General features: G+C 44.1%; 1 pseudogene; it reads left to right on the forward strand.

The window, feature by feature from the left end:
• Positions 1-25730: 25730 nt before the first annotated feature.
• Positions 25731-89189, forward strand: LOC114709103 (annotated as a pseudogene).
• The last annotated feature ends 54990 nt before the right edge of the window (positions 89190-144179 follow it).

Consider the following 144179-nt stretch of genomic DNA (forward strand, 5'->3'; position numbering starts at 1 on the left):
AAAGGTAGATTGGCATTATAGTATCTTTGGCCATTATAATCATTGGCCACCCCTGTTGGGAGATTCTGTCAGTTAGAGGCTGCAGTCTACCATGGTCTGGCAGGTCTCTTGAGCTTGGCAACAGGGAGGATCTCTCTCCCCGTTCCCCTGTCCCCCATCAGGGGCTTCCTGCTCTCTGTCTGACCTTATCTGGAGACTGTCTCCAGGTCAGGATGCCTGACTTATCTCTAGATCCTGGATACAGTCCCCTGAAGCTTTCCCCCTGCTGCCCCGTATGGTAATTAGACTTGTGATAGGAGCCTTGTGATAGGAGTGTGCTGTTTAATGCAACCAGGTGATATCCCACCCAGTCTCTGTCCCCAGCCTCTATGTCTCCCCTCACTCTGGAATAAAGCTGAGCTGCCTCACTGAAGCTGCATCCTGGAAGGCTATTTCCACTGCGTTCACAGGCTGTGCAAAGCCTCTGTGGCCACTGCTGCCCCTTTGTCCTCGTGGACTGGTGGGAAAAGGGGACACCATACACTCACACACTGTGAAAATGTTGTCCTCCGTGGTAACCCCTTTGCTAAGGTCCACTCTCACCCCTGGAGGGCATCCCCATTTTACTCTGTAATAATTCTGCTTGCTGCCAAGCCTGATGACCTGACTTTGATCCCTCGGACCCATATGGTGAGAGAACTGATTCCAGATGTACAGGGAAGGACAGTCACTTAAGGGTTCAAGTAGATTTGGATATTGGAAGGCTTACTCACTTGTTAACCCTTGACATTGACCTGTCAAAACAGAGCTGTTAGAGCTATGGAGTCAGATCTCTGATGTCACTGCAAGTGAAGGAGAAGCTGGGTAGCTAGCAAGATGGGGCGGGTGAAAATGTGCAAATTGCTTGGTTCCTCAACAATCTGGCTCAGACAAAGCTGCTCTCTTCACATGTGGTGGTTTGAATGAGAATGGTCTCCATAATCTCATGTATTTGAATACTTGGTCCTCAGTTGGTGGAACTGTTTAGGAAGGATTCGGAGGTGTGGTCTTGGAGGTGTGTCAGTTGGCTTTGTGGTTTCAAAGGATTTGTAACAGTCTCATGTCTGTCTTGTGGTTGTGTTTACGATTTGACTTCTCAGCTATTCCTTCATTCCACCATCATGGACTCTAACCCTCTGAAACTGTAAATCAAATTAAAGTCTTTCTTTATAAGCTGTCATGGTCATGGTGTTTTGTCATAGGAATAGAAAAATAACGAAGAAACCACATGTCTTTTTTTTTTTTTGAGATAGGGTTTCTCTGTGTAACTCAATTTGTAGACCAGGCTGGTCTTGAACTCAGAGTTCCACCTACCTCTGCCTCCTTAGTGCTGGGATTAAAGGCATGTGTCGCCACACTCAGTCACTTATCTTTTAATTGGGTTTTTCATCAAGAATTAGGCCGTATCTGCCATGCACTAGAGGTAGGCAGATCTCTGTTGTATTCTAGGACAGCCAGGGAGGGCTATTATACAGAGAAACCCTGTCTTAGGGGTTGGGTGAGGGGTGGTGTGTGTGTGTGTGTGTGTGTGTGTGTGTGTGTGTGTGTGTGCTCACGCACAGAATTAGGTCATATGACTGAGGATGTCGTTCAGTAGTCGAGTGCTTGGGTTCAATCATCAGCACCAAGCAAACATGGTGTGGTTGGTGCTAAGCCTCTAATCCCAGTGGAAATAGAATCCTAGGAGGTAGAAACAGGGGGATCAGGAATTCAAGATTATCTTCAACTATACCTTGAGTTCAAGGCAAGCCTAGGGTACTTGAGACCTAATCTCAAAAAAGGGGGGGAGGTGCCCCCATAATTTATATTTTCAACTGATATGACTAGCTCAAGCTTCTGCTATTGTGACTTCTCTGCTATGATGAATTGTGGACAAATAACCCCCTCTTCTCCTAGCCTCTTCTTTTTTTTTTGGGGGGGGAGCATTTAGACAGGGCTTCTCTATAGCTTTGGAGCCTGTCCTGGAACTAATCTGTAGACCAGGCTGGCCTTAAACTCAGAGATCCGCCTGATTCTGCCTCCCGAGCTGGGATTAAAGACGTGAGCCATTACTGCCTGGCTCCTAAGCCTCTTTTTGTCGGAGTGTTTTTTCACAGCAACAGAAATAAAACTCAGGCAGAAATTGGTACCGGAAGGAGGGGTCATTGCTGTGAAAGAAATGGGAGCTATATCAGGAACTGGGTTAGAGGGTGCATTTGTGTGATATTCTGGCCAAGAATCTGGCTGCATTCTGCCTGTGTCCTGAAAATCTGAGTAAAGTTCAATTGAGAGAGAGATAATAAACTAGTTTGTTGGCCATTCAGGCCTGTAGAGATCAGCACCACCCAAGTAAAGTATCGGTGCTACACTGGAACAAAAGGAAGCATACCCCGAGGTCAAGGCCTCACTCTGGATGTCGTGGAGATCCTAAGCTAAAAAATGGGGTTTCAGCCCGGTGGTGGCGGCGCACACCTTTAATCCCAGCACTCGGGAGGCAGAGCCAGGAGGATCTTTGCGAGTTCGAGTCCAGTCTGGTATACAAAGTGAGATCCAGGACAGGTTCCAAAGCTACACAGAGAAATCCTGTCTCAGGAAATAAATAAATAAATAAATAAATAAATAAATAAATAAATAAATAAATACACATGAGAAGAAGAATGGGGTTTCCCTGTTCTTCAGAAGCAACTACATAGGACAGTGTTCTCTCCTGTCCGCACACAGAAGCGGATAGAGCTCTGGCTCAAGAGGACTGGGCTACACCTCCAGCTGGCAGCAGAATCTGGCAATGTCATCAGCATTGTCCATGTGACACTGATCTTCAAAGCAGGAAAGATGGAAGACCGAGGATGTCACGGAGAACTGCCGGGGTGGGGCACCGCGTGGCCAGACTGGAAGCTCTAAGAAGCTCTCCGGAAGATGTGAAAGTGAAGGGTCAGTCTGGGTGAGGATTGGGACCCTGGGACCTCTGACTACCAAGAGTTGTAGATGTGGAGCAGAACTGACCTAAGCCTCAGAGAGAAGCTGTGTGTACTTCCGGTAGCAGGGATGGAGGAATGGGGCTGCCCAAACCTTCTGGAGCCCAAAGATCGTATTGTGAGCCCCAGATGCCGGGCATTGCTGCTGCTGGGTTTTGGTGTTGCTTTGGTGTGATCATTTTAGTTCTCGGTACTTCCCTTTTGAAATGAGAATGTTTAGTCTATGCTAGCATATTTTGGAAGCACATAACTTTTGTTTTGTTTTTTAGGAATGAGCTCATAGTTAAGAGATTGGATTTTTAAAGTATTGTAATTTTTTAAGCTATGGAGATTTTAAAAACTGGACTGTATTTTACATTATGAGAGAAGCATGAGACTTTGGGGACAAGGTATGAAGCTGTGTTGTGATCTTTAGTTTTAACAGTCAACATGACATAGTGTAGACTCATTTGGGAAGAGTCTCAATGAGGAATTGTTTAGATCAGGTTGGCTTCTGGACATGTCTGTAGGGAAGTGACCATTGTGGGTGGCACCATCCCTTGGGTCTAGGTCCTGGGCTCTGTTAAGTGTGGAGAGGGATACTGAGCGTAAGTAAGCATGTATGCATTCATTCTCTCTGTTCTTGACTATGGGTATGACTAGCTGCTTGCTCCTGTTTATAGACTCCCCCTTGGTGCCATACTGTAGCTTGGAATTTTAAGTCAAATAAACCCTTTCTTCCTTAAAGGTGCTTTAACCAGAGTATTTTTACCACCACAACAGAAATGCATCTAAAACATCATCTAAGTACATTATTCTTTACATTAGTTAGCATTGTTTTGGTTGAGACTGGGTTTCATGTATCCAAGGCTGGTTTTGAACTTGCTACATTGCAGAGGATAACCTTGAAGTCCTAATCTTCCTACCCCCACCTCCAAAGTGCTGACATCATAGGTATGTGCTACCATACTGGGTTGTTGTTATGAGGCGGGGTCTTGCTATAGACCCCAGTTTCCTTTAAACTGTGTAGCCAACACTATCACTATTTTGTAGTAGTCCTGCTTCACTCTCCAGAGTGCTGAGATATGGGCCTGAACCACCAACACCCATCAAGAAAAGCTTTCAATTACTATTCTTTTGTTTTAGTTTTTTGAGACAGGCTTTCTCTGTGTAGCTTTGGAGTCTTTCCTCCAAGAACTCGCTCTGTAGCCCAGGCTGGCCTCGAACTCACAGAAATCCACCTGCCTCTGCCTCTGGAGTGATTGCTGGAATTAAAGGTGTGTGCCACCACCACCCAGCTCATCAATTACTATTCTTAAATAAAATGGGTCATTTGTGGTTTTCATGGGGAAAAAAAAGAACATTTATTAAAAATAGTTCATCATTGAAGGGGAGTAGAGGTTGGACTTGATCAAAGTACATGCACGTATGAAATTCTTAAACAAAGATTAAATTAAGAGCACAATATAATGATATACATTCATAATCCCAGCAACTGGAGAGCCTGACAAAACCAAAGTGCCACCCTCAACCCTCAGTAACACACACTAAATTACCACAAGACCCAACACTTACACTTCCGGTTACACATATCTGATGATAATAATAATAATATAAAAAAAAAAAACCATGTCCATGCAAACACTTGTGCACAAACGTTCATAGTAATAATCAGGAGCTCACTGAGGCTACACACACACACACACACACACACACACACACACACACACACACACATCAAGACACAAACTGCTGTTGCGTGACAAGGAGGTTAATAAAAACTGAATAGAACCAATTTGGCCCTTGTTCTCACATCATTGAAAATGCAACGATGGAGACATTTAAAAGCAGCTAGGCCACCAGGCCGTGGTGGCGGACACCTTTAATCCCAGCACTTGGGAGGCAGAGACAGGCGGATCTCTGAGTTCAAGGCCAGCCTGGTCTACAGAGTGAGATCCAGGACAGGCACCAAAACCACACAGAGAAACCCTGCCTCGAAAAACCAAAAAAAAAAAAAAAAAAAAAAAAAAAAAAAAAAAAGCAGCTAGGCCTTAAAAAGAGGCAAGTGTGAAGTTGGTGGTGGTGGTGGGGATATAAGCAGGGTAAAAGTAAATTAATCTAGTCTGAGGTTCAGGAACCTGAATAAGGAACCTTTATGCTGTGACCAGCCCTAGGCAAACCTAAAGGCACTTACTTCCCCACCAAAACTGCTTTAATCAAGTCTAAAGCAGCTACATCGCCATGGGTTCAAGGCCAGCCTAAGCTACAGAACAATACCCTTGTCCCAGACAAACTCAGGAGTCACAGGCAGGTGGACCTCTGTGATTTCAAAGGCAGCCTGGTCTACAAAGGGCATTCCAGGCCAACCAGAGCTACATGATGAGACCCTGCCAAGCTGGCTGAGCTATCTAGGGTGCTTACTGCCAAGCCTGACCCCTTGAACATGGTGGAAGAAGAGAACCAACTCCCACAGTCAGCCTGTGACTTCTATACATGCATGACTGTGCCCCCCACAAACAAAAACAATTATGGTAAAAAAATGTTTAACCAAAAAAAAAAAAAAAAAAAAGCCGGGCAGTGGTGGCGCACGCTTTTAATCCCAGCACTCGGGTATTGGAGAAATTATTTTGGCCACTCCACGTAGTTAAAAGGATATTTATTTAATGGCGTAACTCACAAATTAAGTAATGGGTAGGTCGCAGGGTCTGGGGAAGGTGTAACGCAGTCCAGCGGTGTTCTCCGGAGCTCTGCACAGTCAATCTGCACCAGTCAGCGTTCCGGCACCGAGAGCGCGCCCAGAGAGAGCGCTGACCCATCCAGCTCTCCGGCGCCTCCCCTCGCCCTGCCTCGTAGGCGTGACAGTTGCCAGAGTCTCAATGGGGGTTGGAACTTCCAGAACCAAGCTGGAATGGCTACCCACTACACTCGGGAGGCAGAGGCAGGCGGATCTCTGTGAGTTCGAGGCCAGCCTGGGCTACAGAGTGAATTCCAGGAAAGCTACAGAGAAACTCTGTCTTGAAAAACCAAAAAAAAAAAAAAAAAAAGAACTGCAGGAGTTTAAGGCTTTGGTGAACCTGACAGAGCAAACTACGCCTCTTTCTGAGGGTCCCAATTTGCAATGAGATCCAGGCGGCCCTTGTCCCACCATTGCATAATGTAAGATATGTAATCTGGGTCCTCAGATTGTTGTTTCTCATGCTCTGCATCAGGCTGAGAACAAAAAGGAGCCTGGGTACCTGAGAAATCCTGTCTTGGACTTGGCTCTTCTGGCAAGGGATTCGTGGAAGTCAGAGGAGCATCGAGGTTCTGTTCTTCCTGCACAGTTTCTGTGGCCTGTAGGGTCATAGTGCTTGACACTCGGCTCCCAGAGACCCCAAAGGAATCCCCAGGAATGAATCCCTGGGATTCCAGTGGGGCAAGTAAGGAGGTCTGGTCCTTACAGCAGGGTTCAGAGGAAGGGAAACAATTGGCTGTGGGAGTGGCTAGGTCGATGTTCTGCTGCTGAGCAGCTGGATTCGGTCCTTCATTTGTCCCATCTGATAAATTCGAGGACTCTTCTCTATGCTCAGGATTTAGAAATCTTTGCTTCTGAAACCATGCCTGAGGAAAACAAGACATAAACATCAAACAAGTTCAGTCTACTGTTGCAAAATTCTATCCCGCAAGCATAGAAGTTAACATCTTCAGGGATGAAGGATGCTGAGGAAACAAGGCTTTCTAAACCCTGACGCACACATGAACTCACAGAGGCTGTGGCAGCATGCACAGGGTCTGCACAGGCCTGTGCCAGATGGGGTCCCAAGCACTGAGAGGTGAAGTGGACACAAGTCCCCACTCCCTAACCCAGAAGCTATCTCCAATTCGTAACTGCTCACAAAATGAAAAATTAGTTTTCTTCAACCAGAGTCTCACTGGGGGGTACAAACCACTTTTCTTTTTCTTTTTCTTTTCTTTTTTTTTTTTTTTTTGAGACAGGGTTTCTCTGTGTGGCTTTGGAGCCTGTCCTGAAACTCACTCTGTAGACCAGGCTGGCCTCGAACTCACAGAGATCCGATCCACCTGTCTCTGCCTCCTGAGTGCAGGGATTAAAGGCGTGTGCCACCACTGCCTGGTACAAACCACTCCTGAGAGCAGGTGGTGGCCTACACAAAAGGAATTCAGTGGCATTTCTGTCTCAGGATATTTTGTCAGGGCAATTTTTTTAACCTCAAAAATACTTTGTGTATATATTATGGCTTCCAGTTTTATGTTTTTATGGGATTCCTGTGTGTGTGTGTGTGTGTGTGTGTGTGTGTGTGTGTGTGTGTGTGTGTCTGTCTGTCTGTCTGTCTGTCTGTCTCTTGTATTTTTTCCTTTGGGCCTTTCTTCTATTTGTTTGTGGATTGAGGTGGGAGAAGGGGAGGTGGAGAGGAACTAGGAGGAGTTAGGGGAGCGGAAGAACTCACCCTCTTCATGGGGCTGTTGTGACTAATTTACAAGAGTCACAAGATTGGGCCTATTGACATTCCTTCACAGACAGGTCAGGAAAAGCTCACCTGAGACTCCAGCCACTCTCCCTGCACCTCCAGCCAGCTGTATACAATTCCGCCCTAATTGCACATGGCCTCGGGCAGTGATGGGCTATGTGGCTTGTGGAAGGCTAACTGCAGCTACAGGGAGTCGTCTACTCTGGGGTGAGACTTCCCAGGGAAACAAATGCTTTGGGGTCACCCAGGCTCTGTAAGTAAAAGCCATTGAACTCCCCGGTTCCCCAGACTGAACTGTGGTGAAATTGTACTTTGGTCTGTTGATGTGTCCTATTTGACATTTAAGGAAAGTTCACAAGACACTAGTTCAGCTTCTCATAGTCTGTAGGCTGTCAGGCTACTGGCAGGAGTCTGAATCATAGGGTATACATACATACAACACACACACACACACACACACACACACACACACACACACACACACACACGCATACACACACACACACATGCATACACAAATGAATCCTTAACAACAAAGTAAAAGATCATATATTACTTTTACATGCATGTGAGCTTTCATGTGCACGTGGTGGGGTGTGCACGCGCACATGTATTGGGTATGTTGGATTCATGGGCATAGAGAGGTCAGATATTGATGTCTACTTTTTCTTGTTTCACTCTGCCTTTTTGTTTTGTTTTGGTTTTGGCTTCTTTTTTTGAGATAGGGTCTCTGTACAGCCTGAGTGGTCCTTTAACTCAGATCTACCTGCCTTGTCTCCCGAGTGTTGAGATGAAAGGCGTGTGCCACCACACCCTGCATAATGGGAACAATTTTGACTATCAATTATCTTGATTGTCACTAAGGGGCTAGAGGAAGTAGCATGGGTTCCACTGGTATATATTTGGTAGAGGCCAATTCTGCTGAAAAATATTCTACCACGCACAGAAACCTGTACCAGGCTCTTTTCTTTTTGGCCACCAACCAGCTCCCAAATCATGAGAGACTTACTAGTTTTGAATGCCTGGCCTAGCTTAGGCTCCTTTCTGGCTAGCTCTTTTAACTTAAACTAACCTGTTTCTCTTTATCCACCTTCTGCCTCGGGGCTTTTTCCTTTTCTTCCTGTAGATCTTACTTTCACTGTTTCTAGGGTCTGCTTGTGGCTGCCTGGCTTCTCGCTACAGCAATCTCCCGCATTCTCTCCTCCTCTCTCTTGAGCCTAGATTTCCCCTATTCTCTCTGCCTGCCAGCCCCACCAATCCTTCCTCCTGCCTAGCTATTGCCTGTTCAGCTCTTTATGGACCAATCAGGTGCCTTAGGCAGACAAGGTGAAACAGATGCAACACATCTTTACATCATTAACAAATGCAGCATAACAAAAGTAACACTCCTTTACATGGTTAAAGTCATATATTATGCAGCATAAATAAATATAGCACATCTTTGCCTAGTTAGTATTCCACAACAGAAACCCTCAAAAGAAGGTTACCTGGCATCCACAACAACAACAAAAAAAGGGGGGGGGGATTTAAATTACACATTTTCCAGCTTCCTTGCTTGTTATTCTATGTATTTCAATTTTGGACGTGACATTTATTGCTGTGTGTTAACCACCCAGAACGTTGCCCTCTCTGTGGACACCCAAGACAGCCCAAAGGTTCAGCTATGTCTTTAGGGGCGGTATTTCTTACAACAGTGACCCGGTACTGCTTACTCGAATCCAACTTACTTGAATTTTTGACTCCTTGATGCCCAGTCTCATAGCCATTTTTGTCCTGGTCGCACGGTCAGGGAGCCTGTTCTTCCTGAAGGCCTTACTTAGGAAGTCCACTTGAGCTCTTGTGAAGGACAGTTGGTGAGGTCTGACTTAAGATGATAGGAACAAAAAGAGACTTTTCAGTCAGTTCCGTGGTCACACGAGAACATGCTCACAGTTACTCTCTGAGTCTCCCCAGGGTGGGAGAAAAGAAGGCTTCTTCAGAAATCCAAGACTTCGCTTGCTGCAGGCAACTGGGGGAATATTGCTTAGGATTTGCTTTGTTTTGTTTCTGGGGGGAGGGAGGACATGATGCAGGCGGGCTTAACTTTGTAGCTCTGGCTGACCAGAAACTTGCTACATGGACCAAGCAAGCATCCAACTCACAGAGGCAGGAGTGCCAGGATTAAAAGTGTGAGCCATCATGCCCCACAATTAATGTTTCCTTTGAAACTCTCGTGCCCAGAGCAAGCTGTAACAAGCTCTTCAATAGAGAAATCTTTAGGAGAATTAGATAACAGAGTCATTTCTACTCTCAGTGGGACCCTTGGAAATAGGTTTGTCCAGTGAATTCTTACCTTCAGGGTGGTGTTGCTCCCAGATTTTCTGTTTCATTCTGTGGTTGCTAAACCAATTCTACATGGAAAGAGAAGCTGTGAGCGGGTTGTTTTCATTTCAGAGTCAGCCCTAGACGAGGAGACAGACACCTTGCCCTGTCTCCACCGGCACGAGCACAAACAGCAGATCTCTTTGTTGTTTGCTTTGTTACTGGAGTCAGAATGGAACCCAGTTTCTAATTTTTCCCAAGTGTTTTATTTTGGTAGTTTGGTACTTTTTCGAGGCAGCATCTTAGAGTGCCGAGGCTGGCCTTGAACTCAACTGTGTAGCAGGGTATGTGTTAGTCTCTGCTGCCACAGCGGTTACATCATCACCTGTCGATATGTGCTCGCTCTTTGTCTCTTTACCTTTCTTCTTCCTCTTGTCTGTCGGCCTCTCTCATGTCTCCACTCGGCCTTTCACGCTTCTGCTCTCCCCTCCCCCAGTAAACCTCTTGCATGAACTCTGTTGTGCCTGGCGTGTTTGCCTAGTGGCATATCTTGGCAGGGCCCACCAAAAGGTACCCACTTCACCCTTTCCTTTTATTCATCCTGTCAGTATGACCTTGAACTTCTGATCTTCCTGCCTCCACTTCTCGAGTGCTAGGATTACAAGCCACACTGATGCAGTGCTCAGTTTACGCAGGGCTGGGGACGACACTTGAGGCTTTGTGCAAGCTAGGCCGGCAGGCACTCTACCAGTGGAACCACGTTCTGGATACTTCCACAGAAGGCTGTTAATGACAACCCAGAAATTATGCCGCAAGGTTCTACCTTCTTCGCTAGGTTAATTTATCAGAACGTTTTCAGTAAGACACCATAAGCGCAGCTGGAAACTGGAAATTCAGACACAGGCAGAGCCAGCCTTACCCCATGTTGTCATTGAGACTTAGCATCCTTCCTGCTACTTCAAATACATGAAACCCTCTTGTCTAAAGCAGTCACCAGATATTCCCATAGGATGTACTTTTTATTGTTGCAATCTGAGTATATTGTATAACAATCAGCAAAGATACATGAGATAAATATGCAGTACCTCTCTTACATCATCTTGGACCAAGGCCGTACACCAAATCTGAAACCATGCAGTTGACATAAAAACCACAACTCATGTATGATCAAAGTACATTATGTATATGTATAAAATTGTGAAAGAGTAAGAAAATGTTTGAGGCTGCAGAGATGGCTCAGGAGTTAACTGGGCTTGCTGCTCAATTATGAGGCCCAAAATTTGGATCCTAGCACCTATATCGGGTGGCTCACGACCGCTTGTAATCCCAGCTACCACATGGTGGCTCACAACCATCTGTAATGAGATCTGGTACCCTCTTCTGGCCTGCAGTCATACATGTTGTATACACAATAAATAAATAAATCTTAAAAAAAAAAATCTTAAACCTAAACTCAGCATTTTCCTTTAAAACATTTTTTTCTTGAATAATGTTACTGTTCTCACCCAATATACGTATATTCTTTTCAAAAAGCTTCTTAAAGATTTATCTATGTATTTTATGTATATGAGTGCTGAATTTGCATGTGTGCCTGCATGACAGAAGAGGGCACCAGATCTCACTGTAGATGGTTGTGAGCCACCATGTGGTTCCTGGGAATTGAACTCAAGACCTCTGAAAGAACAGCCAGTGCTCTTAACTGCTGAGCCATCTCTCCAGCCGAAGATTTTCAATTATATGTAATTATATGTATTGGTATGTGTACCTGTGTAAGTGCTCATGATGCCAAAAGAGAGTGTCTGCTCCTCTGGGGCTAGAGCTAAGGCTCCTGGGAACCGATTTGGGTTTTCTTCAGGAGCAGCATACTTCGTTAACTGCTGAGCATCACTTTTTGCCCCTACTTAAATTCTTTTTGATAAGTGAAGACATTTAGTTTCATTTTCACGTAAGTAATTCTTATCAAAGTAATTGCATATGTGTATGAATTACATTTGGGATACTGAAAAAAAAAAAACACTACTAGCTTGAGAATTGGTAATTTAGGGGTTGGGGTTATAGCTTGGTTGGTAGAATACTTACCCAGCAGCATGCATAAGGCCCTGGGTTCAGTCCCCAGTACACAAAAAATAGGCATGGTAAGGCACGCCTATTATCTCAGCTCCGAGGAGGGTAAGGGAGGATGACCAGAAGACCAAGGCCATTCTTATCAGCTACTTAAAAAGTTCCAGACCAGCCTGGACTACATGAGTCCCAGTGTTAAAACCAACCAACCGCAAACACACACTCACAGGCTGGAGAGATGGCTCCACAGTTAACAGTGAGTACTGGTCTTCGCACAAAACCTGAGTTCAGTTCCCAGTACCCATGTCCTGCTGCTGAAAACTGCCCTCACCAGCACCAGATCAGGTGCCACCTTCTGGCCTCTGCAGGCATTGCACTCAGGTGCACATAACCATATAGACACACATATAATTTAAAACAAAACAAAAACAAAAGAAACAACAAAAAGAACTCAGAAGGCAGAGGCAGGTGGAGCTCTGTGAGTTCAAAGCCAGCCTGGTTTACAGAGCGAGTTCCAGGGCAGCCAAGGCTATATACAAAGAAACCCTATTTGAAACAACCCCCTCCCCGCTCAAAAAATTAGGCGTGTGCATGAGTCCTTAGCCCACAGTTCCCTTGCAGTTACATATTAAACCTTTATTCTGCAGTATGTAGTCTACTATGTTAGTATATCATTGTCATCCTGGCGAGCCAATTTCCTGTATTTGCTAAATCTTCAGACATTTCACTATATCAAAATACGATCTAACTGGGACAGCCTGAGCCAGTGTAGCTGTGTCTCCCTTTACCCTCAAACACATCACTGGTGGAGAAAGCAGGTTGATTTTAATTCTAGTTGTTTTTTTTTTTTTCTTTTTGGTTTTTCGAGACAGGGTTTCTCTGTGTAGCTTTGCGCCTTTCCTGGAACTCAATTTGGAGACCAGGCTGGCCTCGAACTCACAGAGATCTGCCTGCCTCTGCCTCCCGAGTGCTGGGATTAAAGGCGTACGCCACTACCACCCGGCTTAATTCCAGTTTTAATTGGAAAAGCCTGCTCAGTGAAGTCTTGACATTAGACGACCACCTTTTTCTGAGCCCCGCCTTTCTCTTTCTGTTGATTCTGACAAAAGAGATCGAATCTCTACCTGGATTAATTAATTAATGTCTTGAGATATGGTCTCATTGCGCAGCCCAGGATGACCTTCAGCTCCGTGTGTAGTCAAAGCCAGCTCAGGCGTCAGCAGTCTCCCTGACTCCACCTCTGGCACTGGTTTTTATGGACTCTCTCCCCCAACCCCCTTTTAAAGACAAGGCCTTCCCTTTGTAGCTCATGCTAGTCTGGAACTCACTAGGTAGCCCCAAGTGACCTAGAACTCAGCAATGAGTTCATAACTCCTGCTCTAGCATTCCGAACACTCGTACCGCCATGTACCACCTTCTTGCTTGGCTTCCTACCTTTATTTTAGGTACTGGAACATCAATAGTTTTGGCCAGTTGGTTCAGGATACCTGCATCAGGATATGGATTGCGTTCATACCATTCCTGGAGGATATTCCTTTGGCTCTGGGTGTAATTCACTCTTTGTCGCAAGGATTCTTTTCGTGGTATACCTGATAAAGAAAAGAGAGTTGGGGAGAAGTGCAAAGAAGTTATAAAATCACAGTGTGAGCATGTGTCTTATACTGATCCCAGACTGAAAGGCAGTAGATCCACCCAGGTGCTGTGATGTCTGAACACATTTCTAGCTCTTGGAAGGCATGAGGATATGGTGTCTGAGGTCAGCCTGTGTTACACAGTATGTCCCAGGCTCACCTGGGATATCTAGTGGTCTCAAAACACCCGCAAAACCACTTTAGATCTCGTTCTATGTTTTTGCCTTAGGCATATGGTGACATCATGTTAAATGGAACACAGACACACCGGAAGTGGTGCAGGATAGGAAGACGGGAAATTAAGGAGATACAGGAGGGACAATGAGGCTCTCACTAAGGTCTGTTGCTGGTAGAGATGAGAATTTTGATACTAACAAATTCTATTCTGAAGACTGCCTAGATACAATAGTCCTTTTTAAAGGGGGGCGGGGGCTTGCTTTTTTATTTGTGTGTGGCATGTGAGTGTGTGTGCATGTGGATGTCTTTAGGGGTTAGAAGAGGGTTCAGGTCCCCTGGAACTAGAGTTATAGGCCATTCTGAGCCACCCCATGTGCATGCTAGAAACTGAACTCAGGTCTTCTTCAAGAGCAGTAAGTGCTTTTAACTGTGGAACCATATCTGGAGATATCTGGAGAGCTGGAGCTCCCAAATTCCTTTTATGTAGAACTACTTCAAATAAGAATATTAACGTAATGTTATGCTTAGAGCCTAAAGGCTTGTGTGATCTTCAAGTATGGTCTTGTCCTTCTCTAGCTGAAAGCCCACATTTTTTGGGAATTTTGTAAACAAGACTATAAACTTTTCACAGAAAAAAAAAAAGGAACTCCTTTGTGTTATAGTAGTAGAAGGGGGTGGTTTTTCAACCCTTTCAATGTATGGTTTTTATCTTCTTAGCCTATTGGTCTGTAATCCTACCTAGTATACTCTAGGAACCAGGCTATGATCTCATTTAGAAAAAAGCAAAAAAAGCCAGGCAGTGGTGGTACACGCCTTTAATCCTAGCACCCGGGAGGCACAGGCAGGCAGATCTTTTCAAGTTCAAGGCCAGCCTGGTCTATGGAGGGAGATCCAAGACAGGCTACAAAGTTACACAGAGAAACCCTGTCTTGAAAAAAGAAAAAAAAAAAAATGTGGAAAATGGGGTGACTGAGGGAATCACTTGGAAACTCTATGAAAAATGTAACTTCAGGTTGGGGATTTAGCTCAGTGGTAGAGCGCTTGCCTAGCAAGCAAAAGGCCCTGGGTTCAGTCCTCAGCTCTAAGAAAAAAAAAAAAAAAAAGAATCCAGAAAAATGTAACTTCAGAAGCCACCAAGATACATATAGCTATTGTTAAGATATTTGAGGGCTGTGGGATGACTTGGTAGGTAAAGGTGCTTGCTACCAAACCTGATGACCTGAGTTCAAGCCCAGGCGGGACCCACATGATAGGAGTGAGCGGATTTCGGTAAATTTTCTTCTGACTTCCATGTATGTGCCCTTCCAACACACATATACACACACCCCTAAACATAATCAAGAAAAGGACTTAGAGACAGGCAAGGTGACACATGCCTTTAATCCCGTACTTGGGAGGCAGAGGTAAGAGATTCTCTCTCAGTTCAAGGCCAGCCTAGTCTACAGAGTTCCAGAACAGGCAAGTTCCAGAACAGGCAAGGCTGCACAGAGAAACCCTATCTCAAAAAATCAAAAGACAAGGATTTAGAAAGCACACAACATTACAAAGAAATCACAAACGAACAATAGGCAGGAGGAAAATTAATGAAAAGCAAGAAGTGATACTAATGAAACATGAAAATAAATTATACAATTAAGTAACGAATCTATGAAGTGCTTTGTGCACCCCTCCCCCCACCTTTTACTACAAGTGACAAGTTTGAAACTTTAAGCAACAAGATGAAGTAAACACACCCAAGTTCCGGTAAGTAAGAGATTAAGGGGTGGGCTCCCAGCGGCTGTCTTACATGTAACACTCATTTCCTCCCAATCCGAACCATAGGTCACTAGGAAACCTTCCTCACCAACCACCTTTGCACTTTCCATTTCTAAACAGAACGTGTCTGGCATAATCTGAAGACACCGGTGAGCACTTACCGAGAGAGCGGCTGGATGCGGCCATGTTCCTAAAAAGCCCTAGACTGCAGTGTGATCGGAAAGGAGCCCAGGCAATTTAAGAAGGGTTGACCCCGCCCCCTTTTGTAGGCCCTTAGGGTTTCTCTCTTCCTTAAATATTCAACACTAGGGGAGAAATTTGAAGCAATGGCATCTCTAATAAAGTGTCTTTACTTCTGTAATAGCTAGATAGTCTGAGTTAAAGTTCATGGATATGTTTAGAGGAGACATTTTATCGTTGTGTTCAAAAAAATTGTTCTTAGTTATTTTTTAAAAGTGATGGGCGGTGGTGGCGCATGCCTTTAATCCCAGCACTCAGAAGGCAGAGCCAGGCGGATCTCTGTGAGTTCGAGGCCAGCCTGGTTTACAGAGCTAGTCCAAGACAGGCTCCAAAGCTACAGAGAAACCCTGTCTCGAAAAAAAAACCAAAAAAAAAAAAAAAAAAGTTTGTTTAAAAAAAAAAAAGTGAGAGCTATAATTACATATGTAACAATAAAACAAGCAAACCCCCGATCATCGGAGAGGACATTTTGTAGCTTCAGTTGGTTTATCTAAGCATGGACATTCTGCAAAGGCGATATCCTGGGTCATCTTGTTGTGCTTGATACTCAGTGATAAGCCTTTCTTAGCAGCAAAGCTTGCACTTGTAACCCCACCCCTTGGGAGGAAGAAGCAGAAGGATCACTGAGAGCTCCGGGTCAGCCCAGGCTACACCAAGTGAGACCCTGTCTGTTCCAGTGTGGCTTGCTTTTCCCCTCCAAATTCACTATCTTGGAAACTGCTTTGGTCAGGTGGGCAACACACCTAACTGAGCTAACTGAGCATAACAATACAGGGATAGGCAGGTGTGTGGTCATGGTAATGAAGCCACTGCAAGTGAGGACCGAAAGACACCCTCGTGGAATCTCAGCTGTTGTTCGCTCCCTCTTACCCTACCCCAGCTGTACATGATCTCGGGAGACACTGGAGTGTAGAGGAAGTGGTTGGCTAGCTGAGAAGATGCAGATTCCATGAGGTCATCCTCCATGCTGGGGTGGGACTTTGCCGTGATGCAGCACAGCAGTTTTGTGGGGGAGGGGACACTCACATTATTTCAGCCATGCTCTGAAAGTGCATACTGGCTCACCAAATCTCTGGTGGAATGGTTACCTTGGCCTGATATTGATGCCCTTCTGGGGTAAAAAGACATTTGTTTTTGTCTCCCCAGGAAAAGTTAATGGAGCACTGTCTTCAAAGCAGAAACACAAAACACAACACCCCCAAACCCAAATAGAGCATGGCTCCGACTTCCACAAGGAAACAGACTCTCGATTCCCCACCAGCCTGTGTTCCAGCTGCCTTTCCCAAGGGCCTGCCATACAGACTTCATTCCTGCCTAGTAACCCCCTGGATCTTGCTGGGATATTCTGTATTGTCAAGATCTGAGTGTTTATGGAGCTTCCATCATCTGTACCTAATAAAGATTAGTCATTCTGGCCAGGCAGTGGTGGCTCACACCTTTAATTCCAGCACTCAGAAGGCAGAGGAAGGTGGATCTCTGTGAGTTCAAGGCCAGCCTGATGTACAGAGGGAATTCCAGACAGGCTCCAAAGCTACAGAGAAACCCAGTCTCAAAAAAAAAAAAAAAAAAAAAAAAAAAAAAACATAACAAAACAAACAAACAAACAAAACAAAACAAAAAACTCTCTAAGGCAATCATAACAGGAAGTGAGACTCTTGAGAGGAGATTTCGATCGTGGACACACAGCTTCTCTTGAAAGGGAAAAATCTGTAGCCATCTTGAGAGACACTGTCCCCTCCCCCTCCTCCAAAGGTATTTGCTGACCAGCAGTTTTAGAAGTGATCAGAAGTTGAATTTAAGGCTGGGACAATAAATTTATGTATCCTGGACTCAACTGACCAGAAGCTGACCTTAGAGGAGAGTAGGTCTGGAACAATAAATCTGAATGTATATATCCTGGGTTCAACAAAAGCAGGACATAGAGAGTAAAAAATTTATGTCTCTGTAGATACCCTGCATCCTGTTAGCCATCGGTAACCTCATGCGTATAGTTCAGCCAGTAACTTCAAAGAACTGCCTCACCCTTAGCCCCCTCTTCCAATCCCAAGATGCATGTAAACTTTTCCTATATAAACCCCTTAAAGTGAGTGCTCAGGGCCGTTCATGGTGGACCAAGCTTGCTTGTTTTGTTAATAAAAACCTCTGTGTGCTTGCATCAGATAATGGCTCTGTGGTGGTCTTGCGACCTGGGCACAACATTTGGGGGCTAGTCCTCGATCCCTCTGCTTCCCCCAGACCCTAACCTGAGGGATTTGTAACCTGCCGGTAAGTTTCTATGTGTCTTTGTTTGTCTTTGTCTCTGTGTGACTCTGTATGTTCATTTTCTGAGGCGCGCTAAGGTCTGTGATGCGATCCGGTAACGGACATTGCCTGTGACAGGCAGTCAGCAGACGTGTTGGTGAGCTGGGATCACGGGGGTCTCAATGTTTAACGGGATGTGGAACCCCCGGTCTGTTTAACTGAGGACTGAGAGCCTCAAGTCTGGACGTTTTTTGGTGTGATTGAGCCTGGAGGGCCGCTCCCCCCCCCCCCGTCCCTGTCCCCGTCCCGCCCCCCCCCCCAGCAAAGTTTGTTTTGGTGTGCCCTTGGTCTTGTGTGTAGCATGTTAATTGTTCTTATTGTTGACTAAGACGGATGCTAAGGGACAGTCTCCCTTTTCTCTCCTAGACCCTTGCTCAGCATACTAGAAGGACTGTGAGCCACTGCTCACAACAGAGTGATTGCACAGGGGGAACTTTGCCACCTTTTGCAGTGCAGAGTGAGCCTCTAACAATGTTTACTTGGCCTCTGGAGGGAACCCGGTGCTGGAGGAAGAGCTACTCGCCATGGTTCCTGCAGACTCTGCCCTAGGGGGAGAGCGGGCTATAAAGGGCTACGAAGGGTGCAGTATGCAGAGGCAGAGGAGAACAAAGAGAGAGAGAAACAAAGCCTCCCGTTCCCGGTAAAGTGGTTCTTAGTCTATGTAAATGTTACTCCTTTCTGACCATTAGCTTTCCTTATTGCTATCAGACCTGCAGCACTGATGGGCGGGGGAAGCTCATCAGCGGGGCCACCTGCTGAGTGCTCGTCCCTCCCCCCGCCCTGGGGAGATCCTCGAGCCGGGAGGTGAGTTCCCAGAGAGCAGGGCTCCACAAGTGGGCTGACCCGGGCAGGAGGGCCCTGAGTGGGCAGATGCCTCCCTCGTGGGAGCTTGGAGCAGGACAAGCAGGGATGGTGTTAGGCTGCAGGAGAGGGTCCGGTGGCTCTCACAGGGGGTAGAAACGTGCACTCCCTACAGGCAGGCAGAGATGGGGGGGGGAGTTTACTGCCCACACACTTAGAATCTGAATCCCCCTCCCTTCCTTCCTAAGACAAGTTCCTCATTAGCTTCCCATTTTAACCTTTCTCTGTCCTGGAAATACTTAAAAATGTTCAAGATATATTACGTTTAAAAAATATGCTTTTGTTTCCATAGTGAAAAAAATACAATACATGGATTTTGGTCATTTGAGTTCAATGGGTTACAAATACTCGCCATCATTTAAGAAAATTGGTTACAAATTATTATTGGGTAAAAGAAGAAAAAAAAAACTGTATAAAATTCCAAGTAGAGAATAACTAAATGAATTAAATAAAAAAAAAGATACTTTAAAGGCCTGAGATATGAGGATAAAAGATTTAATATATAAATGATATTTTGGGTCTGAGAAAGTAGTTTGAGGTGTAAAAATGTGGAACTTTCAGTACTTTTAAAGTTCAAGTAAGTTGTGGGGTTTGAACATAAGTAAAGTTTTTTTTTTTTCCAAAGAAAATTTTCAATCATAGGGAACCTGAGATAAAATGATAACTAGTCCCTATTCTCATTTCCAAGTTCCTTCAGGATTAGGAACTCTGTCAGCCATCACAGGGCTTTTGGCCCTTCTGTTTCTGCTAATTACTGCTGGCTCTTATGTCATTGATGCCTTAATTAAATAATAATTCCTGTTTGGATGCCACTAAACTGATGATGCTAGAATCCCTCACCTCATTTTCTGAGGTCATGTTACAGAATAGGCTAGAGCTAGACCTCCAGTTCTTACGACATGGGGACTATGTGCAGCCCTGGGAGAGAAATGATACTTTTATGTAGAACACTCTGAGCTAGTTAAGGACTCTATGACCAAAGTATGAGAAGGCCTTAACAAGCTGATGCAAATCATCAAGGAAAGGTTGGGGACCATCCAATTAACGGTGCAAAGGACTCAAACTTATAAGATTCTTAACCAAGATATAAAAATGGGCCGTCTGACTCAAGGCAGACATTTGCAAACTAGGTATTGACAACCCATGATTGGGTGTCCTCCAGTTACTGGGAGAGGAAGGAATGAAAGGGAAAAATCAGTAGTCATCTTGAGAGACACTTCCCCCTCCCCTCCTCCAAAGGTATTTGCTGACCAGCAGTTTTAGAAGTGATCAGAAGTTGAATTTAAGGCTGGGACAATAAATCTATGTATCCTGGACTTGGCAAAACAAGATATGGGGAGTAATGGACTCAACTGGCCAGAAGCTGACCTTAGAGGAGAGTAGGTCTGGAACAATAAATCTGAATGTATATATCCTGGGTTCAACAAAAGCAGGACATAGGGAGTAAAAAAATTATGTCTCTGTAGATACCCTGCATCCTGTTAGCCATCGGTAACCTCATGCGTATAGTTCAGCCAATAACTTCAAAGAACTGCCTCACCCTTAGCCCCCTCTTCCAATCCCAAGCTGCATGTAAACTTTTCCTATATAAACCCCTTAAAGTGAGTGCTCAGGGCCGTTCTCCTCCACCTGCTGTGCTGTGTTGGATGTTGGATGGGGACCAAGCTTGCTTGTTTTGTTAATAAAAACCTCCGTGTGCCTGCATTGGATAATGGCTCTGTGGTGGTCTTGCTTGGGGGTCTTGTGACCTGGGCATAACACGCTCATGAATGTGACCAGTGCCATCTCGTGGAACATAGCTCCACACCACGATAGCAGCTGCCAGAGGAGGAGTTCTTTTCAGAGACCTCTCTGGAGGCAGGATCTGGTTTTGTGCTCTCAGCAAAGACATTTATTTATTTATTTAGAGACAGGCTTTCTCTGTGTAGCCTTAGCTATCCAGGAACTCACTCTGTAGACCAGGTTGGTCTTGAACTCACAGAGATCTGCTTGCCTCTGCCTCCCGAGTGTGTTTACCAACACTGCCTGGCTAGAAATGAATTTCAGAGCCAGCAAAGAATGAAGCAAAGCACTTTTATGAATAATACAAAGAAAAGGAGAGAAGTGGGGGTGGTCAAGTGCAAGATTCTCTAAGGAAGAGTTGAGCAGTGGTGGCGCACGCCTTTAATCCCAGCACTTAGGAGGCAGAGGCCGGCGGATCTTTGTGAGTTCGAGGCCAGCCTGGTCTACAGAGCGAGATCCAGGAAAGGCACAAAGCTGCACAGAAACCCTGTCTCAAAAAAATAAAAAATAAAAAAAAAAGAAAGAAAGAAAAAAAGAAAAAACAAAACAAACAAACAAAAAAAGATTTTCTAAGGAAGAGTAGCAATTAAGTCTTTCCAACGGGGGTGTATATTGTAAGAAACCACAGCCTTTCTTTCTTTTTTTTTTTTTTTTTGATTTTTCGAGACAGGGTTTCTCTGCGTAGTTTTGCGCCTTTCCTGGAGCTCACTTGGTAGCCCAGGCTGGCCTCGAACTCACAGCGATCCACCTGGCTCTGCCTCCCGAGTGCTGGGATTAAAGGCGTGCGCCACCACCGCCCGGCTAGAAACCACAGCCTTTCTATCGTGTCTTAGTACCCTTATGAAAGAGACTGAAGGGAAAAGAGACAATCTTAGAGAGGAGATGGGGGAAGATGGAGCAGAGACGGGCGGGAGAAGGGACAGAAAGACCAGAAGGTAGAGCCCCCTTTCTACCTTTGGTTAAGCAAAGGCTAGCAGGCTAAAGAGAACTTCTTACTGGGGAAAGGTGACCGCAGGATCTCCTTGTATATTCCTGGCTGGCCTGGAAGTTGCTATGCAGACCAGGCTGGCTTTGAATTTACAGTGATCTTCCTGCCTTTTGATGATTAGAATTCCAATGGTGCCCAGCAAGAGAAGAGGGCTTTTTATGAAATGAGAACTCAATACAAGGAGTCTGTCTGGAATTCCGACTCTCCAGCATTGTGAGAAATCATTTCTGTTTATAAGGCACTCTAGCCTCATAACCTAGCACTCCAGAGGCAGAGGCAGGCAGATCTCCGGAAGTCTGAGGCCAGCCTGGTGCACATAGTGAGTCTCAGGCCAGCCAAGGCTTCATAGTGAGAACCTGTCTCAAACAAACAAAGGTCATGCACAGAACTGTCTGCAAGGAAGGGCTGATGAATTAGAACATCCCTGACTGTGGAGAGGTTAGAATGTTGCAAGTCTGATGCCTGACTACCAATGATGTTGATCGTCTGTAGCCTCCTTCATAACTATGGCCTACTTCTGTGTATGACCTTCATAGTAAGTCCTTTTGAAATGCACAGTAGACACTTCCTTCTAACAGTATTAAAGGTGTCATTTGTAACAAAGTTAAAAGCTAGCTTTAACTTTTAGCAAACAAGTCAGTTAAAATTTTGCTGCCACCAACTTAAAAGCTAAGAATGCCTTCCCATAGGATCTGATACCTGTAACAGATATTTTTGATTTGCTGTAATCCATGGCCTTAGGGTTTCTGCTGCTGTGAAGAGACACCATGACCATGGCAACTCTCATAAAGGAAATCATTTAATTGGGGTTGGCTTACAGTTCAGTCCATTGTTACTAAGGTGAGAAGCATGATAGGACACAGGCAGACATGGTGCTGGAGAAGGAGCTGAGAATTCTACATCCAGATCAGCAGGCAGCTGGAAGAGCAAGCCACTGGGCCTGGCTTGAGCATCTGAGAGACCTCAAGTCCATGCCCAGTGACACACTTCCTCCAGCACTACCATACCTGCTCCAACAAGGCCAGAGCTCATAATAGTGATACTCTCTATGCACCTGTGGCAACCATTTTCTTTCAAACCCCTCCCAACTCCCTGATGGTTCTAACACTATTTGAAATATTTGAAAATGTATTTTGATTTATGACTCTCTTTGTTCTATTACTATAACAACGTCATGAAGTTGTCAACATGTTGGAATGTAAAATTTGGAGGAAATCTGTGTTCCTGGGTCACTGTCACTCATATTTGGCTTTAGAATAAAGTATCTCACCCCACTTGTTGGGGCCGGAGGGATGGTTCCGTGGTCAAGAGCACTGGCTGCTCATTCAGAGAGGATCCTGGTTCCATTTATGACCCCCACATGGTGGTTCACAACTGCCTGTAGCTTCTTCAGTTCCAAAGGATTCTACACCCTTTGCTGGTACCAGGCACACACACAGTACACAGACATACGCTCAGGCAAAACATTCATACATACAGATAAAATAAAAATAAAATCAATTATAAAAAGCATAAATGCGCTGTTATAGCAGCTTGTGGTGGTTAGTTAGTGTTCACTGCTGTCCTGCTTAGATTTTATTGTCATCTTGGCACAACCCAGAGTTACCTGGGATGAGGAACCTCAACTCAGGTATTGCCTTTATTCCCTTGACCTGTGACCAGTCTGTAAGGGATTATCCTGACTGACAAGGGGCACTGGGCAGTCCTAGCCCCAGGCAGTGTTAAGTCTCAAACCCTGGGACAAATGGTTGTGGTGCCTATTTAATATATCAAAGTGGACCTAGCTGCCAGGTTCTCCCAGCATCCCTCAGTCCCTACCTGTTACAGGGTCCTCCTGGCTGGCATACCTTGCCCCTCTACCCTAAACTTCTTCAGCATAGGTACTGGGCTGGGCTTCCCTCTCCCAACTGCCCTTCCCTATACAATCCAACCATTTTGGTTACCCCACTCTCTTTTGGGCCCCCTGGCTGTACCTGGTCCCCCATCCTGCCCTCTCCCCTATCCTCCCAGCTCTCCTCACATAGCTCTGGATCATGTCCACTCTGGATTCTCCCAGATGTCCCTGCCTCTGGCTACATTTCCCCACATATCTATAATAAACTTTCTCCTCCACCATACCTAGGGCTGTACCGAGAATTATAATTGGTATTAATAATAAAAACCTGGAGCAAGCCGGGCGGTGGTGGCGCATGCCTTTAATCCCAGCACTCGGGAGGCAGAGGCAGGCGGATCTCTGTGAGTTCGAGGCCAGCCTGGGCTACCAAGTGAGTTCCAGGGAAGGTGTAAAGCTACACAGAGAAACCCTGTCTCAAAAAACCAAACCAAACCAAACCAAACCAAAACAAACAAACAAACAAACAAACAAACAAAAACCCTGGAGCCAAATATCAGGGCAAATGCTGAAAGATCAGAGAGACAAAGGAGCAAGCGACAGCCACCTCCTTCCTCTCCAATTCCTCAGATGAAAAAGGGGGCAAGCCCCTGTCTCCACCCTGCCTTATCACTTCCTCTTTCTGCTCAGCCATATCACTTCCCGTTTCCTCTTCCCAAATCCTGGGATTAAAGGTGTGTGCCACCACTGCCTGGCTTCTACAGTTAACTAGTGGCCAACTCTGCCCTCTGATCTCCAGAGAAGCTTTATTTGTTAGAGCGCAAACAAAATATCACCACAGAGGATCAGTCCTTTTTCTTTTTCTTTTTCTTTTTTTCCATCAGACACGTGGTCTGGGCTGTATATAACAGTTACTGAGCACAAGCCAGTGAGCAGGCCAGTAAGCAGAGTTCCTACATGGTTTCTGCCCATGCTTCCCTCAGTGATGGACATGACTTGGAAGTGTAAACTGAAATGAACAGTTTTCTCTCCTTCGTTGCTTTTTGTCCTGGTGTTTATCACAGCACCAGGAAAGCAGACTAGACCTAACCATCGTCAGTCTGCCAGAACTTAGAATCACCGGGAGACGGGCGTCTGGGCATGCCTGTGCCGTGTTATTCTGCTTACGTTCCTGGATGTGGGGAGACCCACTTTACTTGTGGCAGGACCGGTCCTAGGGCAGGGGATCCTAAACTGTATAAAACGGAGGGGGTTGAGCAGCAAGCAAGCACTCACTTCTCTCTGCACCCCGACTTTGTAGAGTGATGATGCTCTCTTCCAAGTCCCTGTCACCGTGACTGCCCTGCCTTGACTCCCCCCGCCCCCCAGTTAGTTTTGTTAGGGCATTTTATCACAGCTGAGACTAGGACACAGTGTGAGTGAAACACCCTTATATATACATATGTGTATATGTTCTCTATGTTGTTAGCTATGGAAACCAGGTGTGGCAGCCTAATCAAACAATCCCAGTTCTCAGAAGGTGGGGATAGCAAGATCAGAAAAGCTCAAGGTCATTCTAACTATATACAAGAGAGTAAGAGAGTTTCCGTGAAGAATGGCCTGAGTCCAAGTTAGCCTGGGGACGTGCTCAGGAGGGATTTCTTTCCCCCTTAATTATGTTGATTGAGGTGGAAAGACTTAGCCTGAAAGTGGGCAGCATCTTTCCCTAGTTTGGGGCCCTGGACTGTGCAAGAGTAGAAAAAGCTAGGTGAGTACTTAGCATGCATGCATTTATTCGCTCTCTGCCCTTAGGTGATATGCCTACCCGCCCTGTGTTCTTGCCCTGCTTCCCAGCAATGGTGATCATAGCCTGGAACTGTAAGCCATCAAAAACCCTTTCTCCCTTAAGTTGCTTTTAGTTGGGGAATTTTACCACAGCAACAAGAACAAGACCAGGACCCATCTATGACACCCGTGCTCAGAGAAAGAAAAAAAAAAAAAAAAAAAAAAAAAAAAAGATACGCGCGTTTGAGCATCCACACGTGTATGGTTCAGTAGTTCTCTTTATAACACTGTTGATTTTGCTTCTTCTCCTGAACCCTGACTGACACACACATTTGGATATGGTTTTATAACAAAAGTGTCTGGGTGGCCAAGGAGCGGGGACCCTGCAGCTTGGGAGCGCGGCCACCTCTGTGCGCTCGGCCTGTAGCCTTCGCGGCTGCTCCAGGGATGCAGAGGGGCCGCGGCGGGTAGGACCAAGCGGCAGCCGGGCTCCGGTCACCCCCGCGCGGGAGGCACCCACCAGCGATCTCGCTCCCGGGATGGCGGCGGGGCTCACACATCGTGTCTGTGCTCTGCCCGGCTGGTCTCCCGGGCGGCGGCGCCGCGGACTTGCTCAGAGCCATGACCGGATATAATTGGTGATTACAGCTGCCTTCTATAAGTTAATTTTCATCAACTCCTTGCAATTTTAAAGGAAAAAGCCTGGTGTCATACCTAGTGAAAGTAATGGGCTTTGAAGAGGTAGTCCATCGAAGAAAAACAGACTTTCTTTGAAGTTTTTTTTTGGTCAGAAAAAGGAAACCAAAAGAGCTTTAGATTTCACCGATTCTCAAGAAAATGAAGAAAAAGCTTCTGAATGTAGAGGATCTGAGATTGGCCAAGTTGTTCCTGCGGCACAGTCCTCACCAATAAACTGTGAGAAGAGAGAAAACCCGTTACCATTTGTGGGACTGAATAATCTTGGCAACACTTGCTGAGTAATATTCTTCAGGTGTTCTACTTTTGTTCTGGTTTTAAGTCCGGGTGAATCACTTATTTAACATTATTTCAAGGAAGAAAGAAGCTCTGAAGGATGACTCTAATCAGAAAGATAAGGGAAGCTGCAAAGAAGATCCTTTGGTAAGTTACGAGCTTATATGCAGTTTACAGTCCTTAATAATTTCAGCTGAACAGCTTCAGGCTAGTTTTCTCTTAAAACCAGAGAAATATACAGATGAACTTGCTACACAGCCAAGGCGACTGGTTAACACACTCAGGGAACTCAACCCTGTGTATGAAGGGTATCCAGCATGATGCACAGGAAGTGCTGCAGTGTATTCTGGGAAACTTTCAAGAAACATGGCAACTCCCCCAAAAAGAAGTGTAAACTTGGCTGAATTATCTACTAAGGTAGAAGAAAAATCGCATCAGAAAGAGGAGATGAGTGGAGTTAACAGCACTCAGAGATGGACAGTATGAGGAATTCGGAGGGCTTTAAAGAAAAACCACCCAAATGAAACTGGAAAAGAAAAAGAGACAGTGAGTCTGGTAACCTGAAGAAAAAAGTTAAATCATCCAAGGAACCCCAGTCATTGGAAGAGAACCAGAGACAAACTAGATCAAAAAGAAAGGCTACAGGTTGGGGGGGCACGACAGTAGAGATTTCTCCTAAAACCATCCCCAAGTGTGTTTCTGAAAATGAGAGTGCAAGACCCTCTCGGAGGAAAGCAAAAGTTAAAATCAATTGGCTAAAGTCTACAACTAAGCAGCCAAGCATTCTCTCTAAGTTCTGTAGTCTGGGGAAAATAACAACAAACCAGTGATCCAAAGGGATCCAAAGCGATCTCTTCCAACCTGAAGAGAATGAGTACGACCTGGAAGAGGACTTAGGGAAGAACGAAAGTGAGAACACTGTTAATGGCCGTGTCCTGGAATCTCCGGGAAGCAGTGTCAACTCTGTGAACGTTAGTGAACCTAAGCCCATAAACAAAGGTGCAGAACAGGTTGGTTTTGAACGTGTAGAGAAATTATGTCAAGGTCAGCTAGTATTAAGAACTCGCTGTTTGGAATGTGAAAGCATAACAGAAAGAAGAGAAGATTTTCAGGATATTAGTGTCCTAGTACAAGAAGATGAGCTTTCTAAAGTTGAGGAGAGCTCTGAAAGTAAGCAAGTGGGAGCTGGTGTGGACCATGGACTAGTTAGTTTTCTCCAGAAGAGTGTAGTATCCTTGGTATATAATATATAGTAGTGTCTTGGTATATAATATATAGTATAGTGTCTTCGTATATAATATATAGTAGTATCTTGGTATATAGTATATAGTAGTGTCTTGGTATATAATATATAGTAGTGTCTTGGTATATAGTATAGTGTCTTCGTATATAATATATAGTAGTATCTTGGTATATAATATATAGTAGTGTCTTGGTATATAATATATAGTAGTGTCTTGGTATATAGTATAGTGTCTTCGTATATAATATATAGTAGTGTCTTGGTATATAATATATAGTATAGTGTCTTGGTATATAATATATAGTAGTGTCTTGGTATATAATATATAGTAGTGTCTTGGTATATAATATATAGTATAGTGTCTTTGTATATAATATATAGTAGTATCTTGGTATATAGTATATAGTAGTGTCTTGGTATATAATATATAGTAGTGTCTTAGTATATAGTATAGTGTCTTCGTATATAATATATAGTATAGTGTCTTGGTATATAGTATATAGTATAGTGTCTTTGTATATAATATATAGTATAGTGTCTTGGTATATAATACATAGTATAGTGTCTTGGTATATAATACATAGTAGTTTCTTGGTATATAATATATAGTATAGTATCTTGGTATATAATACATAGTAGTTTCTTGGTATATAATATATAGTAGTGTCTTGGTATATAATATATAGTATAGTGTCTTGGCATATAATATATAATAGTGTCTTGGTATATAATATATAGTAGTGTCTTGGTATATAATATATAGTATAGTGTCTTGGCATATAATATATAGTAGTGTCTTGGTATATAGCATATAGTGTCTTGGTATATAATATATAGTAGTGTCTTGGTATATAGTATATAGTATAATGTCTTGGTATATAATATAATAGTAGTGTCTTGGTATATAATATATAGTAGTGTCTTGGTATATAGTCTATAGTATAGTGTCTTGGTATATAGTCTATAGTATAGTGTCTTGGTATATAGTATATAGTATAGTGTCTTGGTATATAGTATATAGTATAGTGTCTTGGTATATAATATATAGTAGTGTCTTGGTATATAATACATAGTATAGTGTCTTGGCATATAATATATAGTAGTGTCTTGGTATATAATATATAGTAGTGTCTTGGTATATAATATATAGTAGTGTCTTGGTATATAATACATAGTATAGTGTCTTGGTATATAATATATAGTATAGTGTCTTGGCATATAATATATAGTAGTGTCTTGGTATATAATATATAGCTCTCCTGTTTTCTCTTGCACTGCTTGTTAATTCCATTTATGAAACTGTAGCATTTTAATGTAAAATGTTGGAATGCAAAAATGAAATACTTTAACATTTGAGTTCTTAATATTTTGGTAACTGGGGTCATTTTAAAATTAATACTTGAGCCACTGTTGTGTGCAGTGGAAACGATGAAAAGTGTGGAATGTCCTGAGGAATCAGGAGACTGGCTTTACTTACCTGGAGATACTGGCAGTTGACTTAGACTGAGCACGGACTGGGTTGACTTGGCTTTTGCTGTCCCTAACATTTTTTTCTTTTTCCTTTTTGGCTAATGATGTTTAGAAGACATGTATGTGTACTTTAGGATGACTGAAAGTAAAAGAAATCTAAATGACCCAAAATGGAAGCTTGGAAGCAGTTAACACTTTTGGATCTACACAATCTTTTGTGTTTGCTTTTTAAAATAAAGTGCTTGCATTTGTATTCTCCATATTTTGGAGTAATTATCTACTTGATGTTTATAGGTCTGGCTTTTTCAACTGAGAAACAGAATCTCATTCAGTATATTTAGTTTTATAATAGTCATGGAGCCAAATCTTTGGGCTGTGTCAGAGGCACAGAGCCTAGAGTGTGTGTGTATTCACAATGGTGTATATGTTGAATATACGTTAGAAAGTGTCTCAGAAAACCTGGCAATCCCTTCTATCTTCCTAAAGATTTTATATGTATTTATGAAGATGACTCTGTACTCTAGTCAATCTTTTGGGCATGACTAATTTGTATCTCTTCATACTCATTCTGCATGATCTGTATCTAGTACATCAACCTAGAGGTGTGGCCTTTAATTTTTTTTTAAAAACTGGGAGGTCAATACAATTTAAACTGTTTAACAAAAAAGAGAAAAGTATCTTATAGATACAGATTATTTACTTTTGCTTATTCATTTTGTTTGTTTGCAACAGGGTCTCATGGAGCATAGTTAGCCTTGGAATCTATGTAGTCAAGGCTGGCCTTGAATGCCTTATCCTTATTGCCTCCTGAACATTAGGATTACAGGCATGTGCCACCCCACCTGGCAATACCCGTTTATATCCTTAAATATGAACAAGATTTAAATCATATATTGCATATCCATGTTATCATGGAGTTCAGTTTTAGTGGGAAAGAAGGCCTTGGTGGTCTTTGGTTTAATATGGTTAATATTGCCATTAGCTAGTCCCTGCTGAGTCTTGGATTGACAGCAGACGAGGCTGCCAAGTGAGCCAATTATTTAGAAGGCCAGTGATGTGGGTAGATAAGTTAATTTATATGCGTTTATTAGGCTTACTTATATAGCATGGAAAAGGGTTTGCTTCCAGAATATGGGTGATACTCTTGGGCACATACCCAAGGAATGCTCAATCATACCACAAAGATACACGCTCAACTATGTTCATAGAAGCATTATTCATAATAGCCAGAACCTGGAAACAATCTAGATGCCTGTCGACTGAAGAATGGATTAAGAAAATGTGGTACATATACAAAATGGAGTACTATTCAGCGGAGAAAAACAATGACAGCATGAAATTTGCAGGCAAATGCATGGAACTAGAAAATATCATTCTGAGTGAGGTAACCCAGACTCAGAAGGACAAACATGGTATGTACTCACTCATAAGTGCATACTAGATATAAAGCAAAGGACAATCAGACTGCAACCCACAGATCCAGGGAGACTACCTAGCAGGGAGGATCCTAGGATGTCTGTGGCTTATAATAAGTTTTGCCCAATCACTAGGCAAGCTTCAGTGAAACATTCACTATTAGGATAAGAATTTGTAATGTATCAAGCTGATGAAAGAAAATGCTGGCTGTACTTCCAGGAGGGAAGGCTAAAATCTTTTTAGATTATGGATAGAAAAATGTCTGCCGTAAATCAAACAGTGGAGGAGAAGATGAATAGGAATCTCACTTACACAACTTAAGTAAAACATAACTCTCTGAACGGATGAAGATAGGTTTCTTCTGTATCCCAGAATCTAATCAATATTTATATGTCTAATTCAGCTATTTGGCTTAAAAGGGCTTATTGGGAAATGTTACCATTTTTACTATTTTCTACAGAGAAAGTATTTTCCAGTTTCAAATGACCCTGGACTTTTGAATTATAACCTGTTTTTATGTTCAAAAAAAAAAAAAAAAAAAAAGAATATGGGTGATATGAAAGAACCATGTCACCAACAGTCTCCTCCCCGTCAAGGCTGAGATGGAGTCCCCTCTTCAGTTAACCTTCCACACTCTCTCTCCTCTGATACCACCCAAGATCACAAGACCATGGCCAGCTGGGGCAGAATTTCATACAGCTGGCAGGGACGCTGGAGTTTCTGTGCCCTTCGTGGGGTCTTGGTTTCTAGGCGCTGGTGGCTTTTTCGGTGATGGAGTCAGTGTATTAGCGCCACCTGGTGGTCATGGCTGAGGCATGACTTTGCTCTATTATGACTGCAAGTTGCTCCTGCCCTTTTTACAATCTTCCTTCCACTTTCCTGACAGTTTAGATTTCTGCGATTATTTGTGGAATGCATTATTAGTGGAAGCTTGATCTCTTTTAATGAAATGAACAGATGGTATTACTATTAACAGAGCTGAAAATTATCTGCATATAGAGTACTATTTTACGGTTTGTGTGCGTGTTTTGTTACTAATGTGTGCACAAGGATGAGGTGCCATGTCAGTGTGAGCATGCGAGTGCAATGCGGGTCAGAGGACAACTCTCAGAGTCAGCTCTCTCCTTCACTGTGTTAGTCCTGGGGATTGAACTCATGTGGGACTCTGGTCATCAGGCTTGGCGGGGGGGCATCTGCACACACTCAACCATCTTGTCGTTTTAGGTTTTTTTGTTAAAAGTGAGAAGTCAGAGGAACATCAACAGTGATTTTTGACATTTAAAAATTTAGCTTTTTTTTCAGGGAGGAGGGACTTGGAGGAGAGGAGGGAGGAGAAACTTTGGCCGGGATATAAAAAAAATTATTTTTAAATTAAACTTAGTTTAAATTGATACATAAAGTGTAAAAATTGCATACATTGGTGGGGTACTGATGGGATGTTTTAGTTTTAACAATTGTTTCTGTTTGAGACAGGGTATTGTTATGTAGCCCAGGCTGACCTGGTGCTCACTATGTATCCTGGGATGGCCTCAAACTCCCGGCAGTCCTCTTGGTTCAGCCTTCTGTGTGCTGAGATTACAGGCATTCATTACCAGAGCTGCTCTTGACAATTTTTAAAAGCTGAATTCCTGGTAGTTAATGGAACAGTAACACAATAGAGTGTGTGTGATGACGGTGCTAATACCGTCTCACCATTTACTCCTGGCATTATTTTATTATTTTATTTAAAGAAGCCACATACAATCCATGTGTGGTTTATTTATTTATTTTATTTATTTTTAAAGATTTATTTATTATGTATACAGAAGAGGGCGCCAAATCTCATCACAGATGGTTGTGAGCCACCATGTGGTTGCTGGGAATTGAACTCAGGACCTCTGGAAGAGCAGTTGGTGCTCTTAACCTCTGAGCCATCTCTCCAGCCCCGATTTATTTATTATACTTTGTGTGTGTGTGTGTGTGTGTGTGTGTATGTGTGTATGTATGTATGTACTCTATGCAGAGGCCAGAGGATGTAGGGTATCTTGCACTCTCTGCCTAGATTTCTCACAGAACCTGGAACTAGGCTGGCCGCACTACATCCAGTAATGCTCCTGTATCTGATCCCCACTGTGCTGGGATTACAGGGTCACCTGGCCGTGGCTGACATTTTATTTGGTCTTTGTGCTCACTCGGCAAGCGCTCTTACCCATTGAACCACTTCCCCAGCCCAGCCCGTGTAATTAAACGTTAAAATTATTTATTTGTGTGCCACAGCTTGTGTGGAGGTCAGAGGAAGCTCGTAGGAGTCAGTGTTCTTAATCTACCATGTGGATCCCGGGGAACGAACTCTGACTGTCAGGCTTGGAGTCAAGCATCCTTACTGGCAGAACCATATTGCCAGTCAGGTCCTGTGTAATTTAGATGTTCTTGGAAGCTGAGTGAAAGAGGAGTTATTTTCCTGGAGTGAGTGAGCACAGCATAACAAATACTGGCTGATGTCCCTCAGCTGAGTTGAAGGATATGTGGGTTTTATTTATTTATTTATTTAATTAAATTTTTTTATGGTCCTCAGATATGTGAAGCCACACATTTCTACTTCACATTTGGATTAAAAAGCTCATTTATATTTTAGTTCCAGTTCCCTGATTTTCTATGAAATGAGTCATACAATTGCAAAATCAGCCTTTGATGTAATATTTCCAAACTTGATAATTTAAATTTAGTAACATGAAATAAATATTCCAGTTTTATGTCAGCGGAAGCATACACTAGCTTTAGTGGTTGCTAACATGTTTTTTTTCCTTGAGGGAGGGGTGCAGGGGAGGTAATTTTTTTCTGTCTCCAGCGATTTTGTTTAGTAACTACAGTATGTGCTAGAATACGGGTACATCACAATATCCTCTCCTGCACAACAGATTTTGTGACTAACACAGAATAAAAGAAAAACAGAATCTGCAAATTATCAGAGCAGGAGCAAGGGCACAGGAAAATAGCACGTTTCATACACATTATAAAGGACAGTTGCAATGAGGCTCCATTGCTCTTCCCCTAACTCAGTTCTACAAAATAAACTCCACACGTCTTGTCCTGAGAACTCTTAAGAATGCATCAACACCATGGCCCTTCCCAAAGATGGTGAAGACAAAATGTTATCTTTCTAAAAATTCTATTTATTTAGTGCATGTGTTTTTTGTTTTTGTTTTTTGCCTGTGTATATGTGTGTGTACCACGTGGGGGTCTGGTGCCTGAGGAGAATGGAAGAGGGCATTGGATGCTCTCCCAGTGGGGCTTGGAGAGGGTAATAGGCTGTGTAGCCGAGAGCCCCAATTTCTAGGGAGCTGGGGTTTTTATGAGATGAAGAAAAATCTTACCTAGACCTTTGTACACAATTGTGGGGGTTTCTGGGAATTAGGCGACTGTTTCCTCCCTCCCTCCCCCCTCCCTCCCTCCCTCCTTCCCTTCCTTCCTTCCTTCCTTCCTTCCTTCCTTCCTTCCTTCCTCCACCACTGAGTCTTGCTTAAGGAAGCTTAGATGAGGAGCTGTTTACAATAGCATGGGCTTTATTTATTTATCTATTATCAGCTTGATACAGTATAAATTCTTATCCTAATAGTGAAATGTTTGATTGAGGCTTGCCCAGTAATTGAGTAAAACCAAAACTTATAATCCACAGTCATCCTAGGGTCCCCCCTGCTACGTAGCCTCCCTGGTTCTGTGGGTTGCAGTCTGATTGTTTTTTACTTTATATCTATAATCCACTTATGAGTGAGTACATACCATGTTTGTCCTTCTGGGTTTGGGTTACCTCACTCAGGATGATATTTTCTAGTTCCATCCATTTGCCTGCAAATATGAGTGAGTACATACCATGTTTGTTCTTCTAGGTTTGGGTTACCTCACTCAGGATGATATTTTCTAGTTCCATCCATTTGCCTGCAAATTTCTAGCATGGGCATCTTACCAGGGGCTACACCACTGATGAAAATATCTTTCCCCCAGAAACTATAAACTGACTGACAAAATGTGTGTGAACTATGGGCAGGTGTGTGTGTGTGTGTGTGTGTGTGTGTGTGTGTGTGTGTATGTGTGCGTGTGTGTATGCATGCACGCACGTGCGCAGGTGAACTCACCTGTTCCTGCTCCTGAGGAGTCAAGTGGTCTTCAAGGATTTCCCTTTATCACTCTCTACTTAAAAATGTTTTAATTAAATTAATTATTTAGGTGTGTGTGAGCCTGCTTGTCTGTATGTGCACTAGGAACACACAAATGCAGAAGGAGGCGAGAAGGGGCATTCACATTCTCTGAAACTGTCACACTTCAGCATATTTATCACAGATTTAAAGGACTCTCTTCAGTAACTTCCTGTCTGGCTATTTCTTTCTTTTTTTGGGGGGTGGGGTGGGGAAGAGGTTGTCACTGAAGCCTTCAATGATGTGGAATAATCCTTTTATACACTGTGAAGATGTGTTACTTTCATTGATTTTAATAAAGAGCTAACTGGCCAATAGCTAGGCAGGAAGAGGTTAGGTGCGAGAGCCAGACTGAGAACACTGGGAAGAAGAAGGGTGAAGTTGCCAGCCAGATACAGAGGAAGAAGGAGATGAACATGCCATGCTGAAAAAGGTATTGCCATGTGGTAGAATGTAGATAAGAAATATTGGTTAAGTTGTAGGGGCTAGTTAGTAACAAGCCTAAGCTATTGGCTGAGCATTTATAATTAATAATAAGTCTCTGTGTGGTTATTTGGGAGCTGGCTGGTGGGACAGGAACTTCCACTTCCACTTCAATGTCTTTCATTCTTAGTTATGAGTCTGCAGTCATCAATACCACTGCAAAAGAAACTTCTTTGCCCGTAGCAGCCGGCAGCAGCATAGATCTCAGACTTCAACGTGGTTTCTGTTTGCCAGCATGGACGTCAACATGGCATCTGACAGCAACATGGATCACAGATATCAACACTGCCTCTGATGGCAGCGTGGACCACAGAAGTCTTTCGAGGAGACTTAATCCAGAAAATGAACCATTCTTCATCTCAGAGATCTTGTTCCGTCAGTGAGGTTGGGCAGCATGTTGGGGGCAGGACCTAGACGAGCTCCAGGCTGCTGTACATCACCCTGTCCTTGGCATTGGATGCCCTGTGGCACCAGGGTCACTCGATGCTCAGTGGCCTGAGCGCTCTCCTTCCCCCAGCAGGGCGAGCTGTGTGTGGAGCAACAGCAGCAGCAGCTGCGGTAACTCCACTACTGCGGGGCAAGAGGAGGCACTGGCGACAGGGTGGCGACAGGCATGCAAGGTGGGCAAGCCTCCTGGTGGCCCGAGGACTGCCCAGTCATTAACGGCAGGCTCCTTTGTCTGTTGCAGCCACCCTCCCATGCCTGTCGCCAATACGTCACTAATTTGGTTGTTTTCGGAGATATTGTGGGCTCTGCAGGCTCACCCTCCGCTGCTGCATCTCTCCTCAAAGTCTCCATGGGTTTCTCAGATTCCTTGGAGCGCCCCGCAGGCAGTAGATGCTGGCTGCTGCTGCCATCTTGAATCCATCCTCCCCCCGCCCCCGAAAAAATTTATTTATTTATTCTTGTTTGTGTGTGGGCGCACGGGCCTGGGGGTCAAGACCAACTTTCAGGAGTCTGTTCTCTCCTTCCACCAAGTGGGTTCCAGGGATGAAACTCAGGTTAGACCTGTCAGCAGGCACCCTTAACCCCCCGAGCCGGTTCATGAGCCCTGCAGGCAAGTCGTTTTGTAAAGCCTGTTTCTGACGGAGAATGAGCTGGGACCAGGGTGTCTTAGTGTTTCTGTTCTCAATTGAGCCTCCCTCCTGCCCAATAACTACAGTTAATGACTGCAGCCCGTGTCAAGTTGACATAAACTAGTCACCACGGTTCCTTTCCAGAAAGCTTTGCTGGCTGACCCCTGTGGAAAATTTGGATGGCATCAGCAAAACTAGCAAAGTGGGAGCTTTCAAAAATGTGAATTTTCCCCATCCACGAATCAATGAAATGAGAAAAAAAAAATGATTAAAATTGTTAGAACGAACTTTTTAGATCTCCAGAAATAAATAAAAGGCCTCTAGTGATGTACAGACAGTTTATTCAAGAAAAATGGCCAGATGACAAGTTAGTGGCATTCTAAATGACTCTGTGTGCTGGCTGGTTTTATGTTGACTCGTCACAAAATAGAGTCATTTGGGAAAATGCTCTGACCAGATTAGCCGGTGGGCAAGCCTGTGGGGGCATTTCTTGATTGATGATTGATGTGGGTGGTGCCGCTCCTGGGCAGGTTGTCCTGAGTGAATGTAAGAAATCAAGCTGCTGGGCGGTGGTGGCACTTGCCTTTAATCTCAGCACTCAGGAGACAGAGGCAGGCAGATCTCTGAGTTTGAGGCCAGCCTGGTCTAAAAGTGAGTTCTAGGACAGCCAGAACTAAACAGAGAAACCCTGTCTTGAAAAACCAAAAAAAAAAAAAAAAAAAAAAAAAAAAAAAAAAGAGAAGAAGAAAAATCAAGCTAAGGTGCCAGCTAGTGAGCAGCACCCTTCATGGCTTCGGTATCAGCTCTTGTCTCCATGTTCCTGCACTATTTGAATTCCTGTCCTGACTTCCTTCGATGCTGAACAGTGCATATGGAAGTTTAAGCCAAATAGACCCTTTCCTTCCTGGGTGTCTATCGCTGTGAAGAGACACCATGACCACCACAACTCTTATAAAGGAAAACCTTTAATTGAGGTGGCTCACTTATACTTCAGAGGTTTAGTCCATTATTGTCACAGCGGGGAGCAGAGCATGGTGGCTGGGAGTATGGCAGCTTGCAGGCAGGCATGGTGCTGGAGAGGGAGCTGAGCAGTCTTACATCTTGACTCACAGGAAGTGGTCTGAGACACTGGGTGTGCCTTGAGCATACATGAGACTTCAAAGTCTACCTCCACAGTGACACACTTCCTCCAACAAAGTCCCACCTGCTAATAGTGCCACTCCCTTTGGGGGCCATTTTCTTTCAGACCACCACATTCCATTCCCTGGCCTCCAAAGGCTTATAACCATATCATAATGCAAAAATGCGTTTAGTTTAACTTCAAAAGTCCCCATAGTCTATCATAGTCTCAACAATGTTTAAAAGTCCAAAGTTCAAAGTCTCTCTGAGATTCATGCAATCTCTTAACTGTAATCCTCTATAAAATAAAAATCAACAAACAGATCACATACTTCTGACATACAATGGTACAGGATAGACATTACCATTCCAAAATAGAGGAAAGGGAGCATAGTGAGGAAATACTGGACCAAAGCAAGATGGGAACCCAGTTAGGCAAGCTTCAAACTCTGTATCTCCATGTCTGATGCCAAAACGATCTGCAGATCACCAACTCCTTTTAGCTTTGTTGACTGAAACACACTTCTTCCTTTTGGGCTGGCTCCACTCCCTGTTAGCAGCTCTCCTTAGTAGGTAGCCCATGGCTCTGGCATTTCCAATATTTTGGGGTCCCCAAGGCAATCCAGGCTTCACCTTCACAGCTTCACACAATGGACTCTCTGGGCCTCCATTCAGGGACACCCCTGACACATGCCCACCTCAGCAACTTTTCTTAGTCTTGGAAGGAGATTCCATAACCCCTTTCTTCTGTCCTTGACTCTAAAGTTCAGAACCACATGGTCAAAGCTGCCAAGTTCTTCTGCTTGCTGGGGCTGGAACATGGCCACTCCTTCAATTACATCTTGACTAGCTTTCTGTTTTTAATAGCTCCCTTCATTCCCTAAGCTTGGCTGTCCTGGAACTTGTTGACCAGGCTGGCCCCAAACTCAGAGATCTGCCAGCCTCTGCCTTCTAAGTGCTGGGATTAAAGGCATGCAGGACCACACCTGGCTCTAAGCTTTCCTTTAGTTTCTTTTCACAAGTTGGAAACTTAGTTGGGTGGGATCTTGCCCTGAGGTTACCACTCCCTTTATTCCATTTCTTAATCTGTTTATCTCCTTGAACACAGGTTTTAGCTCTAGTCCCTTTCCTGATGCCTCCTTTCTCAATCTGTACATTTTGAATTTTTATTTGCTCAGTTTGCTTCTTTTCATTATAATTCTATGTAAGAATGACCACTAGTAACCACATGACAGAGTCTATATACTAGGCTGTTTTGAGATTTCCTCTGCCAATGCAATTAATCCAAATCTCTTCAGTTTAGCCTCAGGCAGACTCTTTGGACAAGGGCTTAAAAAGCAGCCATACATATACCCAAGGAATGCTCAATCATACCACAAAGATACATGCTCAACTATGTTCATAGCAGCATTATTCATAATAGCCAGAACCTGGAAACAGCCTAGATGCCCATCAACTGAAGAATGGATTAAGAAAATGTGGTACATACACACAATGGAGTACTACTCAGCAGAGAAAAACAATGACAGCATGAAATTTGTAGGAAAATGCATGGAACTAGAAAATACCATCCTGAGTGAGGTAACTCAGACTCAGAAAGACAAACATGGTATGTACTCACTCATAAGTGGATTCTAGATATAAAGCAAAGAACAATCAGACTGCAAACCACAGAACCTGGGAGGCTATATAGCAGGGGGGACCCTAGGATGACTGTGGCTTATAATAAGTTTTGGTTTTACTCAATTACTGAGCAAGCCTCAATCAAACATTTCACTATTAGGGTAAGAACTCATACTGTATCAAGCTGATAATAGAAAACAAAAAGCAGCCCCTTTCTTCACCAAAATATCACAAGAAAGATCTCTAGGCAACACACTAAAATTCTTCTCTGAAATCTCTTGAGCCAGGGCCTTACAGTTCAATTCACCCTCAGCACCACTGTCTTCCACGCTCCTACTAGTATGGCCCATTAAGCAGTGCTTAAAGCATTCCACTGCTTTCCTAGCCCAAACTCCCAAAGTCCAGATTCCTCCAAACAAAAGCATGGTCAGGCCTATCACAGCAATATCCCAATCCCTGGTACCAACTTGTGTCTTAGGGTTTCTATTGCTGTGAAGAGACACCATGATCACGACAACTTTTATAAAGGAAAAACATTTAATTGGAGTGGCTTTAGTGACATGGTGGCCTGCAGGCAGACGTAGTGCTGGAGAAGTAGCCAAATGTCCTACATCTTGACTTACAGGCAACAGGAAATGGTCCGTGACCCTGGGTATGTTTTGAGCATAGATGAAACCTCAAAGCCTGCCTCCACTGTGACACACTTCCTTCAACAAAGCCACACCCACTCCAACAGAGCCACATTTCCTAATAGTGCCACTCCCTTTGGGGCCCATTTTCCTTACTCGTCAGGACAGAGGCTAAGTAGCTAAGTCCTATTTCCAATCTTGATCTTTGTAGCCGGGGAAGTTGGTTTGCATTACCATGCTTTGAAGGCTAACCACTAGGTGGCAGTGTTGTACAGCTGAGATACTTTTCAGAAAAGGAAGGTTTGGGTTAAGAGATACTGTGAGTGAGATGATAGATTTGGTCTCGGTTTGGGTACCCAGGTCTGTTTCGCTGAGCTCCATTTTATTGCTATGTCTGTGGAATTGTAATGTCAGTGTAAGATTTATTAAGATATTTTGCCTAAAATAATATACACTGTAGATGGAAATGATTTATGACTCACTCTTCATTAGGCTTTAGTAGTAGAAATGATACAGTGGCCAGGGAAAATTCCAACCTCCAAAGAGATTGAAATCTATTTACAAGGACACTGCTCTGTTACATAAGACCAACCCCAGGAAGAATGATAAAAGTGGTAAGTGTTCAGTCCCTTGGGCGGGCCAGGTGGCTCAGCGGGTGAAAGCCTGACAGCCGGAGTCCCACCCCAGGAAGAAAGGAAAGAACCGACTCCACAGAACCATCCCCTGACCTCCACATGTGTGCCGTGGCATGCATGCACCCACCCCACACACAGCATATACACAAACAGAATTTAAAAAAATGTGTCTGGTGTCCCAGGTGGTTGCCTGTCTTCATGGGGAGACATGTGTGGTCCCCTAACGACAGTATAAAGGCACAACTGTCTAGAGGAGTGTGGAAGCCGCTGAGAGTGGGTAACCTCAGCGCAAGCTCTGGGAGACATTTTCCACTCGAGAAAACAGGTGAGTGACAGTTTTTTTCTACACTTGGTTTTAGCCCGAAGACAAAGAAACAGTGACAGTCCCCTCCTAAGGATGCATGTGTCACACAGAGGGAGACAAGGACTTGGTGCTGTGTGGTTATGTGCACTTGAGGGTCCAGTTACAGGGAGGGCTGTGTGAGCACAGAAGTTCCGGGTCACTCCAGGTAACACAGAACCCTCACACTTAAAAATAAGTCAGTCAATTTATCTGTCTGTCTGTCTGTCAGTCTAGCAATCATCTATCTCCATCCCAGTTAATACAAGGGAAGATAGTTCATGGGGTAAATAGGCAGAAGAAACCTTGTCTAAGAAAAGCAGAGCCCAGTTAGGACTATAATAAATAACAAATATATGTTGCTTCAGCCACCTTTTAGTTATTAAAATAACATGAGGCAGAGGCAGGAGGATCTCTGTGAGTTCGAGGTAAGCCTGCTCTACAAAGTGAGTTCCCAGGACAGCCAGGGCTGTTACACAGAGAAACCCTGTCTTGAAAAACCAAAAAAAAAAAAAAAAAAAAAAGTATGTGTACATGTGTGTGTCTGTGTGTGGGTATGTACACATGTGATGTGCAGGTGCCTGTGGATGTGGAGGTGTTGGCTTCCCTTGGAGCTGAAGTTGTAGGTGGTTGTGAGACATTTGATGTGGAACTAAACAAGAGCAGTGTGTGCTCTTAAATGCTGAGCTGTCTCTCCAGTACCAGTTGTTTTTTGAGACAAGGTCTCAGGTTGGCTTTGAATTCCTGATCCTCCTGTCTCTACTTCCCAAATACTGGGATTTTTTTTATCTTGGCTTTTTGAGACAGGGTTTCTCTATGAGTCTTGATTGGCCTGGACTCAGTATGTAGTAGACCAGGCTGGCCTTGAAACTTGTGGCCATTCTGTTTCTGCCTTCCAAGTTCTGGGACCACAGGTGTGTACCACCATATTAAAATGCTATTTTAATAGCAACACTAGACTATGAGTTGCTTTTTTGACTCTCATTCTAGCTAAATGGACTGTGGAGAAACCATGAGGTATGTAATAGAACAACACCCAGAATGCAGGGGCGGGTTGAACAGGATGGAGCTAGGGTGTGTTGGAAGGGATGCCTGCCAAGCATAAGGGGAACACTTGTTTGCACACACACACACACACACACACACACACACACAATTTTAGTAGACCACAGTGAAGTGACTGGGATAGCTAATGTTCTGAGATTAAAGCTGCTGCCGCCACCGCCGCCGCCACCACCACCACCACTGCCTAAACAACTGTATTTTCTTTACATCATTTGTCCATTTCTGAAATTATCTTATTTGCTCATGCTATTTGCTTTCTGTCTTTTTCTAGAAACATCACTGTTGCTGTGATGAAACACCATGACCAGAAGCAACTTGGAGAGGAAAGGGTTTATTTGGCTTGGATCTCCTATCTAGTCTTGAGCCATGGTTATCTTGAATCATACAATTCATTGAGAGAAGCCAAGGCAAACCAGATGGGAACCTGGAGGCAAAAGCTGATGCAGAGGCCACAGAGTGATGCTGTTTACTGGCTTGCTCAACCTGCTTCCTTATGGCACCCACAAACCTAGAGATGGCCCCACCCACAATGGTCTGGGTCCTCTCACATCAATCCCTAATTAAGAAAATGCCCCACAGGCTTGCCTACAAAATAGTGGCATTTTCTCAGTTGAGGCTCCCTCCTCTCAGATGACTCTAGCATGTGTCAAGTTGACATGAAATGAGGCAGCAGTTTCCCTTCACCAAAGTGCATGCTGGCCTGATCAGGGCTCTCTCTTTTTCTTCCTCCTTTTATCCTTCCTTGTCCCCTCTCTTCTTTCTCTCCCTCCCTCTTTTCTCCCCTCCTCCTTCCCTCCCCCTGCTTCCCTTCTTTACCTCCTCCTCCTCCCCCCTGCCTCCCTCCTTCCCCTCTTTCTCCTTCCTGCTCTGTGCATCACTAGAGATCACATACACTAGGCTAGCACTCTAGCAGCAAGCTACATCCCCAGCCCAGGGACCCGGTCTTTCTTGTTCATCCTTGTATCACAGGTGCTCATTGAAGACCTAGTACACATTGAGTGATCAAATACAAAATCATTGATCATGTGACGAAATGAGTATTCCCAGCAGAATCTCACGTCTCGTGTCTGTGGTCATCATGATCAGTGTCCAGGAGCATGCACCAGGTGGCAGCAGCCTCCAGGTGGGCTGTGCCTGTGTGGTACAGGATGAGGCCCTGAACTGAAGAAGTTCAAGCAAAGAACAAACTGATCAAACAAATTTGCCGACAGCGTTGCTTCTGGGTAATACATTGGTGGATTCCCTTATGTTTGAAATCATCTTACGGTAACGATCTCTGAGTAGTTCAGTAAATAGACACCTTGGGGCAGAGATCCCTGCGGACACTCCTTAAACTGTGTGTAAACACTGCTGCACAACCCAGGGCATTAAAAGGAGAGGAACTTTTTGCATAGAAATAAGTATATGCACAAGATAATTAAAAAAATCAAGTTGGGATTAAAAGCTATCTAAAACTAATTTAGACACACAGTTATATTTAATTGACTGATTTGGGTAGGATAAAATGGTAATAATTGTTTGACACAAATTACGCTTCATTACTTGAATTTGTATCGCTTCTTTTCACGTGGGGATTACCTTTGCACGTTCGGCGTGAGCGCGGGAAGCGTCTCCCTGCATTGCTGCGGCAGGGTTCTGGTGTGGTGTTCTGGGGCCGGAGACCTCGAAGGGCGCCGTGGGAAGATGAAGGGACCTCACCTTCGAGGTATCTCGGTGCTGGCTTTATTCTTTCCCTCTGGCTGAACGTGGTGAATATAGAATGTCTCACCGCTGAATAATTCGACTGCTTTTAGGCAAGAATTTTTGTGATGTTATAAAAATCAAGATCTAAAAGGAAACTTAACCTTCAGTTCATTCTTTTGATGTATTTTGCCCGAAGCGTGGCGCTAAGACCTGTTATCTCAGATAGGCGATATAAAAATATCTTTCTAATTCACTCCTACAGTCAAAAGATCCTTCTGGATTGAAATTACTGTGATCTATCAAAATTCACTGTGTTGTGGAAATAAAAGCAAATCACATGTCACTTGAGGACCGATGACAACCGCGGCCCATCTTATTATGGAGCTGAAAATGAAAATACTTCTTTGATGGCAATACTGGACTTTAAAGAATGAGAATGTGTGTCAAAATTGGGGAGGGGCTCGTGTGCTCTCATTCTTACTGACGTTTGCCCCATTCTTTAGGTCAGGGTTTTAGAATCAGTAGCAATATCTGATTAAATTGTAAGTGTTTTTAAACTTGAGATACAGGTCACATGCTCTAAACTTCACCATGTTACAGTACATAATTTAGTGATTCTGAATATTTTTACAAGGTTATGTAACTGTCACGACTATTTAATTTTAGAATATTTTCATGTACTCAAAATGAGGAAATCATAACCTTACCTTTTCTTCTTCTTCTTCTTCTTCTTCTTCTTCTTCTTCTTCTTCTTCTTCTTCTTCTTCTTCTTCTTCTTCTTTTTTTGAGACAGGGTTTCTCTCTGTAACAGCTCTGGCTGTCCTGGAGCTTGCTCCGTAGACCAAGCTGACCTTGAACTCACAGAGATCTGCCTGCCTCTGTCTCCAGAGTGCGGGGATTAAAGGCGTGTGCCACCACCGCCTCTGGAAGAGCAGCAGGCACTCTTAACTGCTGCCATCACTTCAGTCACAATAAGGAATTTTTAAGTCCATCATCACAGACAAATTTTTTCATCATATATCAAATTTTCCTCATCTTGGAACTTCCCTTCCCCCTCCCTCCCTCCCTCCCTCCCTCCCTCCCTCTCCCTCTCTCGATCTCTCCCCCAACCCCTCTTTCTTGTCTCATGTAGCCCAGGCTGTCCTGGGTGGATATATATATATATAGTTAAGGGTAGTCCTTGAACCCCTGATCTTTCTGCACCCCTGCCCCCTGCCTCTGAAAGTGCTGGAATTATAGCTGTGTGCCGCTACTCCTGTCCATCCTTCAACATTGATAATTTTGGAAGCTGTAGTGGTTTGAATAAAAATGGCTCCCATAGGCCCATAGCGGGTGGCACTGTCAGGGGGCGTGGCCTTGTGGGAGTAGGTGTGGCTTTGTTGGAGGAAGTGTGTCACTGGTGGGCTTCCAGGTCTCAGATACTCAAACCAGGCCTAGTTTCTCACCATCTTCCTGCTGCTTGCTGATCCAGCTGTAGAACTCTCAGCTACTTCTCCAGCACCATGTCTACCTGCATGCTGCCATGCTTCCCACCATGACCATAATGGACTAGACCTCTGAACTGTAAGCCAGCTCCAATTAAATGATTTCTTTTATAAGAATTGCCACGGTCATGGTGTCTCTTCACAGCAATAGAAACCCCACTAAGTCAGAGATCACGAGATTTAGTGATTGGTCAGGGCATCTACCCTTTCATACTATTCAAGAAAACTGGCACTCCTCACCAAGTAAGATACTTCACTGACTCCTCTCTCTGGTTGGGAGTTTGAGGCTGGAGGAGGGGCGGAGTCTGAAGGCAGGAGGCGGCTCTGAAAAACTGCCATGTTCAAATTCTTCTCAGCAAGTGCCCAGAATCTCATCATCTAGCCCGCTGAACAAATCTCTCCCCACTATTTTCTTTCCCATTTTACACTGTGGGGATTAAATCAGAGGCCTCCTGTGTAGCGAGGGCTCTACCACTGAGCTACACGCCCAGCTTCACTGCCTCCCTTCACGTCAGGGCCTGTGGGCCACTCTCCAGGACTTCGGAAGCAAGGAGACACTGTGAATCCCCCACACAGTGCCAGGGCTGTTCATGGGTGTAGACTGAATGGGTGTGATGAGGACAGTCCTGAGGGGGCGGCCAGCACTCTGGGCTCGTTTAACACTCCCTGTTTCTTAGTACACCATGCCTGGCAGGATGGCCTCAAGAGTGGTTTCTGCATAGCCCTGGAAAAAAAAAGGATAGTTTAAAAAATAAATATTTGGGGGGTTGAGGAGATAATTCAGTTGGTAAAGTGTTTGCCACGCAGACACAGAAAACTGAATTCAATTCCCAGAACCCACAGGAAAATACGGGCATGGTGGAGTGTGCTTTTAATTCCAGGACATAAACTAGGATGCGCATGTTCGCCTTACCACAAGAACACACACACACACACACACACACTCCAGAGTTTTGTGCTGAAATGGAGTTGAAAGGGAACATTTTGGAAGCACTTGTTTGGAAGTCATCTTCTGATTGTAATTTGTGTTAGTCTGCAAGGGCTGCATAACAAAGAGCACCCAGGAGGTCACTGCAGGAGAAGGACTGACCGATCAAGGCCGCAGAGCAAGTTCCCCCACCCCACCAAAACCAAACCAAAGGAAACCAAACCAAAATTCTGCATACTGGTTGCCCGAGTAACAAAAACATATCTTTTTATAATTCCGAGGTGAAAACTCAAGATCCAAGTATCAGATTAGTTTCTTGTGAGGCTTTTCTCCTTGGCTGGGTGACTTCTCAGAGTGTCTTTACCGAATCTTTCCTCTTAACAACCTGTGTTATCCGGAAGGTGGTGTCCCACGCCTTTAATCCCAGCACTCGGGAGGCAGAGGCAGGCCTCTGTGAGTTCGAGGCCAGTCTGGGCTACAGAGTGAGGTCCAGGACAGCCAGGGCTGTTACACAGAGAAATCCTCTCTCAAAAAACCAAAACAACAAAACAAAACAAGACACTGTGTCCACATTTATTCTTCTTTTTTCTTTTTTGGTTTTCCTGGATCTTGCTCTGTAGACCAGGCTGGCCTCGGACTCACAGAGATCCTCCTGCCTCTGCCTCCTGAGTGCTGGGATTAAAGGTGTGCTCTGCTATGACCACCACCGGGCTCCAATTTATTTTTATTGTGAGGATACCGCCATGCTGGATTATACTTACCCTAATAGCCTCATTTTAACCTAAGCATTCCTCTTTTGTTTGTTTTGACACAGGGTCTCCTTAGCCTAGGCTGGCCTCAGCCCGTGTAGCTGATGATGCCCCTGGAATTGATGATCTTGTTTCCCCCTCCCAAGTGCTGGGATTACAGTCCTATACTACCACGCTCGACTCCTAATTGTGACTTGAAAGGCCCCATCTCCAAAAGCACTGATGTAGCACCAGAAGTTAGGATTGTAACATGAATTGTGAGGAGATACATTTTAGTTCTTAACAGTGTTAGAATGGGAAGGATCTATGAATAATTAAAAAGTACAGGAGCATCTGTCTACACAGACATGCCGCAGATCATACCTGTGACAGCCAAGTTCACGGCTGCTTCCATGGCATATTCACAACCCAGGGAGGCAGGTGATTACGGGAAAGCCAGCCAATATCTGATTCAGTGGGAGCCGCTAACTGGTAGGACTGCTTGCATAATTAGCCAATTACTTAGAGGCTGAATGTGGACCAGCTTGAGAGTAAAAGACTTCATGGTCGCCAGGCATGGTGGCTTTTAAGCCTAGCATTCAAAAGGCAGGGGCAGGGCAACAGGGAGGGGCAGGAGCAGGGGCAGGGGCAGGGCAACAGGGAGGGGCAGGAGCAGGGGCAGGGGCAGGGGCAGATAGGTCTGTGTGAGTCGGAGGTCAGCATGGTCTACAAAGCAAGTTCCAGGCCAGCCAGAGCTACAAGAGACCATATCTCAAACAAACAAAACCCAACAAAACCTTCCTGATGACTACATCTTAGGGAGCAGGGTATGTGCTGGGAAGTTTTACTTCCAAGGGTCTGGCCAGGTTGTCAGAATAAGAACTGGATAAAAATTTCTGGTGCTTCCTGCATGGGGAAAAGGAAACGGACCATGTTGAAATACATCTAGAACATTCTGTATAAGGACCTGTCCTCAAAAGGACACTACTAAGGCCGGAGCCTTGTCTGTCTTGAAAGGATCATTAAGTGACCCTGGCTCCCTGTGGCCATCTTGTCATCCATAAAGAGAACAGAAACAGCTAAAGCAGTGTTTCTGGTGGACACAGTCCAGGGACTTGGGCCCTCAGAACCAATGCGTATGATGACGGACACTTTCCCACCTCAGCACCTGGCCGCCATTGCCGGGCCTCCGAGCATAGCGACAGCCAGAGATGAGGCACACACTTTATTTAAAAAGATGTTGTTTGTGAAAAACCCGAAAGACGATGGGGAGATGTGAACAACAGAACAGAGAAGCAAAGCAGAGCAGGGTAGGAGAGCCTGGTCCAGTATGATGGTTATAGTGGCCAGACCAACCCACAGCCCAACTCCTGGTCAGATCAACATAAATCCTCATGCTCAATGCCTGGTTGTCTCAGCTCCATCTTTCCTGCATTCAACAAAAATCTACCAGCCACTCTGGAAGGCAAGAAAAGCAAACAAAAGTACATCACACTGAAGGGAGAGAGGAAGTTCCAGGGTCAGACTCATGTGTGGAGTCAAAGCTTTGCATGTGCTTCTGGAGGGTGCTGTGAGTTTTCACCTCACAGAGACCAGCAGAGACCACCTCTGTGTCAGTCAGTGGACGACTAGCTGAGATGGAGTGTGGCTGATCTGTGCAGGGGAAGAGTAGAGGATCGTGAAGTCCTAATGAAGAATGAAGATGCTCTTGTTGTGTAGATACACGTTCCCAATATTCACTTCAAAGGGAACAGCAGCAGCAAGAGACTAGACCTGAGTGCGGAGAATGAGATCATATGTTTGAAACGTGTGTGTGTGTGTGTGTGTGTGTGTGTGTGTGTGTGTGTGTGCCAGGCGGTGGTGGCGCACGCCTTTAATCCCAGCACTCGGGAGGCAGAGGCAGGTGGATCTCTGTGAGTTCGAGGCCAGCCTGGGCTACAGAGTGAGTCCCAGGAAAGGCGCAAAGCTACACAGAGAAACCCTGTCTCGAAAAACAAAAACAAAAACAACAACAACAAAACAAACAAACAAACAAACCCAAAAAAGTGTGTGTGTGTGTGTGTGTGTGTGTGTGTGTGTGTGTGCCTGTAGAGGTTAGAAGAGGGCACCAGATCCACTGGAACTGAAGTTACAGGTGCTGTGAGCTATCCAATATAGGTGCTGGGATCCAAGCTTGGGTCTCTGGAAGAGCAATCATGGCTGAGCCATCTCCCTAGACCCTTGTAACAGAAATCAAACCAGGTGATAGACCTAAATTTAAAACCCCAAACTATAAACCTTCTAAAAAACTACATAGGAGAGCTTGGATTTGACACCAAGGCTTTAAATACAACTCTAGAAGTTCAGTCCTTGAAAGAAAACTTTAAAATTCTCTCTTTTGTTTAAAAACATTTCTTTTCTTTTCCTTTCTTTTTATTATTCTCTCATATAATACAGCCCAAAGAGAATGGAAAGAGGCTTCTGGGCTGATGAGCTGGCTTAGGGGGTAAAGGTGCTCGCTGCCAAGCCTGATGACCTGAGTTTGATCCCTGGTCCCACATGGTGGAAGGAGAGAACTGACTGCTGTAAGTTGTCATCTGAACTCCATGCCCCCTCCAAGGTCTGTGTGTGCCCACTCCCCCAGTACATAAATGCAAAAAAAAAAAAAAAAAAAATACAAAGACTAAGAGAAGCCACATATTGAGAGAAAATATTTGCAACACACAGACCCAAGAAAGGACTTGCTTCCGAATAAGCAGAGAATTTAAATATAAGAAAGTAAACAACTCAGTTAAAAAGGATGGGCCAGGACCCAGACAGACACCACATAGCTGTGGCAGATGGCGATGAGCTTAGGAGCACACACAGCATATGGCATTGGGGAATTAAAAATTAAGACAGAGAGATACCAGCATGCACTTCTCAGAATGGCTAAAGTCCCAGGAGAGCGAACGTTGGTGAAGCTATGGAACAGAGCTTCTCATTCACTGGAGGTAGCAACAATAAAATGGCAGAGGTCGCCTCTGGTTTGGCAGTGTGATGGTCAGTCTTGGCTGTCAACTAGATGTACCTAGGAAGAGGGAACCACAACTGAGGAATTGCCTCCATCAGGTTGGCCGGTGGGTATGTCCGTGAGGCATTTTCTTGATTGCTAATTGATCTGAGAGGGCTCAGCCCACTGTGGGCGGTGCCATCCCTAGGTAAGTGGTCCTGGGCTGCATAGGGAAGATAGGGGCAGGCTAGAGGGTCAAGTCACTAAGCAACATTCCACCATGGTCTCTCTCTGCTTCCGTTTCTGCTTCCAGGTTCCTGCTTGAGTGCCTACTGTGACTGCCCTCAGTGATGGGCTGTGATGTGGAAATGTAAGACAAATAAAATCTTGTCTCCCCCAAGATGCTTTTGGTCAGTGTTTTATCACAGCAAGAGAAAGCCAACTAGAACAGGCAGTTTCTTATGAAGATGAGTATAACATTCTCACATGTCGGAGAAACCACACTCTTGATTATCCAAATGAATTGAAAATTTATGTCCACAAAACACCCTCACACAAATGTTCACAGCAACATTAATCATAATTGCTCCAAATCGGAGGCAACTAAGACGTTCTTCGTCAGGGAACAGATCAATAAACTTTGGTATATCCACACAGTGGAATAGTAATGAAACAGAGATAGGGCTGGGCAGATGTCTCGGTGGATAAAACACTCGTTGCACAAGCGCCAGGACCTGAGTTCAGATGTCCAACACCTTTGCAAAGGTTGAGTGTGGCGGCAAGCAACTGTGACTCTAGTAGTGTTGGGGGCGGAGTCAGACAGATCCTGGGGTTCATTGGCCAGCCAGTCTAGCCAGCTCTGTGAACTTCAGGTTCGGTGAGAGACCCTATCTCAAAAAATAAGAGTAATCAGAGGAAGATACTCAATAATGTCCTGTGTCCCCCATGTATGCATGCATGGGTGCACTCATACACATGCGCGTGTGCGCACACACAATTTTATGTATCTATAAAAAAAATCAAGGATCTCCAAAAAAAAAAGAGAAAACATGCTTATTTGTCTCTCTGAGACTGACTTAACTGGTTGTGTGATGGTCTCCATTTGCACTCATTTTCCTGCATGTGGCGGTTTGAATGGGAATGGCCCCTATAGACTCTCATGTGTTTAAACGCTGGGCCCATAGGGAGTGGCACTATCAGGAGATGTTGCCTTCTTGGAGTAGGTGTGGCCTTGTTGGAGGAGTGTGTCACTGTGGGGGTGGGCTTTGAAGGACTTATTTGCTGAAGCTATGCCCAATGTGGTACACAGTTCACATCCTGCTGCCTGAGGATCGAGATGTAGAAGTCTCAGCTCCTTCTCCAGCACCATGTCTGCCTGCATGCCACTCACCATGATGATAATGGACTAAACCTCTGAAACTGTAAGCTAGCCCCAATTAAATGTTTTCCTTTATAAGAGTTGTCATGGTCATGGTGTCTCTTCACAGCAATAGAAACCTTAAGACAGAAATTGGTACCAGGGACTGGGATGTTGTTGTGATAGGCCTGACTATGCTTTTATTTGGAGGATTTGGACTTTGGGAGTTTGGGTTAGAAAAGCAGTGGAATGCTTTAAGCACTGCTTAATGAGCTATACTAAGCATGGAGGACAGTGGTGCTGAAGGTGATTTGAACTGTGGGGGGCTGGCTCAAGAGGTTTCAGAGGAGAATTTTAGGCTGTTGCCTAGAGATCTTTCTTGTGATATTTTGGTGAAGGGGTTTCTTTCTGCTCTTGTCTGAAGAGTCTGCCTGAGGCTAGAGAGATTTGAATTAATTGCACTGGCAAAGGAAATCTCGAGATAGCCTGGTATAGACTATGTCATGTGGTTATTAGTGGTCATTCTTATACAAATTTATAATGAGAAGGAGCAAGCTGAACAAGTAAAAATACAAAATGTACAGATTGAGGAGAAAAGGGGCAGGGGAAGTGAATGGAACCAAGTCCTGTGTTCAAGGAGATAAACAGATTAAGAAATGGAACAAAGGGAGTGGTGACCTCAGGGCAAGATCCCACCCAGCTAAGTTTCCAACTTTTTGTGAAAAGAAATTAAAGGAAAGCTTAGAGCCAGGTGTGGTCCTGCATGCCTTTAATCCCGGCACTTAGAAGGCAGAGGCTGGCAGATCTCTGAGTTTGGGGCCAGCCTAGTCAGCAATTTCCAGGAAAGCCAAACTTTGGCAGTGAAGGGAACTATGAAAACAGAAAGCTGGTAGAGATGTAACTGAAGGAGGGGGCCATGTTCCAGCCCTAGCCAGCAGCAGAACTTGGCAGCTTCAGCCATGTGGTTCTGAGCTTTAGAGTCAAGGATAGAAGAAAGGGGTTATGGAATCTCCTTCCAAGACTAAGGAAAGTTGCTGAGGCAGGCATGTGTCAGAGGTGTCCCTGAATGGAGGCCTAGAGAAACCATTGTATAATGAAGCTGTGGAGCTGAAGCCTGAATTGCCTTGGGGACCCTAAAATGTTGGAGATGCCAGAGCCATAGGATGCCTGCCAAGGAGAGCTGCTAACAGAGTATAGAACCAGCCCAAGAGAAAGAAGTGTGTTTCAATTAACAAAGCTGAGAGGAGTTGGAGATCTGAAGAGCATTTTGACATCAGACATGGAGAGTTAGGAGTTGCCCAGCTGGATTTCGGTTTTGCTTTGGTCCAGTATTTCTTCACTGTGTTCCCTTTTCTGCATTTTGGAACAGTAATGTATATTTGTTTGTTGATTTTGATTTCATAGAGAATTACAGTGAAGAGATTGCATGAAACTCAGAAGAGATTTTGAACTTTGGACTCCTAAACCTTGTTGAGGCTGTGATAGGCTATGGGGACTTTTGAAGTTGTACTAAATGAATTTTGCTTTATGTTATGAAAACTTAACTGAGACACTGCAAATGGCATAATTTCATTCTTCTTAATGGCTGAGTAAAATTCCACTGTGCATAAGCACCATGCTCTCTTTGTTCAGCCCTCTGTTGGCAGACACCTCAGCTAGTTCCATAATTCAGCTGTTGTGAGTAATGCCATGGTAAACAGCAAGGTGCAGGTGTCCCTGTGCTGTGCTGACTTGGAGTCTGCTAGGTCAGTTCCCAGGAGTGCTGTGGCTGGATCACACGGAAGATCTAATTTTTGTTATCTGAGGAACCTCCGTATTGGATTCTGTAGTGGTGGGTCTAGTTTACCTGCCCACCCTTACACCCTTACACCAGCATTGTATAAGGGCTCTCTTTCGTCCACATCCTAATCCGCAATTCTTATTTGTTTTCTTGATGATTGTCATTCGAATTGGGTTGAGATGGAATTTCAATGTAGTTTTGATTTGCATTTCTCTGTTGGCTAGAGTTAACTTTTCATTCTCTTTCTCTCTCCCTTCCTTCCTTCCTTCCTTCCTTCCTTCCTTCCTTCCTTCCTTCCTTCCTTCCTTCCTCCCTCCCTCCCTTCCTTCCTTCTTTCCTTTCTTCCATCTTTCCATCCTCTCTTTCTTTGTTTCTTTCCTTTCTTTTCTTGAGACAGGGTTTCTCTGTGTAACAGCTCTGGCTGTCCTGGAACTTGCTCTGTAGACCAGGCTGGCCTTGAATTCAGAGATCCACCTGCCTCTGCCTTCTGAGTGTTGGGATTAAATACATGTGCCACCACACTCAGTTTATTAGAGTGAACTTCTCCCTCACACGTTTAGCAGCTATTTATACTATTTATATTAGGATCTGAAGACTCTTTTTTTTTTTAAGATTTATTTATTATGTATACAATGTTCTGCCTGTATGTATGCCTGCAGGCCAGAAGAGGGCATGGAATCTCATTATGGATGATTGTGAGCCACCATGTGGTTGCTGGGAATTGAACTCAGGACCTCTGGAAGAGCAGCCAGTGCCCTTAACCACTGAGCCATCTCTCTAGCCCCATGAAGGCTCTTTTTAAAAAGTTTTTCGTTGGGAATTTCCCATCATGCATCTCGATCATACTCATTTTCCAGTCCTTCCATATCTGCTGCCCCCATCCTTGTAACCTCCTTCCTTGAAAAACTAAAGAAGAAGAAGAAGAAGAAGAAGAAGAAGAAGAAGAAGAAGAAGAAGAAGAAGAAGAAGAACAACAACAACAACAACAACAACAAACCCAAACAAGACCAATTTGTGTTATCTATGTACTCACCGTAGCATGGTCAAACATCAGTGGCCTGCCCCTTAAATAGAACTGAGTTGTCTTAGGGTTTCTATTGCTCTGAAGAGACACTATGATCACGGCAACTCTTATAAAGGAAAACATTTAGTTGGGTGGTTTACAGTTCAGAGGTTTAGTCCATTGTCATTGCAGCAGGACCTGGCAGTGTGCAGGCAGACATGGTGCTGGAGAGGGAGCTGAGAGTTCTACATCTTGACCCACAGGCAGCAGAAGTAATGTGTCACACTGGGCATAGCTTGAGCATATGAGACCTCAAATCCCAACCTGATAGTGACACACTTCCTCCAATAAGGCTACACCTACTCCAACAAGGCCAAACCTCCTAAAAGTTGGGCCAAGCATTCAAACACATGAGCCTATGGGGGCCATATCTATTCAAACCACCACATTCCACTCCCTGTCCCCATAAGCTTGTAGCGATAACATAATGCAAAATGCATTTAGTCTGACTTCAAAAGTCCCAATAGTCTATCACAGTCTCAACAATGTTTAAAAGTCCAAGGTTCAGAGTCTCTTCTGAGATTCATGCAATCTCTTAACTGTAATTTCCTGTTAAAAAACAAAACAAAACAAAACAATAGATCACATACTTCCAACAAACCCCAAATTCTGCATCTCCTTCCTTGTTTGATGTCAAAATGCTCTTCAGATCTCCAACTCCTCTCAGCTTTGTTAATTGAAACACACTTCTTTCTCTTGGGCTGCTTCTATACCCTGTTAGCAGCTCTCCTTGGCAGGCATCCTATGGCTCTGGCATCTCCAACATTTTAGGGTCCCCAAGGCAGTTCAGGCTTCAACTCCACAGCTTCATACAATGGTCTCTCTAGACCTCCATTCAGGGACACCCCTGACATATGCCTGCCTCAGCTACTTTCCTTAGTCTTGGAAGGAGATTCCATAACCCCTTTCTTCTATCCTTGACTCTAAAGCTCAGAACCACATGGCTGAAGCTGCCAAGTTCTGCTGCTGGCTGGGGCTGGAACATGGCCCCCTCCTTCAATTACATCTCCACCAGCTTTCTGTTTTCAATAGTTCCCTGGAACTTGCTGACTAGGCTGGCCCCAAACTCAGAGATCTGCCAGCCTCTGCCTTCTAAGTGCTGGGATTAAAGGCATGCAGGACCACACCTGGCTCTATGTTGTTCGAATCTTAGATGGTCTTTTAATAAAAAAACCTAGAGCCAGATATCAGGATGAAAGCTGAAAAATCAGAGAAGCAGAACAAGCCACAGCTAACCTCACCTTGCAAACTCTTCAGCTGGTCCTGTTTCCATGAATCCTCAGACTGAAAGCCTCTGAGTCCTCACCTGAAAGGGTCTCAGCTGAACTGCTTTAGTTCCTATTTCCTCACACCTTACATACCTTCTCCACTCTGCTGTCACTTCCTGGGATTAAAGGCATGTGTGCTTTCTAGTACTGGGATTAGAGGCATGTGCCACTACTGCCTGGCTCTGTTTCCAGAGTGGCCTTGAACTCACAGAGAGATCCAGACAGATCTCTGCCACCCATGTGATAGGATTAAGGGTGTGAGCCACCACTGTTTGGCCTCTATGCCTAATCTAGTGGCTGGCTCTGTCCTCTGATCCTCAGGTAAGCTTTATTAGGGTACACAATATATCACCACAGCTCTAAGCTTTTCTTTAATTCCTTTTCACAAGTTGGAAACTTAGCTGGGTGGGATCTTTTCCTGAGGTCACCACTCCCTTTATTCCATTTCTTAATCTGTTTATCTCCTCGAACACAGAATTTAGCTTCATTCCACTTCCTGCTGCCCCCTTTTCTCCTGAGTTTTTGCATTTTGTATTTTTACTTGTTCAGCTTGCTCCTTCTCATTATAAATTTGTATAAGAATGACCACTAGCACCCACATGACATAGTCTATACCAGGCTATTTTGAGATTTCCTTTGCCAGTGCAATTAATTCAAATCTCTCTACTTTAGCCCCAGGCAGACTCTTCAGACAAAGGCAAAAAGTAGCCCATTTCTTCACCAAAATATCACAAGAAAGATCTCTAGGTAACAGCCTAAAATTCTTCTCCTCTGAAACCTCTTGAGCCAGCCCCCCACAGTTCAAATCACCTCAGCACCACTGTCTTCCATGCTCCTACTAGTATAGCTCATTAAGCAGTGCTTAAAGCATTCCACTACTTTTCTAACCCAAACTCCCAAAGTCCAGACTCCTCCAAACAAAAACATGGTCAGGACTATTACAGCAATATCCCAGTCCCTGGTACCAACTTCTGTCTTAAGAGTTTTTATTGCTGTGAAGAGACACCATGACCACAACAACTTTTTTTTTTTTTTTTTTTTTTTTTGATTTTTCGAGACAGGGTTTCTCTGTGTAGCTTTGCGCCTTTCCTGGGACTCACTTGGTAGCCCAGGCTGGCCTAGAACTCACAGAGATCCTCCTGGCTCTGCCTCCCGAGTGCTGGGATTAAAGGTGTGTGCCACCACCGCCCGGCCCACAACAACTTTTATAAATGAAAATATTTAATTGGCGGGGCTTATTTTCAGTTTCAGTCCATTATCATCATGGTGGGGAACATGGAGGCATGCAGGCAGACATGGTGCTGGAGAAGTAGCTGAGAGTCCTACATCTTACAGGCAACAGGAACTGCACTGAGACACTCGGTGGAATCCTAAGCATATGAAACCTCAAAGTCACAGTGACACACTTCCTCCAAAGAGGCCATACCCACTCCAACAAAGCCTTACCTCCTAATAGTGCCACTCCCTATGAGATTTTGGGGGATCAATTACATTCATACTATCACAGTCATTATGGTGGGTGGTGTGCAGGCAGACATGGTGTTGGAGAAGGACCTGGGAGTTCTATATCTTGATCTTCAGGCAGCAGGAAGTGAACTGTGTGCCATCATAGCTTGATCATAGGAAACCTCAAAGCCCCCCCCCCCCCAGTGACACACTTCCTCCACCACGGCCACACCTACTCCAAGAAGGCAACACCTCCTGATAGTGCCACTCCCTATGGGCCAAGCATTTAAACACATGCATCTAGGGGGGCCATTCCTATTCAAACCCCCCAGGAGTTGTCCCCTTTCCGTACCCCCTGTGGGAAGCTATCAATTGTAGAGGGCAAACTTCAGCATCTGTATAAAACTTTTTAAGCATTCTCTTAGATGGCTTCCCATTTAGGCTGTTATTTTTTGGGGGGTGGGGTGGGGCTGGGTGGGTATAGGGGTTGTTACAAAAGTCTTCCATGTCCCTCTTTCTCAACTGTGCATCTGTAATCATCGATGTCACTGCAAAAAGTAGCTTCCTTGCTCTTTACAGTCAGCGGGAGCATGGGTCATGGCCTTCTCCATGTTTTCTGGTGACAGCAGAGACGCAAACACAACCCCTGGCTGCAGTAGGACCATTGACTCAGACAAGTCCCTTGGAGGCAGCCTGGACCACAGACACCAACCTGGCCCCTGGTTGCAGCACTTGCCACTCATATCAATATGGTTCCTGGGGGAAGCACTACCTATGGACATCAACATGGCTTCAGGCAGTGGCCCAGACTACAGATGTCCACATGGCCTTCAGTGGTAACATGGGCCATGGATACCAACACAGATCCCAGCTTCAGTAGGACCAGGGATCCACACAGACAGAGCCTTTGGTTAGCAGCATGGGCCCTGATGTCACCATGACCTCAGGTGGCAGTGCAGGCCACTCAGATCAGCATAGTTCGAGGTGGCAGTATGGCGCTCAGATATCAACATAGCTTCAGGTACCAGCCCAGTCCACAGGAATCCGCATGTCCCTCAGTGGTAACACGGGCCAAGGACATCAACACAGATTTTGGTGACTTTAGGGCCATATTCCCAGACATGGTCCTAGGCAGTAGCATGGGCTTGAACATCACCATGGCCTCAGGTAGCCTCTCAGGCCTCCCACATCAACAAGGCTCTCTGTGACAGTACTGCCCAGCGACATCAACACGGCCTCAGGCAGCAGCCCAGACCAAGTGCCTCCACACGACCTTCTGTGATAACATGAGCCTCGAACATCAACACAGACCCTGGCTGCAACAAGACCTAGGCCCCATACATGGCCCTCAGGGGCAGCAGCAGCAGCAGCGATCTGGATATCACCATGGGCTCAGATGGCAGTGTCGGCCACTCCCATCAGCCTGCTCCTTGGTGCTGCCGGGTCTCCAGTTCTGCCTCTCTCCACAGTGCGTGCACCATTCCATTTCTCTCTCTCCCTTCTTACCACCACACACTCGCTCACCCATGCTGTGAGGTGATGGGCGGACCCATGAAGGACTCCCATGAAGGACTCTTCAATGGATGTGTTAAGTGAAATGAATTTAATTAGGGATATATTTTGTTATTCCACAACATGAAAATTGGAAAGGCAGCATTAAAAAGATAGTAAAAAGTGGTGATCGCCAGACTCTGGAGAATAAGAAAGAGTGAAGAGATGAGACGGGTGATTCATATTTTTTTTAAACTTTATTATTATTATTGTGTGTGAAGACGCACACGTGTGCATGTGTGGTACACATTGCCATGACGCACACATGGCTTTCAGAGTACAACTTTGTAGGTCTGTTCTCTTCTTCCACTTTTTTGGGTTCTGGAGACCCAGGTTTGCATAGGAAGTACCTTTACTGGCTGAGCCATCTCTCCAGCCTTAAAGAGGTGACTTTGAAGGCAGTGGAACTATTCTCTATGATACTATAATGGTGGATACATGAAACTCTTCGCCACTCACGGAAATGTGCAACTTTGTACTATACGTACTATGGACTTCTGTCAATAATAATGGGTTAGTATTGTTTCATTAACTTGAACACATGTGGTCCTAGGGCAAGGTGTTGATAATGGGGGAAATTGCATGAGGGAGAGATGGAGATGGGCTTTGTCCTGCTTAATCTCTCTGCAAATCTACAACTCTTGTAAAAATAAGTTTAAAAGCCCCCCCCATCTATCTCATCTATATCTATCTATAGCTATCTGTATCCTCTATATCTATATCTGTCTCCAGGTGCCCGATTTCAATTTGCTGGCAGCATCCTCGGAAAGGAAACATTTCAGTTTTGAAATAACCAGGTTGTCCAAAAGAGGGTGCCAAAGACTTACAAAGATATCTTCTTTGTTCATGCAAAAAGAAATGAAATAATAAGATGGAATTAATGGCAGGGATCCCAGTTTAAGAACACACAGGACACATGTGCCTCTTTCTTCTGACTTCTGTCTTTCTTTAGAGTGGATAAGACCTTTGCTCTGTTTATTTGTTTTATATTTTTGAGTCAGTTTATATATCTCAGGGTGACCTTGAACTTACTATGGAGCTGAGGCTGGCTGACCTAGAAATCCTGATCCTTCTGTGTTCAACTTCCAAGTATTGGGATTATCAATGCAGGACATTGCACTTGGCTCAGTCCTTTGCTCTTTGGTTTTGTTCTTTGGGAAGTGTAATGGCATATTTGCCCTGTTGATGCCAGTGTTGATATAAGTGGTGAGCCTGGCTTTAGAGAGAGTCCTAGGAGGTTGGAGAGATGGCTCAGTGGTTAAGAGGATCCTGCGGTTCCCAACACCAATGTCAGGTAGATCACAGTTGCCTACAGTTCTAACTCCAGGGCATCCGATGCCCTCATCTGGCCCCCTCCAGCAGCTGCACACAGGCACACATGTAAATCAAAATTAAAAAATTATCACACACAAATAAAAATAAAAATAAATTAAAAGGAAGAAAGGAAATACCATTGTACTGGTTTGCTTTTGTTAACTTGATACACATTAAAGTTGTTAGAGAGGGAACTTCAAGTAAAGAACTGGTTCCATTAGATTAGGCTATAGGCAAGTCTACGGGCGCATTTTCTTTATTAATGATTGACGTGGGATAGTCCAGGCCACTGTGGGCAGGACCACCCTTGGGAAAATTGTTCTGGATGCTATAAGATAACAAACTGAGCAAGCCATAGAGAGCAAACCACTTAGTAGCACTCCTCCATGGTCTCTGCTTCAGCTCCTGCCTCGGGTTCCTGTTTTGAGTTCCTGTTCTGGCTCCCCTCAGTGATGGACTGTAATTCAGACATGTAAGGCAAATAAACTCTTTACTCTCCCAAATTGCTTTTGGTCATGGTGTTTATCACAGCAACAGAAGGCAAATTAGGACACTTGTTGAGAGAGGGAGAGAGAGAGACAGGGAGACAGGGAGGGAGAGAGGGAGAGAGGGAGAGAGGAAGGGAGGAAGGGAGGGAGGGAAGGAAGGAGGGAGAGAAGGAGGGAGAGAGAGAGTTGAATAAATACACTTAGCCTTTCTTTAAAACAACTAGAGACATGGCTTGTTCTATTGGATTTAAACAGGAAAACTCATAATTCAAATTCCAATTTCCTAATTTTTATTTATTAAAAGATTTACATTTATTTAATTTTATGTATATGAGTTCAAAGGGGGAGTTGGAGCCCTTAGAACTGGAGTTAAGGAGTTAAGCATGGTTGTGAGCCATCGTGCAGGTGCTGGTAATCATCCCAGCTCTCTACAGGAGCAGCAAGTGCTCTTAAGTACGGAGCCATCTCTCTAGCTGCAAATTCTTTACTTTTGAAAATTAAAATGTTCTCAGTGATGCATTAGAAATTTGAGATATTCTTAGGTTACCTATTGACAGCATTTATCTATCTATCTATCTATCTATCTATCTATCTATCTATCTTTATTTATTTATTTCTTGAGACAGGGTCTCACTTTGTACTCCAGCTGTTCTGGAATTCTCTATGTAGACCAGAAGAGGGTGTTGGATCCCCGGACTAGAGTTATAGGTGTTTGTTAGTAGCCCAATGTGGCTTCTAGGAACTGAACCCACATCCTCTGCAAGAGCAGCAAGTTCTCTTAACCACTAGCCATCTCTCCAGCCCTCCAGTGATTTGTTGCCAACTCCTTCCCTGTAGGAGGCACAGAGGTCCTTGTGCTCACAGATAAGCACTAGGGGAACCTGGAATATTAAATACTCAGGGTTTTCCTTTAAAGGAAGAGATGCACATGCTGTAATCCACCCAGAAGGCTGGGAGTGAATGTAGTGAATAGCCTGGGGAATCTTTGTGCTATCTGTGGCTAAGACCACTTTGGATCCTCCCCCAGACCTTTATCAGTCAGTCTATAGAACCCATGTCTATGGAAGGTGTCACATGTACTTCACAAAGGGTTTCTATGAAGTCCCGTCTGATCTTTATTTAGCTTACTTTGTTTCTAGAGATTTATGTGCACTTTATTGTGCACATGGGATTGAGTTAATTATCACCAGGAATGTTTTCACAAAATTGTGCTATGCTTAAATATATCTAAAATAAACTACTCAGGGTCAGTCTCCCGAAGTTTGAGCCAACACTGGCTATTTAGTCGTGTTGAACTGAACTGCCTTCTTGCCTCTGGAGGATTGTTCCTTACTCTGCTGGCTGTGGTGGCCACAGAGCTCCCTCCCTCACATTTGTCAGGCTGGCCTTGAACTCACAAAGATCTGCTTGCCTCTGTCTCATGAGTTCTGGGATTAAAGGCCTGTGCCACCATGCCCTGCTACCTATCTATTTTTTTGAGACATGGTCTCACTCATGTATCCTAGGCCGGCTGCAAATTTATGACAGCAGCTTTTGTACTGGGCCTTTCTGTGTTCCTAAGGTTCTACAGAGTTTGAAATCCACGTCTTATTGTGTCCCCCAGGCTTGCTTCAAGCTCCAGATCTTCCTCTCAACTCCCCCAAATGCTGGGGTTATAAGCATGCACCACCATGCCTGGCTTCTTGTGCAATCTTGGTGAGTAGTTTTGCTAAGGCAAGAATCTCTGTTACAATAATATCATAACTACACTAAATTTTGTCTTGTATATGTTGCCCTTTTATTTTTCTTGGTATTTTGTTCATTGTAAAAGGAATATATACACTTATTAAACAAATAACCAAATAAACAGAAGTTCAAAGTGAAACTTACTCTGACTGAAGAGATAAAGCTGTCAATAATTTCTGTAACTTTCTTTTTCTGTGTCTCTGTCTTTTCTTTCTTTATTCCTTTCTTCTCGAGACAGGGTCTTATTTAGGTCTCAAATTCCTTGTGTAGTTGAGGATGACTTTGAACTCCTGATCTCCTGCCTCTACCTGCCAAGTGCTAACATTACAGATGTGTACTACTGTGCCCAGTTAACTGTCTTCGAATGGCAGGTACAAATTGTGTTCATTTATGGTATATGACGTGACATTTTGGTATGTTTATGCGCTGTGAAGGCTGAGTCAAGATATTTAACATGCATCACCTCACAGGAGAATACTTAGCATGGTCTCTGAGAAACGTGTGTGTGTGTGTGTGTGTGTGTGTGTGTGTGTGTGTGTGTGTATGCCACAATATGTGTGTGGAGGTCAGAGGACAACTTGTGGGATTCAGATCTCTTCTTCCACCTTGTGGGTTCTGGGGATTGAACTCAGATCATCAGCCTTAGCAGCAAGCACCTTTACCCTCTGAGCCATTTTGCCAGCCCTCCAGTGATTGATCTCTTGATGGACTCTGATATTGATTCCTGTCTTAGGGTTTCTGTTGCTGTGAAGAGACACCATGACAAAGGCAACTCTTATAAAGGAAACATTTAATTAAGATGGAGGCTTACAGTTTTGGAGGTTTAGTTCATTATCATCATGGTAGGACATGGTGGTGCATAGGCAGAGGTAGTGAGAGTTCTACATCTTGCACAGGCAAAAGGCAGTGGTCTGACTGTCACACTGAGTGAAGTTTGAGCAAAGGAGGCCTCAAAACCCATCCTCACAGTGACCCACTTCTTCCTACAAGGCCACACCCACCCCAAAGACCACACCCACTCCAACAAGGCCACACCCACCCCGCAAGGCCACACCCACTCCAACAAGACCACACCCACTCCAACAAGGCCACACCCACTCCAACAAGGTCACACCTACTCCAACAAGGCCACACCTCCCAATAGTGCCTCTCCCTTTGGGGGCCATTTTCTTTCAAACCATCACAGTTCCATATCTTGGTGATTGTGAATAATTCTGCAGCAAGTAGAGGAATGCACAAATCTCTTTGAGGTATTGGTTTTCTATCCTTTGGAATCTTACTCAGTAATGAGATTTATGGATCATATGGTCATTTTATTTAAAATTTTTTTTAGGGGAGGCTGGAGAAATAGCTCAGTAGTTAAGAATGCTGGCTGCTCTTCCAAGCACCCAGGTTTGATTCCCAGCATCTACATGATGGTTCACAGCCATCTATAACTCTAGTCCTGGGGGAACTGATATCTTCTTCTGACTTCTGTGGGCACTGCACACACATAGTACACGAAGGAAATTCATGCAGGCAAAACACCCATACACATAAAATAAGTATTAATTTTTTTTGAGATTTTATTTTATTTATTTATCATTTTTTAAAATTTATTTATTATGTATACAGAAGAAGGTGCCAGATCTCATTATAGATGGCTGTGAGCCACCATGTGGGTGCTGGGAATTGAACTCAGGACCTCTGGAAGAACAGTCAGTTTCTTAACCTCTGAGCCATCTCTCCAGCCCCCTATTTATCATTTTTAAAATTTATTTTTATTTTCATGTGTATGGTTGATTCTCCTGTATGTATGTATGTTCACCATGCATGTGCAATGTCTCAGGAGTCCAGAAGAAGGTGTTGAATCCCCTAGAACTGGAGTTATAGGCTGTTGTTAGCCATGCGGACACTAGCAATCAAACCAGTGTCCTCTGGAATAATAGCTAACACTCTTTTTTTTTTCTTCTGGAGCTGAGAACTGGACCCAGGGCCTTGCGCTTGGTAGGCAAGTGCTCTACCACTGAGCTAAACCCAGCCCCATAGCTAACACTCTTAACTGCTGAGACTGCTGTTAAAAATTATGTATCTTTATTTGTGTGTATGTTTGTGCCTTTGTGAGTTTCTGTGCTCCATGCGTGTGTGAGTGCCTAAGGAGGCCAGACAGGGCATTGGATCCCCTGGACTGGGGTTGCATGTGGTTGTTAGTGCCTGATGTGGATGCTGGGAACCCAGTCTGGGTCCTCTGAGAGAACAGTAAGCACTCCTAATTGCTGAGCCATCTCTCCAGCCCCATGGTCATCCTGTTTTATTTTATTTTATTTTTGTAGGAACTCTGTACTATATTCTATAATGACCATGCTTATTTACACTTTTACCGACAGAGTTCATAGGTTCTTCCACTTAAAAAAATATCCCCAAGAATACCTAACTTTATCTTTTTGATAATATTTCAATATATGTGAGATAGTACCTCATTTGTGGTTCCAATTTTTATTTTCTTAGATGATTAGTGATGTTGAACATTTCTTCATATACCCATTGAACATTTGTCTGTCTTCTTTTGAGAAATATCTACTTGGATCCTTTATATTACCCTCTCTTCTGAGAAAGTGTCTCTCTATATAGTTCAGGCTGGCCTCAAACCTGAAATCCTCCTACCCCAGTCTTTTAAAAATTATTATTTATTTTATGTGATTAGGTGTTTTGCCTACAGGTATGTCTGTATACCACGTGTCTAGTGCCCGCAGAGACCGGAAGAGGGAGTTGGGTCTCCCAGGACTACAGTTACCATGTTGTGAGTTGCCATGTGGATGTTGGGTAGCAGACCTGGAAGACAGTCTTAAGCCAATGCTCTTATCCTCTTGACTATCTCTCCAGACCACACCTCAGCCTTTTGACTGCTGGGATTACAGGCATGTGTTCCCAGGGCTGCCTCCTTTGTTCATGTCTAAAATGAAGGGGCCCATACATGTACAGGGTGAGTTCTAGGCCCAGAAGGCTTATACTAACCACGTGGTTTGGAATTGGGCTTTTCATTTGTGGTGGTTAATATTGCCAACTTGTCATAACCTAGAATTACCTAAGAGACAAACCTGTGGGCATGACAGAAAGGGGATTTCTAGATTGGGTTGAGTTGTGGCATGGTGCTGTGGGCAGCACCAGTCTATGGACTGGGGGCCTGGGATGCTCCATGGGCTGGGGTCCTGGGCTTCCTGAAAAGCAGAATGTGATCTGAGATGCAGCATTCTTGTCTCTCTGCTCCCTGGTGTTGGATCGGTGTGACCAGCTGGCTCACATTCCTGATGCCATGAGTTCTCTTCCTTGATAGATTGCACCCTCAAAATACGAGCCCTTGCCGGGCGGTGGTCGCACACACCTTTAATCCCAGCACTCGGGAGGCAGAGCCAGGAGGATCTCTGTGAGTTCGAGGCCAGTCTGGGCTACAGAGTGAGTTCAAGGAAAGGTGCAAAGCTACACAGAGAAACCCTGTCTCGAAAAACAAAACAAAAAACAAAAACAAGCAAGCAAGCAAACAAACAAACAACAACAACAACAACAAAAACCGAGCCCAAATAAAGGCCCCCATCCTTAAGTTGCTTTTGTTAGGTATTTCGCAGCACCAACAAGATGGGGATCTAAGATGATGTTTAAGGGTAAATGCTTGTCCTATGTTACCTCGTTTTGTTAGAACACATTTATTTAGTGCTCTCTCTCGTTCTATTGAGTAAATTGATTGAAATTGTGTGTGGTGGTGCACACTTGTAATCTCAGTTCTCTGGGAAGTAGAGACAGGAGGATGAGGAATTCAAGGTCATCCTTGGCTATACAGTGAATTCCAGGCCAGGCTGGGCTACAAGATCCAGTCCTAAGAAAGAAAACAAACAAACAAACAAACAGGATTGGTTGATGAAAAATCTTATGGATACATGTTTGTTTATGTATTTGTGTCAATGGTCGAATTGAAATTCCAAATTTGAATGTAAACATAACTTGCATTTTGATAAGCATCAGCATAAGTGGTCTGATGAGTTTTAAAAATAGAAAAACCTGCTCACTTGCATGTTCTTCTGGGATGTTCTTAAACCAGAGGATAGTTGCTCCCAAGGATGAATCATTTCAGTTCAGTGATGTCCAGCATTGAAATGTCCGAGGGCCAGGAAGCATCTCAAAGAGCATTTACCTCTTCTGGTACATTCTACAAAAGAATTGTCCCAAGGATTGTTCGTATTTATGCCCTTGATGTTCCTATTTTAACAAAGACATCCTTTGACGGAAACTGCTTCTTGCAGATCTCAAAGCCAGCTGCATGTTGCTGCTCGGCTCTTCTGGTGATCTGGCTATGTGCATTTTCTGATCTTGAGCTGCCGATGCGCTCTGTGAGAAGTGACATCTTAAACTTCAGGAAGGCTTTCTTCTCTGTGGGGAGGAAGACTGGAGTGACGCAATTATCCTGCCAGAGCACATCTCCTCTCAAGTCTGTCCTCAAAATATTTCTTTTCCTGAAAGAAAAAAAACCACCCCAGTTTTTGGAGAAGGGATGGGACAAAAGGACAGGTTTGTTCATCTCTTCCTATTTCTTCTTGGAAAGGGTAGCAAACCAGGGTTTTCTAGTCACTTACATATTTTTTAAATGAGGGCTCATGAGCGTGTATTATTTTTCCAAGTGAGGAAATTAAAGCAAGCACACACTCTTTCACAAACTCTCCCCAAATATAACAGCATCAACATCATTTTAAAAAAATGACAATAAACGGGGCAGTAGTGGCGCATGCCTTTAATTCCACTGCTTGGGAGGCAGAGGCAGGTGGATCTCTGTGAGTTCAAGGCCAGCCTGGTCTACAGAGTGAGTTCCAGGACAGCCAAAGATAACACCACCACTGGCTGACCTTGAATTTCTGATCCTCCTGCTTCTACTTCCCAAGTACTGGGATTACAGGCATACACCACCATGCCTGATTCTGTTTGGTGTTGGAGATTGAACCCAGTCAGGTCTGTGTACATGCTAGACAAGCACTCACTGACACAGTTACATCCTTAGACCCAGGTTATTTGATTTCTCTGTTCAAATATAGATTAGAATATAGATTAGAATAGGGTAAGTATGATTACTAAGTGGGGTAATGCTAGTATATTCTTCTTCCTCCTTTTTTTGTTCTTTTTTTTTGAGACAGGGTTTCTCTGTGCTGTCCTGGCACTCCCTCTGTGGACCAGGCTGGTCCTGTCTTCAGAGATCCACTCGCCTCTGTTTCCCAAGTGCTGGAATTAAACTAGTGTACCACTATGCCTGGCTTTTATTTCTATCAGAATGACCCCCATAGACTCATATATTTGAATGCTTGGTCCTTAGTTCATGGAACTGTTTTGGGAAGGATTAGGAGGCGTGGCCTTATTGGAGAAAGCGTGTCACTAGGGGGTGGGGGTTGAGGTCTCAAAAGCCCACACCAGGCCCAGTCTCTCTCTTTACCTTTCAGATGAGATGTAAGGTCTCAGCTACTGCTCCAGCACCATGCCTGCCCTTTGCTACCATGCTTCCAACCGTAATGATCAAGAACTAACCCTCTGAAACTGTAATTGAGCCCCCAATTAAGTGCTTTCTCATAAATTGAATTGGTTATACTGTCTCTTCACAGCACTAGAATGGTAAGAAAGACACATATTTGCAAGGGTTCATCATGTGTGGTGGTCAGATGACAGCTTTTTTTTTTTCTTCCTGAGACAGGATTTCTCTGTGTAACAGTCCTGGCTGTCCTAGAACTCACTTTGTAGACTAGACTGGCCTTGAACTCACAGAGATCCGCCTGTCTCTGCCTCCTAAATGCTGGGATTAAAGGTGTGCGCCACCACCCAGCTGGTCAGATGACGACTTATAAGAACTGGTTATTTCTATCATGTGGGTCACAGGAGTCAAATCCACACACCCAGGCTTGGCAGCAAACATCTTTACCTGCCAGGCTGTTTTTCTGGCCCCACAATAACATCTTAAAGTGACTTTATTTTAGTGAAAGCTCACTTTCGTTCATATGATAGATATTTAGTTTGGATTCTTCCCAAAGCAAACCCTGAGACAGGGAGTTAGCAAGCCACGGGGACAGTGAAGGGAAAGTAGGGGACCATATAGGACAAGGGAGGAAACAAGGCTGTGTGAAATCCAAGGACTTTTCAGGCCAGCTGCCACTACAGACTCCTGGGACATCATCCTGCAAGGACTCTCTGAGAAGCCAGACAAACCTCAGAACCGACTACAGAACAGACCACACACCTGAGCAGTGGCTGCAGCCACTCCCAGAAAAAGCAGGCTAATTGTCCTTCACAAGTTCCCACGCTTTGGCTTTTACCGTTTGCCTCATTGATGTCATGAAATTCGCTCCTCTGCCGACTCTATTCCTAGAATATTGATAATTATATTCAGAAGCGTGATTTGACTGAGACTCAGTTTTCTTGGCAGGAGTATTACATAAGTGGTGTTGGGCATTTTCGTCATGACTGCAAGATGTCTTACTGCCTCTTCTGGAATGTTAGGAGCCATTTATAACCATTGCCCACTTTCCTTGGGACTTGGAAAAATGTTACAATTCAACCCCCCCTTCCCACTATGAAAAGGAACTTTTCTTCATCAAATATTTGGTCACCTTGTATTATAGCTGTTGTGTGGAAATCGGATCAAATATTTGATTTCTTTGCTTATCTCCCAGTTTCCATAAAAGTGCATGGATTCCCTAGCTACTTTACTGGTGGCTAATTAAGGTTATTATTTTTCTGTTTCAGAACCATTTAAAATGCATGTTTTAAAAAATATGTTTGATGTATGTGCATTCTTGGAAGTTATTATTCTTATCAATGCTTTGGTCAGTTGGAGCCTCCTCAAGTTGTCCCTTTATCCTTGTGAGAGTGTCCCAGGAGAGTTAGAGATCTTTCTGCTTCAGGTGTGGTAGAGCACCATCTAGTTTTTATGTATTCCAGGCCCTAGACCTTACAATTAGTCATTTTCCCAAAGCGTTTTACTTTTTGAATGAAAACATTGCTGTTTATGCTGATAGTGATTCATGGCTTGTGATCCTAACACTTGGGAGGGTAGGCTGGAGGATGAGGAACTCAAGGTCATCCTTTGGTTTATAGAAAGTTCAAGTTTGAAGCCAGCCTGGGCTACATGAGATCCTGTCTCAAAGAACAAAACAAAAATTGATGGTTCTTTCTTTTAGAGAGCAAAATTTGTGTGCTTGGAGGATTCCATGCTCTTGTCTGGGTCTTTGTTTCTATGATTTATTTTCCTGGATAACTCACTTACTTTTCTTCCTTTCTTTCAGTTTATTTGTGTGGGGTGCAAGCATGTGCTTATCTCTGTAGGCAGGTGTGAAGGTCAGAGGTCCATGTTGAGTGTACTCCTCTCTTGCTTTCTATTTTAATTTTTGGAGATAGGATCCCTCACTGAAGCTGATCATTAGAGCTAGCTTAGCTGGCCAGTGAGCTCCCTGGATCCTCCTGTTTCTGCTCTTCAGTGCTGGGGTCACAGACCTGTACGGTTGTACCTTGTGTTTACTGTGGGTGCAGGAGATCTGAACTCAGTCCCTTACACTTTTGCAGGAGCACACCCACCGAACCATCTCCCTAGTCCCTTCCTTCCTTCCTTCCTTCCTTCCTTCCTTCCTTCCTTCCTTCCTTCCTTCCTTCCTTCCTTCCTTCCTTCCTTCCTCTCTTTCTTTCTTTTGGTATGGGATCTTACTATATAGCTTGTGCTTGAACTCATGTCAATCCTTCTGCCTCAGCCTCCTGAGTGATGCCATTACAATCATATGCTACCACATCTGGCTTAGTATATAATTCTTTTTATTTTTATTTTTTTTGTTTATTTTTTTTTTGAGACAGGTTTCTCTGTGTAGCCTTGGCTATCCTTGAACTTGGTAAAACCAGACTGGCCTTGAACTCAGAGATTTACCCGCCTCTGCTTCCTGAGTGCTGGGATTAAAGGCATGTGCTACCACTGCCTGACTTAATTCTTTAAAATAAAAAAATACACTTATTTAGTGTGTGTGTGTGTGTGTGTGTGTGTGTGTGTGTGTATGTGTGTGTGCAGGAATGCCATGGTGCATATGTGGGTCCCAGGGATTGAAGCATCATTATCTGCCGAACCAACTTGCTGGCCCAGTAGATAATTCTTAGGCTGTGTTAAAAAAAAAAAAAAAGATTTATTTTCATTTATGGGTGTGTCTGTGTGAGTGTATGCTACATGTGTACAGATGCCCTTGGAGGCCAGAAGAGAGTCAAATGTCCTGGAGCTATGGTTACAAGTGGTTGGGAATCACCTGACGTGGGTTCTGGGAACGGAACTCAGGTCCTTTGGAAGAGCAGCAGGTGCTGAGCCATCTCCACTTTGACAACTTCCACCACGTCTTTTGGATGCCCTTACTCCAGGGCATGTATGACAAGTATGTGCTACTGTTCCCAGAAATAGCGATTTGTCTCCACTCAGCATTAAATTACCAAGGCTGTGCATAAAGGAAGTTCGTTCAGATCACTTTGGACTGAAGAAAGAGTGTGAACAAACAGCAACTTGGCAAAGGCAAGAGATCCAATTTGGATAGAAGTGTGGTTACAGGGAGGAACGCAGTAGGTGCTAAGTCTAGGGAAAAAAAAATGTGTGAAGCCTGTGAGGAAGTGCCCAGGGCTGCCAAGTCGCTCAGCACAGAGTATCACGTCTTAAATTAAGGAATCACAGATCTGTTAGTGAATCACCAAGATGATGGGCAGTGGACGAGCTGATGTGATAACAGAATCAGGCAGACCTGGGTTCGAATCTTGGCTTTGTCACTTACTGGATATCAGCCTAGCTTTATCTAGGTTAAAATACATGCCACCCACTATCAACTTGCATCTTTTTCATTTTTTTTCTTCTGTGATCTTAGTGTTGGACCTGGCACTTTACGGACACTAGGCAAACACTCGGCCACTGAGCTGTAGCTCCAGCCCTCCTTGCTAGGATGTGTGTTGTGTGTTTGTGTGGGAGAGTGAGAGGGAGGAGGTCGAGACAGAATCTCATGGAAGTCAGTTTTGAACTCACTATGTATCGTGTGTGTGTGTGTGTGTGTGTGTGTGTGTGTGTGTGTGTGAGAGAGAGAGAGAGAGAGAGAGAGAGAGGTCTCACACAATTCCGATTTGAGTCACTATGTAGCCAGTGTGTATGTGTGTGGGTGTGAGTGTGGGGAGGGTGAGCCAAGGTCTCACATTATTTGGCTTTGAACTCAGAGTAGCCAGATGGCCTTGGACTTCTGATTTTCCTGCCTACACCTCGAAAGTGCTGCTATCACTGAGGTGCATCGCCACACTCAATTCTAGCCCCTTTTTTACTTAAAATATTTTAATTAATTAAGTGTGTATGTGTACTTATAGGCCAGAGGTCAGCCTTGGGTACTGTTCCTCAGAATCTGTCCACATTGTTTTTTGAGACAGGGTCTCTTATTGGGACTGTGGGCTCTCCAAGTCAGTGAGGCTGGCTAGCCAACCAGCCCCAGGGGTCAACCTGTCTCTGCCTCCCTGGCACTAGGGTTATGAATGATTGCCACCACGCCTGGCTTTTTATGTGAGTGCTGGGACCAGACTCAGGTCCTCATACTCTCGCTGTAAGCGCTTGGCTGACTGAGATGTCACCCCAGCCTGAGGAAAATCTTTCTATTTTTCTACATGCTGAAGTTTACTTTAGATCTGCTCTTCTTGTGGTAAGGATGGGACTATATTTCCTATCCTTTATATCCTGTTCTATTTCCATCACAATAATCAGAGCTCTGTGAGATTGAGGCCAGCCTGGTCTACAGAGCGAGTTCCAGGACAGGCTCTAAAACTACACAGAGAGACCCTGTCTTGGAAAAAAAATTACATTTTAATGTATGCATGTATATGTGTATGTTGTATGTATGTATAAATGTATGTTATATGTGTGTGTGATGTATGTATGTTGTATGTATGCATGAATGTATATATGTATGTGGTGATGCTGTGATCAAATCCATGACTCACACATGCTAGTCAAGGAGTCTACTACCGAGTTACTCTCCAGCCTTAGATTTGATCTTCACAGAATTCTAGAAAGGTTGGTTATTCCTTTCTCCTGAGGAAAGATACCCTCATTTCTGTACTGATCACATTGGCACCCGTAGATAAGGGGAGACCAAGAGAGAGACTCTACATTTTATTTTATTTTACATCTTTTTCTTTTTTTCCCTCTTGTTGAAAATAGACTACCCCCTCTCACATACTATATTTTGATTATGGTTTCCCTTCCCTCTACTCTCAGTTTCTCCCTCCCTCCACTCCCTCTCCTGTTGCAGGAATCTTAAAAGTTCTTATTAATAAAATCAAACCCGAGGCCAGTTATTGGGGTCAATGCTGGTAGATCAGAGGTACAGAACAAGCCACAGCTATCTCACCTCACCAGTTCCTCAGCTGGTCTTGTTTCCTCCGACTGGAGGCCTCTGAGTCCTCATCCAGAATGGGTCTCAGCTGAACTGCTGCTCCATAGCCTGAATGCTTAACCAGCCAAAAGCTTAACCAGCCAAATGCTTCTAGTTTCTGGTCCTCACGCCTTATATATCTTCTTGCTTTCTACCACCACTCCCTGGGATTAAAGGCTGGCTTTCTGGGATTAAAGGCATGTGTCACCATGCTTGGCTATTTCCAATGTGGCCTTGAACTCACAGAGATCCAGAGGGGTTTCTATCTCTGGAATGCTAGGATTAAAGGTGTGAGTGCCACCATTTTCTAGCCTTTGTATCTAGTGGCTGTCTGTTCTCTGACCCCAGATAAATTTATTAGAGTACACAATATTTTGGGGAACACAATACCACCACACTCTCCACCCACTTTCTGCCTCTCATTAGAAAACAAGCTTCTAAGGGATAGTAATAAAATAAAATATAGTAAGGTAAAAAACTAACACATTGGAATTGGACAGAACAAATAGGAGGGAAAGAGCCCAAGAGAAGACACAGGAAACAGATATAGACACAGAGACCCACTCCTTCCCACACTCAGGAATCCCATAAAACACTAAACTGGAAGTCATAATACATACACAAAGGACCTGTAGGATAAAAAGAGAGAAAAAATAAAAATTAAGATTAAAAAAAAAAAAGAGCTGGGCAGTGGTGGCACACGCCTTTAATCCCAGCACTAGAGAGGCAGAGGCAGGTGGATCCCTGTGAGTTCAAGGCCAGCCTGGTCTACAGAGACAGCCAGGACTTTTCAGAGAGAAACCTTGTCTCAAAAAAAAAAAAAAAAAGGAGCTGTGGCAGGGCAGTGATGGTGCATACTTTTAATCCCAGCACTTGGGAGGCAGAAGCAGGTGGAGTGGATCTCTGTGAGTTCCAGGCCAGCCTGGTTCACATAGTGAGTTCCAGGTCATCCCGGACTGCTTAGTGAGACTCTGTCTTTAAAAATAAAGAAAGAAGAAATCTAGACTCTTTAGTGTAAGCCTTTCATTTCACAGCTGAGGCTACTCATACCTCTAGCACATTTATTATCTCATGTCAGTGGATTAAAAAACTTGAAATAATTTAACAATGATACACAAGGGCATGGTATCAAGTATTCTATCTTGAATAATTCTGTATACTTTGGGAAGCTAGATCTTTTGCAGTCAAAGCAAATGGGCGCATGGAGAGAGACGGAGCCTTGATGTTAGAGTGGGTGAGGCAGGACAAGGCTTCATCTATGTGATTATGGGTCTAATATTGTCCCAGGACACTAAAGACCAGGAGAAAAGCTCCCCACCAAACTGAGGAAATCTAAGAAAATGTACAAGTGTGGAACTCATGGCTTGTCCAACCAATGGTGAGAAGGAAAGCAAGAAAGCACCTTTGCATAGAACGGAGCCCGATGTACGGGGCTGGGAAGTCAGGAGAAATAACCCAGACCTCCAGTAGATGTTAGCTGTGTCTCAGCGGGCAAGTTCAAACTTGTAATTTAGAAAGGCCAGCTCAGTAAGGATGGCATCATGCTGTAATGTTGATAATAATCAGCCTGTCCCTAGAGAGACCACATTTTAGAGATCATACACACAAAAGACCAACTTCACTGGTAATCTACATGAAAAGGGATTCACAAATGCAAATTGCATAAAAGGATTTTTAAATAGAAAATTTCAGCAGTTTTATTCTAATTAGTGGGTAGAAATGTGGTCCTGTGAATTTAAATTTGAATATGACTCCTGTTCTGATGATTCAAAACTCTACTTGCACACATTCATATTGTTAGGTGCCTCGTAAGAACAAGTTATGAAGACTGTATGTCTTAAGAATTATGAGTGATCCTGTTAGACTGTCAACACCCTCAGAGCATGCTGATTGATTGTGCTATTTGACTTAAAAAAAAAAACCATCAAAAACAAAAATCAAGAAAAAGAACCAACAAGAGATAAAGCAATGTCCACATTTTTATTATATGTAGACAGATCTGTGTAGTCCTGTTATATATGCTTTCTTTAGACTCTAAGGGCCGCCATATGCTCTTGGCCAATGTGAACTAGCTCATATTTTCCTCTGTTTTATGTCCTGGGACCCTGAGTGGTGCAATGCTCTTGGCTTATGAGTTCTTTATGACTTCGTACAGAGGATGTGGTTTTCTAGCTAATGTTGTTAAGAGCTATTTGCTACCCAGTGACCTTTCTTTCTGCGATTTATTTTGTGTTCTGGTGAACATTTTTGACCCAGAAAGGCTGGCAAAACTGCGTAAATGATAGAAGTAAACTCACCCTAAAGGAACAAAGGACGCTATCATGCAAGTTCAGGAAACTGTAATGACCCAATGAAATGAAAGACTAATGGAAATCCTTACAGAGGTCATAAACGTCGCAGCAGTCCGGAAGGCTTAGACCACAGTTTGCGCGGGCACCTGGAGGGATCTATGGCAAGAGGCATGGTGGGATTCCAGTGAACTCGGGTGGGTCTTTGCTTATGATCACCCCAGAGTGCAGCTCTGTGCAATGTCTATAGTACGGTGGTGTTGAGGGCCGAACAAGCATTGAGATTGTGAGGACAAGCCTGGAATAGCTCAGTAACCATTAAAAAATGGTTTTTAAGTGTGTGCACTTGTGTGTGTGTGTGTGTGTGTGTGTGTGTGTGTGTGTGTGCACACGCACACGTGTTTTTGCATATACATGGAGGTCAAAGAACAACTTGGAGTCAGTTTTCTTTTCATCATGTGGGTCCCCAGAGTCAAACTCAAGTCCCCTGGCTTGGTGACAAGTACTTTTATCTGATGAGCCATCTCACCCCCCCAACCCATTATAATCTCTCCTACTCAATCTTATAAAGAAGGAAATGTGTCCCTCCAGGAGCCCCGTAATGAGTGTGTTTATAGACCAGAGCTGAGTGACAACAATCCCCCCTCTCCAATAAGGAGAGCCGAGAGAGCCGACTTTACAGTGTTTCCTCTCATCAAAGTAACGCAGGCTTGTCTCTCGCTTCCTGACACAGAAAATTGCATTTTGTCACCCATTTGTCAGTTCTTACAGATTTTAAGATAATTAAAGAACATTATAGCAGGTGACAGCTGTTGCCGAATGCCGTGTTCCTAGTTCTGCTGCTTGTTGGCCGCCCATGAATCTCGGATGATGATAGCTCACTGCTCCAGGTTTAATTAGCTGCTTGTTTTGAATCTGTCTAGGCTCTCAGGTGTGGGGTTATCAGGCTTACAGCTTGTCGAATCTGAGCCACGTTCATCACTGCCTGGCAGACCTGGGGCTGACCAACCCAGAGATGAGCCAGCTGGGGGTCCTTTGACCCTTACCAGACAAGGGCACCGAAGGGATGAAGATGTTGGGTTTTGGTGATGGCTATTAGGAGCGTCAGGTGCTGATTGGTTTCCCGATGCTCTCCAACCAAATTGTGCTTCTGATTTTGAAATTTATTCTCTGATTAAGTCTCCTTCAAGGCCACCTCTTCTATTACACTGAGCTGCAATCCTAATCCATTGAGATTCATTTCCAAGAAGACTCTCCGACATGCAGGAGGGGGATCTGAGCGGTCTCAGAGGTGGCTTCAGCAGTATAGAATATTTGCTCTCTTTCCTGAGAGGATTTGAATGCCATTACACGACTGCAGAGACACTAAACTTCACTGGCAACCCCCTGCTCCCTTTCTTGTCATTTTTTTGCTCTTAAAAAATATTTAAAAAAGTACATGATTTTATGGTTGTACCCTCAATCATACTTTTTTTTTGTAGCTAATTTTAAAACACAAAAGTGCTTTCAGGATCAATTAAAAATTAATAATTATAGCCGGGCAGTGGTGGCACATGCCTTTAATCCCAGCACTCGGGAGGCAGAGCCAGGCGGATCTCTGTGAGTTCGAGGCCAGCCTGGGCTACCAAGTGAGTTCCAGGAAAGGCGCAAAGCTACACAGAGAAACCCTGTCTCGAAAAAAAAAAAAAAAATAATAATAATTATAACAATTATTTCTAAAAGTTTTTTTTCTTTTTTTGTGTGTACATGTGGGTGAATGTGTGTGTGTGGATACTGATAAAGAACAGAAAAGGGCATTGGATCCCCCAGAGTTGGAATTACATGCCGTTGTGAGCTGACTGCCATGAGTTCTGGGAACCAAATTTAGGTCCTCTGGAAAAGCAAGAATGCTCTTAACCACTGGGCCTTCCTTCTAGCTCCTTGTTTATTTTTGAGACAGGGTTTCATGTAGCCCAGGGTGGCCTTGAACATGCTGTGTGACTGAAACTGGCCTTGAACTCCTATTTCTCTTATTCCCACCTCTCAAAAGCTAAGATTATAGGCGTATACCACTATGCACAGAAAAGTATTTTCTAATTGGTACAAAATAATTATACACATTGTAGGAATAGTGTGGTCGTTCAACACACACATACACAGTGTAATGACCATATTAGGTTCATTAGCATTTCTAGCTCTTTATACACTTTCAATTTCTTTGTGTTTGGAGCCTACACATTTCTTTCATCTAGTCTTTTGTAAAATATATAGTAAGAGTAGATCAGAGTCATCCTGCTGTGCTGTAGGACACTAGAACTTCTTCTTCCTGTCTCACTGTATTTTGGTACCCACATTCCAACCTTCCTGTACCTGCCTCTTAAAATGAAACCTTAGCTTAGGTGAAAACTTAATGCCCAAGAACGTCCTCTGAATGGCTAAAACTACTAAAGTAGAATGCATTGATTTTGCTTTGAATCGTTTCTGTCTCTCTGTCTCTGTCTATCTGTCTCTCTCTGTTTCTGTCTGTCTGTCTCTCTCTTATAAACTAGGTGAACTTCTGCTCATTTTAAACATCTTTCTAGGAAGACCAGCTCTTCTCGGAAGGCTTCTCTGATTCCATATAGGCGGTCTAGACTCTTCCTTTTTTGGCTTCCCATCTTCTACTTTTTGCTTGTATGCCCGATAGGACTCTGCCAACATTAACAAGACTTTATTATTTCACTGTCTTCAACAGAACTCAAGCATTCCATGAGATTCCTTCCCAGGAAAATGGAAGTTCTAACTGACTTTGCTTTTCATTCCAAGGGCTGATAGATAAAGTCTTAGGAATGCACCACCATCAGTAGGAAGTTTACATAAGACTCTTTGAATCTGTCCCCTCAAAATTCCTTCTTATGGTCTCCATCAATCCTAACTATGATGTCATGTTCTCTAATTACTTCTCTGCTTTGTTGAGGCTGGCCTTGAACTTGTGATTCTTCTGCCTCAGCCTCTTGAGTAGCTGGGATCACAGGTCTGTGCAGTGGCACCTGGTCCCCTCCTCAATTCCAATCAAGCTTATAAATTGGAAGACTTGCCTTAAACCAGATTTTAAGACCTCAATGTATATCATAACTTGGCCTTCCCTTGCTGGGGACACCACTGTTGACCTGGAATTTTCCCTTATAGTGCTGAGCAATGACCTCAGCTTTGTTTAATTAACACGTGTTTTGGTGTCATTTTTGAGGGGACCAGCCTTTGACACCCTCATAGCCCATGTTACTTCATCTGCTGCCTTCTGCTTCTCTCTTCCTGCTTTACCTTGAAATCTGAGGGATAAGATTTCTTTTCTTTTTCTAGCGTGTGTGTGTGTGTGTGTGTGTGTGTGTGTGTGTGTGTGTCTGACATGGATGCATGCGGAAGCCTGGGGTTTGCTGTCTGGAATCATCTTTGACAGCCTTTCCCTTTTATTCACTGAGGCAAGGTCTTTGTCCAGCCCAGAGCTTGCCGATGTGGCCAGTTCACTAGGCGCTTTGCTCCGGGGGAGCACTGCCTCCACCTTTGAGGCTGGAATTGCAAGCAGACCTTCAGGCTCATCCCGCATCGATGTGGTTTCTGGGGATTTGAACTTGGGTCCTCATGCTTGTGCAGCAGGTGGTTTAACTGCTGAGGCGCTCTCCAGCCCGAGGGTAAGATTATTCCTTTATCCTCTGGCTCATCCTGGGCTCTTATGTTTAACACAGACGATGAGAAAGAAATATTTACTTATCTTTTGGAAAAATGCACCAGGTGAAATGGAGAGGAAGCTAATGACTTAAGAGCAGAAGGAAAAAAAAAAAACAAACCCAACTTGGCCACTTGGCATGCTCAGTGCTTTTCTGAGCTTCTTTCAACTTGAATTTTAATGCTGTTCATATTTGGCCCCGAACCACCCATCTAACTATTTCCCACACAAGCTCCAGTCCAATAGAGTCATTTTCCTCATTGGTCCACGTTCCTTGCAGCCTGCACGTATTTTTCATGTGTTCTGATCTACTTGCCAGGGATGACATTTCTCTCTGCCTGGTGATACGCTTCACTTGAAATCTGGGGTCAAATTAATTCTGATTTCCTCTTTTTTTTATTTCCTTTTTTCTGCCTCCCTTTCTGTCTCCACTCTCTCTCCTTCCTTCCTCCCTCCCTCCCTCCCTCCCTCCCTCCCTCCCTTTCCTCTTTTCTTTCTTTTCAACACAGGGTCTCATGTGTTCCAGGCTGGTCTTCTCAAACTCATTGTATAGTTAAGGACATCTACTTCCCATGTCCTGAGGGTTCAGGCTTTTACCACCATGCTGTGCCCAGCTATGCCTAAGTGGTCCTCTCCAAATTATTTCATTGTTGTCAAGACAGGGTCCCTCTACACGGCCCTGGCTCTCCTGGAACTCACCATGTAGACCAGGCTGGTCTCAAATCCACAGAGATCCATCTGCTTCTGCCTCTTGATTGCTGGGATTAAAGGTGTGTGCCACTAAGCCCAGTTCAAACTTACTTTTTATTTGCTGTTTTCTTGAGACAGGGTCTGAGACAGCCCAGGTTGGCCTTAAGCTCCTTATGTAGCCCAGGTTGACGCTGGACTGCTGAACTTCCTGTCTTCACCTACCAAGTGCTGGAATTATAGATATGGGCCCCATACTTGGCTTCTTCAACTTCTTCACAAGATTCTGTTTTCTTTAGTGTTTGCAGTGTTTACAGAGCAGCACCTCACCATTTGGGGCATTATTTTCCTTTAATTGATGTTTATCTGGTTACTTTTGATGCTTCGACTCCAGGTGCAAGATCCTGTGCCTTTCTCATTTATACATCTTATGCACATAGAAATCTGCTCTATAGCTGAAGAGCTGGCTCACAAATCAAGAGCACCTGACGATCTTCCAGAAGCCCTGAGTTTGACCCATGCTGAGTGGCTCATCACTACCTGTAACTCCAGCTCCAGGGGACCCAACATCATTTTTTTGTCATCTTCTGGCCTTTGCAGGCACCTGCATGCATGTCTGCACACACACACACACACACACACACACACACACACACACACACACACACACACACAAATAAAGCAATAAAAATCTTAAAAAAATAGGAACCCACTATAAAAATTTGCTTTGATAGGTACTGGGGATGTAGCAATCATTAAGGCAGAATGACCTCATGATTTTTCCTTTTATTATTCCTAAATTCCTCTAATAATGGCCAGTTAAAACAACAGTGCTGGGTTAATTTTTTTGGCTAGTTGTTCTGTTATATTTGTTATTTACTGGGTGTGAGAAAACACCAGGTACAACGGAACCCACTATAAGAGTTTTTATTAGGGAAGGGAAAGGGTGGAGGTGGGTAGGCCTACGGAAAGGAAAGGTGCAGGAGTGGGGGGTGGGGGTAGGGGAAGAGGCCAAAAGCATCAGATTCCACTGGATTTTGAGTTACAGGTGGTGACAAGGTGGGTTCTGGGATCCTGAACTCTTGGATCCTCTGTAAGAGCGGTATGTGCTCTCAACCTCCAAGCCATGGCTCCAGCCCTTCACGTAGACATTTTTAGAGACGAGATCAACTATGAGGACATGAAGGAAGTGGTCAGTAAATAGACCTAAGATTCTTGGATTGGGAAGCAAGACTTGGCACCACATGACAGTTGATGATGTTATTGGCAGGTGTTTGGTCAGACGTAGCGTGGTTGGCTCTGACAGGTCAAGGTCTCTCACACCACCAGGAGAGCTGAAGGTAACAGGCATGGAACTGGGAACATCTGAATGTCATTGCTATTCAGAGCACCAGCCTAATTCTCTCTTTTTCCTCCTTTCACACTACTAGAATGGCTTGCATTATTTTGTATTTCTTCTTATTTGGAAGGTAGAGAAATTAATTAACTGTGAAATGACTCACGGCAGAAATAAAGATCAAATATGGAGGAAAAAGCATGCCAGTTCCTGAATATTCATAGCGAAAAAAACTCTGGGAGTTATTTTGACGACAGAAGGGCATGCCGACAGAAGATGAGGATTTGGATCAGTCTTTACACAGTGTCATCCCCCCAACCCCTGCCAACATACAAATTGAGCATTTAGGGAAAAGAACACACAGTGAAGATCAATATACAATCATCGAAGCAGAAGTTATTAGAGGAAAATAGAGCAAATTGGAAAATTCAAAAGAAAATCTGTATTACAGTTTCTCTATCATTATATGCAGACTATTAATGCACAGTTTTCAGCTTTCATTTAGGACGGCATCGCTCCCTCGCACAGACAGGTAGCACAGGAACGCGGGTACATTAACAATGTTCTGAGTAGTGTTCATTTATTTTCCTTCAGATCTCATTTGCTGCAGTGAATTCACTTTGATTTAAAAACCCAGAACTCATCTTAATTTTAACAAATAATTTAATTTGAAACAACTGCTTACTAGATCCTGCTAAGTTACATGTTTTTACACCCATAGAAAATGGCCATATAAAGTCATATTATCAAACCTCGCTTCTGGCAATTTACTTCTAGGATTTTTTTTTTTTTTTTTTTTTTTTTTGCTTTCTTATATTTGAAAGAAGCAATCTTTCCTTAGATCTCTCTCTCTCTCTCTCTCTCTCTCTCTCTCTCTCTCTCTCTCTCTCTCTCTCTTTCTCTCTCATTTTATTTTTTTGAGACAAGGTCTCACTGTGTTGCCTTCAGTGGCCTGGAATTTTCTTTGTAGACCAGACTGGCCTGGAACTCACAGGGATCAACCTGCGTCTGCCTCCTAAGTGCTGGGATTAAAGATGTGCACTACTATACCAGCTCTTTCTTAGATTTATTTCGTTTCTTTTCCTGTCTTTTCTTTCTTTCTTTTTATTTTGTGTGCATTGGCATTCTGCCTGCATATATGTCTGTGTGAGGGTGTCAGGTCCCCTGGAACTGGAATTACAGATGGTTGTTTTGTATTTCCCATGTGGGTGCTGGGAATTGAGCCCAGGTCCTCTGGAAGAGCAGTCAGTGCTCTCAACCGCTGAGCTGTCTCTCCAGCCTGCCTCTCTTTCTTGACTTTCTTTTTTTTTTAAATTGAGATTCTTTTTTTTAAAAAAAATTATTTATTAATTATGTATACAGTGTTCAGCCTGCATGTCTGCCTGCAGGCCAGAAGAGGGCTCCAGATATCATTATAGATGGCTGTGAGCCACCATGTGGTTGCTGGGAACTGAACTCAGGACCTCTGGATGAACAGCCACTGCTCTTAACCTCTGAGCCATCTCTCCAGCCCTCTTTCTTGACTTTCACATTGAATGCATTTTATCTACAGCTGATTAGAACACAGTGATCCTATAAGTGAATTTATTGAGGACAGACAATCACTCAGCTACTGAGACACTCAGTGGACGAACTGGTTCTTAATTCAGACAAACTGTTTTAACTCAGGTTGGTCATGTCTGCTATTTGTTCCTTTTTTTAAGATTAAAATAATTGTTATATGTTATACACATATGTTTGCCTGCATGTATGTATGCATGCAGTGTCCTTGGAGGCCAGAAGACGGCACTAGATTGTGATCCACCATGTCAGTTTGTGAACTGCCATGTGGATGCTGGGAAGAGAACCCAGGTCCTCTGCAAGTCTGTCCAGTGCCTTTACCACGGAGCCATCTCTCCAGGCCTTGCTGCTAACATGTGTATCATAGCTACAGACAGGCAGAGTGTAGCTCAAGGTAAGAGGTGCCTCTTGACTGTCAGAGGCAATACGGGCTCTCTCATAATAATAATAATAATAATAATAATAATAATAATAATAATATTTATATGTATGTACATGTTTGGTATGAGTGTGCATGTGTGCCTGTGAGCGTGGAAGCTAAACATTGATGCCAGTTGTCCATGATCATTTTCAACCTTATTTACTTATTTATTTTGGAGACTTGGCTGTGCTGCCCGGCCCGCAAGCCCCAGTGATTCTGGATGCTGCCTTCCAAGCTCTGGGATTATAGATGTGTGATGCTAAACCTGGCTTTTTATTTTTTTATTCTTTTGGTTCTGGGCACTGAACTCAGGTCTTCAGGCTTGCATAACGGCCATTTCCCTGACTGAGCCATCTCTCCAACCCTAGGCTTTCTCTTGAATGGGATAATGCTCTAGTATTCTGGAACGCACTCAAGGATTATGGAAGAGTGCTTCGTCAGTTTTAGAATAGATCCTTCCATTTGGTACAGCGACCTAAAAAATGACATTTCTGGATGGGCAAGACAGCTGAGCAGGCCAAGGCACTTGCCACTAGGCCTGACGACCTGAGTTCTACCTACAACACCTATACAGTAGAAAGAGAGAACTGACTCCCATAGCTGCCCTCAGATGTTCATATGACCATTGTCATGTGTGCTCCCCCATCCAAGAAACAAAATTTTGAGAATCCCCTCCCAGTGCTGGCATCCTATGATTATAGCATTTTTAATAGTTATTAATAGGCTGATCGGACACAAAAGCATAAAGTTGTTCATCCAGAGAACACAGTACCCCTTCACCAGTCCCTTGGTGGTTACACTTCTAACTCCACCAGGGAATAGACGGCAAGACTGACTTTGTCTTGGTCTGTTTCCACAGCATTTGTGTTCTGTGAACATGGCCACTGTTGTCACTGAAAGATTACCATGGAGAGGGACCTGGAAGAGGTGTCTGTGATCGCGAGAGGCTGCAAGAAGCAAGGCATGGGGTGTAGCACATACAGAAATCCCACAACCCCTGATCTCTCTCTCTCTCTCTCTCCTATTGCTGATTAAACCCAATGCTCCTGGGCTGGTGACGCTCCCACTACACTCTTGGGACGTCTGCTAGCACCAAATGGCAGTGGTTCATAAGCATTATGCAGCAGTAGAAAGTAGGGGGGTGAGACTCTCTACTTCGCATCTGTGAGGCAAGTGCCGTTATCTTTCAGGTTTGTGCCTCTTACTCCTAAATTGTCATCAAATGCTGCCTTGGATGGGGCTTTTATTCACTTACCAGCTTTATTAGAACGAAATACGGAGTCATTTATCACTGGGTCAGGGTCAATATGCTGAAGAATTCTGTTCTTCCTTGTCTCATGAGGCTGCTGGCTGACGGCAACATGGGTAGGCAAGGCGGAAGGAGAGAGGATTTGAAAGGAAGGTAGCTGTTCCGCCTGCATGTCTGCGGCTTACCATCAGAAACCTGGGTAGAGTTAATTAGCCCTACTTCTGCCACCAAAAAATAAGGACACCGCGATGTAGTATATGGTATTTTCAGAGTAGACACAGAGGCACAGAAAATGAACAGTGTGTCTCAGAGTTTGTTCTTGCGTGTGGGTCTGTGATCACAGTGCACACGTGGAGGTCTGAGGACAACTCCGTGACGTCAGTGCTCGCCTGCACCTAGACGTGGTTTCCAGGGATTGACTTCGGATGACCAGGCTGGGAGACAGCTGCTTTCCTCTGTGGAACTGTCTTGCTGGACCTCCACTTCATGTTTGGAGACAAGGCCTCTCATTGAAGGAAATGCAAAGTGCTCCATTTGGCTAGATAAGCTGTTGGTGAGGCCCTGACATCTTCCTATGTCTGCCTCCCTGGCACTGGGGTTACAGGTACATGTCCTCGCACCGCAAGCTTTACCTATGGAGCCGTCTGCCTCCCCTTCTTTCCTTTAAAAGTAAATTATTTCACCAAATTTATTTATTTATTTGTGTGTGTGTGTGTGTGTGTGTGTGTGTGTGTGTGTGTGTGTGTGAGAGAGAGAGAGAGAGAGAGAGAGACAGACAGACAGACAGACAGACAGACAGAGAGGACAGCTTGCAGGAGTTAGTTCCCTCCTCCCAACATGTGGATAGGTTCTGGGGACTGGAGCATGCACATGCTTTTGTCCACTGAGTCAACACTCTCCACCCCCTTTTTTCTTTTATTGAGGAAGGGTCTCACAATAAACCTCAGGCCAGTCTGGGACTTACTACGTAGCCCAGGCTGTTCTATTTATTTACTTATTTATTAAAATAAATTTTTAAAAATTCATTTTACATACCAACCACAGATCTTCTCATCCTTCCTCCCACTACCCTGACCCCCGCCTAACCACCCCCTCGACCCACCCCTCCTCCCCTCCTCCAAAAGGGTAGGTTCTCCCATGGAGGGGAGCAGGCCCAGGCTGCTTTTGAATTGACAGCAATCTTCTTGCCCAGCTTCCTAAGAACCTGGTGAATTCTCAACTGTAGGAATTTTTCATCTACGTGTTTGTTCACCTCCTTTTCAACCTGTCAACAACCCCGGCCCTCACCCCCCAGCCCTCACCCCCCAGCCCTCCCCACCCCAGCCCTCACCCCCAGCCCTCCCCACCCCAGCCCTCCCCACCTCAGCCCTCCCCACCCCAGCCCCCACTCCCACCCCTCCCCACCCCAGCCCACACTACCCCAGCCCTCCCCATCCCACTCCTCCCTACCCCAACCCTCCCCACCCCAGCCCCCACCACCTCAGCCCTCCCCACCCCAGCCCACACTACCCCAGCCCTTCCCACCCAGCCCACACCACCTCAGCCCTCACCACCTCAGCCCACACTACCCCAGCCCTTCCCATCCCAGCCCTCACACCCCAGCCCTCCCCACCCCAGCCCCCACCCCCAGCCCTCACCCCCCAGCCCTTCCCACCCCAGCCCCACCTCCCAGCCCACACCACCCCAGCCCTCACCACCTCAGCCCTCACCACCCCAGCCCTCACACCCCAGCCCTTCCCACCCCAGCCCTCACCACCCAGCCCTTCCCACCCCAGCCCTCACCCCCCAGCCCTTCCCACCCCAGCCCTTCCCACCCCAGCCCTTCCCACCCCAGCCCTCACCACCTCAGCCCTCCCCATCACCCTCTTACTTTTTACCTCACAACCTGAGGAGATCAAAGTCATGTGCCCTCTTCATTCCCTTCAGTTCTCAAGTAACCATGCTCTTCCCACCCTTCCTTTAATTACAAGCTCTCTAATTGAACAGCCATGCCGGATCCTCGTTACTCCCCATTTCCAGCACTCTGCTGTCTCTTAGCAGAATTTCTTCCCTTTAAACTAGTAAACACCTCATTCTGGACAAATTTGTGGAGTTTAAAAAAGCAAAATCAATCAACTCTCCAGTCAAATTGATTTCATTTCTTATGCACACTGTCTTCAAATTCTCTCTTGAATCCTCTCTGAGGCCAGCATGTCAGACTTCTATCCATATTATTGTAGAATATGTCCTTGTCAGTGTCTTCATTGACTCCAGAGTGCTGAATCCAGTGTGTGTGTGTGTGTGTGTGTGTGTGTGTGTGTGTGTGAGAGAGAGAGAGAGAGAGAGAGAGAGAGAGAGAGAGAGAGAGAGAGAGAAAGAGAGAGAGAGAGAGAGAGAGAGAGAGAGAGAGAGAGAGAGAGGGAGAGAGAGAGAGAGAGAGAGAGAGAGAGAGAGAGAGAGAGAGAGAGGGAGAGAGAGAGAGAGAGGCTTTTTTGTTCTATTGTTATTCACTGTATCACCTGTATTTTTTTTTTCCATGACAAGGCTTCACTGTGTAACAGCCTTGACTGTCCTGGAACTATCGCTGTAGAACAGGCTGACCTCGAACTCATAGTCATCTACCCGTATGGCATGTGCCACCGTCGCCTGGCTTCATCTGTATTTTTAAAATTCTCTTCTTTGAAACACTTTCTTTCTTTAACTTAGTAGAAGGCTATATTCTCTTGGTTTTCCCACCTACCCTACACCTTCTCAATCTCTTTTGCTGCCCCTTTTTTTCTAGAGTTTTAATTATGGAAGTTTCCATTTTATATATTATATAATATATATATATATATTTTTTTGAGACAGGGTCTCATGTCTAGTCATAACTTGGAGCCAAGGATGACCTTGAACTCCTGATCCTCCTGTCTTCCCCTGTTGAGTCCTGAGATTATAGGTATGTGCCACCACACCTGGTTTATGCAATGCTGGGATCAGACCTAGGGCTTTGTGGGTGCTGGGCAAGCATTGCACCAACTGAGCTACAGCCCCCTCTCCCTGTTACTCAGTTTTTAAACACCTCTCCTTTTGGCTCCATAGCCTCTTCCATGATGAGCTCCTTCAGCATCAGGGCTTTAAATATTCTGTCAATCACCTCAAATCACAGCTGCCATATGAACTGGATGCTAATCTCTGGATCCCTACATTTAATTACCCTTCCAAAATATTCATTTTTTGAATGGAGGCGTCAGCATTTCATACTAAGGGAAACACTTTCATCACATAGATATCACAAGAACACCCTGGACCAACTTGGACCATCACTGTTCATGTCAGCTGCTTCAACAGTCTATTTCCTTTTCCGCACACTGGATCTCTTCAGCACTAACAGAGGCTTCCCCAGCTCTACTTCAGGACTTCTTTCCAGAGCCCGTTTCCCCAACACTCATCTCACTTCAGCATCTTTTACAACTGGATAAGCTGAGATTTCCCCAACTCATCCATTCCTAGTTCACTTTTGCTTAATGATTCTTTCTCCCATGTCTCTCTCTCGCATTTTAGTGTAAACAATAAGAAAAAAACCATCTTTAACACTTTGCTTAAAAAAAGAGTCTCTTTAGTTAGGCCTTGAGAGATTGTTCAGCAGTTAAGAGTGCTTGCTGCTCTTCCAGAAGACCTGGGTTCAATTCCTAGCATCTGTGTTGTGTGCCTTACAGCTACCTGTTACTCCACCTTTGGGAGATCTGATGACCTCTTCTGGCCTCCATGGGTACCTACACACACATGACATATACTCACATAAACACAGGCACATAACTAAAAATAAATCTTGAAAAATTATTTAGCTAAGTAATCGTATTTGTTATTTACAAGTTCTGCTTTCTATACAACGGCCGGTCACAGTTTAGTGAGGCGCCAGTTTCTATTGTCATTTTTGAGGCCTCTGAGCAGCACACATGCTATTCACGCCTCTGTAATGTTCTGTTCGTGGCAGTGAACACGTCTCAGTGAGGATCTAGGATTATTCCACTGGGCTCCTGCCCTGCTCCCTTGAGACAGGGTCTCACAGGCCTTGAACTTCTGATCCTCTTGCTCCACTTGATGGGTGTTGGGATTATAGCCTTACACCACGGTGCCAGGTTATGCAGTGCAGGGGACCAAACCCAGGTCTTTGTGAATGCTAGGCAAGTGCTCGGCCAACTGAGCTCCTCCCCAACTGCCAGGCTTCTCATCCCTTCCCACCAGCAGGGCCTTAAAGGTCCACATGTCTATCAGTAGTCTGTTTGAAGCACTTAAGGTACCATATGCCTCACATTCTTCCAGCCTTGGTCCATCACTAAATTCCAAAGTCACTTGCGCATTTTTATTGGTCTGTCCCAGCAGTACCACACTTCTGGGCCCAATATCTGCCCTTGTTTCCTGTGGCTACTGGAACATTAACACAAACTTAGTGGCTTAAAACAATGGAATTTTACTGTCTTAATGTTCCGGAAGCCAGAAGTTAGAAGTCAGTATTACTGGGTCAGAGCCAAGGTGGAACACAGCTTTCCCCTAGAGCCCTGGGGAGAATTATTTGTCTCTTCTAGCTCCTGGTGCCTGCTCTTGGGCTGTGGTTCTATCAGTCTTAAGGCCAGGATCTTCACTTGATTTTCTATTCTATCTTTACATTATGGTCTCTTCTCTGTGAATCTTCACCCCTCTTTTGTTTAATGAACACTCGGTTGCATTTTGACCTGGCCTGGAGAATCCAGGATTGTCTTTTCAAGATTCCTTAAGTTGATCTGGAAAGATCCTTTTTGTCTTAAAAGGTAGCATTGACCCTGAATGTCTTTTGAGGGGACAGTGTTTATTCTGCTATAACTACAAGGCCACTTCATCGGCTGATTGGATCTCTCTGTGTTTCAACACACCTTAACCAAGAAACAGAAAGTACACGTGTATCTAAAACCCAGAGGCCTCATGCTATGGTGGTATTTTATTTGTACTGAAATGTGATTTTCATTGTATGTTAATAAATAAAGTTGCCCGGGGTGTCAGAGCTATTAGAGCCATAGCAAGAGCGTGGTGGTGGTGGCGGCGGCGGTAGCCCTGGCAGCGGCAGCGGCGGCGCACGTCTTTAATCCCAGCACTTGGTAGAAGAGCTAGGTAGATCTCTGTGTGTTCAGGGATACAGCCAGCATTGGAGACATACGCCTTTAAGACCTGGAGGGCGGTACTTACAGGCAGTGACGAGGCAGTCATGTGTTTGGGTTTATAACCAATGAGAAGGCAGAACAGAAAGACTATTTAAAGACAGACACACAGGAAGTAGCTCTCTCCTTCGGGGAAGCTAGGAGCACTGCAGGAGGTAAGATTTTAGCTCTGAGCTCTGACCTCTCGGCTTTCTTTTTTACATTGGTTCTGTGTTTCTTATTTTAATAAGACGGTTGGTTACATCTACATCATGCCATTTCATTGACCGTTCCTTTATTTTCCCTCCGGTAGCCCAGGCTGGCCTGAAACTTGCTAGCCAAGGTCACCTTCTGGTCTTCCTTTGTCTAACTTCCAAATGCTGAGGTTATAATGTATACCAATAGTTATGACTTCTATTTACTTTTCTAAAATAATTTTTTTAAATTTATGTATGTATGTGTATGTTTCTTTCTCTGTGTGTATGTGCGCATGTGTGTGGGTGCTCCTGGAGGCCAGAAGAGGGCATCAGATCCCTGGAGATGGAGTTGCACTAGGTAAATCTCTGATGCGCCTGTTGGGAACTAAACTCCAGTCCTCTGCAAAGGTGGTGAGCACTCTTAACCACCGAGCCATCTCTTTAGCCCCTTGGTTTCGATTTTCTTGAAAGGTGCCACACCAGCCCCATCAACCTATCGTCTTACAGCTTTCTGTTAAACTCCACTGCGTTATTTCGTCCCTAGTGTGGGATTTGAGGGACCCTAGTCAGCCGGTGAGCTCAACACCGCAGGCCGGGGTGGTGTCAGCAGTGTCGGGGTGGTCGGGGTGGCGTCAGCAGCGTCGGGGTGGCGTCAGCAGCGTCGGGGTGGCGTCAGCAGGGTCGGGGTGGCGTCGTCAGCAGGGTCGGGGTGGCGTCGTCAGCAGGGTCGGGGTGGCGTCAGCAGCGTTGGGGTGGCGTCAGTGGCATATACTGGGGTTTTAAATGCATTGAACTCAAAGTCAGGAAATGGGGTGCAATTCTGGGTTGTTGCTTTTGAGGACCTGAACCCGAGCCAATGGCTTGACCTTTTGAACTCTTAGTTAACTGCAAAACGAATCTTAGCGCTTATGCAGATGAAAAGGAGGAGACAGATGAGAATGCCTTCGCTAGCTTCAAGTTCCAGCGAAATGCCCATGAAATGGTGATAAACATATTGACCAAGATGGCCTTCATGTTCCCCGCAGCTTCCGTTACATTTTATAGGGGTTTCACCCTGATTCCCAGCCCTTGACCTCCCCCTCACCATTTTTTTAGAGCATTTACACATGAAAAATTGTAATTGTAAATTCTTTCTCTGCCTCTTTGAGATGTAAATCGTCTCTGGCTGCCTCTAGCCAGAACCAAGGACTGTAATTCTCAAGGATCTTTGAAATGTAACAATCAAGGAGCTAGCCTCCCCACATCCCCTGATTTCAGAGTTTTACTCTCAGCTGTAAGGACCACTGCTGTTGTGAAGATAAGGGGCATTTATTTTCCTTTCTGTAAGGTGCAGGTAGCTCTGTGGTATGGCCCACACTAGTGTTGGTGTGTGTATGTGCACTTGTATGTGAAGGTCAGAGGTCATTGCTGATTATCTTCCTCAATAATCTCCACCTTATTTATTTATTTTTTTTTTTTTGGTTTTTCTAGACAGGGTTTCTCTGTGTAGCTTTGCGCCTCTCCTGGGACTCACTTGGTAGTCCAGGCTGGCCTCGAACTCACAGAGATCCACCTGGCTCTGCCTCCCGAGTGCTGGGATTAAAGGCGTGCGCCACCACCGCCCGGCTTCCAACTTATTTTTTAAGATAAGGTCTCAGACTGAGCCTGGAGCTCACTGGATCAGCTAGGCTGGCTGGCCACCAAGCTCTAGATTCCCCCCTCCCCCATTTCTGCCTCCCCAGCACTGAGATGACAGGTGTGCATAGATAGCTGTACGTGACATGTTTTTAAATGTGGAATCTGGTTGGTTAACCTCTGGTTCCCTCATGCTAATGTGGCAAGCACTTTACCAACAGGCTAATTTCCCCAGGCTTCTCCCACCTCAGGATTTTAAAGATTTATTTATTTTTATTATTTTCAAATGATGTGCATATGTGTGTCTCGGTGTGTATGTGCACATAAGTGAAGATATCGGAGGCGGCCAGAAGAAGGCATTGGATTCCCTGGAGGTGAAATTACTGTGAGCCATCCGGACATGGGTGCCGGGAACTGAACTCTCAAAGAGCAGGAAGTGCTCTTAAGCTGAGCTATCATCTTGCCAACCCTGGCAACTTAGGTTTTCAATAGCTCTTCTAGTCACTCATTGTTTCATGGGGGTTAGGCTTGCTCTGTCTTCCCTATCCCAACAACAGCCTCGTGCTTAATCTTCCTTCCTAGTTCAACTCTGCTCCCGACGACGTTCAGCTTTGGCGGTAGTTCCAGACAGTGACCACCAGCCTTCACTGTGCTTTTGAGGCAGGGTCCCACAGAGCCTGGACTTAAACTTTGATCCTCTTGCCACAGCCTTCTAAATTCTGGGGTTACACCTGTGTGCTACCATCCCAGGTTCTCCTTTAGTCATTTCTGTCCAGACTCTGATAGGAAGGTGAGAAAGGGAGTTAGGGAAAGTTATTTTATAACTTCATAATTTCAGAGGAACCATGGCATGCTTGCGCTGAGGAGAACACTGGAGACCTTGGCGGCTTTCCGCTTGTTGATATAGCTCTGTCTTCCTCTCATTTTTGTAGTTTTCCTCATCAGTGCCCTCGTTAAAGTAACCCCCTTCCCCATATAAATGAGAATGTATAAAAGGGAAAAAAGTCCTATGGAAATATAAAATGAGGACTTTATTTAGCTGATCAGCCAATAAGTGAATTAGTAGATGTTTAAGAAGTGCAACAGATGGCCTGTGGAGATGGCTCAGTGGTTAAGACACGGGCTGCTCTTCCGGAGGACCCGGGTTCCATTCCTAGCACCTACATGGTGGCCCACAACCACCTGCAACTCCAGATCCAATCTCATGCTCTCTTCTGGCCTCTGTGGGCACCAGACATGTATGTGGTGCACATACATATATGCAGTTAAACACTCATATACATAAAATAATAAATAAATACATCTTAAAAATCAACAAGAGAATCCTGGCTTCTCTATCCTGGGGATGGAAGCCAATTTTCTCTTAGAATTTGCATTTCTATAGAGAGGAATTATTTTTCATTGTTATCAGTAATTTACAACTTACAGAGACATAAAATAGCTCCCGTAGAATTCTAATTCTAGCCGGGATGGTGGCACAGGCCTGTAATCTGAGCACCTGTGGGGGTGGGGCAGGAGGATTGTGAGTTGAACGTCAACCCGGGCTATGGAGCGAAACCCTCCATCAAAAGAAAACACTGAAACCAACCAAACAAAAAGAATGTTAACTCTGTTCATGTATAGACAACGCATGTCTTTCCTTTGAATTCCATTTCCCCCCAGAGAAGCTGAATTCATTCATTCATTCATTCATTCATTCATTCCATTTTCTTTTGGTGTATGATACAGAGTTGAGGGCTGACAGTGCTGGACACTCTTAAAATTTCTCAGGGCCAAGGTTTGAACAACTACTTTATTCATAATTAAAAAGCAAAAGAGCTAAAAAGGGAAGCAAAGAATATATTTTTTTTAATAGAAGCAGCCAATGAGCCCGAGAAAAGATTTGGTGAAACTCCCATTACAAAGGACTAGGAAGCCCAGAATCCCAAGACGGAAGGAGTTACAACTTTTGCAATCCTGATATGTAGGGAGGGAGAAAATGTCAGTTGGCCAGGGTGCACGAGATAGTTTTCTTTTGGAAATGGAGTTGGCCTGATGGATAACCCACGAGCCCTTGGAACCTCTGAAGTGTGATTTTGCTAATAGCCTCCCAGGACGAAGATAACGAAGCCAGACAGCTGTGGGAGGAAGCTGTAGGCACTCAGGCAGGCGCCGCGCTACAGGGAGAAGTGGTATGTACGAGATGTATAGGGTGCTAAACTGTCTCGTGGTTCGTCATGACCCTAAAAGTCCTCCACGGCGGCTTTCACCAGCTTGAGTGATCTTTGCCGCCGGTTTAGTGTGCAGCATCATGAGGCATAAAGTAGCGACTGCTCAATGTCCTCATCACAGGGACAATAGGAACAACATGCAAATTGACCATGGGTAATGTTTCTGGCCACGTGCAATTATGGCTGTTTAAAATTTTTAGATGCTAATTAAACCCCAAAGTTCCTTGTGACTAGTGCCAATTTGCCTCCAAATAACATGGTACAGAGATAGACTAATTTACCACAAGCGACTGCACCAGCAACAGTGGCTGGCACATCGTCAGAGGCGAGCCGATCAAAGTATGTGGGATCAACTGACCGGACAGGCACCTAGGAGGAGTCTCCATTCTTCTCTGATGGAACACACTAGATGTTTAGCTACTGAAAAAGAAATGGTGGGCTCCAAACAGCGAGGGCACAACTCTGTGCCGCTGTCGCGTGTGAACGCAACCTGAGTTTTCCTGTATGTGGCATGATCTTTAGAGCCTTTCTTCATGTCCAGGGAACCGAATCAGAGAATTCTGGGATACGCTGGTCAATATGAAAAGGGCTATACATTTTGTTAAGAAACTCTAACCTAAGGATATATGTGGGTGTGTATAATCATACAATCATACTGTAGGCATCTCCACATGTTTGTAATCAGAGCGTATAATGTGTCTTGATTTCTAAGTCAGTAATAGGCCTGTTGCAGTGAGCTACGTGGAAATAAAAATGCCGACCTCTGGTCATAGAAATTCTGTGAACTATCATCCTTGTAAACCGTGAGGGGCTCCCTGCAGGGGGCGCTGAGTCGACACCCTGCAGCACCATTGACTGCCCCCTTCCGTTTTATTGCTTTCTATAGCTCTGATAAAAACATCCCGACTGTCTTAGTTAGGGTTCCTGTTGCTGTCGGGGAGGAGAGGGTTTATTTCAGCTTACACTTCCCTATCACAGTCCATCACTGAGGGAAGTCAGGGCGGAAACTCAAACAGGGCAGGTAGCTGGAGTTAGGAGCTGATGTGGAGGCCATGGAGGGGTGCTGATTACTGGCTTGCTCCCCATGGCTTGCTCAGCCTGCTTCCTTATACAATTGAGAGTCACCTGTTCGGAAGTTGCACTGCCCATAGCAAGCTGGGCCAATCCCATATCAACCATTAATCAAGAAAATGCCCCCACAGACTTGCATACAGGCCAATCTGTTGGAGGCATTTTCTCAGCTGAGGTTCCCTCTAGCTTGTGCCCAGCAGACAAGAAACTAGCCAGCTCAAGTAGTGACCAGAGTGATTGATTTTTTTTTTTTCGAGACAGGGTTTCTCCGTGTAGTTTTGGTGCCTGTTCTGGATCTCACTCTGTAGACCAGGGTGGCCTCAAACTCACAGAGATCCTCCTAGCTCTGCTTCCCGAGTGCTAGGATTAAAGGTGTGCGCCACCACTGCCCGGCCAGAATGACTAATCTTTATTAGGTACATATTGTAGTGTGTGAAAGTCCGGAAGGAAATTACCACATACTATGTAGAACTGTGACAAAAAATTTCAATTTAGTAGTTCCAAGTTATGGGCTTATTTATTTATTTGTTTTGGTAGGGGAATAGGATAGTGTCTTACACAGGCCCAAGCCACCCTTGATTTCCCTATGTAGTCAAGGATAGCCTTGAACTTCTGAGCTTCCTGCCTCCACCTCCCAAATTCTGAGATCAGAGATGGACACCCCCTCGCCTGCTTTCATGGCTCATGGAATCAAACCCAGGATTTCATGTCTGCTAGGCAAGCACTCCACCAACTAGGCCACATCCCTAGCCCCTCACCAGATTCTTACCAAGAAATCTTGTCTTGCCCTAGAGAAACACTTAAACCAGCATTCTTAATTCACATTAGTCTTTCCTCAGAAATTAGTTGCTCTTAGCAAGCAGTGATGTTTAGGAGGAAAGGGACCTTTGATTTCAATATGGTCTCTGTGGTCTAGCTCTCTGTGCCTTTGTCCCCTCCCGGCCTGGTGCCCCTGCACAGTGGAGACCTGAGCCAGCGCCATGTTGCTAAGCAACTCTGAAGGGCACTTGGACAACACAGCCATGTCCTGTGACTAAGGCGAGGGAAAATGTTCCACACAGCAGCAGGGCACAGTCTGTAGGCCAATCACAGATGTTGCCAGGCAGACACCACTTGCACGGGCAAGATTTCTTTAAAGGAAACCAGGGCTCTGAGGGGCAAGAATCAAAACTGAAGCCTGCAGAAGTGACTCATTCCATAGACTGGTACAGGTGGCACTGTCCTGGTACGCTCCCCCGCCCCCACGGCTCCGAAACACCACACTGGGCAGGAGGAGCACAATCTTGTAAGAATTCAGACGCCCAGTTTCTTTCTGAAGCCGTTTTCAGCAAATACTCTCAGCAGACCGGATGCAAACCAAAATCCTTGCTGCACAGTTCCACGAGGCTAAAGCCAACAGCTTCATACTGTTTCTGAGATTCCCACCAACTCCAAACACCACCTCGAGAATGAGCTTTCTTAAAAACAACAACAATAACAACAACAAAAAACAAAAACAAAAAACAAAAAAACAAAAAACCCAAACCCTTTCTGTGCGGATATACCAAGCACAGAGAAAAACATGTCAGGCAAATGTTAGCCTCTCTACTGTTGAAGATGTGATCAGCGCAATGACCAGCAGGTTGCTTTGACTTCCATGTAAAGGTGATTTGGGAGCCACGTAACATTTAAAAATCTGTGCATTTCCTTAGACTTCTTATAAATTCATTTCATAAAATTTCCTTGTCTTCCAAGAGTAGAAGACTCGTTGCTCTTGGCAATAAATTTAACATTTAACGCATAGATTTCTAAACCAGGAAGTCAACAAGAGAAGAGAGATTCACACTTTTTTGGCTGGTATAAAAGTGGAAGTGAATGTTTTTTGGGGGAGAATACATGCATATAGACATTAATATTCAATAAAGTTAGAGATATTAGATACTCAACACAGGTTCTGAGCTGCCTGTCTTAAAGAAGCATAGACTAATAATGAACATACTCACAAGTATGCAGCTTATATCTAATCATACCCACAGTGTGGTAGACTCTGTTAATACTAAGGGTCAATGAATAAAATAAAGAGCCTGGCATTAATATGATCTAAGCAGAATAAGTCAGAAATGGGAAGGGACATTGGGAGATATACTGAAATCATTTCTGTTTTTTTTTTTTTTCTGAGACAGATTTTCTCTGTGTAGCTTTGCGCCTTTCCTGGAACTAACTTGGTAGCCCAGGCTGGCCTCGAACTCACAGAGATCCACCTGGCTCTGCCTCCCAAGTGCTGAGATTAAATGCATGCACCACCACTGCCTGACCTGAAATCATTTCTGATCAACAAGGATTCAAAATGTTTGTAGAGCATGGGTTTCTTGGTTGATAGTCTAAAACTAGATAATTATGGGCTGTTTTATAGATTCTATGCTAGGACTTTAGGAAAAGGAATGTCACCATTGCTAGCTTCCTTCAGCTCTCATTAATTCCCTCTGCCATCTCTAATAATTATTTGTAAATACTCAGGACTCAAAACACTTAATTATCCCAGCCTTCTGTTACTGTTCTAATGTGTTCCACTCTAAGCTATATTGTCCAGTGTGGCAGTTATATGTAGACATTTAAGTTTAAATAACTATGAATTAAAAATAAAATCCATGGGCTGGCCAGATGGCACAGCAGGTAAGGACATTTGTTGCCAAGACTGATGAACTGGGTTTGATTCCTGAGACCCACATGGTGGAAGGAGAGAGCAGACTTCCAGAAGTGTCTTCTGACCTCCACACAGCCACCCCCGCACATAAATAAGTTAATGTAATAAAAGTTCTTAAATAAAATCACAATTACTCCCATTATTTTACAATTCTCATTTCAAGGGCTGAATAGCCTCTGAATTACAAAATGTTTTCTTTCCAAGCCCTACTGGATAGAAGTAATTTATTGATTTCTAATATAAAATAACCTTCCATCTCAACTGTACCATGTTGCCAAGCACTTGTTTATTTTTATTAATAAGTTAACCTTTTTCATTAAAAAAGATTTATTTATTCCACCTTAAGCACGAGAGCATTTTGTCTAAATGTATGTATGTGCATAACTTGTCTGCCTGGTGTCCACAGAAGCCGGAAGAGGGTGTCGGATCCCTTCGAATTGGAGTTACAGTGGTTGCAAACCATCTGATTTGGGCGCTGGGGACCAAATTCCTGTCCTAAAAGATCAGTGAGTACTCTTCACTGCTAAGAAACTCCTCCAGTTCCTAAATGCATTTTTTCCCTAAATGTATTTTTTAAATATATGACAAAAATAATGCAAAAGATAGCAGGTAACATAAATGTCATTAAGTGTTCTAATGTCCCACATTACTAAGTTAGTGGTATAAGAATGTATATTAGGCCGGGCGGTGGTGGCGCACGCCTTTAATCCCAGCACTCAGGAGGCAGAGCCAGGCGGATCTCTGTGAGTTCGAGGCCAGCCTGGTCTCCAAAGCGAGTTCCAGGAAAGGCGCAAAGCTACACAGAGAAACCCTGTCTCGAAAAACCAAAAACCAAAAAAAAAAAAAAAAAAAAAAAAAAAAGAATGTATATTAGATGGTATATTAGATGGTAATAAGCTGAAGAGATATGCTATAATCTCTAAAATAGCCACTGAAAGGACAGGCTTTTTTTTTTTTTTAAGTACAGCAAATATATTAGCCACAGAGAATGGAATAATGCAAGCAAGAGTTTTATCCTAAACCAAAGATCAAATTATAATTATACTTAAGCAATTTAAGAAAATAATTCAAGAAATTTGTGGACATAAGGGCTAACAGAACAAAATTTAGAACCTAAAAGTAAACCCGTGGAGCTAGAGCCAACTAAGCGTGTGTGTGTGTGTGTGTGTGTGTGTGTGTGTGTGTGTGTGTGTGTGTGATGTGTGTGTGTGTGTGGTGTGTGTGGTGTGGTGTGTGTGTGTGTGTGTGTGTGTGTGATGTGTGTGTGTGTGTGGTGTGTGTGTGTGTGTGGTGTGTGTGTGTGTGTGTGTGATGTGTGTGTGTGTGTGTGTGTGTGATGTGTGTGTGTGTGTATGTGTGTGTGTGTGTGTGTGTGTGTGTGTGAATGCACCCATGTGCACATGTGGTCCCTTGCATGCCACAGCGCAAGTGTGATCGGAGGACAGTTGGCAGGAGTCATTTCTCTCCTTCCAGCATTTGGGTCTGGGCTTTGAGAGAACTGCCTTTGTCTGCTGAGCCGTCCATTGGCCCCACAGCCATGTAACCTTTTTTTTTGACAAAGTTACTAAGAACACACTGTGAAGAAAGAATGGTCTTTTCAGTAAGTCATGGTAGGAGGTTGAATGTCTACATGCAGAAGAGTCAAACTAAACTTCATTTCCCACCAACTAAAAAAAAAAAACAAACCTCAAGATGGACCAACAACTTAATGTAAGGCGCGAAACTACTAGAAAAAACATAAGGGAAGTTAAATCAGGACATTAAAATCCTCCTGAAACAGGCAATAAAAGCAAAGGAGATTTTTTTTTGATAGTGAATTATTTTATTGCTGCCTTATTATGCCGAAAAAGGAGAATGTAATGGGTAGGCCTAGGGACTTTCGAAAAACACAATTAATAGAGATCACAATGGAAGACTTCAAAAACAGTTCCAGGAGATGCTTGAAGCCAGTTGAGAGTCTTTCCAGACCACAAAGGAGATTATTTTAAGCTAAAGGACTTTTTTTTTTTTTTTTTTAAAGATTTATTTATTTATTGTGTATACAGTGTTCTACATGCATGCCTACAGGCCAGAAGAGGGCACCAGATCTTATTACAGATGGTTGTAAACCTCCATGTGGTTGCTGGGAATTGAACTCAGGACCCCTGGAAGAACAGACAGTGCTCTTAACCTCTGAGCCATCTCTCCAGCCCCGCTAAAGGACTTTTTTGTTTTGTTTTTGAGGCAGGGTTTCTCTGTGTAGCTGTGGTGCTTGTCCTGGATCTCGCTCTGTAGCCCAGGCTGGCCTCGAACTACCGGAGATCCACCTGGCTCTGCCATCTGAGTGCTGGGATTGAAGGCGTGTGCCACCACCATCTGGCGCTAAAAGACTTCTATCCAGCAAAGTAACAAAAGGAAACAGTGAATGGAATAGCGATAACCTGAAAAGAAAAAGAGTGTTTGCAAACAATGCATCCAACAAGGGACCAGAATATATACACACCTCCAAAAGCTTCCCCTCAAAATTTTAAATGGGCAATTGACCTAGACAGATGTTTCTCAGAAGATGTGAGAATGGCCAACATCATGCTCACCATCACTAAGCACTGGGGAAATGCAGATCCAAAACAAAAGAAATCACCCCATCATGTTGGTATTGGTATTGTCAAAAGACTTGTTACAGATGGATGTGGATGCAGGGAAGGGCTGGGGATGCAGCTCAGTTGGTAGAGTGCTTGCTGAACATGTACAAGGCCCTGGGTTCAGTTCTCACAACCACATAAGCTGGAAGTTGTGATGTACACCATAGTCCTGGCTGGGGTTAGGGGTGAGTAAAGGCAGGAGAATCAAGAGTTCAAGGTCATTCTTAGCTACATAGAGAGTTTCAGGTCAGTCTGGGTTGCTTGAGATTCTACTTTAAAAAGTAAATGGGGAGAAAAAAAGCCAGGCAGTGGTGGCATATGACTTTAATCCCAGCACTCAGGAGACAGAGGCAAGCTAATCTCGGTGAGTTCAAGGCCAGCCTGGTCTACAAAGTAAGTTCCAGGACAGTCAGGACTGTTACACAGAGAAACCCTGTCTTGAAAAACAAAACAAAACAAAAAACAAAAAGCCAAAAAAGAATAATAAAATGAAAAACACTTTGCACCAGCTATGACTTCACATGGCTGAAATCCCAGCCCTTGGGAAACAGTGGCAGGAAGACTTTGTAAACTCAAGGTCACTTGGTCTGTATAGCCAGGATGGTCTACATATTGAGACTCTGTATTTCAAACTATTTTAAATAAATAGTTTGAGGGTTGGAGCCAAGCGTGGTGGCCCATGCCTTTAATCTCAGTACTTGCAAGGCAGAGGCAGGTGGATCTTTGTGAGTTATAGGCTAGCCTAGTCTACATAGTGAATTCTAGGCCAACCAGGGCTACATAGTGAGAGACTCTGTCTCAAAAAAAAAGGGAGGAGGTTGGGGTGGAGGTGGAGCTGGTGAGATGCCTCAGTAGTTAGTTAAGAGTAGTACAGAGAACCTGAGTTCCCAGCACCCACAGTGGCCAGTTCCAGGGGATCCAGTACCCTTTTTGGGCCTCATATCACCCTCAACACACACACACACACCACACACATAGACACACATGGAAAAAAATAAATCTTTAAAAAAATTAGGGGGCCTAGAGAGATGAAGCAACTAAGTATGTACTCTTCTTACTGAAGAGCCGAGTTCAGTTCCCAGCACCCACGTGGCAGCTCACAGCCGTCTATGACCCCAGGATCCAGTGCCCCCTGCTGGCCCCCGTGGGCACTGCATGCACATGCTGCCCATACATTCATGCAGGCAAAACACTCAGAGACACGAAATCAAAATAAATGCATCTTTAAAAAAGGAAATGGGGGATGGGGAGATGGATTAATGACTAAAGTACTTGCTCCCCCATGGCGAGGATCATAGCTCAGATACCCCAAACCTACATACACCATACCTACAGTGGGTATGGTGGTCTGCTTGTAATTCCAGTGCTCAGAAGCTGGAGATGAGGGACCCCAAGATCAAGCTGGCTAACTAGACTGACCGTATGGGCGAACTCTGGCTTCAACCAGTGAATAAGGTGAGAGCCACCGAGGACGACTACGGATGCCAACCTCAGGCTTCCGTACACATGAAAAGAAATAAAATAACATTTTAAAACAAAAACAAAGAAATAAAAGAAACGCAGGGCCACGGGGTCTCACTCGTCAGGGAGACTATTCGTTAACTACTTAGCTAATGTCTATGAAGCTGAGGCTAGGGCACTGGTTCCTCAGAGCCTGGGTAGAGCAGAAGGGGCGGGGGTGTGGGAGAGCATCAGTAGCTACTAATCGTTTCAGGGAGAAGAGGGAGACTTGGAGTGCTCTTTCACAGAGGGCTGACTACGGATAATGACAATACACTGCACTTTCTGAAAGCTAGAGAAAGGACTTTGACTGTTTTTCCTCTAAGTGAATGACAAACAGTGGAGGATGTGCTCAGCTTGATTTAAACATTGCATAATGGATTCATATACCAAACATCACACAGAAGCCCATAAATACATATGACATTTTATGTTTTTATGTATTGGTTTAAAGAATAAAGCATTTTTTTTTAAAAAGAAAGAAATCAGTGCAATTGAGTTTTATCAGCCAGTAGCAGCGAACAATTTTAGTCTTGTGAATGGTAATTGTCTGATCTAAGGATGAGCTAAACCTCACAAATGCTGAGAAAACTCACTTTTAAAAACACTCTGACAAGTATTGCAAGACTCCAGTGATCTTCCGTTTCCGTTGAAGCTCTGGAATAAGACCCCAATCAGAAGCCATATAAGAGTGACCAGAAACAGTAGGGCGTGTATCTATACTTACGTATAATTCCATCACAAACACTCCCACCATGTCCCCTGATTGATGTCCAGGAAGTGTGCTGTGGCATGGGCAATTGTGCTCCCACTCGGGGCTGATCTTCCCTTTTGCACATAAATGTCCACATTGCTCCCAGGGCGTTCAGAAGGAGAGCAATCAGCTACTGTCCATCTTTTTATATGAGGGTAATAAAAATCCTCTCTACAGTCTTCAGTGTAAGGTGTTGTGGTGCTTAAGCTAACTAGCAATTTCAAGGAAAAACTCACCCATAACGGTGCCCAGAGAGAGGATTTAGGGATCCGTCCTACATTATATCTACTTTGGAATATGACATGTCAGATCAGAACCAAATTTAAGAGAGAGTAACTAGACTATATTATGGATGTGTTTAAAACTGCCAAAGATGTTCTTAATGAAATAAGAACAACAGGGCTGGTGAGCTGGGTCAGTGGTTAAGAGTGTGTACCACTTCGAAAAAGGAGACAAATTTGGTTCCCAGAACCCATGCCAGGCAACTCACAACCATCTGCAGCCCCAGCCCCAGGGAACTCAATGCTCTCTTTTGAGTTTCACAGGCACATAAACATATAGTTTTAAAATAAAATGAATGTTAATAATAATACATTCTTTTAAAACTTAAGTCAAATAAAAATTTCATTTTTTTTATGTACAGTGGTGTTTTGCCTCCATGTGCATCTGAGTGAGGGTGTCAGATCTCCTGGAACTGGAGTTTTCATACAGTTGTGAGCTGCCATGTGGATGCTGGGAATTGGGCCTGGGTCCTCTAGAAGAGCAGCCAGTGCTCTTAACCACTGAGCCATCTCTCCAGCTAATGCCAGATTTTTAAATATTGTATAGCAATATTTACTCTTGAGGTTCAAAGCTTCCCTCCTCAATCTTGGATGCCACAGAGTTAACGGAGTCTCAGCTGAACATAGAGGGATGCTGAGAAGAATTTCATTTCTTCTGTGGAAATTCATCTTCTTAATCTAACATCTTTATAATTCTCAGTTTAAAAAAATATTCTGCCGATAATTGAAGGAGCCTGTCATGACCCAGGGACCTTTGTTCTACTGTGCCTCTCATAGTGTGCTTTCTCCTCTTCAGAGCCAAGCAGACACACGCAGAGATCAAACAGAAAGTCCCCTCATCAAAATAGCCAGCATTCTGCCACTAGACCGGCTCTCCCCTTCTCTGCAAAAGGGTTGGGATGATCTACCTGTCAAAGTTGTCAAAGAGCTCTTTGAAGGTGTCCATCAGTTGCCAATGTGAGGTCTGCCAGACATGAGTCCTGCCTTCAGGAAGGAAGTGGAAACTTGCAGGATCGTACTATAAAGAGAGTGAGACACTGAGCCTCCTACTCGAATCTGCCCGAGTCTCAGGTCTGTATTTCCGTAAGATATAGAAACATAAGGCTGTTTCTACAGACACTATGACAGGAGACTGGTCCTTTGTTTCCCAAACACAATCAATGACTCCTTAAACTTAAGAGTAGTAGAAAGAAGTACTAAATGAATTTAAATCACATTTCTTATAGATTTTCAGAGAACTGGAAGGCTTTCTGCTAGGATTTTTTTGAGACTCTGATTGAGATGAAAGCTAAAAGTGTTTCTTTTTGTTGATTCATCTTATAGAAGGCAAAGCAGTTTTTAGGGGATGTTGTTAAATATGAGAGTGGAAATACTCAAAAGGGTTATAGACTTCCCGGTATCTTGAGGTCTCCATCTTGGCCCTTTTTCACAAGGAGGCAAATACAGGTCTTTGAAAGCTGATCTTCACATGTTTCAGTTCAGTCATCATTCATCTGAGATGTGTCTTGCTGTGTGCAGGGACTCTCTGTCTGGCAGAAGACAGTGGTCCAGCAATTACAGTTCAGATGGCTCTTTCTGTCTTTCGGGTCTTATATCTTTAGAGGTCCTACAGAAAATGGACCAACAACTCTCTTTGCTATGTCCATTTGTACTTCCCAGTGGAATCTCCTGAGACACATTGCTTGGATCATATCAACCACATAAAAGATTGAGAAACAGAACAAAACAGAGGGCCAGTGAGTTGGCTGTCAGGTAAAGGTCCTTGCTGCCCAAGCCTGAGGACCCGAGTTCATCCTCAGAAGCCACATAAAAGTGGAAGGAGAGAACAAACTCCACAAAGTTGTCCTCTGACCTTCACATATGGCTGTGAATATTACACAGACACAGACGCACACAGTAATAATAATAATAATAATAATAATAATAATAATAATAATAATAAATAACATATTTTTAAAAGAATGAGATGGTCTTAGTTATATACAAGAGAAACTAAGCAACCCAGGGGCAATGAGCTAATAAGCAGTGTTCCTCCATGGCCTCTGCTTCAGTTCTTGTCTCCAGGTTCCTGACTTGCCGAGTTCCTGCCTCGGCTTCCCCTGATGGTGGACCCTTTTCTCCCTGAGTTGCTTTTGGTCATGGTTCTTTACTGCAGCAATAGAAGCTAACTAGGATACAACCTATTCTAGTTTCATTTCCTGTGGCTGTGATAAAATACCCCGACAAAAGCAGCCTATGGGAGACCTGCTCAGGATTTCAGGTTACAGTCTTATCACTTTGGGGAAAGCAAGGCAGAAGGAGCCTGGGACAGCTGCAGCCATAATCAAGAGCAGGGAATAATGAATTAATGCATTCATGCTTGGGCTCAGGTCCCCTCTTTACTCTCAATACAGTCTTTCTACAGCAGGGGATGGTGCCGCCCACAGTGGGCAGATCTTCTCATGTCAAGACAACATCCCAAAGGCATGTCTGAATGCAGGTCAACCTGATTCATAGAAACCCTCATTGCAAGTCTCTTCCCAGCAGTTGAGTGGGTGAGTAGTTGGATATGAACCAAGCAAGTCTTAGGTACATAGTTCTGAGGGATGAGATTCATAATGAAGCCATGATTGGAAAGGGAGAAGAGGGAGTGGAAAAAGGAAGAATGGAGATGATAGCTTCCAAACTAAGATAACCCAAGGTGCCTGTGTTGTAGACACACAGTCAAGTATTAAATCTTAAGAGTTCTTTGGATTGCGTTACTATGGGGGAAATCTCTCTGCTATGGTGTCTGTGCTGAGAAATTTAACTTTCTGTGGTAGTAAACCAGCTAGGCTACAGCTTACCTGATCTCTGTGTTCCTCCTTTTCAGAGGCCTTAGCTCTTAGCCCAGTGGTTCTCAATTTCCCTAAGGCTGTGACCCTTTTATACAGTTCCTCATGTTGTGGTGACCCCCAACCATAAAATTATTTTTGTTGCTACTTCATAACTGTAATTTTGTTACTGTTATGAATTGTAATGTAAGTGTCTTTGTTTTCTGGTGGTCTTAGGCGATCCCTGTGAAAGGGTTGGTTATTTGACTCCAAAATGGGTCACGACCCAAAGGTTAAGAACCATGGTCTTAAACTGATGGCTTGGAGTGTTCAGCCCATCAAGGGATCACAGCTTCAAATGCAAAGATCTGTTCAAAACAACAGTATATTGAAAGCAAAAAATCTAAAAGACAGAGAGAATCTCCCCTTTAACATACTAACAGGAAACATTAGTTAATCTGTTCTTTTCTTCAAACCAAAGACTCATCCTGAAACTTCTTTGTTTTAAAAGGCAAGTATGAAGTTAAAAATTCAAGATTTATGACACCGTTGAAATAACTACTTGTTTTTCTGAACCTTCTACTGGGATACTAATAGCAACAGTCAATCTCTGTATACTTGAAATTAACTTGAATTAAAATAATATTTAAAAATTTATTTGAGAGAGACAGTGGTGTGTGTGTGTGTGTGTGTGTGTGTGTGTGTGTGTGTGTGTGTGTGTGTACAACTTGCAGAAGCTGGTTCTCTATCAAGTGGGCCCTGGAACTCAAACTCAGGCTGTTCAGCTTGGCGGTAAGCGCCCTTCCCTGCCCAGATACCTTGCTGCCGGCTTTGCTTGTCTTGCGCATGCTCCATGCGCATGCTCCATGCAATGTGTAGCAAATGAAGGCTCAGGTTTTTGGCTTCGAGATTGTGTTTCTCTCGTGAAGAATCCTTGCCGGCAGTGCCTACATTAAGAGGCAGTAAGCAGGCTTAATGGTGGGTTCAGATGGAGTATGAACCCCGCATTTTTCAGCTCGGTCACTCTTGCAGGTGTTCCGGCTGAAGGTTGTGGCTTTGAACCATAGTGTGGACAGATCTGTGGAGACAAAATTTATTGACAGAAATACCTTGCTTAACTCTTTCTCTTTCTTTCTTTAAATTTCAGAGCAGAGCAAACATAGATTTCTTAAGGAATAGTGAGAAAAAACTCGCTAGATGGAGGGATACCCTTGCTTAACTTTTACAGAGCTCGAGTCCCATCCTTGGATTAATTGATTTCTGAGACCAGTTGGTTCATTGTTCATGGTTCCTTGTATAATCACCAATGATGAAGTTCAGCCTTGATATGTGGTTTAGAGTTCTGTTCAAGTTCTAGTCTGAGAGGTGGACAAATGTGGTAAGGCTTTAGAGAAGTCAGAACTGTTTCTTCATTTTCTTTTTGGGTGGTGCTGGGAATGGGACCTAGGACTTCACATATGCTGGGCAAAATCCTGCTGAATTGTTGCTTTTTGTTCTTTGTTTTGAGACAGAATCTCATTATATAGTACTGACTGGCCTGAAACTCAGTACATCAGGCTGGCCTGGTAGTGACATAGATCAGCCTGCCTCTGCCCTCAGAGTGCTGGGATGAAAGACGTGCCTTATCACACACACTTGGCTCTATTCATCATTTTTAGGAGAGATTTGCACCTTGGATCTCCCAGATCTCTCCAGGAACAAATTTTCCTGGATGTTTCTCTGCTCATCTTTTTTCCTTTCCTTTTTTATTAGTATATATTAGTTATACATAGTGTGAGTACATGTACGTGTGTGTGTATAGCTCACAGGTCAACTTGGAGGGGTTTGTTCTCTCTTTCCACTATGTGGGCCCTAGGGATTGAACTCAGGTTGTTGAGCTTGGCGGTAAGCACCATGAGTAGCTGAGCCTTCTTACTGGCCCACCTAATGAGTTTGATTAGGGTTGCTTACAGGAGTCTGGGTGATGGATTATTAGGTGTATGGATACCTAGCAGAGGCTACACCACCGAAGAAAATGTTTCTCTTTTCCCCAGCAACTATCAGCTCTGTTCTTCTGTTTTCCTTCATAGAGAACGGTGGAGCCAGGTAGTGGTGGCTGCGGCGGCGGCGGCGGTGGCGCACGCCTTTAATCCCAGCACTCGGGAGGCAGAGGCAGGTGGATCTCTGTGAGTTTGAGGCCAGCCTGGTCTACAAAGCAAGTTCCAGGAAAGGCGCAAAGCTACACAGAGAAACCCTGTCTCGAAAAACCGAGAGAGAGAGAGAGAGAGAGAGAGAGAGAGAGAGAGAGAGAGAGAGAAGGAGAGAGAGAGAGAGAGGAGAGAGAGAGAGAGAGAGAGAGAGAGAGAGAGAGAGAGAGAGAGAGAGAAAGGTGGAGAGCTTGAGCCACACAGTCTGCATTATTTAGATCTGAGAAAAATATGAATGAGGGCTGGGGATATAGCTCAATGACAGGGCCTAGGTTCAATCCCTAGTACTGTCAAAACAACTGACCAACCGCACACACATACACAAAACAACAGTAACAACAAACAACAACAACACCCCCCCAACCCAACAAAACCAAGCAACCTTGCAAGTATAGGGGATCATTGTCTTGGAGGTAGAAAGGGTATCCCTGAAGTATGAAGGGGTGCTGCTCTTTACAGTGTAAATGAGAGACATAGTCTCCTAACCAGCCTTACCCATATTTCTCCTTGTCATGTAACCCATTAATCAGTCATCATGGTATGACTCACGGAATAGTAGCTGTAGGGCTGTTTCATATTCCTGCAAGCTATTCAAAGTTTTGCAGAAATACAAGGAGTCATTATTATAAAAATGTAGTGAGTAGAATTCCATGACATCCAATGACATATTTTAATGCCCAATGTTAGCTAAGGTTTGCTTAAGGGTAGATAGACTAGAATAGAAAACCATTGGATAGAGCAATGGCTCAGTGCTTAGGAAATCTTGCTTCACAATCCTGAGGGTTGGAGTTCAGATCCAAGAATCCACATAATAAGCTATATGTGACCCCAAATGCCTGCAACCTCAACTCCACAAGGGTTATTGGTGCTTGCTGACTTCCAGCCTAGCTGAGACATGAACCCTGAGTTCAGGAAGAGACCCTGCTTCAGAGAAATATGTGAGGAGTGGTAGAGGAGGACTCTCAAACCTTCTCCTGGACTCTGTTTTTTGTGCACAGGTATGAATACCCCCTACAAATAAATAATAACTATTTTTTACTATAGACTGTAATCCATTGTTATTGATATTCTCCATACACTTTTAAGCCAATGTATTATTCTTTCTCAGCCTTCTGTTACCACTTTCAGAAACTCCTGTTAATCTTTCTCACAAGTACCATATTGTGCATAACATCTCGCCTGTCTTTAAGCTCCCCACACGACACATCCATGGCTGGGCTCTGACTTAGAGGGGAGTCTGAGTCACACACTCCTTAGCATGAGTTCTCAAGGCATCCCATTATCCTTGTCTAAAGCCATTGCCCCTCCTCTCGTGTTGTATTTGCACAGCTTTTTTCTCCTGAAGGGATTACATCCACATCTGTTTCTATTAAACACCCCTCCTCTTATCTTTCCTTTTCTCCAAATTGTCAAGGGCACGTCTTTCTTCTTAATTCTCTGTCCCAGCCTCTTCTCTAGGGAGATTTATCTCAGACCTACACTGAGGAAGTATCTTATTAAAATGTAAATAGATTCTCAACATTCCAAACACATCCAATTCATCTTAATTTGGCTATTTATTTGTTGAGTTCACGTTTTTTTATCTCTAAGAAAAAATTAAAAAATCAAAGACAGCAACTTTAAGCGGGGTTATTACGTGGCAGGGGGGACACCAGGCATTTGGAAGTTTATGTGTTATTGTTCTTGTGGAGTAGTTAATCTGTGCTGTAAAATCAACAATTTACTTTATATTCCTTTCTTCACATTGGAAGCCAACAGCCTTCCAAATTTGCTTGAGAATAAAAACGTCTAAAATTTTCTCACCTGGTTGACAGAACACTTTATCTTTTTCTCATTGCTCCAGGACTCTGAATCTTGTTTTTACACATGCAGAACAGAAATATGTTTCCCCTCTTGGCTTGACTCTTGTAAGGTGCAGTCTCTGATTGACCAGGATACAATTCTGGAAATGGGAACTCTCAACCTGGCTTCTAGGCTGTGGTTATAGAGATCTCAGTGCTGCTCCATATGCCAAATCTCTGGCTAGTTACCACCTGTTTAGACAGGTGACACTGTGACCTTTAGTTAGGACATGTCTTCTAAAATAATTTGAGCACAAAAAGGTTAGTAAGTGCTACCCACACATAATAAAATTTTTATGGAAACCTTTCTCCTCCAATATAAGTTTTCTCTATGTAGCTCAGGCTGGTCTTGAACTCATAATCCTCCTTCCTCAGCCTCCTCAATTCCAGGTTTGTAGATATGTGTCACCATGCTCAGCCTATAAAGACTTTTCTTTCTTTTAAAAAAATTATTGTTTTATAATACTAATAATAATAACAATTTGTGGGTGCATGGGTGTGTGCATTATGTTTGTGTATGTGAATGCAGGCATATGAATGTCATGCTGTGTCTGTAGATCTCAGTGGACAACTTTTGGGAATCAGTTTTTCTTCTTCTACCTTGTTGAGGCAGGGTCTCTCTTCTTGCCTCTCTTCATACTTCAGGTGAGCTGGAGCACGAACTTGGAGGCAGATTCTCCTGTCCCTGCCTCCATCTTACTGTAGGGATGTGAGTCACCACATTAGGATTTTTCATAGGCTCCAGGGATGAAATTCAGGCTGTTAGGTTTATGTAGCAAATGCTTTTACCCACTGAGGCATCTTGCTGGCCCAAGAACTATTTTCACAGCCATCTTTCCCTGGATCCTGTGCCTGTATCATCCTTGTCTGCTGTGTTCACATGATGCTCTCCTTGAGCCTCAAGCTGTTCGCCTTAGGCTTCCTCTGGTCTGGATGCAGTGACATGGTGATGACTGATGTAGGCACCGCAGAAGGGGTAGTAGAACAGAGGACAACAACGTGGCTGTCACTCCAGATTAAATGAGGGGGTCTTGAATATTAGGAAAGGAATATAGTAGAAACTAAAATGCTATTTGTTATTGTCCTTTATTTAATTTTGTATCTTAAACTTTATTATAAAAATGTTGCAAATAAAAAAATCACACACCAGCCGGGCGTTGGTGGCGCACGCCTTTAATCCCAGCACTCGGGAGGCAGAGCCAGGCGGATCTCTGTGAGTTTGAGGCCAGCCTGGGCTACCAAGTGAGCTCCAGGAAAGGCACAAAGCTACGTAGAGAAACCCTGTCTCGAAAAACCAAAAAAAAAAAAAAAAAAAAAAAAATCACACACCAAAATTAACCATACCTAACAACATACAAATTATAAAGATGTGATTTATGCATATGTGTATATACAAACATGCATACACATACACACATGGCCAGTGAGTAAAGAAACTGAGCATTCCTTGACGAGAAGAAGTGGAAACACCATAGACGTTGACAAAGAGACAGCTTTGTGCTCTCATTTGCTTATTTCTTCCTTCTCTCCAGACTTCATCTCCTTCCATTTCTTTGCAATGAAAAATGGTCAAGAAATCCTAGGTAAGTGTTTTAGTTAGGGTTTCTATTGCTGCAAGGAAACACCATGACCAAAAAGAAAGTTCAGGAGGAAAGGGTTTATTTGGCTTACACTCCAGCATTGCTGTTCATCACTGAAGGAAGTCAGGACAGGAACTCAAGCAGAGCAGGATCCTGGAGGCCGGAGCTGATGCAGAGGCCATGGACGGGTGCTGAATACTGGCTTGCTTCCCATTGCTTGCTCAGCCCGCCTCCTTATAGAACCCAGGACCAGCAGCCCAGGGATGACACCTCCCACCATGGGCTGGTCCCTCCAGCTTTGGTCACTAAATGAGAAAAAGCCTTACAGCTGGATCTCATGGAGGCATTTCCTCAGCTGAGGCTCCTTCCTCTGATGACTCTAGCTGGTGTCGAGTTGACACACAAAACCACCTAGTACAGTAAGAAACTAGAATCAACTTGGACCACACTTGTATCTGTGTAAAGTGACATCATGGTATTAAGCCAATAGTCTAACATGGCTGCCTTGGCAGGGAGGGGTCTGCTCTGGTGCAGTGTATGGCTGGCTGGCTGATGGTTTTTCTTAGACCATGGCATCCAGTGAGCTGGGAGAACACTTTCCTCAGTTTGGTCATGTATGAAAGTGTGCTGTACCTTTGACAGAAAGTAGCTCATGCAGAGGTGTGGGTTTCATTTAGTTTTCTTTACAAGAACTTCAGAATGCATTCCACCAGGGCAATCATGTTATCAGTGGAGTGACACTCCATGTTCAAGCGTAGAGACCAAGGGCTGCTTGACTTTCCTCTGTGGCTGTGCCACACTGAAGTCACAAAAAAATCCCACCGAAGGAGCATTTCCTTGGGAGATACCTTTCTTTAAAAACAAGAAAAGCCAAGACACAGAAATGCTGTGGGTGAGGGTACATTCCTTTCAGGGGTACATAAAAATATTTTATGTTTATTTGTGTGTGTATATGTGTGTACCTGTGCATGCATGTATAGATGGATGTATGCTTTATAAAAATAAGGCATCAGATTCCTTGGAGATAGAGTTATAGGTGCTGGGACCTGGATTCCAGTCCTCCAGACAGAGCAGCAAGTGCTCTTAACCACCGAGCCATTTCTCTATCCCACAAGGTGACGCTGAGTAAAGAGTCCAAAGCTGCTGCTGCTGGAATTGAACATTAGAGACACAGGAAGGCAATGAATACAGTAGCAACCTGCCCTTTCATTTCCTTCTGAGAAATGCAGCAGACTGGTTCGGGTTTGATATGCAGAGTGAGTGACGAAGGATGGTAAGAGAGCACAGAGGCTAACATGGATTTTACTCTCTAACAGGAAATGGATTTCTCAACCTGTTTACCAGCCAGATCTGTAGGTCTTGGCTGGCGGCATCTCTACAGAGAATGTTTAAAAGGTGAGCTGCCGTGACCCCGGGCACGACGGCGACATGGGGAGGCAGATGGCAGCGGGGATGAGCACACAGAAAGGAAAACATTTCAGCTTTTAAAGCTAGAGACACCAAGACAGAGCCTTAGAGTAAAACGAATCATTTAACTGGAGAGGGAGTTTGATGGCTGTCTCCTAAACTAAGGAAGAGGAGGATGTTTTGTGGACCGGGTGGTTATAAAATGAATATAATTGCTCCCCCAAATGAGTGTCATTTTGAGCAACATGTACTCAACTCACACTAGGGGTACTGATTTATAATTATCCTAATTGATCCCAGAATTGGGATAAATGGGCACACACATGCCATTTTCTTGGTAGGTGCTGAGAATATTGGGCACACAGTACCATAACAACTATGGGGTGCAAGTGAGAGGACTGCTTCTTCCAGCCTTCTTGCCATGGCTCTGCCTTTCTAGGTCACTGATTCCAGCTCTGCTGTGTTCCTGGAGAACAGTGTACCCAGCCAACATTTAGAGGGAAGTTTATATACAGGATGGGAGGTGTCACTGGATGGATTGCTGGATCTACTCAGGTGGCTAATGATAAAGGATGCCTAATGGTCTCCAGGTACACTCCTGCCTAGTTAGAAAATGCGTTTTAGTTTGGATTTGCTGATCCCCAAATGCACCAAACTAAAATGTCCACCAAGCTGTCTATTCAGAAGAAGGTTATGCTGTGAGCAGCAAGAGAAGGAGTGACTGAAATGTCCCCTTTGGTACTGGATTCTGTATCCTGTTTTATCAGGAGGGAATTTATTAGCAAAGATAAGACTTAAGGTGGAGATCTTCCAAGTAATGTTAAGCACCCGTCCATCAGAGCATATCATCTAAGAGATGTTGGGGCCTATTTACTAAGCTCTAGGAGCTGATACTGGCTTATCTGAGCTGGTTCCATTCAGCCATGATGGTATTTGAGTTGTCGACACATGCTTTGTAAGAGGATTTGGTTTTCGTTAAACTGAAACATGAATTCTGAAATGGAAAAAAAAAATCTAATCTTAAAACTAGTGCAGGCCAATTTGCAAAACATCTTAAAAGATGGGTGCAGGGAAGTCTTGAGAAGTTCGAAGAATAATTTTCTGAGTGTCAGGAGAAAATAGTGTGGGAAGAGCAGGTCGTTAGTAGCTGATTTGCTGAGCCCAGAGCAAGCCTCCTGGCATCCTGGCATGTGTAAGCTGCTCTAGAGAGGGGTATTTGCTTAAGGGTGCAAATGTCTGTCTCTGTATTGAGCTCTGAAGACATTGCTTGAATATAAAACAGATAATTTATGCTTCAGTCCTGGAAGGGAAATTAGGTATTTTTAGGTATTATTGATTCTAGTCTCTATATTGGGTTTATAAAGAAACCAAATACCCGAGAGAGGTTCTTGTCTGTTGTCCCAGGGTCACACAGGGCAAGTTGATTCTTAAAACATCTAAACGTTAAAATTTTGTGTTACAGCTATCTATCCCCCCTTCTCAAATCTGTCTGTCTGTCTATCTATCTATCTATCTATCTATCTATCTATCTATCTATCTATCTATCTATCTATCAGTGTGGGTGCACGTGTACCATGGCACTCATGTGGAGATCTGAAGACAACTTACAGGATTCCGTTCTCTCCTTCTTCCATGTGGTCCTGGAGATCAAACTCAGGTTGTCAGGCTTGGCAGCAGGTGTTACCCACTGAGCCATCTCACTGGCTCTGTAAGGCATTTAAACAGTAACACACACACACACACACACACACACACACACACACACACACACACACGAGTAAATCTGTGTATGCATGTCTGCATTCACATATATGCATATGTTATGTGAACCACTTTGAATGGAGTGCAATGAATCCAGGGTCCCAGTTTCCAGGGCAGATCCCTTGCATTGGTTTTCAGTCCACCAACACTGTGCAACTCCACCCCATGCATCCCCACATGATTATTTTGCTCAAGCCTTCACTGTTAGCTCCAGGCAGTCCATGTGGTCAGTGATGCCACTGTGTCATCAACCTTGGTATTGAAGCTGGGGACCATGGATCTTTGTCTGAGCTCTCACACTGAGGTACCCTAGATGCTGGGACAGCCTCTCACCAAGTTCTAGTAGCTTCATTTCACTGTTCTGGAAGCTGGGCATTCAAATGTAGATAAAACTTGATGTCTGATAAGAGATGTTCTCTGTTCCTTGGATGGCATGTATTTTGCTGTATCCTCTGCAGAGACTACAAGCAGAAATAAGAGTTGTCATCTGGTCATGAGAAGCCAAAACTCACAGGCTGCGATACTTGTTTTTTTTTTTTTAAACAGTCATTATTATTTTTAAAATTATGTGTATGCATATGTGTTTATGTATGGGTATGTGGACATGAGTGAAGTTGCCTGTAGAGGCCAGGAGAGGGTGTCAGATTCTCTGGAGTTTAGAGTTAGAGGCAGTGGTGAGCTGCCTGATATGGGTGTTGGGAACTGAACTTGGATCCTTGGCAAGAACAATTTTAACCCCGGAGCCATCTCCCCAGCTCTAGTTGAGCTGAGTCTGAGAAAGTGACGTGGGTTAGCCTTGTTTGAAATGAAACACTGGGCTGCTAATTTTTGAATAGCTTCTAGGTGACCAGCTAGGGAGGAAGTAGGCAGAGGAGTTGGGGGTGTAGTATTCATGCCGGAAAGCTAGTGAGAAGGGCTCAGATTCTCCATAGGTTCAGAAAACAGAGTGAAGGGAGTCGCTCATAAGCCTATGTGGAGAAGGTACAGATGGGACACCAAGACAGTAGTGTTGAAACTGCAAAGACGGGATTTCCCTGTACTGAATTCAGGAAGCCCTCTGGAAGAGCAGCCGTGGGGGAGGCTTATGCATTCCGTTTTTTATTCAGAGGGTTGAGATGCCTATTTTCAATCCAAGTAAAAAACTGAAACTTTTTCTTTCCTTTCGAGATGGGGTCTCCCTGTGTTGCCTCGGCTGCTTCCTGTCTTATAGACTCAAGTGATTGTTTTGCCTCCGACTCTGAGTACCTGAGACTACAAGCACTTACCACCATGCCTACACAGCTAGAATTCTGACCAGATGTTAGGGGTTTATCAGCACACACATAGCATTAGAGTCATGATCTCCAAGGAGTGAGGGTATATATGAATTTTCAAAACGCCTTGGACAAACCCCGGAGGCCCACAGTGTTCAGAGGTCTGAACAGCCGCGCATATGGAACCGAGGGAGCAGTGGAGTGGGGGGGGGGGGACGGGAATGTGGGTGATCTGGACAGAAAAGTGTGACAAATGTCACTGTTAGACCAGTGTGAGAGAAAACAGATTATGACAGGGATGCAGAGAAGAAAGGCTCCTTACTTCAGTCTTCCTCTAGCTGGGGATAATATGCTTTCGCCTGTCTGACTTTGCAAATCCTAGAAGTTCTAGACTTTCTCTAGTCTCCTTTTCATTTTCTCTGCAAATGAAAATTCTTTTCAGAACTGATGTCTCCTGGAGTATGTTGTCAAATCCATCTGATAATAAGCTTGTACAGTTAACATTCTATTTTCTAATGCATTCTGATCAAGCTATAATTTGAGGGAGGCAGAGCCAGGAGGATCTCTGTGAGTTCGAGGCCAGCCTGGTCTACAGAGTGAGATCCAGGACAGGCACCAAAACTACTCATAGAAACACTGTCTCAAAAAAACCAAAAAAAAAAAAAAAAAAAAAAAAAAAAAAGGTATAATATGATCAGACAAGAATTGTCTTCGAAAGATATCAGGCACTAGCTGAGTGTGGTGGCACATGCCTGTAATCTCAGGCTGAAACATGAGGATTACCATGGGTTTGAGGTCAACTTGGGCTACAGAGTAAGTTCCAAGGTTAGCCTGGGCTAGAGACCTTGTCCACTCCCTTGCAAATGGTATCAGAGGCGCAATCATTTAATAAATACTTCGCGTATTATAGGGTTTCATCTCCCCAGCCTGTAGCGCAACTTTCTTTACTACTCACTCTTCAATCAGATTAGGATTTTTTAAAAGATTTATTTATTTATTATGTATGCAGCGTTCTGCCTGCACGTATGTCTGCAGGCCAGAAGAGGGTACCAGATCTCATTACAGACGGTTGTGAGCCACCATGTGGTTGCTGGGAATTGAACTCAGGACCCCTGGAAGAGCTGTCAATGCTCTTAACCTCTGAGCCATCTCTCCAGTCCCAGATTAGGATTTTTACTTGGGGCCCTTTGAGGACAAATCACATGGTAGGTAGCCCCCACATTCCAGTGGCCTAAGAGAACAAGCATTTTTGGCTGGAGAGATGGCTCAAACGTTAAGCACACTTGCTGCTCTTACAGAAGACCTCAAGTTCTGTTCCCAGCACCCATGCCAGGCAGCTCACAACTGCCTGTCACTCCAGCTCAGGGGGAAATCAAACACCTTCTGCCGTCTTCTGCAGGCACCTGCACTCACGTGTACTACCCCTATAATTAAAAAAAAAAATAAAATAAAACCAACCCTCATAAAGAAGAGGCATTTATCTTTCCCTCATACAAAGTTCACTGTAGATGCAGGAGGCTTCGAGTCAACGGCCCTTCCTGTCATGGCTCCCCCAGGCTCCTCCACCACTCAGGAGGAGGGAGGGAGGAGAGGAGGAGACTATACTAGAGTTGAGCATTACCGGTTAAGTCCTTCAGGAGGAAGTTACACACACTCATCTCAAATAAAGCCAGGTGACCAAGTTCAGTTCCTAAGGACTGGAGGGGAAAGATGAGAAAAAGGAGTTAGACCCCCCCAGTCAAGCCTCTCTGGAAACATCCTTCCAGATATATCCAGACGCACCCAGAAATATGTCGCCTGGATGATTTCTAATCCAGTCAGGTTGACAAGGAAGGTGCATGGCTGAATTTATTTTCTATCATCTTTAAAAATTGTTTTTAGAATTAATTTTTATTTTATGTGTTCAGGTGTTTTGTCTGTATGTGTGTCTGTGTACCAAGTGTGTGCTTGGTGAGGCTTTGGTGAGGCCACCAGAGCATGCAGGATTCTCTGGAACCCGAGTTACAGATGGCTGTGGGCCACCATGCAGGTTCATGGGAACTGAACCTGGCTCTTCTGTAAGAGCAGCCAGGGCTCCTGACTACTGAGCCCATCTCCAGTCCCTACCTTTTATCTTCTTACATAACATCAAGACAATTTTCCTTTCTTTTTCCTACCGTCCTCTCCTTTTCCTTACATTTTAGTATTGAGGGTTAAATCCAGGGCCTTGTACATGTGGGGCAAGTGCTGAAAACCATTGAACTATGCCCCCAGCCCCAAATAATTTTTCTTGAATAAAATATATGCCACACATCTGGGTATATTTGAGGCTCTAAAGACAAACTGCAGCATACTGTGCACAGGCTAAGTGTTTTTTTTTTTTTTCGAGACAGGGTTTCTCTGTGTAGCTTTGCGCCTTTCCTGGAGCTCACTTGGTAGCCCAGGCTGGCCTCGAACTCACAGAGATCCGCCTGCCTCTGCCTCCCGAGTGCTGGGATTAAAGGCGTGCGCCACCAACGCCCGGCTTCAGGCTAAGTGTTAAGGATGAATCTGAAACATTTCCCATGAACCTGTATTTTGAAGTGTGTTCTCTGTCTGGTGGCACTGTTTTGGGAGGCTGTGGAACCTTTAGGAGGTGGGGCCTCTACCTGGCAGAAGCAGGTCACTAGGTCACTAGGAATGGGACTTGGAAGACTATGGCCTGGCCCTTGGTTCTGTTCTCACTTCCTGTTTCCTGTTCTTTTTTTTGTTGTTGTTGTTTGTTTGTTTTTCGAGACAGGGTTTCTCTGTGTAGCTTTGTGACTTTCCTGGAACTCACTTGGTAGCCCAGGCTGGCCTGGAACTCACAGAGATCCGCCTGGCTCTGCCTCCCCAGTGCTGGGGTTAAAGGCGTGCGCCGCCGCCACCACTGCCCGGCATCCTGTTTCCTGTTCTATGGCTGCAAGAGCATCCCTGCTACACGCTGCTGCCACCACCGACTGAGCTGCTGGGCTCCGCCTTCCCTGCCGTGGAGAACTGCAACCCCTCTGTAACCGTGATCCAGGTCTCATCTTTCCTGCCTTAAGCTGTTCATGTCTGGGGTTTTGGTCACAGGGACACAAAAATGGGTTATCTAATAAGCCTTTAGTAAAATGCCAACAGTCCTCATTCAAGGGTCATAACGTACCAGATGTTTTTATAGTTTGAACTTTGCCCTAAAGTAATTCATGATGGTTGTTAGTAGCACTTACCAGCAAAACCCTGTCTGTTCCTTGCCTGGCCCCTAGCTCTTACTGTGGAAATGTCTCTCTAAGGCCTCACTATTGATTTTTCTTTTTCTTTTTCTTTTTCTTTTCTTTTTTTTTTTTTTTAGTAATGGGCCTGATTCTTTATTTTTTCTTTTTAAACATCATTTTTTGCCGGGCGGTGGTGGCGCACGCCTTTAATCCCAGCACTCGGGAGGCAGAGCCAGGCGGATCTCTGTGAGTTCGAGGCCAGCCTGGACAACCAAGTGAGTTCCAGGGAAGGCGCAAAGCTACACAGAGAAACCCTGTCTCAAAAAACCAAAAAAACCAAAAAAAAAAAAAAAATCAAAATAACCAAAAAAACAAAAAAAACATCATTTTTTTTTTTTTTTATCAATTCTTTGGGAATTTCACATCATGAACCCCAAGCCCACTCATTTCCCAGTCCCTCCACATCTGTCCTTCACCCTTGCAGCATCCCTTCCCCAAAGAAAATAAAAAATAAAAATATTAATTAAAACAAAAACAAAACACCCAAACCACTTTGTTCCGCCACCGTTCCCACCTCTCCGCCACCTCTTCATTCGTCTTCGTGGCGCTGGGAGCTGTGGCATGTCATGCAGCAGACCCTTTTGTCCAGACAGCTTTACTGTCAACCCTTCATTGTGATGAGCTGATGGTCCGGTTCAAGACCTCTGGCTTCTGCTACACCATCAGTACTGGACCCTCACCCAAACTCCTCTCAGGTATCCTGCTGTTGCCTTGAGTCAGGGAGACCCTGTGGCCCTGGTGCTACAGGAAGGACCTTCACACACTCCAGCAGGCCATAGATGGGGTAGATGCTGAGGTGGGCCAACTGGATGTAGGCCTGGGTGGTAGCTGAATTTGTCAGTGCGGCCCCTGTTCTCCTGTGCCCATACCGCTGGGGTCAGCTCTTCTGCACCTGTGTTGAAGGGTGGGGCCAGCTCTCCCATGTGGAGGCAGGGGGATTAGGCAGTGTAAGGTCATCTTCAGTTATAGATGGAGTTCAGTGTCAGACTGGTATACGTGAGACCCTGTTTCAAACAACAAAATTACACAAAAACCAACTAACCCAGTTAACCAACACCCCCAACTACAACAACAACAACAACAAAACAGAACTTAAATAGAACCGAGGACCGAGGAACTTGTAGACAAAAATAACCAATTTCTCATAGTCTGGTTACCTGGGACCTGTGTCTGGACTGCTGTTTCCAAGTTCTTGGCATCATGTTAAAGAACTGAAAAGCAGCTGGACATGTGTTGCAAAACGTTGATGCCACTATTCAAGAGGCAGAGGCAAGCCTGTGAGTTCTCTGTGAGTTCGTGGCCAGCTTGTCTACACGGCAAGTTCCAGGACAGCCAGGGCTTATTGGAGAGACCCTGTCTCAAAAACAAAAACAAAATAAAAAATACCCAAAACAAAACACGAAAGAAAAAATTTTGAAAAAATACATACAAACATTAAACAGCAAAATTTTTATTTAGGGAGACAGAGCTAAGTGGCCTAGAATAATGATTATTATTTGGGACATTCTTTTATGGGGTCCAGAAAAAGGAAGAGTTGGTTACTAAGGGATATAGTCACTCAGGGGTGGTTCTGTTTTGATTGACAGGCTAGAATTATGTAAGTCTGTGTCTTAACTTGAGTTATCATGGCTGTGATGAGACACCATGGCCAAGACAACTTTTAAAAATGAAAACATTTAACTGGGGGACTTGCTTACAGTGTCAGAGGGTGAGTCCATCGTGGTGGGAAGCAGACAGACGTGACACTGTTGTGGTGACTGAGAGAGCTTTGCATCCTGACTCACAGGCAGCAGGGAGAGAGAGAGAGAGAGAGAGAGAGAGAGAGAGAGAGAGAGAGAGAGAGAGAGAGAGAGAGAGAGAAGGAGTCTGGTGTGGGCCTTTGAAACCTCAAAGTCCACTCGTAGTGACACACCTCCTCCAACAAGGCCACCACGAATCCTTTCCACACTGGGGACTAAACACGCAAATATACGAGCTTATGAGCCTATCGGTGCCATTTTCATTGAAATCACCACACTTTGCTTTCGGACACGTCCTTTCTCACAATGCCTAGGATTTTTACCGTAGGCACGCTCTGCCATGCACAGGCATAGCATGGCAAAAAGGGGCTTTCCCTTAAAAAGTCATTCAGAGGGCACAGTTTGCCTCACTGCACATGCACCCCGAACTGGTTCAGGCCTAATCCACCCTGTCTCTCCCATTCCTGGATGTACTCTAGAACATGTTAGAACGGAAACTGACCAAAAAAGGGGAGTCACTAAGTTGCTTGGGGAGGAGAAACTTACTTGGTTGTTTGAAGTGGGGTGTACATACAGATCTATGCAGGGGAGAGTCCTAGATCATTAAGTGCGTTGCAGGGAGAAAGGTATGTCTGTAGCCCAAACCAAGCAGAGCCTCAGTTGACAAGCCTTTCCTAAGCTTGCCTGTCTCAGACCAGGTGGCTTGAAGTCCCAACATCTGGGGGGTCAGAGGAGGGCTCTGGGGACCCTTTTCTGGGTTGCAGATTGTTGACCTTCTGCACGTCTCTGTACATGGTGGGAAAAGGGCGAGAGAGCTCTCCAGGGTCCCATTTATCAGGGCACTAATCCCATTAATGAGGGTCCCTGTCTCATGACCAAATTACTACCCAGAGGCCCCACCTTTAATACTATCACACTGGACGGAGCTCAGAAATTTCACATACAAATGGTTTTGAGGTCACATCCAGCTCACTGCGGCGAGGAATTGGTTGGAGTTATTAACCCACTGAAAATCTCAGTGTCCTGTTTGATTTAATTCTTACTTATATATTCTTACTTAAGTATTTGTAGTGCTGATTAGGAAAAAAAAATCAATACCAATTATAATGATAGTAAAAATTGCACCGGAGGTCTCCAGTTCTGTGAACATAACCAATTTCTCCTACACTAACTTGGTTTTTATGGGTAGTGAATCATGGTTTCCAACTTTCACAGATAACATTCTCCTTTGCATCTCCCACAGTAAGTGGGAGATGTGTCCCCAATTTCTAGTTGACAAACAAGTGATAAAGACTACAGAGTACCCATACTTGCACAGCCACACAGTTAGGTACCAACAAAGCCAGAAGGAAAATCCCCGTTACACGGGTCTGCCTGTGTAGTGTTTCCACAGTCAATTTCCTAGATAACACAAAGTGAAGAAGATTATCTTAAGAAAATCATAACCTGGAATTTGTTTTGTCTCATTAAACAAATAGTTGAACTGAGGAGAGCTGTTCAAACAGTGCCCTGGGTCACCTGTGTGTCTTCAAGTATTTGAGTTTCCTTCATGGATGCCTATCAAGTGTCTCATACGGATTCATCTGGGAATTTCTCAGAAACATTCACAGCCCTAAAGAGATTCTCACTGTTAAATTGTCCTCTGTTGGTATGTATTGCTTTAGTATCCTTTTCTCTGAGTGGGAGGTTGGACCCAGAGCCCTGTGGATAATGGATGAGCACTCTACCATGGAGCTATATATTACTCTCTAACTCCCAAGCTTTTCTTCTCAAGGATATTGTGGGTACTAGGCAAGGGCTCTGCCACTGAGCAACATACTCAGCCCCAACCCTAGCATCATGAATAGTCTATTTTGTTTGTTGTTTTTTTCCCCCAATACTGGGAATCTAATCTAATATTCAGATCTTTTTTTTTTTTTTTTTTTTTTTTTTTTTTTTTTTTTTTTTTTTTTTTTTTTTTTTTTTTTTTTTTTTTTCCGAGACAGGGTTTCTTTGTGTAGCTTTGCACCTTTCCTGGAACTCGCTTTGGAGACCAGGCTGGCCTCGAACTCACAGAGATCCACCTGGCTCTGCCTCCCGAGTGCTGGGATTAAAGGCGTGTGCCACCACCGCCCGGCTAATATTCAGATCTTGTACATGCTAGGTAAATGCCCTACCACAGAGCTATATTGCCAGTACTACTTTTTCAGTTTAATTTATTATTGTTATTAGTATGTGTGTATGGATGAATGATGTATGTGTGTGAGTGTGGGCTTGTGTGTGCCACAGCATGCATGTGGAAGTCAGAACACACCTTTTAGAAAAGGAGCTGGTTTTCTCCTTCTGCCTGGTTTTTGAGGCAGAGTCTCTCTTGTAGTTCCTGCTGCATTTCACATTGTGAGTTTCTACACCATTCTCCTGTCTCCACTGCCCATCTTGAGTTCTGGGATCACAGATTCCTACCAGTGCATCCACCTTCTCATGGGGATCGACTCAGGCCATCAGACTTGCACAGCAAACGCTTTTACCTGCTGAGCCATCTCCAGCTCAGCCAGCGCTTCTTCTTATTCTGAGTCAGGGTCTCACTAAGTTGTCCAAGCTGGCCTTGAGCTCACTGTAGCCCGAGTAGGCTCTGGCTGTCAATTCAACAGCTTCAGCATCCTCAGTAGCCAGGATGACAGGCCTGCAAACCCAGCTTGGGTGGTCTTATCAGGGTTTTGCGTGTTTCTTATCATCTCAGAAATCACTCAGGCACTTGTCTCTTCTCTTTTCCTTTTTGTGGATCATACTTGGAATTTGGGGAATAAACAGTTTGATGGACCAAAGCTGCTGCTAACTCATACTCCAGAGACAGAACCGTTTTACATATTTTTTACTGGCGTACATTAGTTATATATGGCAATGAGTGGATCACTGTTCTTGAGACAATTACTGAGTCAAGTTGAAGTGTTAATCAGTCCTCCAAAAAGAATAGTCCTTGAAATTTGGGTTAATTAATTTTTTTAATCTTTTCTACTACTTAATTCTATACTCTGCTAATTTACCACTCTGTTTTTATATTTCTTTATGAGAGGCAGGGGACTATTACCATACATACATACATACATACATACATACATACATATATCTCACATCTCTCTCTCTCTCTCTCTGTGTGTGTGTGTGTGTGTGTGTGTGTGTGTGTGTGTGTGTGTGATGAGCATGTCATGGTGTCATGTAGAAGGCAGAGGACAACTTGCAGGAATCAGTTGACACCTTCTATCAAGTGGGTCCTGGGAATTGAACTTAGGTTGCCAGGCTTGGTGGCAAGTACCTTTACCCAAGAGCCATCTCTCTGGCCCCGTCATTGTTAATGATACATAAATGACTTGTTTAATTCTGTTTTAATTTCAATAGAAATAACACCACAGTCTTAACGTACTTTTCTGATTAATATTTGCTTACGGCAATGTTGAAAAGAATTTTTTAGGTAATCCCAGGAGTGGTCTTTCTCTATGTTATAAGAGCAAAACCAAATAATATTGCTATCATTTCTCTGTATTAGAGAACATGCTGAAATAATAATAAAAAACTAAATAAAACATCATCAACTAGGATTCAAGGTTAAATATACTATTCATTATTAAATTGGACTCCAAAGTATAAATAAAACCAAGTTTTAATTTAAAAACTGACTTAAAGGACACACATAAAATATACTGGACAGAACTAAAAGGAAGTCAATATGACCTTCATTTCCAGGTGTAATGTAATGAGCCCTAGCAGTCAAGGGCCTCCTCTGTGAAATAAAAATGCTTGACAAGGGCTGGGAGTGTAGTTCAGTTGGTAGTATGCTTACCAAGCACACATGAGTCCCTGGGTTTGATCTCCAGCACAGGTCAGGGGTGCATGCTTGTAATTCTAGCCATGGGGAGGTAGCAGCAGAAAGACCAGAATGTCAATGTCACCTTTGGTTGTGTAGTAATGAGGCCAGCTTGAGCTACAGAAGACCCTGTGGTGGCGATGGGGGTATAGAGGAGGCATTGAAAGGAAAAGATTGGGGCATAGTTTTGGTCAAAACATACCATAGGCATGTATGAAATTCTCAAACAATAGACAAAGATTATGAACAAAAAGTTAGTTATAAAAAAAAAAAAGCCGAAGCCGGGTGGTGGTGGCGCACACCTTTAACCCAGCACTCGTGAGGCAGAGGCAGGCAGATCTCTGTGAGTTTGAGGCCAGCCTGGGCTACAGAGTGAGTTCTAGGAAAGGCACCAAAGCTACACAGAGAAACCCTGTCTCAAACCCCACCCCCTCCCAAAAAAGTGCTGAAAGCTACTAGAGAGCTATGGATGTGACACAGATGGAATGAGCCAAAATTCTAGAGAGGAAAGGTGTGCCTTCTTTTCACTTGAAGGAGGGCACTTGCCGATTTGGGGAGTACACTACGAATCTGCAGAGGTAGAAAGTCTTGGGGACAACAGTGACCAACTTTCTTGGCCATACATGAATGGAGTAACTACAGAAATAAAATATTGTATTGGTTTTAATATGGGACAAAAACTGGAAATTCAAGTCCAGATGTTTTGAGAAGCAGGTGAAGTGCCCTACAACCTTGAGGCACCCGAGAGATTAAAGACCCACCTGGGAGAAAATAGCATGCTGGCCTTTTCAGCAAGAAAGAGTAGGAAACTCTTGAGATTGGGAGGTCAGAGGCCGGAAATTCTGGTGATGAGATGGATCTCTCCTACGGCTTCTCAGGACCAAGGACAGAGACACCTTAGGCTGTCACTGCAAAGCTTGGAAATCCATGCCTTACCAACCCACGTGAACCAAAGGTGGAGAGTCTTAGCCAGCCAAAACCCAGATCTATTGATAATTGCTTTAATCCAAGTACTTACCTTATCATGAAATGGGAATCTGAGTCTAGTGGGGATAATATATGGACCATGATTGGACTGTATATAAACAATGTCTAATACATAATTAAAAATCCAGCCCAGCATTTTGAAGGCAGATCATTGTGAGTTCAATGCCAGCCTGGTCTACATAGTAAGTTCTAGGTCAGCCAAGGTTACATACCTTATCTAAAAAAAAAAAAAAAGTCTTTATGCTCTCTTCTGGCTTCCACAGGTACCTACACAAATGTTGCGTATACTTATACACATACAGGCACATGAATAAAAATAAAAGTAAGTCTTAGAAAAACTTAAAACATTGTTGAAGAAGGGGCTTGGGAGATGGCCTAGCAGGCCAAGGATGAGGACTGGTGTTCAGATCCCCAGAACACATGTGAAACCGGGTGGGAGTGGTGGTCCACCTGTAATTCCCAGCGTGTGGGAGCTGGAGTTAGACAATTCTTGGGACAACCTGAAATGGTGAACTCTGTGTTCTTTGAGACACCCTGCTCCGATATATATGCAGCTATAGAAAAAGAGTCATAGTGAAAATCCACAGATGACTAGGTACCTCCAGAGGGAGCAGGAACACAACTTACAACCAACTTGTCAGCAGATGTGATGAGCTCCAGAAAAAGAGTGATGATAACTTTTAAGTAGGAAATGAAAGTAACTACAAGCCTAGAATGAATTTATTCTAGAGAAATTTTCATTAAAAAAAAAAGAAGGCATGATGAATTTCTAGGAAAACAAAGACTGAGAGTATCCATGGTCAGATGTTTAAACAAATAAAGTAACTAATAACAGGAATTCCACAAGCGCAAGGAGCATCTCAGGAAGAGATGAGCTAAGGTAGGCAGGGAAAATCTGGGGGGAAATAGAGATGTATGCTGGCAGCACAGAGCAAGAAACCAATAACTTATAGATGTTATTGCTGGCAGGGTGAAAACAATGGAGACTGAGTGAACGATGCAAAGAATTCTAAAGTATCATTGGAAAAGTACGGATTTGTGCCGTGTGGTACTAAGGAAAGTATGGATGCTGAAGTCCAGCGGTAACTATGTAGCCACGGGATGTTTTCTGTGACACAGATAGTCATGAAAGAACGGAACAGTGCGGGGGAGATGGCTCAGTGGGTGGAAGATCTTGCTGGGCAAGCCTGATGACCTGCGTTTGATGTCTGAAACTCACACAAGAAAGCCAGATGTGTTGGTGTGCATCTGTAGCCTCAGCACGTCTTATGACAAGATGGAAGACAGAGACGAGAGGATCAGCCAGAAGTTTCTGGGCCAGCCAGCCCTGAGTATGCAGCTCAGCATCAGTAACAAGAGTGGTCCTGCTTCAGCAAGGTGGAGGGACAGTGCTGATTCCCAAAAGCTCTCCTCTGATTACCACGAGTGAACTATGGCACACGGGGGCCCCCACGAATAAATGAAGTGTTAGAGTAACGAAATAGCTTAATTAATTCAAAAGAGTAAAAAAAGAACACAAAGAATGAAATAAACAGAAAACGATTAAGGTGCTAGTTGCAAGCCTTAGCTTACATATAATTTTATGCTTATATAATTAAATGCTTATTGAATTAATGGATACAAGAACATATCAGCCTCACAGCAGAGTCTATACATGGAAGCATAAGCTGTATTTAAATATAGGACAACATACTTTTAATTGATTTGCATATGTGAAAATATGTTTCAAAATAATTTTTTGGAACAAAAATTTCTTTTCATAGGGGGGATATGCAAATATAGAAAACTCCTTTCAACAGGGTAGATAAAAGATTTATGCCATAACAGATGTTGGGTGAGGCAGCATCTCAAGTTTGAACTTACTCTATGTAAATTATGAGACTTTCAGAGGTGGAGGCAAGAGATGCAATGATTGTCTGCATCTGGAACTGGATCTCGTACACAGAAAGATGGCAATGAGGGGCTGGAGAGATGCTCAGAGGTTAGGATCACACACTGCTCTTGCAGACGACCCAAGTTCCCCACACCCATGTTGGGTAGCTCTCTACTGCCTGTAACTCCAGCTTTAGGGGATCTGACATCCTTGTCTGGCCTTTGTGGGTACCTGCACTCATGTGTGCATACCCATAGCACAAATACTTAAAAAAAAATCTTAAAAAAGAAAGATGTCAATGAGTATTCATAATTTTCTCTTAGCATTCTAGTTTCTTTAGAGGACGGAATTATGCCATTGTATATATAACACTGCCTGAAAAATACCTAAAACATTTAATTCTGCATGATTTACTTTATAGATCACTTCTCTGTTTTTGTTTTTTTTGTTTTTTTTTTTTGGTTTTTCGAGACAGGGTTTCTCTGTGTAGTTTTGCGCCTTTGCTGGAACTCACTTTGTAGACCAGGCTGGCCTTGAACTCACAGAGATCCACCTGCCTCTGCCTCCCGAGTGCTGGGATTAAAGGCATGCGCCACCACCGCCCGGCACTTCTCTGTTATTTTAACTTGTTTGCCCTTCTGACCTTGGGTAGTATGTTGTTCTGTCTTAGTGTATTAGTTAGTTTTCTCATTGCTGTGACAAAAGAAAAAAAAAAAAGGGAGAAATGAAGAGTTTTTGTTGACTTATAGTTAGAGGGGTTATAGTCCATTAAGGTGGGGAAAGCCTAGGTGGAGTATGAGGCAGGTGGCCACGTTTTGTTCATAGATGAGTGCTGGTGTTTTGTCCTTTTTGTCCAGTCTGGGTCTCCATCCTGTGGGATGGTGTCACTCACATTCATAATGAGTTTTTCCCTGTTCTGCTTACACTCTCCTGCAAATACCCTCATAGACATGCCCAGAAGCGTGTTTCCATGGTAATTATAAATCAAATCAAGTTGACAATTAAGATTAGTCATCACAGGTACGTGAGGGAACTGGGCTTCGATAGTTTAAGGGTTGAAGCTTGTGCAGGGTATGTAAGGTCCTAAGTTTAGTCCCCAACACCGTGAACAACCCAACAAGCAAACAATAAAATCAAAGCAAACCCAAACCCAACCCAGACAGTACGAAGGAAGAGGTACAGGAGCGAGTGACAGAATGCGGGCGCTCTTCTGGCTTGCCCAGTGCCTGTGGACTGTACAAACATAGACAACTGCCTTAGCTGTATACTTAAGAAGTCTTACGGTGGATTTTAAACTTCACTGTATATAGATGGACCATGTTTGAAAAAGAGGAATCTACAAAGCTTGGCCTTTCCTTCACTGGCAATTACAGCAAAGCCGCTGTTGAGAGCTCCTGGAATCAATATCTCTCTCCTCTGGAACTTGGATTAAATAAACCCAGAGTGAGGACGAGAAGGTGCGAAGCATGGGGATGTGGGTTTTGTTCTCAGAATACTAATTAGAGTCAGGGTGTAGCGCAAGCTTACAGTTTTATGTTGTCTCAGCATCTGCCTCGTGCACGAGCTCTTTCTCACACCGGAGGCGGGGTTCAGTCACCTTGATCTGAATCCCTGTTGTATTTTACTCAAGCTGGTGGCCCAAGACACAAATTTAGAAGCCTCTCTCCCCCTAGCAGCGTAAGCCCATGGCTTTCAGGCAGCCTCTTGTGATAGATCTACTCAAGCACCTGCCTCAGATTTTAGTGACCTCAGTCCAACCCCTATATCTACGGCCAATCTCTTGTTTTCTCTCCGTCCCCCCAACCCCCATCTCCCTCTGGCTCATTATTCCTGTTTCCTTTGACCAGGGACAGATGCATGTCCTTCTGATGTATTGGTTTTCCTTGCTCAGGATCTTTAACTAAAAATTACTTGGAGATGTATTGCACTTGAGCCTTCCATTTAATGAACCGGGGGCTGTCCCAGGTGGGTCTTATCTGGATGATGGGGAACAGCACAAGGTTAGGCACCCACCGCTGGAGGTGGTGAAGTCACAGGAACTGGGTATGGATCAGACAATTACTGCAAGGGCACCTGCCAGTGTGAACAAGTTTCCCAGGTGAGAGGCCCCTGGAAGCAGGTCAGACAGATATTAGATGTCCACCAGGGAACAGAAGTGTGAGGAAGACACTGCAAACACACGCCACACATGGCCCCTCTTCATTTCCCATTAAGGCAGGGTCGCTCACTTGCTGCTCTGGTTCTGGAAATCCAGGTTAGCTGAGGGCATGGAAAGCATGCAGTTTCACAATGAATTATTTATATTTCTGTCACCCGAGGACTCCCAGAAAGCAATTGGGTTAATTCACACACTGTATATCACCAAACAATTCTAAGGTAGAATTTTCTCATAAACTGTGGAGAGTTCTTAATTAGTAATTAGAAAATGATTATACCTTGTAAAAAACACATTTCCTTGATTATATTGATGTGACTATGCAATTACGTTTCAAATTAGTTTGAACAATGTTTAATGTAAGAATTCTCATTCTGGTCCAACCTGCAGGACAACTTGGGCGGGGGAAGGTTGGGGGTCAGCTCAGCAGGAACACATGGTTCCTGATCTTGGCAAGGTTTATTACTATTCTGAGATTCTTTGCAATACATGGGATGTTAATGAGGGCTTAACTTCATTACGTAGTCTCAACTTTGTACCTAGCTCATTTGAAACTATTCCTTGAGTCAAGAGCTTTCATTTTTATTGAGAATTGGTAGGTTTCATATATTTTGTTGTTATGAACATTATTATGTGTATGGGTGTTTTGTTTGTAAGTGTGTCTGTGCATTGTGTGTATGCAGTGCTTTTGGAGGCCAGGAGTGTCAGATCCTCCAGGACTAGAGTCACAGATGGTTGTGAGTCACCATGTGGATGCTGGGAACTGAATCCTGGTCCTCTGCAAGAGCAATCAAATGCTCTTAACTGATGAACCATAGCTTCAGTTCCAGCTTTTATATTTCAATATTATTTTTATTAAATATAATTTATTATTAAGTAATGCTATTATAGTACATTTGTATTTCAATATTATTATATGTGATATTGAATAACAGTGTGTATATTAGACATTTACAACTGCCTGTGACTCCAGGGGATCTAACACTCTCTTTTGGTCTCTGCAGGCATCCATACCCACACTCATATAAATAAAAATAAATCTTTTAAATAAAAGAACGTATTGTAGGATACATTATGTTGATCAAACTAAGCAGGAAAATTAGAAGGAAATAATAATAAAGCAAATTGTTCTAAAATATATCAGTCCAAATGAACACAGTTGTGGAGAGTTGACGAAGAGTAGGGCTTTGGGAGTGCCCAATAGTGATACTTTGTGTGTGTATTTTAGACAGAGTCTCACCACATGGTCCAGGTTGGCCTGGAACTCACAATCCTCCTGCCTCAGCAGAAGTGCTGGTATTGTAGGCAAGTGCTGCTGTACTCAGATTCCAAATAGTGATGCTTCGGAGAACGAAAAAGAATGCAAATTAGATGGGGGATGTTGGGACAGTGAATTTAAGTAGTGTTTTCTTCACATACACACACACACACACACACACACACACACACACACACACACACACACACGTTACTTTTGACATTTTATGGACCTATCAGGAAAATGATTTTAGTTATAAAAGGACCAACTTTTATAAATGATAAGGCCCATTCCTCAGGTGTTGACCCCTTTACAAAGTCCTCAGTGGTCACAAGTCCCTAATGGATGCGTTACTGAACAATGTGATGTTTGGAGACTATCTCCATCTTCTTAGAAATTATATAGCATGTATTAATTTAAACAAATCACATGTCTTTAGGCAAAAATCACAATTAGTCATTTCCTTCCACCAATATTTCCTTTTTACGTCAGGCATGTCCAACCTATGGCCTGAGCATGCCAGGAGGCTATGAATGTGACCCAACACAAAACCTTAAACTTACTTAAAACATTATGAGACCTTTTTGTATGTGGTTTCTTAAAATAACTCTATTGTGTAAAAACTTTGTAGATGACAACACTGTGTCTCAAAGCCAAAAGGTTGGACACATTTCAACTATCACAGAGGCAGTCAAAAATTCATGAACTGGGGGGCTGGAGAGATGGCTCAGAGTTTAAGAGCACCGACTGCTCTTCCAAAGGTCCTGAGTTCAATTCCCAGCAACCACATGGTGGCTCACAACCATCTGTAATGAGATCTGGCGCCCTCTTCTGTATACATAATAAATAAATAAATCTTAAAAAAAAAATTCGTGAACTGCTTTTATTCAGTAGGTTTATTTTTTAAGAGAGGGAAAGGGAGAGGGAGAGGGAGAGGGGGAGGGGGAGGGGGAGGGAGGGAGAGAGAGAGAGAGAGAGAGAGAGAGAGAGAGAGAGAGAGAGAGAGAACATGCACAGACATGCCATGGTGTGTGTGTGCAGGGTAGAGGGCAACTTTGGGAGTCAGCTCTCTCCTTCCATTGTGGAGTCCTGGGATCAAACTCAGGTCTTCTGGTTTGTGAGGCAAATAAGTACCTTTCCCTGTTCAGCCACCTCTCCAGCCAAGACACTGGGTTTCTATCAGATTTCTACTATGTGCCCGGTACAACAATGAAGAAAACAGAAAAAGGGTGTGTTGTGAGGTAACTCCTTCAGAGAATGCGTGGACTCTTAAAAGCCAAGTAGAAGGTCTTTACAGCCAGCCAGTGACTGCATGGGCAACACATCCAAATCATGCAGCCCTGAGCCTTGCTGATCTTGGCTTTTTAAGCACAAAACACACATCCTGGGTTGACACACTTCAGTTAACAAGAACAGTTAGTGAGAAACGGAACGACAGAAGCCAAAGAGCAAGGTTAGCACATTTAGAGACTTTCCCAGCTGTTTCCTGGGACTGTTGACTTAGCCTTTGTCCCTGTTTTGGCTGTGGACTAGGTATTTGTTCTCATTTTGGCAGTCATTGTTACCTATGTGCTGGGTTCCAAGGCCTTAATGGGCTTCTATCATGGTGTCAGTTGTGCTAAGGTCTGGGACCTGTTACAGATATGCATGGCATTCTTATCTGATCAAATTAAGTACTGAGAATATCTTTTCACATGATTGAACTTTCTAATTGGGAGATCAACTAATTTTGTTGAAGTTCCTTACATAGGAAAATCTGGAAGTAACAACTATAGCATAAAACATGTTCAGTAAAGAAAAAAAAGCAGGGCTCCACTGAATACTATGGTGGAGACGTTTGTCATTGTTTCTTATGGATTTGCTGCTTCTGGACTCAGGAATACTGTAATTTTGGGACCGCCAGAACTCCGAGGAGATGATTTGATGGTTATTTAAGATAGCACACCTGTGCATAACCTTCAAGAGAGACAAGGAGTCCAATACAGAAAATTTATGAGAAGAATATTGGAGACACAGCAATTAGCAAAGACAGGCAGTGCCAGGCAGCACCACAAAGACATGATAAATGCCGGTTTGGGTGTGCTTTCAAAATCAGCGATGAAGGAATAGAACCATATACAGTTACCCTTTCAGACACCTAGTTTGACTTTATGTTCAACGCACAACAAAACTTGACTCTTGTTTGAAGAGATGGTTGGATGCAGCATTGAGAAGAGATTACGGTACTAAAATAGCCTGCAGTGTGGGGGATTTACCTGGGATTTGAGGGCATTAGTTAGGAAAGCCAGGGTTAAACAGAAGAATGAGTTACTTAGGGAAGGCCAACCTATCCTCCAATTCTCAAGGGCATTTTGGCCTAGATCGAGTCCAGTTGTACCGAGGCTTGTTTGTAAGGTGACATCGGAAGGGGACAGGTCTTGCTGTGCCAGCTTTTTCTCTTACCTCCGTGTGAGATCAATATACCCATGATTTAAAAACCAGTACTATCTCTTCTCAAAGCTAAGTTATCCACATTATTGATTTCCCATGTGTTCTGGGGTTGGTTTCCTGAGATCCTGTCTTCTGTGGGTGGCCTTAATGCTTCTCCCTGACTGCTGAGGTTAGTTGTGACTTCCATGTCACTAAATGCAATGGGCCTTCCTTGGTCTATGCCTCCTCCCCCATCGTCAAGCAGCGTTCCGCACCTTTCTTTGTCCTTAGAGGAATTGTCTTCATCCCTAAAGCATCATCTCTCAACGGGCCTGATGGCATCACGTCATTTTGACAATATCCTTCCTGATTGTGGCTTCACAACTATCATCATGTCTGGAGCCAAATTATTGCTTCTTACTTGACCCCTTCCTTTATTTCCTTTGCTATAAATATATACAAGCTAGAATGTGTGCCAGAAAGATGGCTTGACAGGTAAAGGCACCTGCTACCAAGCCTGACGACTTTAGTTTAAGCCCTGGGACCTGTATGGTGGAAGAGGAGAACCAACTTCTTCAATGTCCTCTGACTTCTACATATGTGCCTGCTCTCAAATAATAAAGAACAAAAGTTAGAATGTATCGGTTTTTTTTTTTTTTTTACTTAAAAACCTTGGCTGAGTTACCTTACTTTCCCTGTTGCTATAAGGAAAGACTCAGCCAGATGCAGCTCAAAGAAGGAACAGGTTGCTTGGCTCACAGTTCCAGGGACAGTCTGTTATTGCAGAGAACTTCTTCGCAGCAGGAGTTTGAGGAAGCTGGTCACGTGACACCTGTAGTCAAAAATCAGAGTGACAAAGGCTGGTATCTGCTCTCTTTCTCCCTGTGATACAGTCCAGGGAATGGCCCCGCCCACAGCTAAGATGAGTCCTCCCACATCAATTAACCTAATGGCACTCCCAGTGGTCCTAATGGCACTCCCAGTGGTCCATCTCCCAGGTGACTCTAGAGTCTGTCAAGTTGGCAGTTAAAAACAAGCAGTGTGTGACTTGTCCTTGCTCTGAATCTCTTCGCCCACTCTTTACAACTTGGATCACCCACCTCTTGTTCCAATGTTCCAACTCCCCTCACTAGGTATCTCTCATTCATTTTTTCTTTTATTGATGAGTTATTTTGATCTTTCAATATGGATATGTTGAGCATTATTCTGGGATATGAGGTTTTTATGGAGACCAACATGGGCTTAAAACAATTGCTTGATCTGATGGTGAAAGTCAAGGCAAAAAGAGCAACTAAAGAAAATTATAATGCATTAACAATGATTTTGAGGGAATGTCTTAGTGTTTCTACAGCTGTGAAGAGGCACCATGACCATAGTGACTTTTTAGAATTAATTAATTAATTATTTCTCCAGCTGGAGCACAGATTCCCCTTTCTCTCTCTTCTCCTTTCAGTCCCTCCCCACAACCTTCCCCCCCCCCCTGCATCCACTCCTCCTTTTTCTTCAGAAAAGTGCGGTCCTCCCATGTGTTTTAGTCAGCCATGGCATATAAGTTGCAAGTAAGACTAGGAATCTCCTTTCCTATTAAGGCTGGATGAGGCGACCAATAGGAAGAAAGGGTCCCCAAAGCAGGCGACAGAGTCAGAGACAGACCCTGCTCCCTCTGTTGGGAGTCTCACAAGAAGACCAAGCTACACAACTGTCCCATATATACACAGGGCCTAGATAAGTCCTGTGCAGGCTCCCTGGTTGTCGGTTCAGGCCCTGTGAGCCCCTGTGAGCCCAGGTTAGTTGATTCTGTGGGTTTTATTGTGCTGTCCTTTGCCTCTCTGGCTCCCATAATCCTTCCTCCCCCTATTCCATAAGATTCCTCGAGGTCCACTTAATGTTTGATTGTTGGTCTCTGCATGTTTCCATCAGTTACTGGGTGAAGTCTATCTAATGACAATTGGGCTAGGCAACGACCTATGAGTATAGCAGAATATCATTAGGAATCATTTCATTGACTTTTTTTCTTTCTTGTCAGTCATGTTTGGTTCAGTCATGTTTGGTTCTATCCTAGGTCTATTGGCTGTCCAGCCTCTGGGTTCTTGTCTTCCAGGCTGTCTCCATCTCATAGTATGAGTCTCAAGCTGGGCCAGTCATTGGTTGGCCACTTCCATAATTTCTGTGCCACTTTTGTCCCAGCATATTTTGTAAGCAGGCAAATTGTAGGTTAGAGGTTATGTGGTTGGGTTGGGGTTCCAATCCCTCCACTGGAAGTCTTGCCTGGTTACAGGAGATGGCCGGTTCAGGCTCCGTATCTCCCATTGCAAGGAGTCTTAGCTAGGGTCACCATCATAGATTCCTGGATTTCCATTGTACTAGGTTTCTAGCTCATCCCAGAGGTGCCCTTGATTCCAGTTGTCTTTCCCAGTCCTCTCTCCCTCCATCCTCTCCCCACCTGATCCTTCCTGTTTCCATGCCCACCCTGTGATGTCTATTCTATTTCCTTTTCACAGTGAGATTCATGTGTCCCTCCCTTGAGCTTTTCTTCTTACTTAGCTTCTTTGGGTATGTGGATTGTAGCATGGTTATCCTTTATGGCTAATACCCACCTATAAGTGAGTACATACTGTGTTTGTCTTTCTGGGTTTGGATTACCTCACTCAGTATGATCTTTTCTAGTTCCATCCATTTGCCAGAAAATTTCCTGATGTCATTGTTTTTAACAGATGAGTAATACTCCATTGTGTAAATGTACCACATTTTCTTTATCCATTCTACAGTTGAGGGGCATCTAGGTTATTTCCAGGTTCTGGCTATTATGAATAAAGCTGCTATGAACACAGTTGAGCAAGCGTCCTTGTGGTATGGTAGAACATCCTTTGGGTGTATGCCCAGGAGTGGTATAGCTGGGTTTTGAGGTAGGTTGATTCCCAATTTTCTGAGAAACCTCCATATTGATTTCCAAAGTGGTTGTATAAGTTTGCACTCCCACCAACAGTGGAGGAGTGTTCCCCTTGTTCCACATCCTCTCCTGCATAAGCTGTCATCAGTGTTTTTTGATCTTAGCCATTCTGACAGGTATAAGATGGAATCTCAGAATTATTTTGATTTGCATTTCCTTGATGGCTAAAGATATTATTTGGCAAATGTTATCTATCAAGAAAATTGTCCATTTCTTTTAGATTTTCCAATTTTGTTGAGTACAGGTTTTTGAAGTATGACATAGTAATTCTTTGGATTTCCTCAGTGTCTGTTATTATATTTCCCTTTTAATTTCTGATTTTGTTGACTTGAATATTCTCTCCCTGCCTCTTAGTTTGGATAAGGGTTTGTCTATTTTGTTGATTTTCTCAAAGAACCATCTCTTTGTTTCACTGATTCTTTGTATTGTTTTCTTTGTTTCTATTTTATTGGTTTCAGCCCTGAGTTTGATTATTTCCTGCCTTCTACTCCTCTTGGGTGTGTTTGCTTCTTTTTGTTCTAGAGCTTTCAGGTGTGCTGTTAGGTCACTAGTATAAGATCTCTCTAGTTTCTTTATGTAGGCACTTAGTGCTACGAACTTTCCTCTTAACACTCTTCCTTGTGTCCCATAGGTTTGGCATGTTGTGAATTCATTTTCATTGAATTCTAGGAGGTTTCTTTCTTTCTTTCTTTCTTTCTTTCTTTCTTTCTTTCTTTCTTTCTTTCTTTCTTTCTTTCTTTCTCTCTCTCTCTCTCTCTCTCTCTCTCTCTCTCTCTTTCTTTCTTTCCTTCCTTCCTTCCTTCTTTCCTTCCTTCCTTCCTTCCTTCCTTTCCTTCTTGACCCTGTGTTGATTCAGTAGTGAGTTATTCAGTTTCCATGAATTTGTAGGTTTTCTGTTGTTGAAACCCAACTTTAATCCATGGTGGTCTGATAAGGTACATGGGGTTATTTCAATTTTCTTGTATTTTTTGAGATTTGCTTTGTGATTGAGTATATGACCAATTTTGGAGAATGTTCTGTGAGGTGCTCAGAAGACGATATATTCTTTTGTGTTTGGGTGAAATTTTCTGTAGCTATCTGTTAGGTCCATTTGAGTCATAATATCTGTTGGCTCCATTATTTCTCTGTTTAGTTTTTGTCTGGATAACCTGTCCATTGGTGGGAGTGGGATATTGAAGTCTCCCACAATTAATGTGTCAGGTTTGGTGGGTGATTTACGCTTTAGTAATGTTTCTTTTTACAAATGTAGGTGCCCTTGTGTTTGGAATATAGATGTTAAGAATTGTCCTCTTGGTGGATTTTTTCCTTTGATGAGTATTAAATGTCCTTCTCCATCTCTTTTGGTTAATTTTGGTTTCAAGTCTATTTTGTTAGATATTAGAATAGCTACACCAGCCTATACCAGTCTTACCTAGGGTCCCTTGGATCTACTTGGCCTCTGGTAAAGCTGTCAGAGTTGTGGGCTGGAATATGGGGCCCCGGGGAGGGGGTGTAGTTTGGGGCTGTTGGGAGGGCTTTGAGGAGTATTGGCTGGTGTTGGGTGGTGTCTTACCTCGGCTCCCTAGATCCAGCCTGACATCTGGTCATGGCAACTCTTATAAAGGAAAACATTTAATTGGGGCTGGCTTATAGTTCAGCAGTTTAATCCATTGTCATAAATGGAAGGCATGGAAGGCAGACATGGTGCTGGAGAGGTAGCTGAGAGTTCTACATCCTTTGCTCCAGGCAGCAGGCAGAAAGGAGAGACTGGGCCTGGCTTGGGCTTCTGAAATCTCAAAGTCCAACCCCCAGTGACACACTTCCTACAACAAGGCCACACTCACTCCAACAAGGCCACACCTCCTAGTAGTGCCACTCATGATGACCAAGCATTCAAATCTATGAGCCTATGGGCCCATTCCTATTCAAACCATGACACGGTATAAGAGAAAGCTAAAGGGAAGGTTGTATGCATGAGAGCCTGAAAGCAGGGCCAGGGCAGCCAAGGGTAGTGTCCTGGTTAGTTTTTATTGTCAACTTCACAAAACGTAGAGTCAGGCTGGAGAGATGGCTCAGAGGTTAAGAGCATTGGCTGTTTATCCAGAGGTCCTGAGTCAATTCCCAGCAACCACATGGTGGCTCACAATCATCTATAATAAGATCTGGTGCCCTCTTCTGGTCTGCAGTCATACATGCAGACAGAACACTATACATAATAAATAAATCTAAAAAAACAAAAACAAAACAAAAACCAACAACAAAAAACCAACTCCCAAACAACAACAGAAGCAGCAACAAAAACAAAAACAAGCAAACAAAACCTAGAGTCACCTGGGAAGAGGAAACCATGATTGAAGAATTGCCTCTATCAGATTGGCCTGTGGTCATGTCAGTGAGAAACTGTCTTGATGACTGATGGGAGAGGGCCCAGCCCACTGTGGGCAGTGCTATCCCTAGGCAGGTAGGTCTGAACTATATAAGAAAGCTGGCTGAGAAAGCTAGATAGTAAGCCAGTAAGTAGCTCTCTTTTCTGATTAGTGCTTCAGTTCCTGCCCTGACTTGAGTGATGGATTATGACTTTCAAGTGTAAACAGAAATAAACCTTTACCTCCCAATGGTGTTTATCAAAGAAACAGGCGGCAAACTAGGACATCTTCCCTGAGAAGCTGTTGGAGCAAAAACTAAAGAAGGAGGACATGCAATAGTATCTAGAATCAACCTAGAAGCCAATAGGCTAAAAAGGAAGCAGGCTTATTGAGAGATAAGGAGATGTGCCAGGTCACACAGGACCTTACAGGCCATGGTGTGGACTTTGCTTTTATTTGGAATGAGACAAGAAGCCATTCAGGGGTTTGGAGCAAGATAGTGGAATGACTGGATCTGAGCTTTAGAGGGATCTTTTTGACTTCTGTAAAATACCAAGGGGAATGGGCAAAAATGGAAGCAGAGAAAACTTTGGGATAATCTTGCAATGATGCAAATTGAGATGAAGGTGAGTTGGACCAGTGGAACATTCTTAGAGACAGAGACAGGTGGTAGGTTCTGAAATACTTTAATTTCTTCATCATAAGTCTGTTTCTTAGGATAGGAGCTTCACTTGGACGGTTCTCAATGCCATAATACTCTTTTAAAAGTTAATCTATTTTTCTATTATTGTGTATATGTGAACGCAGGTGCATGCACACCACAGCGTGTGCATCAAGGTCTGAGGGCTACTTTCGGGAGTCAGTTCTATCCTCCCATTATGTGGCCTGGGTACCAAACTCAGGTCATCAGGCCCGTGTGGCAAGTGTCTTTGCCCACTGCGCCATCTCACCAGCCCCACACTGCTCATTTGTTTAAATTTATGTAGGGTGAAGGGCACACAGGTGAGGTGTAAAGTTTGATGGGTTGTGGCAAATGCACATAAATGAGCCCATTGTTACAATGAAACCAGTGACCATCTCATCCCACCCCAAATTCCAGTGTCCTGTTGTGTTCCCCAGACTTCAGAGTGCGTCTGTGTGAAAACTCATCTGGTTTCCATCGCTGCAGATCTGTTTGGATTTTCTAAGCTGTCATTAAATACAACCATAAAACACATATTCCTTCAGGAATGGGTTAAGACACATCAGAATTTTGTCATTGGAACCATTTCTAAGTATCTAAGTCAGTATAGTATCATTTAGTTAATTAGTGTCATGGTGCTGCTTAGCTATAGAACTCCTAGTTCTAAAGCATTCTTATCATCCCAAAGGGAACTTGATATCTGTTAATTAGTCTCTCTCATAGACTGAAATCTCGACCCCTTCCTCCAGCCCCTCACTACTAATCTTTTAGTTTTTATGGATTTACCCATGTTTGTCACCAAGGCAGATTCCTGTCATATGTGGCCCTTCATTCCTGCTTTACCTACTTAGGAGAACTATTTTGAGGCCCACACATATGTTGCATGTATTAAAAATTTCTGTAGATTAACTATAGTCTTTCCCTCACCTCACATTTGAGAAAGAAGTAAAGATTGTTATTTCAGTATATGAGCTATAATGGAAGACACAAGTCTATGACCTTTTCCCTAATAATTTTAGATTCCTAGGAGTCTCTATGAGAAGGTCAGTACTTTATATAGACAAAAAATTGCAATTCCAGATAAAGACAGCAAATATTTGAATCAGTGTTCAAAATAGTAGACACCCATACAGCAACTTCTTTATTTTCTTCTTTTGATAAGATGTGTTACTTAAAAATATGAAGCTTGATGTGGTCCAGTGGTTCAGTACGTGGTAAAGTTGCTTGCAGCCAACCAGACAGCCTGAGTCTGATCCTCAAGCCCACATGATGGATGGAGAGAACTGAGTCCTGTAAGTTGTTCTCTGACCTCCACATGTGCGCCATGGTATTGCAGACTCTCTCTCACACACACAAAGAATGAATGAGTTTAATACAAAAATAGAAAAAATATGAAGGGGATGGAGAGATGAGTCAGTAGTTAGGAGTGCATACTGCTTTTCCAGAGGACCTGGGTTTGGTTCTTAGCACACACATGGCGGCTCACAACTGTCTGTAACTCATCTTCCAGGAGATCTTATGCCCTCTTCTGGCTTCCAAGAGCACTGTATGCACATGATTCACAGATATACATGCAGGCAAAAACAAACAAATGAACAACAAACAACCCACCCACACACATAAGATAAATAAAAGTTGAACCTCTTAAGTGTGGTGGCATGTAGCCTGTGGCTGCTTGAATGAGAAATGACCCTTATATTCTCATATTTGAACATTTGATTCCTCAGTAACAGTCCTGTCTGGGAAGGTTCAGGAGGTGTGGCCTTGCTCAGGAGGTGTGGCCTTGCTCAGGAGGTGTGGCCTTGCTCAGGAGGTGTGGCCTAGCTGAAGGAAGTACAGAACTGGGTCAGGGGTACCTTGAGGGTGTAGATCTTCTTCCCACTTCTGCTTTCTTTCTGTTTCATGCTCATGGTAAAGATGTGCTAGGTGCCATGCCTGCTGCCTGCCTTCCTGCCATGACAGACTCTTATCCCTCTGTCACCGTTAAGTCCAAATAAACTCTTTCTTCTGTAAGTTGTCTTGGTCACAGTGTTTTATCCCAGCAAGAGAAAATAACTAAGCCATATCTGTAATCCCAGCCTTTGGGAAGTAGAGGCAGGAGGACTGGAAATTCATGTCTGGATTGGTCACGTGGCTAGTCTAAGGCCAGTCTGAGCGAGAGAGAGAGAGAGAGAGAGAGAGAGAGAGAGAGAGAGAGAGAGAGAGAGAGAGAGAGAGAATTTTGGTGGAAAGTTTGTATTCTCCTTCAACCTCAACCTCATCTAAAATACTTTTAGGCTTTGATCTGGACAGAGAATTTAAGTAAGGCAACACAAGTTTCTGAGGAACCTCATGTATGTAACTCATTGGTTTTCACCTCCTTGAGGTTGGAGCTCAGGGACAGAATACTTGTCTAACATGAGCAAGGCCCCTGTGATGCGCGCGCACACACACACACACACACACACACACACACACACACACACACACACGGTGGGGGGAGAGAGAGAGAGAGAGAGAGAGAGAGAGAGAGAGAGAGAAACAAGTTCTCTGTGACACATACACAAGTACACACACACAGGCAGAGAGACACAGACGCACAGAGAGACAGGCACATAGAGACAGACAGACAGACAGATGATAGACAGATAGATTATAGATGAGAGAGAGAGGCAGGTTCAGACCTGTCGAAACTAGTCAGAGGGCACATGATCATTTTTATTCTAAATTTATGTATTTATTTTACATTATGACTGCAGTTTTCCCTCCTCCCCCTCCTCCTGGTCCCTTCCTTCCCCTCCATCCCCCCCTCTCCATTCATTTCTCCTCTGTTTCTATTCAGAAAGGGGCAAGTCTCCCATGGATACCAACAAAGCATGGCATATCAAGTTGCAGTAAGACCTGTATTAAGGCTGGGCAAGGCAATCCAGTATGAGGAATAGGATCCCAAAAGCTGGCAAAAGAGTCAGACAGCCCATGTTCCCACTGTTAGGAGTCCCACAAGAAGACCAGGCTACACAACTGTCACATATATGCAGAGGGCCTAGGTCAGTCCCACGCAGGCTCCCTGGTTGTTGGTTCAGGCCCTGTGAGCCCAGGTTAGGTGATTCTGTGGGTTTTTCTTGTGGTGTCCTTGACCCCTCTGGCTCCTACAATCCTTCTTCCCTGTCTTCAGCAGGATTGCCTGAGCTCGGTCTGATGTTCGGCGGTGGGACTTGACATCTGTTTCCACCAGTTGCTGGCTGAAGTCTCTGATGACAACGGGGCTAGGCATCAATCATGTTTGTCTTTCTGGGTCTGGGTTACCTCAATACAGATGAATGCTTCTAGTTCCCTCCATTTGCCTGCAATTTTCCTGATGTCATTGTTTTTTAACAGCCTGCATGTGATTTTCTAGTGCTCAAATTGATCATGAGTCAAGAGGTCTGAGTTTTGGTGTAGCATAAACACCTAATAAACAATGATCAAAGTTTTTGTCTAGAGTAACTGATACAAAAACAGGTCAAGAGGTTCCCCCAGACTTCACTGTTGCCATTATATTTAAGTCTAATTTAAAAGCAGTACAAAATGGGCTCTTTCACAAGAACAAGCTTTGCAGTAATTAATGTTGCTGAAAAATCAATTATATCTCCAATTAAACCTCAGTTTACAAGCTTTTTTTTTTTTAAATTTAAAACACAATGTTGTAGAGAAGTTGGGATATATAGTTTAGTGGTATACCATTTGCCTAGCATATGTTACACCATGGGTTCCATTCCCATCACCCACCACACACACACACACACACACACACACACACACACACACACACACTGTATACCATTGTCATATCAGAGCCAAGGGAAAAGGAGTGTTGCTGGGGTAGCGAACACCCTGGAGGCCATTGGCCATGAGCACAGTGAGTCACGTGGTTGGAGATGATGGGTCTATGGCAGTTGCTGGCTCTGTGGTTTCTTGGGTGATTTGGGGATGTACCAGCTCTATGGGAGAGGCCTTCTGGGCTCCTTTCATAGGAACTGATGTTACAACAGAATTCTGGAGGGGTCCTGGTCTACAGAGTCTCCATTTACCTGGTAAGTTTCTGTTGCTATTTATTTTTCCAGGACACATGGATTAGAATTTGGGCCAAGTGAAACTATGGAGGAACCAGAGGTAAATTAACAGTCTGGTCTTTTGCTGAGGAGAGTGGGGGTTGGTTATCTGCTTGGGGCACACTGGGCTGGAACCAGCTATTTGTCTTCTTGTGTTGCCTCTTCACTTTGCACTTCAGTTTGTGGGATATTGTTGCCACTCTGAGGTACTTGTCCTCCTTAGTGGTGAGTCCCTTGTTGGGGTGGCCAGCTCACCTGCTACATAAAATGCAGAATGCTCTCCTACGTCTGATGTGTGATCAGAGAATTCCTATGACACGGGTAGCCTTAGCCTTCACCATAGGACCTCATTGGTACTGTTAGTGCCCAATGATGGGGTCTCATTGTGGGGGGCTATGAGTAGGGGTGAGATAATATGGGGGTGTTACATTGGCCTCTCCCTCTTCCATCAGGCACTGCTGGTTGTCTTTGAAGTCTTTGGAATACTGAAATCCAGGTGCTTTCGCTTTTTCCTTCTTTCCTTTCTTCCATTTTATCTCTTGTGTGCAGGCATTTGCAGGTGTGTGTGTGTGTGTGTGTGTGTGTGTGTGTGTGTGTGTGTGTGTGTGTGCAGAGGCCAGAGGTCAATGTCAGTGTCATTCTTCAACACCATCATTATTTTTTGTCAGAATACCTTAAGTAGCCTAGCCAGCGAGTCCCAGGAACCTGTCTTTGCACCCTCAGGGGAACGTGGGCTCCAGGGATTAAACTCAGGTGTCCATGCTTACTAAGCAAGCATTGCACCAACTGATCTATCTGCCCAGCAGCCAGCTGCTTTCTCAATACAGAATTCAGAACGAGGTTCCTGATACCACCTCGCAGTGGTGTTACGACTCTATCAACAGACAGATGTTAATGAGGAACACTGTCCAGCTGCTGCCAATTAGCCAGGCTGCTGGGAAAAGTCCACCCAGAGACTTGGCTCTCCTGCTGCTGTCCAGCTGCCCGTGGCCCAAACTCTAGCACTAGAGGGGCTCCTAGAATGCAGTTACCCAGAAGCTGGGGTACACTTCAGACCCCCGCCACTATTAAGAGCAGTGGCAACACTTACAGGCACTACCACCCATCAGGGAGTATTGGCTTCAGAGACTGTTTATCTAGGGCATGCTGCTGATGGGCATCTGGGACTATGACAGATAAGTTTCTCTGAACATGGAGTTGTGTTGTGGAATATTATTTTAAGGTGTGTTACCTTTGTTTATGTTGCATTTGTTTAACTCTGTGAAGCTGTGTTACTTTGCCTGTCTAAAACACCTGATGGTCTAATAAAGAACTGAATGGCCAATAGCAAGGCAGGAGAAAGGATAGGTGGGGTTGGCAGGCAGAGAGAACAAATGGAAGGAGAAATCTGGGGAAAATGAAATAGAGAAGGAGGAGGACTCTAGGAGCCAGCCACCCAGATACACAGCAAGCCACAAAGTAAGAATGAGATTTACAGAAGTAAGAGAATGGGAAAAGCCCAGAGGCAAAAGGTAGACAGGATAATCTGAGATAAGGAAAGCTGGCTAGCAACAAGTCAAGCTAAGGCCAGTCTTTTATAATTAAGAATAAGCCTTTATGTGTGATTTATTTGGAAGCTGGGTGGTGGGCCCCCCAAAAGAGAAAAAACAACCAACAATGAAGTTTTGTGTGTGTGTGTGTGTGTGTGTGTGTGTGTGTGTGTGTGTGTGTGTATGCACATCAGTGCACAGGCCAGAGGTCAACCTTAGGTATCATTCTTCAGGAGTTATGCACCTTGTTTTTGAGACTGAGTCTCTTATTGGCCTGAAGCTCACCAAACAGGCTAGGATAGCTCACCAGTGGGCTACAGAGTCCTCGTGTCTCGGCCTCTCTAGTGCTGGGATAGCAAATGTGTGCCATCACACCTGACTTTTTTTTTTTTTTAACTTCCTTTTCATTTATTCTTTGTGTCTTTCACATAATGCATTTTGATGCCATTTATTTCCCCGTTCCTTCACATCCACCTTCTGCCTTTGCAACAACCCCCTCCACCCCAACAGAATAAAGTTTAAGAGAAAAAAATAAAAAAAAAAGAAAAAAAAGGAAAAAAAACTCATCATGAATGCTGTAGTGTGGCACAGTAAGTCACACAGTAAACCCTCTTGTCCATACATATTTACTTGCAAGTGTTCATTTCAAAAAGTCATTGGTCTGGTTCGAGGTCTCTGGTTTCTGTTACACTATGGATGCTGGGCCCTCACTGGGACTCCTCTTGGATATCCTGTTGTTGCCCTGTGTCATGGAGATCCTGCAGCTTTGGGCTTCAGGACTGGTCCCTTCATATGTTCCAGCAGATCACAGATGGGGTGGATATTGGAGTGGGCCAACTCATAACCCTGGTTCTGGGCCTGAGTAGTTGCAAAGTTGGTCAGTCTATCAGCTGTCCCTCATCCTCACCACCAGGGGGAGCTCTCCAGCATTGCCCTGGCTAGTTCACCCCTTGGAGCCTTGAGCAAGGGGTAGGACCGGTTCTCTGGCTTTCACACCCTCAGGGTAGGCTCTCACACTTCTGGACCATCAGAACCAGCTCTGCTGTGTTGCCCAGGTGAGATGCAGGGGCTACTTCCCAAGTGCTGCAGGACAGCCCTCCTGTACTTATGACGTCAGGGCCATCTCTCCCACTACCACAGGTGGCGAGGGATGGGGGTGGGTGGGGTGGGGGAGAGGTGCGCTCTCCCACACCACTTACCACATGGCAGAGGAGGGGTGGGGCCAGATCTCCCACATCTGGGCAGTTCACGCACACCCTGTCAACAGGGTCAGCTCTGCTGTGCTGCCCAGGCGCCGGACCCACTCTCCTGAGTGCGGCAGCTGCGAGCGGGACACGCCTGGCTTTTTTATGTGTGTACTGAGGATTGAACTTGGGGCTTCCTGCTTGCCAGGCAAGCACTTTACTCACGGAACTG

This window comes from Peromyscus leucopus, chromosome 5 (genome assembly GCF_004664715.2).
Source record: "Peromyscus leucopus breed LL Stock chromosome 5, UCI_PerLeu_2.1, whole genome shotgun sequence".
Lineage (NCBI taxonomy): Eukaryota > Metazoa > Chordata > Mammalia > Rodentia > Cricetidae > Peromyscus > Peromyscus leucopus.